The sequence below is a fragment of the Pyrgilauda ruficollis genome, unplaced genomic scaffold (assembly GCF_017590135.1).
Source record: "Pyrgilauda ruficollis isolate IOZ18807 unplaced genomic scaffold, ASM1759013v1 scaffold34, whole genome shotgun sequence".
Lineage (NCBI taxonomy): Eukaryota > Metazoa > Chordata > Aves > Passeriformes > Passeridae > Pyrgilauda > Pyrgilauda ruficollis.
In genome coordinates, this window is record NW_024524822.1 from 6793575 (window position 1) to 6917013 (window position 123439).

Sequence of the window (123439 nt, forward strand, 5' to 3'; positions counted from 1 at the left end):
AAAGATCTTTCTAAAAGCCACCAGAGGAACGTTGAAGTCAAGCACGAGGGCCAGAGCTATTAGGGCTGTTTCAATCATTAGGAAACCATTATCTCCAATTCATGCTGCTACCAGGATACAGGTTCACCCAGTAACATGACAGCAAATTATATGATTAATTAGCTCCCACATAGCTACTGTGAGTCAACCAGTTGAAACTGATGCCCTACAGAAACAGATAAAATATTACTCAATGGTAGCTACTGGCTGTGCAGATCTTCCTGCAGTTACACTCCCAAAAATCAGTGAATTTGCAGATGTTTTAAGGGAGCTCCCCAGCCATGTCCACTTTGTATTCACTACTCAGTGCACAAATGTGTATTTCTGTATTTAATTTTTCTTTCACCATTTAGTTGTTTTCACTTTTTTGCCTAATTGCCATCACCAAGTTTCCTGTAGATTCAAAACATGAACTACACTGGCATTCATCTAATGGAACCCATTCTTAAGAGCACTTCACAGGCATTTTCAAAAAGGAGACAAAATATTTGCCTCCTTTGGCAATCTGGCAAAAGACACAATGAGACAAACACTGCACAATAACTCTGAAAAGGATGATGGGAAAGCTGGAAGAGAATGCTCAACTGAGAACAAAACAAATTAAATTGCATCCACCACTGAGAAGTTCCCTGCTCTGACTGGTGTCCTGCACCCCATCCCACCAGCTGAGTCAAGTGGTGAGAAGTCAGCAACAGCAAAATAAAAACAAACATGGGAAACAAAACAAATCTTTCATTTTATTCTTTTCAAGGGTTTAAAAAAAAACCCAAAGGACATGTGTGTACAAACATTACCCAGTATTTCAGCAGTTAGTGCTCCCTGACACCTGGAGAGGCTCTGCTCACTCAGAGCTGAACTTCCCTCAGTACATCCTCTCCTTCACACTCAGGAGACAGGAATGAACTATTTATTTAGGATCTGAAAACACCAGGAGTCAACAGTGGAGAGACCTTATGTGAGAGAAAACAATTTCATCCTTGAAACTCTCCAAAACAAACCAAAGCAGGTTAAGAGATAAGGAAATATTTGAAACAACCTGAAAATCTAAGGACCATCCAATAACCAGGTTCTCTGTGCACCTTCCTCCCACCAGAATTTTAAGGTATCTTGAGAATTTCAGCAGAATGTATTTGAAAGATTTGCAAAATACAGACCTTTAAGATCCAGTACTTATTTACTGACACTTTAACAGAGCAATTAATGCAAAAGCAAACTGTTCAATGGAATTAAGAGTTCTTTAATGGAGGGTGATGCCTAAGGCACCAAAAATTAACTGGCTTTAATACATACCAGCACAGAAAGAGGTGATTCAATCATGGCACTGATGAGAGATGCAAAAGAGCAGGACAGAAAGAAGGATATTACAACACTCAGGCTTCGATATCAGAATCTTTATCCCTATTGATGACTTAATAAAAAACTGAGGGAAGGCAGCAATTGTGGAACAACAAAAAGAAATTAGTAGCAGCAGATAATATTTTAGTTGTAGTAGCAAAAATTATAATTGATTTTCTGTCTGTGGTGTTAAAGTTGCTATCTTTGCTCTGAAAATAAATTTTAATTTTAAAAGCATAATCACATGTTAAAATAGTTCTACCTGGCATTTTCTGTCCACAAGCTCATTTTACAAGAAGGATACAAGAGCCACCATTGCTCTGTCATGTCAAGAAATCCATTTCACTTCCCTAGGAATACCTAAGATTAGAAAGCATTAAATTTGCTTATCATCTGCTATGCTGTAAAATCAGCTTGTTGAAGAAGGAACCTTTTGTTTAAATGCAGAGCAACTTTCAAACTAGAAAAGATCATGGAAGCATCAACACAGAAACTGTTTTTAAGCCAAATTTCAGATTTAAAATAAAACATGCAACTATTACTTTAAATGCCAAGCACTCCTCCTTGTAGCTCTCCTTTCAATTAACTCAGCTTCTCACTGTGGGATTTTTAAGCAGGCTACTATAATCCACATTATTACTTGGAGTAATTTCTTAAAAAATATCTGTTTTCTCCTTCCATCAGCCACTGCCCTCAAACTGTCCTTCTCAAGGGTTCACAAGAAGTGGGCTCAGCTCTTTTCAAGACCTGTCTACATGGCACACACAAATCTGTCATGAGCAAAGGCATCATCTTTGCTGAGCAACTGTCAAAATGCAAAAGCCAAAATGAAAGAAGGTTCTGCATGTAAAACAGGGAAGTAGAAAAGCCTGGGTTTGGCTTCAGGGGAGCTCAGCTTTACAGGGCTATTTTGGACACAGATACTACATTCTGACTTAAAACACATCAAAACCACAGAGTGTTTTTTTGCCACTCCTAGAGCACATTTGATTTTAATACCAAACACTGAATACCACAATCAGCAAAAGAGTTCAACAATTTGATGCCACAGAAGTTTAGGCAGCTTGACACAGACTGACAGGCTCCAGCCAGGCTTGTGTGCAATTATTTCATGTGCTGGCACTTTGCCTTCCATCACTGAAATGAGCACCTGAAGGCAAGAACACAAAGGATACAGGATAATACATCACTACTCATTTATCAGAAATGCTGGCAGTGGATACTGAGAGCTTCCTATCAGGCCCTGCAAGCAGGAATTATCTGGTCATTCCTTCATTCCTCACAATGTGTCATTCCCAGACTCTGGATTTTAAAAAATATTACCTGGTCTTGAACAAGCAAAAATAAAAGGTAAAAGTCCAGACTCTCCCTGGATGAAGGCACCTCCTTTGTGGTTAATGCCTTTTTGCTCCATTCACTCCCAGCATTCCTGCACAGCTTCCAGATGATAAAATTCTCACCATTCCCATGGGGAAACTGAGGCACAGAACAACTCAAGAAAACAGTAATTTGCTCTGCAAGAAGTTGTTTAGGAGTCTCTGTATCTATAAGTGCTTTCAAACACACATGGCACAGAATGAAAAGGCTGAACACTATTCCACAATCACATTTAGTGAGGGATGGAGTCAAAGCATTATAGGCAACAGTGGAACATAATGATCATACACAGAATACAATCTTTACTTCATTTCATTCCAGGTAAGCTCAGCAAACGTTAAATAAGTGATTCACTACCACCAACTCTGTGCCAAACTCTTTCTTTCCCAAAACCGAGTTTCAAAGAACAATCTTGAGCAACACTAAAGCATAAATTTAATTTCAATTCAAAACTTGCTGCATGGAGGTGCTTTTGGTTGCTAAAATTAGAGGGCTTACTACAGGATTCCCCTGGCCATGACTCACAGACAATAAAGACACAGTGTGCAGCCACAGAAAAAAGCCAACCCAAGTCTCCAATGTTAACAAGGTCTTCTCTGTGCAGTTTTTCTCCCTGTGTTACCCATGCAAAGGTAAGAATCAGATAATAATAATAATGAGGTGAACATATATCAATTAGCAATGTGCATCACACTATTAATACACTTATTTTCACAATAACATACACATAATGCTGAGTGACATCAGTGAAATTGAAAGCATGGGTTACTCCTGTAGAGGTAAAACCTACACAGCACAGACACGTGCCTTCCAAAATTAACCCATCAAGAATGGAAATAACAGTAAAGCAGCATCTATAAAGAGATGAAAACTGAGTCACTTCACCCAGTGAAACTTCTAGTGGCTCAATTTTATTTATTTTTTCCCACTGTGTGTTGGGAAAATGGGACTAGAAAATAAGTATACCAAAATACTTCAAATCATTTTGAGTGAAGATTATATTTAGAGGAGAAAACTATGAAATCATCAGCTGGAATTTGCTACCTCAAGCTTTTTTCATTTAACTCATCCATAGGATTCCTTGTAAACACATGAATACCCAGAGAATGGCCTGAAGTGAAATTAAAAAGTAATAACATTTATTTTTAACAGTAGGTTAAAGAAAGCAGAGCAAAGCAGCTCTTTTCTGCAGTTAGAAAGGACAGCCAGGCATCCTCTCAGACCCTGCATGTGGTCAGGAGCACGGCCAGAGCCTGGCACCACCACGGTCCCAGGGATGGGAACAGCCCACTGAGCTCCCAGGACACCTCCATGGTACAGTGCATCACCTGGGAAAACCTTCCCCTTTGTAGAGTTACTGCTGAAACTACTTTAATTATCTTTATTTCCAGGTAAGATTTGCATTTTTGAAGTTTTTTACTGTGATACACACCTAGAGCTTCCTTCTCCTCAAGGGCACAGGGGTCCCATTTGAAAGCACTTTTATCCCCCTGCCAGTGCAGCTGTTTAGTTTTCCTCTCAGATAGACAAAGGTTATTTTGTAGAGATGCAGAAATAAAGTTATTAATTAATGCATTCACAATGGGCTTATACCACCCTACACAATGCAATTATACAATAAAGCTGGTCTGGCTAAGCCACCAAAATATAAAGACCTTTTCATTCCACCTTATTCCAGCCCTGCTCCTCCTCTCTGACAAGGGAATATACAACCAATGCAGATGGAAACACTTGCTGTAATACATTTTTTGAATTTGGCAAGAGGCAGTTTTAATTTATTCTTTTCAGACTGACTGTCTGCTGCAGTAAAGCAGCCTCAAATCCCCATCCCCCCAATAGCAAAGCTAAAAAAAAAAGGAAATGGGGGGGCTTTAAAACAATCTTATTATAAAATCACAGCTTTAGCAAAAGCTTTGATATCATTATTAGGTTCACACAAATTTCCTCTCTTATCTAGTTTGTTCTTCATTGTCTTAATTAGTTCAACCACACGTAGTTTGTGTTCTTTTTAACTTTTTTTTTTAACACAGAAACAAGCAGTTAAACTAGTATTTGCAATCTTTAATTACACATTAAAATCTTCATCCTTGACTTTCTTTTTTACTGAAGTACAGGGATTCCCTACAGTGCAATATTAATGTTCTGCTCTAAATGCTGCAAGGGCATCTTCTAATGCTAGGGACTGTGGAACAATTTTTAATTAATTGCCACCTTTTAATGGCACGGTTCTCACACAAACATTACCTTTAAGGCAAACATACATCAAAGAGTCAGAAATTTGCTCTTTTACAACAGAGCTGAAGTCCCCAGTAATTTTAGACTCACTAAGGGTCTTCTGCTCTGGATCTGTGCATGGTTTGGAAACAGCAGATCAACACAGCTACATGGCCCAGAGTCTCCAAGAAGATTCATCTTTTTCACTTCCCAAATACAGTGTTCCAGTTAACCTTTCCCAAAGTGGATGGGAATGATTTCAAATCGCTGTGCTCGGTCACACAGGGCTCCACATCACACAATGATCCTGTATTGGGGATTATTTGTGGAATTTGACAACAAAATATCAACAGCACCAGCTCTGGGTGCTTTTTGGCTCGTGGTTCCATGACAGGCACGTGCACAGAGCTCAACACATCAGTCCACAGTGGCTCACAACATACTTGTAGAAAAAGCTCTACACACAATAAATTGTGAAATCTTAATTGCATGCACTCTTTCCGCAGTACTTGGTTGTAAGAGCTGTTGAAAAGTGAATAAATAGAATAGATTTTTCCTCCATGTTAAAATACACTGTGAAGTTTTATCTCCTAACCAATGTTTGCTGCCCAGAGCAGCTGTGGCTGCCCCTGGATCCCTGGCAGTGCCCAAGATCAGGCTGGACAGGGCTTGGAGCAGCCTGGGACAGTGGAAGGTGTCCCTGCCCATGGCAGGGGGTGGAATGGGATCAGCTTTAAGGTTCCTTCCCACCCAAACCATTCTGTCATTCTTTAATGCATATTTCAGTAATTTACTATGGATAAGGCAACATCCAAGATCCTTTTGTATTGTATGGATAGAAATTATTCTCCAGTTAATGAATATCATAAGAATATTTAGTTTTAGTCAAAGTATTTCCTTTGGACAATCTATGTTGATCAATGCCTGCTGGTTTTTTGTAATTACTTTGTAAGAAAATATGCAGCTGTATAGTACTTAATGGAATTAAATTAAATTCAGCATATAACTGCAGCCAAAAAAAAAAAAAAAGCACTGATTTGGCATAACAAAACAAAGAAGATTACTGCAGAAACCCCTGCTGTCAGATATATCAACATATTAGAAGATTAAATCAAGATTAAAATGTTTAAAATAATTGTGTTTCTAAAGATGCACAGAGCAGCAAAGCTCATGTTCTGTATCTTTGGTATCTACACAGGTTACAAAGCATTTGTAAAGTCCCAAAGTTAACATGATACATAACCCAAGTGAACAGCACTGAAAACAAAACATAGAAATCAGACAATTTAAGAACACCTATTTTAAAATTTACCTGTTACACTGAAATAAAATTTCAACTGGATTACCCCCTTCTCTCTTTTCTGGAGCAGTTTGGTGAGGTACTTTTGGCTACAAGCTGTGAGATGACCACTGCTATATCCCTGGTACATTACTGGATTTGATCTCACTGGAGTTGCCTCATGAAGCCCTTCATGAATTAAAACTGTACTGTGGAGGTTTTTCTTTCCAGCTGCATTATACTGAGTGCTCAACAGTAAATACCACTTAACTGTGACAGACTGCCATTACATTTAACAGCAGACCCTTTCCCCCTCACCACATTTAAACAAAACACACCCAAAGCAGCAGGACAAAACAACATCCAGTCACAGAGCTCTGGAACATTTGTCCCTGCTGCTGACATGGGCAACTGGGAAGGAAAAATATCTGTCTTTAAAAGCTCAGAATCACCTCTCATCCAATTGACAAGGACTGGGTAACTCATTTGTGTCACACCTGAAATCCAGAAAGGACAAACACCCACCCAAGGGCTGTTCTCTGGGAAAACTCAGCTCAAGACAGGTTAATGATGTGTCACCACCCTGGAACTGTCCCTGATCATTTGTTACACAGGTGGGTTCAGTCAAGGGAGATGCTTCCCCAGCTTTGGGATCCCAAAACCTGGCTCCATAACCCCTGAACATGCTGACATCAGTGGGGCAGTCAGGGGTAAATGGCAATACACTGCAACTCCCACTGAAACAGCTTCACTGAAGAGCTCTGCAACAGGAGTTCAACAATTTACTCAAAATAAAAAGAAAACAGCACAATGATGTGATCCAAACCGTGCACAAGACATCAAATACTAAAATTAATGTTCGATTGGCATGGTACATGGCTGCAAAGTAATTAAACTTATTCTTGTAAATATTATTGTCTTACAATATAAAGAACTAATTTTTAATCTTTTTTTCTTTCATATAAAAGGGGATTAATTTATGGAGCAAAAGGGTCACATGTTTCAGCAACATGTTCTTTTACAGTTCCTGTTGCACTGTCTGGCTAAAATCAAGCTAAAGAATTCTGTGAGAAACTTAAACATGAACAGGGATATGAAATGAGCTCCCAGTCTTGAAAGTTATTGGAAACTGATCTCTTCCTTATTAATACAATTCCCCATCATGTACAAAAAGATATCTCCATGTTCCAGAATGCAAACAGAGTTTTAATCTTTAATTATATTCTCAACCTCAGCTCTTCTGGAGAGAAGTACAGATGTGGGTCTGAGGATTATTGCTTTATTACATTATCATCTCCGTGGTATTTAATGAATATTGATACTTAATGCAGCTTTGCCATTACAGGCAAAGAAGAATTTCAGAACTGCACAAAACTTGTGATGACTTTTCTCAAAACAGAAAATACAGCCACACACTTCACTCTTCTACTCTTGAACACTCCAGGAGGAGGCCCAAAGCTTGGAGTCCTGATACTGAATTATTGCAATAACAACACTGGCTGTTAAATAACCCCACCCCTACTCCTGGTGTCACACTGAACTGAATCAGATTCATCATGGAATTTGGGTTGGAAAGGACTAACACAGCATGACTTGAACAAGTTCTCTTAAAAATTACAAAACTTACAAACATTTATTGGCTTAAGCATGTCCTGCCATTACCTTTAGAAAAACCTGCCTCTTTCTTACATACTGAAAATCCCTGAACTTAGGAAGCAATTAGATGATGCTGTTTATAAAACAAAATGCTGAAAAAATGCTTTCCTCCAAAAAACTCTTGGCAAAGGGCTCAGGATTTTTCCTTAATGCAAAAATGATAAATTATACAAGTTCCAAAGAATTTATTCTGGCACATCTGATGACTGGGTGTATAGTTTTTTATATATATATATTTTTAAAAGCTGTTAAAACCAGCAACTTTTAAATTTAATTTAATACTAAATCCTTCCTTAAAAGTCAATTTGAGTATCCTGAAGAATGCTCTTGACCAAAGCCAATGGAATCTGACAGTACTAATTATAGGACAGAACCATTGAACAGATAAGACATTAATGCTGTGACAGAACAACACTTTAAGTATGCTGGTATTAAATTAAGCTCCAATAAACACAGAGTTTGGGATATCTGTGCAGTTCTGTTCCAAATCCAGATGCACAAATACCTGCTGAGCCAGGAAATTAACTTTTTATGGAATCCACTCACTATGCAGCATCTTTAGCTAATGCAGTTCCAAAGGATGCAGAAAATATGGAATTTTGAATATTTCCTTTTCTTTTGAATATATCCTTCTTCTCTAGAAGAGTCATCCAGATGAATCCTGAGGTGTAGAGAGCAGAACAGAGACCTCCTCCATCTCACCCAGAAAAAGTAGAAACAAAGTGGCCATCCAGAGTCTCTATATGCTTCAGTCCTTGTTATCTCCTAAAAGAAAAGTTATCTCCACAGAATTTTTTGCTCATTCATCTAGAACAGTATCATGGGCAGCACTGTCTTTTCCTTTATTAAAAAAAAAAAAAAAAAAAAAAAAAAGAAAGTAATTTTGCTGGTGTGCTCCTAGCAACAGTGTACAAATTTACAGAGATTTTTACTCAATCTATTACAGTATTTTCACTGTCAAGTCAGGGCATACATCAGACCACAAGAGATTTACAAGACAAGTGGAAGAGCCTTAAAACAAAGAAACTGGACTTTCTTCTATTCAAACCTCTGTTCACTGAGCCTGAAGTTGTCCAAAAGAACAAGACTTCCACTTGTTTATAGTGCGCTTATTTCTTCAAAACCACTAAGTGACAACAAATGACCCATAAAGGGCAAGAGTCTCAGTACCTTCTGCGGTGATCAAGTTCTTGTTCTGGCAATTTTCTTCCAGACAGAGAAGACAGACAATCAATCTGGGAGCACTGAGAAAGCCCCACACAACACAGCTATCAAAATCACAGGGTTTTCAACTGAGACCCCTAAAAATTCCCATTAAAACTGACTGACTCTTGTGTGTCTCAAAAAATTCCACCGCAAGAGTACAGAGAGCATCCTGGGCTTCCTCTTTTTCTCCTTCCCCAGCTCACAGTGGCTCCCTGCTGCTGTTCTCCAGCTGGACAGTGACACACCAGATTCCCTGGGATCCCAGCAGGGTGGCCCAGCAGCAGGAATTACCCTGTGGACACCCTGCTCTCAGCACTCCCTAAGAGAATTCTGCTGCCTCAGGGTCTCAGAGACAACTTCCTAAATGCAAATTTGCTTTTGACACGTGGTGCCAAGCAAAGTAACACCACATTAATTAACTGCACCAATTACTACATTTCAAGAGGAAAAGAAAAGCGACGCCATCGTTTCCTATTGTCTTTATTTATTGATTCCCAAGCAGGAGCAGCCACCATGGTTTTCAGCAGGGCTGCACACAGACACTTCCCCAGGCACTGAGAGGAGCTGACAGCTCTCAGCACTTCAGCAAACACTGCCTTGAGATTCCTTAACAGAAGGAAGGAAGCAGCAGCCAGATGAGAGGCATGTGAGGGAACGCATCCATTAGCACGTACAGGAGATGTCTTGTTAATAGAAGACAGAAGGAGGGACAAAGCAGGCAGAGCAAGCAGCCAGCAGTTAGTCATTTTCTCACACAGATCATTTGGCTGGGAACGAGACACACATCAATCCAATCTTCCTTTCTGCGCTTTCAGAGCCAGGGAAAAACCAATACTGAAAAGCAAAACCCAACGCCAAAAGGCCTCTCTTCAAAACTGCTCAGCACCCTTACAAGTCCTCAAATAAACAGGGAGAAAATGCAGATTTTCCTCACAGCAGTTGCATAGGGCAGAGAACTTCCATTTTCAAAACCACCTTTGGATTCAAATTGCTGCTGTTTCAGATATTTACTAGTGAAGAACTAGAGGCTCTCACCTCCAAACCACAGCACATCAGAAGACAGCCTAAGGTTGGAGAGGAAAAAGTGTGAGGACCTGCCAAGAATCACTTTTGCCATCACTAAAACCCTTTCTCCAGCTCCTTCTGCGAGTATAAAATAGGAAGAGATGGCTGAGCCTCCAAGACAGGCTTGGGTTTGCTTTGTTTGATTGGTTTCTTTAAAAAAAAAAAGGCATTTTGGAGGGGAAAGAAGAAAAGCAGAGCAGGGATAGAGACTGAAGGCTCAAGTGAACAGAGAATTGAATAAAACTTGATTTTTCTGCTGTATCACTCCCTTTATGAGATGAAACACCATTTGGGATTTTTTAGTTTGTGGAATACAACCCAAGTCTTACCCCAGCAGCACATATCAAAGACCTGGATGAACAAGAAAATTGCTCAGCTTGCACCACTGCCATGGACAATGTGAAGTGCAAAAGCAAAAGTTACTCATGCAGTTTCTTCAAGGAACAGGAACATAAATAAATAGATAGTAAACTGCCCTCTAATAATGCCTGTAACTCAAATATAGACATGTTTACTATTAAACTAGCCATGTGTAAAATCTGCATAAGAATAAACTTGTTTTAGGAGATTCTTTGCCCAAATCATCACCCCTGATACCTCCTGAGCAAGTGTTCCCTGCATTCCTTTGCTGGCAGAAAGGATTTACTGCAGTGTTGATATTCACTCCAACCTGCTCTCCTGAAATGACATTTTGGCATACAGCTGGTTTCAACTACTTCTGTTTAAGAAAAGCTCAAGATAATATAGCTGCTCTGAACAACATTTAATAAACACTTGACTCATTGTTACTCAGCCCAATGACTTGTCACTGAACTTAATTTTAATAGCATACATCAAAGCAAAAACAGACCAAGAAACAGTTATCCCTTTCTTGATGAATTAATAAAGCTTAAAAAAAATCCTTGAATTGCCATGGGAATATTAGGATGCAGGATGTCCTTTCAAGGAGATCTGTAGTTTTGCATCTGGATGTTTCCTTCTTTTGTATTTTATAAAGAAAGAAGAGAAAAAAACCCCACTGCATGATTCATCACTATTTGCATGAAACTAGAGCAAAATCAAGATATTAAAATCCATTTGTCACACCTTTTTTTTTTTTTCTCTAAATACTTTTCATAAGCCTATTTCAATAAGTCTTTTCATAATCTGCTTCTGTCCTGTGCTGGAAACAAGATACTGAGCCCAACAGGTATTTGATTTGCCTTAATATCACTATTATTCTCTTAAGACACACTGAGATAGCAAAGAAGAACAAATATGGAAAGGTCAAAGAGGAGCCAGAGAGGAGGCAACCAGTGACAGATAAAGGGCCAGCTCAGCAGAAACACATTTTCCCTGTGAATAATGCTGGAAGTGGTAATAAGATACTGAAACATAATTCAACTACTGCTTAAAGTTTAGCTACCACACTAACATTTCAGTCTATTTTCAGATCCTAGGTAAATGCACCACTGAAGGAAAATCATCTGCAGATAACAAGAAATATAATACTTTTAAATATGTATGTTATGTATTCACATTAAGACTTACACAGCTGCAGCTGTTAAGGAACAGATTTTTCTACGCAAAAGTACAAGTTAGCTTTTTATACCTATTTCTAGTAACCAGAGATGCTGTGATTAAGAAATAAAACAAAAAACCACCAAAATACTTTAAGATCTCTGAAAAAACTGTGTTAACTGGTATACCAGTACTCCAGTTTATAGACTTCCTGGAGAAGGAAGTCCATTTGAAGCTCCAGATACCCCAACAAAGAAGGAAAACTAACCAGCCAGTTTGTCATAAGATACCTCTGCTCCATCCCACATACCAGAGAAACAACATCTGGTTTTCAAACCACTGCTGGAGCCCCCTTCAAACCATTCTCCTTTGCCTGATATATTGGTGAAACAATAGAGCATTTTATGGATTCTTGAATTACCAGCACTTTAAAGTTAATATACAAGGGAAAAGCTCTATTGACTCTGATTTTTTTTCACATTTCCTTTAAGAAAAAACCCTCTACATGTTGACCTGTGAAATCTGGTGACAACAGGGACTTTTACTATTACAGCTACAAGGTTTTTGGTAGCACAGTGTTTATACATCAGTGACTCTTGTTTTGTGAAGAAAAGCAGGCAGTTTCCACAAACTACAAAGATGCTCAGCACAATGAACAACTGCTTAGCACTTCATTTTCTACATAATAATCATTTTCTTACATGCAACTAAATATATTTCAGGCAGTTTATTAATTTATAAGCTTAGTTGTGCACATCTCTGTGTTTCTGGCATCACTACACACAGGCTGCTCAAAGTGTTGATACTCTCTGTCCTCAAACAGTTTCTAAGTGTCCTCATAATTGCTTGTCACCTGTAAAAGAGGTTTAGATCTGATGCAAAATTAACATATGGTGAACAGATGGACTCAGAACAGACGTTTGCCGAGAAAGTACTCACACCAAAGACTTTTTGGCTTCAGTCTTTTAGGACCTTCAGAAAGTCCTGCTTGAAGCTCCAAGTCACAACAATCAGGTGAGCATCATTCTTCAATGACAAGCTCGTGTTGCAAAAAGTTTTTTAATGACCTGCTACAAAGAGAACGTGTACGGAACAAAAACGCAAGCACGAGGTCACTTATTATGATGACTGAAAATTAAACCAAAAAACCAATAAGTTAATAAGAAATATTTCACCCCCCAGCATGGAAACTCTTCCAAATATTCCATTACTTACTGAGGAGGCAGGACAAGAGTTGTTGGCTGGGCTTTTGGTCTGCGCTTTGCAGAGACTCCCATCTGGTTGGCCGAACGTTTCAGAGATTGCTGATTCAAAAGGCCAGATGCCAGCCCAGCATGGTACTGCAACTGGATAAGAAAAAACATATATATATATTAAAATACACACCACTGCAGTACTCTGTCTCTGTCAGACCTCTGCTACCTGTGGCACCTGATTCAGATTACAGCCAGTCAGGAAGTTAGTGTGCGGTATCTCAGATATATCGCTCGGTGGAAGACAATAGGGACATGGACAAAGTCTGCTGTGGAACGGGGATGAGGAGCAAGTTATGCATTAGGACGAGTAAGATGGTGAATCAAGGACTTTCTCTCAACTCTCTCTTGAAACTTGGGCTTGCTTTTAAACATTGAAACTGTTTCTCCTCTCTAGGGACTAAACATTCTCACTTCAGGAAGAAGATAAGAGGAAGACAGATGCAACCCTTTCACAATATAAACCAGCTTTTTAGAAATAACACTCATCTTTTTCTTCTTAAACATAAAACCACAAAACATTTGCAAAGGAGTTTCTATCACTGTAAAAAAAAATCTTGCTTTTAAAATACCTGCTTGCACATCTCCATAGCACTGCAGAACAATTCACATTCAGTAGCTTTCTCCTCAAAACTTCTCTTTTCCTTGCCAATAAAAGACAAATTTTTGAAGGACACAACATGAATCGGCAGGATTTTGAGTACACTCCCAGAGCTCTCAGATGTAAGAAGAACTACAGGGCTCTGCCTGTCCTGCAACCACTTCCAAGTGCAACAAGTTCTCCTCTGAACACTTTCAATTACATTCTGAGTTCCCCATTTTTGAACTGGAAGGGGGAGAAAGATTCATTGTCAGACAAATGTGATTTTCTGCATCACTCCAGCACCTGGATCTATGTGTTCATAACATCGTCTGAAGATTTGTTCTGAGAAAGATGAATTGTTTCACAGTTAACCCCTCTAACCCCATGGTCTGCACATAAAAAATGGGTTATGGTCAGGAAAGTATAACTTAAAAATCTTCTGAAAATGAAGTTGTCTTAGACCAAGCTGTGCTACAGGGGCTGAGTGAAAAAGAGGGAAGCAAAGCTTAGAATTATGAACTCAAAACCACCTGTGAACAGGAGGGGAGCAGTCCATGAGCCAGTTTGACTCAGATGTCACTGCTCAGCACATCCAAAAGGATTTCTAACAGGCTCCTGCTTCCCTTGGCTGCTCCTTGTGCCACGTGAGCTCAACATGAAGACACATCACATTCCTAATGGGAAGAGAGCTGTGCTCCACCATGGAAGGGGGGGATTTTATTCCCCCAACCAATGGATTCGGCTCAAATTTGTTTTTCTCCGACAGTTTTCTGAAATGAAAAAAAAATCAATGAGAGCGATGGAGGGTCCATGTTTGAAAGGCCATGTTTCAGTGTCAGGGGCTTAGTTTTCAATCTTCACTACCTGAATGTGCAGGGAGTGCAATATGCAGGGAATTAAAGCCAAAGACAGCTCTGGCAGAAGAGCCATTGACTCCAGGAATACGCTTTTCCTTTTCCTTCCTGCATCTTTTTGTGCTGGTGACACCATCCACTGATCTTCCCTGTGCAGGTATTTCAAGTAAACAACATTATTTGGACATTTGCTCAGAGATGGAGGTAATCACTGGTACTAATCAGAGATTAATTTTAAAGGTAACCTCTTAAAAACATTTTATTACCTCCCAGCTGGTGACATTTAGTGGTTAGGCATTTTAAAAAACCCCAAAAACTACAAGAGGAATAAAAAAGAAATAGATTCTAAACCAAAATTTTGTTCTTCAAGGCTGACACCCAAGTGATTAAGTTATTTTTATTAATTATAAGTATTTCTTCCTAATCTACCTTTGCTCTTAGGAATGCAGGTCCAACTGTCAAAACCTGTAAGGGCCATTAAATATTTACCAAACCATCTTTATAATGGGAGAAAAGGTCAAAGTTAATAAAACTGACAGGCAGCTTCTGTCCAGCTTGATTTATACATTATTAAAGCATCACACACTGCACTGCACAGAGTGCTCTCTTTTTTGGGGACAGGGGGTGTTCACTGAAGGGATCAGGAAATTGTTTCTTAATCATTTTTCTGAGGAGCAGAAGCAAGACTGAAAATAGTGCAGGTATCAGAACTATGGCCAGGAGATTCATGGTCTGATGGATGATACAGGTGCCATTCAGTTCCCTGTTCTTAAAAAAATCAACACCTTTGCCAGCATCAACCATGAGAGAAATGTCAGCTAAAAACACACCAGCACCCCACCCAATTTTTGCTTACTAACAAGAGAATGCCATTTCCAAACACATTCTCTCCACTTTAGGGAAAAGTGCTGAAATGCACAGTCAGAGGATGCTGTGGGTGCTAAAAGGCTCCTGCAGGGAGGCTGAGATGAACTCATGGGACACAAATCCTTTTTGGGGTTAATGAGCACAGAGAAACTACATGGACTCAAGGAGTCATGAATCCAGGGAATGCTGGTGGCTTCAAGAACATTGGGGAGAAGGCTGTGGGCACAGGGGGTGACAGAGCCTTGGGCTGGAGCAGCAGAGCTGCTGTGTTCCAGCACATCTGTGGGGTCTGAGACCCCACAGCCAAAAATCGCAGAATCACTGAGGATCAAACCTGCCCTGCCCAGAGCATTCCCAACAACATTCCCAACAACCTCCCCCTGCTCCTGCACCTGTGCCCAGGTCTACACCAGCACAGTGAATACTCACTGAAATCCAACAACCTCCCTGTGCTCCTGCACTGTTGCCAGCTACACCAGCACAATGCTGAATACTCACTGAAATCCAACAACCTCCCCCTGCTCCTGCACTGTGCCCAGCTACACCAGCACAGTGAACAGTCACTGAAATCCCAACAACCTCCCCCTGCTCCTGCACTGTGCCCAGCTACACCAGCACAGTGAACACTCACTGAAATGAGCACTGCTGCAGTGCTAGGCAATCGTGGAAATCATCCCCCTATCACTGCAAAGGAATTCCCCATCACTACTGCAAGCATCCACGTTCTCCAGCTTTGGGGAATTCCACCTGGCTTGTGTGAGGCTAAGCTTTCCCTAATGAAATATTGTTCTGCATAATTTCAATAAGATCGATCCATTTTCCCCAATACATGCAGATGAAACAGAAAATCTATTTCAGAAAACCAAGAAATCAAAACCAGCAACAACAAAAATCAATTTACAACATTTAGCAGCCAGGATATACCCCAGTGCCAACTTGTACAGGTTTATGATGGATCTCATGATAGCTGATATTTTTCTTAAAACTGCAGTTCCAAGTAGATGTGTGAATTCTACATTTTAAAATCAAGTGACTCTTCTTAGGAATGTAGGAAAGGTACTGAAAGCAACACTTCAATATATATAAAAGCTTTACATGAAGCTAAATAAAAACAGAACTTGGAGTACTTTTAAATTATTTTTCAAGATTAATGATTTTTCTATGTTAATGGCCACATGGCTAGATTTTCTAGCACAAAATGCTATCACTAATATCTCACATTTTCAGTGTTCCTGAGTACATGATAATTATACTCCTATATTAACAGCTCTTAATCTTCCTCACTAAGTGAAAAGCATCAACAGAGAAAGCACTTGGGAGTCACTTTTCTCACAGCTGCAATTGTAAGGAGGACAATTTCTTCTTCTACATAAGATGTCTTTGGCTTTCACAGGAGCTATTGAAAAAAACAAAAAGGTGTAGTAAAGAATGACAGATCTGATTTAGCACAGAAAACATGAATATTTTTAAAGAACTTAATCACATAATATCTTTTCCTCACTCTACTCCAGTGACCCTTCTTACCAGAAATAAGGTAACACATCTCCTAAAACAATGAACATAACCAAAAAGAACCTCTATATCCCCCAAAAAATCCTGTCCTGTGCAGATGACCTTTAAGATTTGGAGCAGACAGAAAACTTCTGCTACCAGAACCCTGCAGAAAAGGCCCCTTTGTTCAGCTGAGAAGCACTGACCATATTGTGACAGGTTTCCATCTTAGCCTGTAGGGTTACTTTGCAGTGAATGTTATGAAACACAGACATGGGCAGAGTGCTCATTTAAAACTTTGAAAACTAAAGCTTCATCATTAGAATCAAGCTGGGTCTAGAGGTCTTTAGTTTACATAATTCATGGGCTGGAGATTTTGCATGTGCTGACTGCTGCCCAAACAAGTGAGTACACTGCACTTACTGACAAGGCCATCCAAAGTTGCAAAAATTGGTTGAAAGAAGGTAAGAATCAAGGAAAAAAAAGAAAAAAGCAATCAATTGGAGCACTAGCAACTGATCATGTCAGCTCACAGCTGCACATTACATTTTGCCATTAATTAAGGCTTTCTAAACACCAACACTTTAAAAAGTGAAATCACAAGAATGATTTTCTTTGTATTCACATTACCCTGTTATTCATTATTCCATTCTTATGTAAATACTTACTGATCATATATATAAACATAAAAACATTTTCTCAGATCCAGATAATGTAAAGTTTATTTCCATTCCTCCAAGGAATGCCTTTTAGAGAGGTGGCTGACAGATATTCACCCACTGTGGCATTTTCTGAGTTCACTGTAGTCCTGGTGATGCACATTTGCCTCCCTTAGCATGCACAGTGCTCTGCCCCTCATCATTAAACAACTTCTCCCTTGCAGATGAAAAGGGATTTGTTTATTATGATAAAACTCTACTTGCTCTTTTGAAAGAGCAATGAGCAAGCAAGCAGGACACTCCCACAGTTTCATCTCTGCAGACTAAAGTAGGCAAGAGAGAAATTATACTACCTTAATTGATATTTTTAAGCTTTTTTCAGATAATGAGGCCGGTTTGGAAATTCTCTTTTTCTCCGAACAACGTTTGATCATTTCAGGACAGCTGAATTCTTGACTTGACCAAAACAGCATCAATAAGCCAAAAGGAGAGTCTCCAATGTCTTTACTCATTGGTTTTCCTCTTGTTGAGCTGGGATGCAGGCTTCTCAATTAACAAAAAAACTAGGCAGTGTGTCTTTGCTCTATTTTATTTAATTTTATTTGTTTAATTAGGACACTTTACTCTATTTTTTAAAAGCATTTATGCCCCCCAAACACTTTCCAGTTTACAAGAGTGTTTAAGCAAGAGACACCTAGAGGAACAAAGGCTGCTCCCATCCCATTCTTTTTTAAATCCCTGTGGAAAAGTTATTACCCCTTTTGCCAAACACCCTGATCTGACTAATCTGTGACAGTAACGAGTTCACATTTCTCTTAGTGTCCCCTCTCATGCCTGGGCTGTGAGATGCCACGTCAGTGAACTGGAACATGGAGCAGCAGGCTGGGAACATCAGCCCTGCACAGGGCTTCTCTCTTAGGCCTCTCTCCCCCCTCCCTCCCTGACCTAGGGAGTTCAAAAACAAGCTGAGACATTTTTATTTATTTCTATATATAATGACACAATAGTAGAAAATGCATTGATACACATCCCTGTTTCTTTTAATGCCTTGTCTTTGCTTCAGGTTTTCTTCCATTGTTTCTGAATTCTTACTTTTGCTGAGAGTGCTGTTTTAATTAGTGTCAGATTTCAGCCCTAAAGTGTGCTCTTCCCATACTTTTCTTTCGAAAACACAGAAGTTCTGCTGATGAATGACTGCTGATGAATGCTCCCTCACTCCAATACTGCTTGCAAGTCTTTGGCTTTTAACCATGCAGAGATAGCAAATCTCATGGCTCTTTCTTCAAGGAATTGGTCAAAACTTCAGCATCTGCATCCTTGCTGCCAATAAAATGACCTGCACTGGTCAAAGTCTGCAAAAGCCTCTACTCCTCCTCCACCTTTTTAAAAAATGTTCTGGAATCCATTTAATAGCTACAGAAGTAACATATTCTTGCTCTTTGGATAATGTCAACACAAAGGGACACTACACAGCCACCAGGCTGGATTTTAAATGGGATCTAGTGTTTGAAATGGATAAAGAGGCAGAGTAATCATAATCTGGGGTTACAAGCTACTTTATGTACTCTTTAGAAGAATAACTGTATTTTATGCTTAAAATGTTTATACCTCCAGGTATTCTGAAGGGTTTGAACATACATATTTACTGAAAGATAACTAAATGAACTGGCATTTATTTCACTGTATATGCAGCTACAACATAGATACATAACAGAATTACAAAAAGCAAAGTAGAATTATTACATTGTGTTCTGCATCTAAATGACAAAATAAACCCAGGTGCAGTAACAAACAGCAGCAGCAGGTTATTTTCAAGCAACCCTGAGCTGAAGACAGGTGATGGGTACAGAGATTGTCCAGAATAGGTAAACGGTCTTAATGCCACTTTGTGGGGTCTATTCACAATTGTGTGTTCCTTTAATGGACTTCATTAAAGTCTAAAGTCCCAAGAAGTGCACATGATCAATATCTGACAGAAAATCCTAATTCCTTTTTGGCAGAAGCATTATCTTTGTATAGGACAAACAATCTGTAGCAGGGGAAAGTCATCATTAAACTCCAAGATAAGGACACAATTAGTACCTTTCTCCAGAGCTCCATGCTCCCTTAAACAGCCACCAGAACTCTGGAGACACAGCTCTCCTGCTAAAATGAGTATTTTCTAAAGCCCTAGACTAAATCTTTGGTGTCAGGGGCTCAGGTGGCAGCTGTGTCAGTATGAAGAATGACCTGCTGCCTCTGTGACAGGGGGTGCTCAGGTGCTTAGACAAGAAATGGGAAGCATAAAGCTCAAATGGCAGAATAAAGGGCTGCAATCAGGCACAGAAACACTCCCCAAACTGTCCAGCACCATGCCATGATTTGCAGCTCTGAGGGGGACTTTTACTACAGCAAACGAAGTGCTCTACAGACAAATCAAGAAATTAATACTCTTCAATAAAATGTCTACATGGTGCAGCTTATGTAAATCCAACCAGCACAGCGCACAATCAGAGAAAGGGGCAGTCAAAGCAGAGATGAGGGAAATCCATTCGTGGGTAAGCAGTGGAACAGTAATAACAACACCCAGTACTTGTGCTGCTGATTTATTCTTTCCCTAACTCGCTCAATTTAATTATTTTAACTTCCGTTAAATGCCCTTCTTTAGCTTTGGTGACTTGCACAATAATTAAAATGCACAGTATCTTTAGCCTTTAGGCAGATACCCATACTGAGTGTCTGACAACAGCCCAGCTGAGGGTTTTCCTGCCAGCACAGGGAAACCTGGCTTTCCTCAGCCTCCTGTGCCTTTCCTGAAGGGGAAATTAGAAGATCACAACTCCACAGTCCATCCCAAGGCTCTGCCAAGCTACACCAGACATCACCACTCTCTTCTGCTCCAGGTGACCACCCCACTGCACCAGCACAGCAGAAAGGGCTGAAGGAATATTGTTTAAACTGAGCTGAAGTTGCCAAATTAGGAGGTAATTCTTCCTCAAATGGTTACTTTTGCTAATATCTTTCTTTACATCCAGCAGGCATCCTGAAGCAAGGCTCCAGGGGATGCTGATTTCCAGCCTGTCAGAGACAAGCAATTAAAGCTTGAAGCTGGAGAATTCTGGAAGAGAATGCATGAGGCCTATTCCCCTGTAAGAACATTCCTACTACAGCCGCAGGATATTCATGACCAGATTAATTTATCCATCTTTTCTAGACACTATGAAGTAACCCACAGAAAATATTTATCTACAAATAAGAGCCAATCTTAAATTTAAGGTCACTGTTATCACTAATTAAAGTAAGAGGTTTTAACTCTCATCCTTCCCATGTAACCAGAGACTTTTACAGAGACAAACCCTGGAATCACCACAGGTGTCTGGAATTGTGAAAAATCAGATTAAAAAGACAGACATCCAAAAAATAAGTAGACATTTATAAAAGTCTTAGGCAAATTACCTCTTCAGACATCAAAGAATTAAGTTATGAATGTTTCTGGGCATGCAAAAAGAATCTATCAGGTTTGATTGATAAAAGTGTAGCTTTTAACTAAGACTGAAAAAATGGAAGACTGGCAACATTCTTTTCCAGAATAATATGCTTCCTCTGCTTTTTTCCAGCATAGTGCACATAAATCAAAGAAATGTTAAAGAGGCCCATACATCACAAGTTGGCATTTCTAAACTATTTACAAAATCTGTTATAGTCAAGAGGATGGAAAACATAAAAGTGTGACCAGCAAAGTTCCTGAAAGACAAAGGTAGTTCTACCATCCCAGCAGGGTAAAGGTTGGAAACTCTTGATTGTAGACTTTAAAACCATTAAACCAAGACAACCCTGACAATGTGAGGTTGCAAGAAGCAAACAGGATGGTGTTATCAGCCAAATCTTGTGACAACTAAACCAGAGCACTGAGTGACATGTCCAGGGATGGTGACTTCACCTTCCAATGCCTGAGCAGCCTTTTTGTGGAGAAATCCTTCCTCGTGTCCAAGCTGAACCTCTTTGGAAAGTGCCCTAAGGAGGTTTGAAGTACAAAAGCAGGGCTGACCTCACTGCAGACAGAGAGCCCCAGAAACAGCTCCAGTGCTGAGCTGTGCATCCATCACATCTTCACATCCCCACATCTATGCACGCAACAGATTTCAATAGATTAGGTTTTCCTCAACAACTTTCACAGATGAGAATCTCATGTCCTCTTCTGAAAGGAAAGAAGTGGATTATGGAAAGTTTATGTGTCCATCTGTTGGAGATGTCACACTCTGACTAGAGAGTGCAAAAAGCACAGAGATGTTTTACAACCAAATCCCAAACTTACAGTAGTCTGAATGAGTGAAGAGCCATATGCTTTGCAAAAAAACACCTCTTTTGCTACACATTTTTTTGCCACAGCACAAAGAGTAACAGTTCGAAAGCTGCTGTAATCTTTATTTCTGAAAATAGATCATATATTCTTACTCTCATCTGCCACACTCGGGTGAGTTACTGATAGGAAACTGGAAAAACAAGGAAATACTACTCTGGGAAATGCAAATTAAAGACACTCTGCACTGCAAGGAGATACCTGCAGCTACAGAAAAGGAGCAGCTCAGAGAGCCCAGGACTGGGATGATGCACAACAGAAGGTTTGGTGCAATGACACCTGAAATGTTTTTACAGTTTTCTCTGTTGGAGACTTGCAGTGGGAGCATTTGAGATGAAGCTGGGGGACCTCAGAAATAACTTAAAGAGTAAAACAAATGGAATACACTTCATCCTATTTTCATGGGAGCTTATAATGATATTATAATTAACTCAATTACACCACAAGATTAATAGCCTTTAAAACGCTCCCAGTCATTCATTACAGGCCTAATTAAAACTCTCTTTTGGTGCTGAGCCAGCAAGAAATACAAAATTACTTACTAGCAACCATATAGAAGTATACAAGATATTACCTTTACTGTGCTGGTGTTTCCATGGTCACAATTCAGTGTGAAGTTTGGGGTTGGGTTGTTTGGGTTTTTTTAAATATCAAAAACAAAAAGAAAAAAGGACAAGATGCACTTTAGAGGCTCCAACACCTGCAGCAGCATATCAGCTCACTACAGCTAACCAGTTTATTTCTAGTTTTGCTGCAACAGTTAAGGGCTTCTACAATAGCAGATGCCTTTCCTCCCACACATCAATTAATTTGCAAATGCGCTCAGGTTGTAGAAATAATGAAGTGCTGAATGCTTCTCTATTGACAAGTTTTGCTGTCAGGAGGTGGATGCTGTGGGCGAGGTGCTAAAATCCTCTGCTTCTCTCTGCGTGCCAAAGGAAAGACACCACACGGAACTTGGACATGAAACTTGCTCAACAGCTAACAGGGCACATCAATTACTTTATTTACTCCTCTCTTGCTGGAACCAAAAGGAAGATATCCTCTCCAAAAGCTGTTTATTGTCTTTATTTAGGTATTTATAACACACCGTTTTACAGGGAGGTGGGAGGTTTTATGCTGACCCAAGAAACATGGTGTATTTGAGGAGAAAAGTAGTATTTTTCATGTATTTTTAGGTATGCTAAAAAAGTTACATTAAAATTAAGGTTACAAGTGAAGAATTCTGTAACGAGGAAATGCTTCATAAAGCCTGTGCAATCTAATTCAGTCTGCCTGTGCTAAGGATTCAGACTTTCATTATGTGCTTCTTTCCAGACCTCCAATTATAAGAGTCTGCAGGATCTCATGGATGAAGAGGCAGTTACTCAGCACCGTTTTCATGCACAGAATGTTATTTGCAGATCTCACACAATGCCCACACTTCTCCTCTCAGATGCCTTCTACCATATTTTCCTGCTTTATTCTGCTTCTTTACAAATACAGTTAAATTTACCTTCACAATTCTTATTCCACTCATGCTGGGTGTGGATCTGAGGAATCTCAGATTTTTAAGAACACTAAATGTTTTTACTACATACTTACTATATTTGTAGTAGAGTTTCCATAGATAATGACTGCAGTCAGGTGCTGAGCAAGTCTTTGAAGCAGCCAGAGGAGGCTTTCAGCCAGGTCATGGCAAGGTTGGAATCTCTATCCCCACTTCTACCACTTGAAATAAAGGATTAGTCTGGAGCAGTTAATTGTAACTTTCTGTCTGGACCAGCCACCAACTGGAAACAAAGCACATCCTGCCAGATATTCTCCACAATCAAGTTAAAAAAATTGAAAGTTACTGAACTTTCAGACAGATCCCAGACTATTCCTCTCCAATTCTTCCTATCCTAAATTACCACAGGTGTTTAAACCATTCACCTCAGCAGCAGTCCAAATTTGTTAAACTTTTATTTTCAATTACTGATTTTTTTTGTTTGTTTGCTATAACGAAGAATCCTCTTACCCACTTTCCCTCCAGAAGATATTGGTAAAAAGCACATGACCCATCCATTATCTTTTCTTTCATGACTGGAATAAATTGACTTGTTTGATCATACAGAAGGAGCACAGGAACCCAAATGCTTCTGGCTCAGTTCTCACACCTCTCAGCTAGAAAACCTCATATTAATAAGCACTAGACAAAAGGTAACTAGGTAGTTTTAAAATTAAAATGAGGCTTAAAACCATTTTCAAGTGTTAATAACTGAAAATGTTATTAGTAAAGGTACTAACAGGTAAGGAAATTTGCTGTTAAAAATAGATGATTTTCTGCTTTTTAAAATATGCAATTTTCAGGCTGACCTTGTTCCTTTTAAATTTTTATAGCATCTTCAGTTCCAATTTGAGATTTTCATATGGGGTAGGCAAACCTTCTTATGTTCTGTATTAAATGCAAGACACCTCCTTGGCATGATCTGCAATATTAATAATATAACAGTACCAATTTCAGGAGCAGCACTGTAGCATCAACACATGCATACCTACATGAATCAAAATTTAACCATGTACATCATGGAAATCTTTAATATATCACAAGAAAAAAGCAGTTCTAAGACAGTTCAAAGACAATTTGAGATTTCCTCTTTTGCCATACAAACACATGACCTTGTCATGCCTCACAAGGTAACACCGAGGTAGCTGATGCAAGAAAACATATGCTTCTTTTTACTGGGCTCAAAATAGGAACAGAGGGGAAGGAGAATCATACTCAGGGCCAAACCCAGGTTTCTGAAGACCAGACTTGCAGCTGTCACTGTACTGAGCAAAAAATGTCCCCACCCACACGAGCCCTACAGGATTCCTAACACTGACTGCCACTACAGAATTGGGAAAATACTTTCTGGAAATTACAAACATTAGGGATTCATTACTTAGCCAGGAATTTGCACTGGTGTTATCACTTGGTTTTAAGACTTGGAGATTGAGCCATTTTTATGTTGCTGTGGGACACAGTTAAAGATACAGGAAAATAGAAATTATTATTTTTCATGGATTTCAAAGGAGACCGACATATATTTGATTTTCCGTGCACTGGCTGTCTTGCAGGCACTCTTCAACAATCCAATTACTACTTAAATGTTGGCCATCTAGCCCACAGACATTTCAGATCCTCATTTAAACCTGGACATACCTTATTTCTGTATCTTGATAATCACTACGAAAATCCTACCAGATCAAAGCCCAGCAGTTTTTCAGTACCTCAGTTCAAGGCACCAAGTAAACAGACATTCTTCTCACTGTTTGGTGGACTTCATTACTAATGAAGTAAAAATTGCAGACATCAATCTATTGCTTCAGATGGCCATCATCAGAAAAATAAACAGGAATGTGGCTGCTCACAGTGGCTCATCTGGCACATTCACTGGAAGGTAAATTAAAAGCACTAATGACCAGAGCACAACAAGCGAGGGAATAACATTGGATTTGAATAGAAAATGCTTCTACAATGCTTCATTCAACCAAGGCTGTGTTTTCACCCTCAGTCTTAAGATAAACAACTATCAGTGATTGTTTTAATTACTTCACCCATCTCCGCTCAAGGCCATGCCGCCTACAGCCCCTACAAAATAAATGAACACTACTGGTATTTTTTTCTGAATGTTCCCTAGTATCAAGAAAAAAATAAAAGGCAGGGGAAACAAAATCATCACAATATTCCTAATCTCTTGAAAAAACCAGTGAGGCTCTGAGTGGGTTCTCCTTCCCTGCACCTGCATCACCAGTTCACAGCTGTTGTCACACCCATCCCTGAACTGGGTAACTCCAAAAAGTCCAGCTGGCTCTGGGAAACAGCACTGACCTCCCTACACATAGTTTGTGTGGTACCAAAATTTCAGCATCACCCTGCACTGGTCTCAAATTCATCCTACTGATTGCTTCCCATAAAACCTCAATGCATCCCATATATATGGTCTGCCATTTTCCAAAGCTTGCCAGTCCTAAACAGCCACAGAATATCTTATATTCTCACTTAGTCTTCTTTTCCTCATCTCAAAACCCAAAGTAACTCCTTCTCCAACAGTTCTGAGCTGGCCAGAAGCAAATTCTCTATGGGACTGAGCACAGCCTATCACTGCAGTATTGTGGGTGCAGAACACTGGAGAACCACTGCAAGTGGAAATCAAACATGTAAGAAAAAGGAAAACAAAACCCAAATCTGTATCTTTTGGTTCTGAAAACAGATGAGGAAATTGCATTAAAAAACCCCGATGCAACTTACATTACAGTTGGAATTTTCCATTACAAATACAATTTTGAAATAGACACGAGCTGATAAATTCAGCATTAAGTTTTCTAAAAGTACTCTCAACTCTTCAGCAGTGCATGTACTTACACAACCAAAAAGGATCTTTCTGTATGAGCTCGGAGCACCAGCAATATGACAAACTGGTGTGCATTTAAGGAAACTGGGGCGGTGGGGGAGCCAGACACTGCTTCTCACAAATGATGATTTTTGAACTTGTTTCCATCACTTCTCTAGCTACAAAATCTTTTTTAATGAGGACACTACCTACCTACCTCACAAAGTTTATTTTATCAAGCCAGTAATTCAGCAACATGAACAACTGACAATTCACTCAACTATAGTCTTTGCCTGAGGCATTCACAAAAACATAAAAGAGCAAGAAAAACTTAAAAATGGTACTGGAGAGCTGAAACCTTGCTGGCGGCACACAGAACAAACAGAAACAATTGAAAGCTGAGGAGCAGTCAGTAATTTATACTACTGAGCCCAATGCCTGGACAGTAAGGAAAACAGATGGCTCTGCAATATGGAGATGGCTCCATGAAAAGCAGTCAGCGCGGGAATGCTGCAACAGCTCAGCAGCAATACTTTGCCTGGCTGTAACAGCCACAGCAAAGCAAACTCCATCATTTCAGAGGATAAAACAAAAGAAAAGAGAGTAAAAGAAAACAGAAGTTCTTATTCCAGTTGGCCTATATTCCATGATAAAGCGTGGGCTCCTTCAGAGTTTTTCCAAGAGTCCTGCACAGACAGATCTGTGCAAATAAACGAGCTCCATCCACCCGGCAGGAGCAGAGCTCCTCTTCCTGTCCCGGCCCCCTCCCAGGAATTCTGCATCACACCCAACGGCTCTGAACGTCAGCTATTTAGTTCTACTTTTAGCTCTGCTTTAAATAAAAGTGTGTGGAGTGCAAGCTGCATAATGAAGGCTCAAAACCATGGAGATGGCACAGACTGCACCGGGCAGCATTACCAGGCTGAGGGGGTTTTAGGGTTTGCTTTTCTTTTCTGGCAGACTTATTTACATGGAACAAAACCAAAATTTGCCAAAGGAAGTTTCCAACTCCATGCTGGAAGAGGCAAGAATTTCCAAATGGAAATGGCCCTGTTTGAGCCTTGAGGACAAACCCAGAGGCAATGGCAGGGAACTCATCAACAAACACTTCAACACAGGAAGAGAGGGTGAAGGAGTTCTTGACAAATGCGTAAGGACCTCAGACTCATTTTTTTTAAATATTGCATTTCAAGGCCATCGTGACTAAGCAATATACCAGTTATGCAAGGAGTTAAAATAAGCTAAAAATCTAGCACAAAACTTTTCAGAAAGGCCAAAACATTCTAAACTCTTTGACCGTAAGAACCTCTTAAAATAAATATATACTCACTATGGAACCAGAACACAGGTGAAAGCCTCAATTTAAAGCCAAGCATAAGATCCTTCTTCCTCTGCAAGTTTCCTGTGATAAATCAGGTTGTTTAAAGGGCAAGCTCAGTAGCTGGATTTAGCAGACAAAATATCATCTTGCCTTGCACACCATGACAGGTGATGCTATTCAGCTACAGATTATGCTGACATATTCCTGTTTCACCTACAGGATTGTTTTAATTTAAAAAAAAATCCACCAAAATGAGTGTTTTACTGTAGAATATGTCTATTATTTTTCTTAAATCAAAACTCACTGACACAGTTGCTGATGTTGGTAAACGGCCTCTGCACACAGTTTTACAAATGGTTTAGGATTCAGCATGAGCACACAACTGTCTAACTTGGGGTAGGCTTGTAAAACTCAAAAGCACAAGTTTATCATCACTCTCAGGGAGTAACCAAATGTTATTGTTCTTTAAAGTAATAATCAAATAGAAAATCAAAGCAAGTTATTTTCAAGGAAGACGCTTTCAGATATATTTCTCTTTTTCCAGACTTAAGCCTGAGACATTGTACAAGAATTAGAACAGAACCTGCAGTGAACAGTCCCAGCATCCTCCTGCCAGGACTGTGACCACTGGCATTGCTCTTCTCAAGAAAGCAAACATTAAGTTTGATTAAACACCTTTGTTCAAGTACTCTTGATAATAAAGGGATTATTCTTCCCCTTTTCTAATGGCTATTTTATTCTGTCAACTGATGGATCATATATTAAACTGTTTCAATTCCAAGCAGCATCTGCTGCTACAATTACCAAACTGAAGAAAGAAGGGATATAAAGTCCTGTGATTTGAAGGAAAAACAAGAAGAGAAAAAGGCATAAAGTTTACATGGCACTAACAATCCCACTGACAGGTTTTTCTGACTTTGCAAACTTCCTTTCAGACAGAAGCATTCTTTTATAACCTGACAACTCCCTGTAGCCTGAAAACCTCATGAACATGTCACAGATTTTTGTTCTCAACCTCTGAATTTCCTGCAAAAATCTTTCTAACCTACTGGTCAGGATGACATCCGACTGCAGACATGAAATTAATAAGTGCATTTGCAGTACCCTTCTTAAACTACTTCTGCCCTTTACAAGATTCATTGTTTCCCTAAGTACCCTTTTAATGAAGACAAACAAACGTCAACAAAGATTTAAAAAAATAAATAGATTTAAGCAACTTGCAAGAAAAGAAAAACCAAATCACTCAGTCAAGGCATGTTTGACTTTATCAGCCACTGAGAAAACCACAAAGGACGTGCTGCTACTCCAGTTTGATCATGCAAGTCTCTGAAAACTTTCCCTGGTCCATTATTTATTCAGGAAAAAAACCCTTTCCATCTTTACCATAAGAGCAGTGAACATGAGACATTAGTTTTCCAGACTTCACAGTGGCTGACAAAGCAAAACACAGACTGAATTTAGGCAGCCAGCAGAGCAAGAATCTCTGAAAAAGGGCACCTTAAATAAATGCACAATAAATGTCTCCTCAGCCCACTCAAGCAGAGCCTTCAGCCACTGCTGTATGTCCATGTCTGCTTTAAAAGCAGGTCATGGATGCTTAGAGAAAAGCCACAGACCCTGATTTCCATCCATCTGGGAATTACTACATTTTGCAAGTTAGCACATATGAAAATGCACTAAGGACAGTACTCTCTGAGTTCACTTAGGCTCACAGAGTTCTACTGCAAATAACCTTTGTAAAACAGTTAACATGACCTACAACAGATTTTTGAAGGAATGTGACTCTTAAAGAGAATAATTTTTCCATGTTCTGCTAACACAACAAAACTCTTTCCATAGCCTGACCATCAGCAAATATGCATTTAGTAGCCACAAAAAAAAAAAAAAAAAAAAAAAAAAAAAAGTTACTTTTAAATTTGTTTCAAAATTAGCTAAAAGTATCTGCAATGCATTAAAGTCTATTCCATTTTAAGTTTCTTCTCTGTTATTCCATGGAAGATCCACAGAAGTTTACCAGTACAGGAAGAGAGAAAAACTTCATTAATAAAGTCCTATCAAATTGATATAGCAAGAATATGGTACATGAGAGAACAAACTTTAACAGTAATGTGTTTTGGTTTATCAACCTAAATTAAATCTCTTTCCCCCCATCAATCCCTTTTTCATTTCAAAACTCTTTTACTTTGTAGGGAAAATTAATTTTATCTGAGCAGGTGAATATTCCATGTCCCTGCTGCTTTTAATTCATGAAACCTTCTATGGCAACACAGTTGTTTCACTTGGGCTCTTGCAAAAAATTAACAGGAAATTCATTCACCTGTGTGTGCAGACAGTGTTGCCTATTACATGGAAATACCACTTTGAAACACCATATTTACAAAACAGAATACTCCACAGCTGTCTGGTCTCTATGGGCATCTTTACAACACCAAGTACAGCATAAAACAGGAGCAATGAGAAGTTCTTTTGAAGGTCCCACACGTGAAAGGGGCTTATGCTGACTCTCTGCACCTGTGCTGCTCTTTGAAGGGACAGAATCATCCCTGGGATGCATCAGCTAAAGCAGTTGTGTGGATTATCTAACAAGACAGCCAGACTGCAGCTCTCCTCCCAGCTTTTCCCTGGAAGGGAGATTTGTTCCTTCCGAATCCTCTCTGCTTCAGCTCTTCCAGAGGGAAAGTATTGGCTTGGAGGAAATAACAACTAAGTAGCTCCCTCATCGACAGCAGAAAGCGAGCACATTGACTTGTGCCCTTTCTGTATTGATGCCCTGGCTGAGTAAATGAAGATGTACAGGGGAAAAGCAAAGAGCACCACAAGTGTGTATGTGACCCAGAAAAGCACAGTAGCAATTTTATATCTTCTTCAATCTTCCTGAAATGTGATTACAGTTGACCTTTAAATCTAGTAGATCAACCAATCGATTCTGCTGGAACAACCCTGTGTGTGATCTAAGAGCATGCCCATGCTGAAAAAACTTCCCATGCCTGGCATAGTCATTTTATTTTGCTGGAAAAGTTACCAAGATTTGTCTGAATTGATTTTACTTGCAAGAAAAACACACCATCAAAACTGCAGCATCAGCAGACACTAAAGGTCTTAGATTCTTGCAGGATGAATGCAATATCAATACAATCAGGATGTATCCATATGAGGTACACAAGAGAGATGGAAAGAAGATGTTTCTAATCTCACTTAATCCTAATGCAGCCCCAAGTCTGCTTTTTTAGACTGTGGGAAAAAAATAAATACAAGGAAAACTACAAACACTCCAAAGTATTTGCCAGGCAAAACACTGAATTTGGAACGGAAAACATATTTAACAGCTCTTTAGGAAGTAAAGCTTTAAAGCTTTCCTGTTGTGTTGGATGAGAGTTTTATTTCAGTTGAAAAATTGCCCTTTAAAAAAAATAAAACAAACCCACAAAAGAGACTTCAGGATGGTGTTTGTCCATAGTGGGCTTGGTGCAATAAGATGTTCATGTGCAGCATCTCCATCAGATTTCTCTGAGGGAGCAGCACAACCCTCATTTTATAGTTAGATATTTTACAGATGGAAAAAGACAAACACAACAAAGACACTTGTGAAAACTCATCCAGCAAGCTAAGGCCAGAGGAAAGAGGAGGATGGATCTCTCCAGTCCCATGACAAACTTGGCAATGCTGCTGCTCCCAAAATCTTCATCCTCCCCTTCAGAAGTGTTCTGGGAAGTCCACATCACACACTCGTGTTCACAGAGTCAACTACACAGCAAGTTCTTTTAAGCTGAAAGTTTTTAACTTCACTCCATATTATATGCAGGGTATCCAAAAGAACCAGAAAATTGGAAATGAAAGGTTAGCTGGTGCTTTATCAGGCACAAGAGAGCTTACAGACTTGATCAGCTCTGTGATCTATGAAATTTCTACAAACAGCTTTGGAAGAAGCATAAAATAGTGCAGCCAAAAAAAAAAAAAAAAAAGGGGGGGGAAAAAAAAAAGATGGCACTGAGCAAACTGAAAATGCTACACAGAAAATTCTGAAAATACAAGATTTGACTCCAGAGTAAAACTGAAGCAGACGGCAAAGCAGAGAACTTGTTAAGTCTGAGTGCAGAGACAACTGCAGAGAAGACTCTAAATAGAACCCAACTGAAAGCAGATGGGTAGGGCAGGGAACATTAGAATAAAAATCTAACTAATGGTAAAACACACAGGGATGTTTCTTCTCAAAGGAGAAACATATATCCACCCTCACTGAGGGATAACCTCGGAGGGAGGAGGAAACCATTATCTTTTTAACTGCAGCTTATTTGATAAAAAAGTGACATTTTCTCTGAATGAGGAATTCTTTTTCCATAAAGAAAAGCCACCATCTGAAATGAGACAGAGCCCAGTAACGCTGCAGTAGTTGAGAATGCCATGATTTCCATCAGAAAACTGTTTTGCAGAGATCAGGAACAGCTGTTTCAAACTGAATTAGACTAAAACTGGAAACAAGCTGTCAAAACCCAAAAAATATATTTTATACATAAAAGAATGTATTTGATTCAGCTGTTTTATCGTGGTGGTCAGCCAAAAGAGAAATAAAGTAACATTCTGAGATCCAGACGTTGTCGCAAAGACTCTCTCATTTTAACACTCTTTATGTAGATTTATTCCTTTGAGCATTTGGAACAGGAAAAATGTCAAACAGCTCATATCACAGATTCTTGAATATTTTCAAACCATGGGCAGCTTAAAACAGTTGAAAGACACCTGAGGACTCTTGCTGCTCCAGTCCCCATTCTCTGCATCTTCCATAGCAGTAACAGGCTGGTGCAATAAGGAAAATACACTGAATTGATGTTGACATGAAAAGATTAAAATAATTCACTTTAACCCACCACTTGTGGGTAATAGCACATGCATCCAGCTCCTTTTTGTGCATACTTGCAGATCCTGGGAGGCTTTTAGTGGGTATTTTCAATATTGATTTCCCTAGGAATTGCAGTTTCATGTAATGAGAAGTAAATACATCTATTTTAGAATATACTGCAAAATGTCACATCAAAATACAATTCCTTTGTGTCTAATGGCCCATGCAGTACACAGAGCACCTTTAGTACTCTGCCACTACCAGTCAGAGGAACTTAGAGAATCCAGATACAACAACCAAATTAATCAAGACTCTGCTGGTTTTGAATAGAACTATTTGTTGTAAAGCACAGCTCTGAACATCAAAGACCTCTGTGATTTTATTATGTGCTGTAAGATGTAGCCATTATACCCTGCTTGCCAACCAAGTCTGAGGTAATCTTGAAAATACCCTCAGCATTTCAACATGGTCATTACTTCTCATAATGATGATTCACGCTAATTCCATCTGATAAGCATATTAGTTATTACTGTCAGCTTCTCAGCAGATGGGCTTTTGAAGAAGAGGTATCTGAGAACAAGCAAATTCATGAGCATATAAAAAAATGTACACCCCAAGAAATGTATTTTTAACTCTCTAGAAGACCAGGCAATCATGCAACAGCAGCCATGTACCATTTCTCCTCTCAGATTGATCACCCAGTCCAGATTTAGGCATTTTAACTCCAGGGCTAAAGTTTTCAGCACACACAGTGCAGCTCCAAAGCATGACTGAATGCTTCACACTAAGCCAAGAAATTCACAAAAGAGCACAACAAGGTAACTGCTGCTCAGGATACAGAAACTTTTGATCTTTCTTTGAAAAGATCAAAAATGTGAAAGACTAGCACCTGGTAGAATCAATCAACTTTCATTAAATCTTCTTTTAATTCAGAGGACATCTTTTCCCACATATACTATAACTGAACAAGTGTCAGTGGTTAAAAGATTTATTCATGTTTTTTGTTTCTTCTGCAAGAATCATTACATTCAGGCACTTTAAAATTAGATTAAATGAACTGCTATAAATGCTTGGGCTAATCTTGCATCAGCAAAGGACATGATAACATGTACTGATAAGTGTCTTTATTTCCAGAACTTCAGGATTTGACAGCTCTAGTAGATTCAAATGCTAGCTCATACCAAGAAAATACACCACCAGCAAATGGGGTTGGGAGTGAAGCAGCTCTGAGTGTAATGATCATATTCTGGTCTCTTCTCTGTTTTCCTATCAACCCCCAAACCAGCCCAACCATGGCACCACTGAGTTTCCAGAGAGCCAAGACATGGTTCTGGAACTACTCAAGAAGTCTGACAGCAGGCACAGAGCTACACAGCCTACAGCTCCTATCCAGTAATGGTCCTGATGTCTGTAATGATCTGTCATTCCTTATCCACATTCTTCACCTGTCACACAGCCACAAACCACCACCCTTTGTCCAGGGCAGGATTACTCTTCCCTCCCAGGAAAATAAAAATCAGTTTGCATTGACCCCAAGAGATTTTGAGGGTCACCACAGACCCTCTGCTTTACACATCTTCAACATCAGCAGCTCAGCATTAACTCCTGCTGAACAAAAAACTGCTGGCACCTTTCTGCCAAATGCACATTTTCACAAAGCAGCAACCAGTGGTCAGAAATGCAGTTTTGATTATATGCTTACACAGTTCCTTACACAGACTGGTCTCAATTTTATTAGCTGTTCAACCATCTCCATGTTTTGTTACCCAATTATCAACAGCATGAGATTAAGATACAATGGGGAAGAACTGAGCATTGCTTATATGCAATTCAAACAAATAAATCCACTGTGAACTGTCTGGGGGGGGGCAGCTTCAGTAACTTCAAAAGAGAACTCAAAGAAGAACAGAGATGAGTACAATTCTGCATTAAAAAACCCAAATAACAGGCACAATAAAAGACCTGACAACAACAAAAGTAGAGAGCAACAGGGTGACATCATTAAATTTTCCATTTTATTTGATTTCCTCTAGAAGCTACAAAAAAATCTTTTCCATACAAATAATACCTGTGGGATTTTTATCACCTGCATCAGTTATTTTATATTAGTGTTCATATTCCTTGAATGCCCTTCATACGAAGGTCAGTGAATACTCTACAAACATCTTTAATTTGCCTCAAAGAAAGCAAGAAAGGACATTGAGTCTCTGAAAACATTCTTTGTGTTTTCAAGGTGGCACCATCCACGAGATGGTCAGGCTTGTTCACCAGCAGCAAGTCAGTCTGAGCCATGGAGAGCTGAGGCAGAAGAGAACTGGAAATTCAAAGGAATGCTGGGTCTGAGGCTTTCTCTCAAAGCTGTTCTTGTTCTGCAGTCCTGCATATTCATCAATTAATCCCCAGACAACATGGATTTCCAGTTATACTTTGTGTATTCCTCAGATTCTGCAAGTAAAGCCTGTTCTGCTGCTCTGATGGCTGTACTGCGAGTTACCCAGGCCACATTTCTGTGTCTGTGCCTGGCTCAGCTGCATTCAAACTCAATACAGAGCAAGGCAGTTTCAATTTGATTAGATGACCACATTACACAGCTTAGTAAGGGAAAGTGATCACTGCCTTATAAATTACTTATTTGAGCCATCCAGCATGAAATGTATGAGGAGTTCTTGCAGAGGGAAAGAAGGAGTTAGAGGAGGAAGAACTAGGAGTGGGCAGAAGTGTTTTGGTTAAAACAGAGCCACATCAATCATTTCCATCCTGAAATAGGCTAACAGCTAGGGCATTAATACTTATCAAAGAAACAGGGGAAAAAAACCCACTCATTAGCAAATAAAGGTGTTGCAAAGCATTAAATAATTCCCACCAGCTGACAAGGGGGCTGTGATTTATAATAGTGTGTTATTGATAGATCACTTCCCATAATTAGGAAAACTGAGACTGGTACTGCTTACAGCATTATTTTGATCAGAGCCTTGAAAAATACTGTTGAATAATAACAAACACTAGGCATAACAATAGAAAAACACCATAACATTGCTCTCAGGCTGCTTCAGATTTGAAACAAAATATTCTAAAAAAATTTCAGTAAGAAAGGCAATTCTGTTTGGACACATAACCTTATTTCACAACAGCACCCTGGTGTGAATTATTACTGTGATAACTCTGGGAGGATCACAGACATAAAACATTCAAACTATGCAGCAAAAATAAGTCAGAACAAAAGGCTAATTATTTCTCATTTTTTAAGCAACAAGTTACTCCTCATAACTCTTCTCTTCCTGAAGAACCAGAATAACCTCAGTCTACTAAAATGTTAAATAAATTCAACTAACTTCCCTAGTAGCACAAGTCAGCATATGCAGGAAATTCTCAGCTGCCACAATAACTTTCCATAGTGCAAGGGAAAAAACACATTGGCAATTTTCATTCCTTTCAGTCACATTATCAGGTGTCAAAACCACTTTTATAGCTAACAATAAAATAGTTACAATAGCCCTGGCTTGAACTTTTGTCAGAAACCAACATTAAAATCAAAGGCAAAGAAACAGAGAGCCCAAGAGCTGAAGATTCCAGGAACTCACAGCTGAGGAGGGAAGATACATTTCCAAAGAGAAGACATCACTGATGTTATCCATCTCTAATGCCCCAGACACTGCTTGAGGCAGGATCTCCAGGGAAAACAAACCCTGTCTAACAAGCAGAAGCTGGTGATTCTGCCTTTACTGTTGCTATTACTGTAAGCTTCCCTGTTTTCCTTATGGTTTTCACCATTTTCTCACTATATTCACTTCCTTTTTTTAAACTATCATTGCAGAGCTCAAAGACCCTCAGAAAAATTTCACATCCCACTTTTTCCTTCTCCAGTAAAGCACATGTGGACTACTGAAATTACATTTTGGTACAAGCACTTTCTTCCTCATCACAGCTCTTCCAGTGCTTCTTCCCCCCATCACTTTAATATCAAGGATAATTTCCACACTACCTGAATTTGCCATCCCTGCCATGGCTGGTCACTAAAATCAACCCTGCAATAAGAAAAGTCAGTATTCTTCAGGCAGACAACTGAGCAGTAATTAATAACTGCAGCAGTTGGAAGCACAGAGGTAACCACCTGTTTCCCAGTAATACTAAAAAAAAAAAAAAAAAAAAGAAAAAACCAGAACATTACTGTAATTCTGAACAGCAAGGGCATTTCACCAGATATTTACCCAAAAGCACACAGAATTAAAAGCCCATAAAGGACATTTTTCCAGACTGCCAGGCAAACAACATTAGTCACTGGCTATATAATACTTGGCACCTACAAAACATTTCTGTCCAAACAACCCAATGCACTTGAGACACATTTAGACTAGAAACTCTCTCAAGAAGTAGGTTAAGTGATATTATCCTCTTTTATCTGCACCAAAAATGAGGCACAGTAAAAATCAGTGTGTCCTATTCAAGGTTACAACAATTAGTGAGAAAAGCAGGAATAGAATCCAAGTGGCCCAGCTCCTATTTTGTGTCCAGTGTACAAAACCCACCAGTCTGTGCCACTCGTTTCTGCAATGACAGGAACAGAAGTTCCTGTGGCTGATGTGCACAGGAAAGGAGCCCACAGCTGGAGTTCCCAATGCAGCTCCCTCCAGGAAGCTCTGATTCTGCTCTTACAAATCAGACTGCACCAGAATCTGTGCATCAACACATAACAGGATGTCACAGTATTATAATGCTGCATTTTTGTAGGAAAAAAAGTCCTGAAAGGACATTTTGGCCACCTGCCTGAAATTCCCAAGAAGTACCAACACAATAATCCAGTTTCATTGTCCATGCTACTGTAAAACTACAATGAAGTCACAATGTTTGAGCACACCCAAAATTCAAAATTAATGTTCCTTGGAATGAACACATCCTTTTACAATCAAGATGAAGTGATTTTTTTTCCTGTTCTGCAGTGCTTCTCTACTATCATGGTTAACATTTAATGTCATTTATTGTCACTAAACTCAGTATTTGTGTCTAATCAATACTAAGCTACCAAGTGCAGCTGTAGCAAGTCTGGTCTTTCTCTACATGCTCTATCGATTGTCTTTTTTTTGAGCCCCACAATAAACACAATTTATACAAATAATTTATCAGGGAACATATCAAAATAATTTAATTAAAAAAACCTATCTATACCTTTTCTCTTCAGTCATGTGACAGAAAATCATTTTAACTCATTAATGGTAATCTTAACAGTTCGATTTTAAATTTATGTAAAAACAAGAGGAAGCTATGAAACAACAAATTTAAATCCAAATATTTTTAGCCTATTTCCACATGCAGATCAACAGTATTTTTTTTCATTTTGTAATTCCCAGCATATTGCTTTCAAATAAATTTATGACAACTACTGTCTAGCTTTGTTCACTTAGAAAACTTATAATGCACAGATATTGTAAAGTTTATCCAAGTTGCCAGAATAATCTTTTCACAGATGAGTAAATTAATTAATTTGATATAAATCCTACTTCTCCAAAAAGTTACAAAGTCAGAAGAGTTGATTTTTTGCTTCCTGCTTGAAGCAGTAGAAAACAGCCTTCCCAAGCACATGGTTATTACATTTTTTAAGCAGCATCTAATGAAGATAAAACAATACCACCACCCCTCACACACCCCCACACGTGGGTTCAAGAAGAGCTGGAACTGGAGCAAAGCACATGGATAAATGCAACTCTGAAAACAGCAGGGGATACGACACTGCACTTCAGAGAAGTTAAAAATCAAGAAAAAAAATTTAAAATAACATCACCTGTTCAAGACTACAACTGCTCTCAATTTCCCCACTTTTACTGCTGTTAAAATTACTTGAAGGTCTGAACACAAACCCTCCACTGCAAAGGAAGGGGGAGAAGGAAAGATGACTTGCAGACTATTTTTACTTGAGCAAGTGAACTCAGCTGATGCTGCTGTCACTCAGCAATGCAGAAGAGACTGAGTTTGCTGCTCTCCAACAAACACAGCCTCCCTTCACTGGCTGAAAGTCATTCTGGTTTGGGAGTTGATCCATTCTGCATATACCCTCCACCTAAACAAACAACAAACAAGCAAACAACCTGTACAGTGGTTAAAGCTCAAGTGTGGGGCATGAACTACTTAACAGCATCCCAGCAAGAAAGGGGAAACCTGCCCAAAAAAGCATTTTCCTTGCTCAGTGGACATAAAATACACTGTTTTCTGTTCCAGTGGAAACCCCTTAACAGGCACAGCCTCAGGCACCCACAGGGCGAGGGCACGGAACACTTCACCAAGGGCAAAGGATGAGCAAGTACACACTGCAGGCCATAAATAACCTCACTGAAGCTGCAGATGGAAACCCAAAGTTTACACCACTCAAAGAATGAGCTGACACTCCTGGGTTCCAAAAACCTGCACCTGATCTGACCACCAGCATTGCTGTAGGTGGATCAAGTGACCACACCACCAAAAGCTTCACTGAACATTTCATGGCTGGAGAAGTATGTTATTGGATTAATCACAGCACCAACAAGTATTTTCTCCCCCTACAAAACCTCTTTGTTGCCCAGTATTGAGAACAAATATTGGGAAACAGGCAGTTGCTTAGTAAAGGAAGCTGATATTAATGAGCTGGTGGTCTCATCTCCTGCAGGAAACAAGCAGCACTGGGAACAGGGAAGGGTGGCACAAGGGCCCTGGCATAGAACCATCCTGAAGAGCAAGAGAAGAGAGTTCTTGCAGTATCTACCACAAATCTGAGGTCACATCTCTTAAAAAAAAAAAACCAAAAACAACAACAACAAAAAAACTTAATCCGTATTTCAGTCTAGAAAGTGACTTTCAAAATTTCCTTTAATCTAAGCTTAGCTGATGCCTTCTGCTCCGTGGTGATTCCCCTTGAATTGTAAGAAAATGGAAGAAGCAGGCAGCTGGGTAAGGCAGAGCCTCTGCAGACCCAGCCTGACTGCTCCAGGCCACACACACCCTGACCAGGAGCCCTCCTGGCTGCTGCTGTCATCTCAGACTGCACCTGCTCAGACAGAACAGTATAGTACAAAATTAAATAAAAAAAAAAGCAACTGCCATGATGTACATAACTACTAAACCCAGAATTCAAGTGCAATGACTCAACAGAGACAGTCCATGAGAAAAACAACTACTGTTACCTACACACATCCTATCTTACCCTTAATAATCTCTCTGCATTAACCTTGCAGAATGATAGCTCATTTTTACCTTATCTAATATTATATCTTCAGTATTACATTAGAGAGTACATATGGATCCTTCTGGGAAGCAGCACTTCAATTGTAATAAAGATAACTTCTTTTCTTAAATAAAATTGAAGAGGAGGGGGAAAGAAATTTATCAACTAGACCTAAATACTGTTCCATGGCTACTGCATGTCTCCATACACCCCACAGGCAGCAAATGACTTCCATGATTTCTACTGATACATAAAACAGGTTAAAGCAAAGAAGAAAAACCACTTAGCTGTTACTTGCAATAAAATAAACTTCCTGTGTTTTTCAGTTATGGCTTTGTGAGAGCTGTTAAACACCTGAAAAAGAAAGGTCCTTTACAGCTGTGTGTGTATGCAATTAATGCATTTGACAAGCTGTTGTGTTCCCAAACAGCTGCTTCCATTACACAGACAACTTCACCATCTGCAAAACTATTGGATAAACTACAGTAAGTAAATATCAGGAGAGCAGGTGCTCATAAATAACAAACGCTGCCAAGATAACACACTTCTGTAAGGGAAGTTTTCATTCTTCCCACTGGACCTCTTCTTACTCCTGAAGCAGGTAAACTTAAAACTTAGAAATGGAGGAACCAGTGCTGTGACTCACAGGAGCAGGAAAAAAGGTTCAGGGCAAGTAGCCGTGAAATCACCGTTAAATGCAACTCATCTCTACTGCACTCAGCCAAAGGGGTCAGTAAATTTGCACCTGAAAGAGGGTCTTCTCCAAATACATAACCAAGCACAGCTACAAGTATTAATCATGGTAAACAAACCAAACCAGTGTCAGCTTAGTCTCATCTCCTGTGTCAACACTCACATCTTAAACACAGCATTTTCCATTTATGTCTGTGACTATGATCATCACTCCATTTCACATCCAGCACTGCTACTTAAACCAAAAACTTGTTCATTCATCCAAGACCCAAACAAAATCAGGCATTTGCTGGACCCAACATCAACACAAAGCTGCAAATAGAAAGAACCAGCTATTCTAACATCCAGTATCTCATGAACCACAGGACAGTGCTTTGATACACTGAACACTCACTTGCTTCTCATAGGTAGCTCAGTTATTACCAACCTTACTTATTATTGTCCTCAAAGTGACTTTTAACAGTCACCTCATGTCTTAAAAATAAGCAGAATGCACTGAGACATGCAGCACAGCCTGTGCACTCATTTTCCTTGTGTTTGGTGAATATTCTTTTGGAATGGCACCACAGCCCCAGAAGTCTCCTCCCCTGGCAGCCATGGGGCTGTTCATGCCATCAGTAATGCATGAAGAATCAAAGGCAGAGGAAAATGCCCTTATCTCAGCTCATCAAAAATACAAGCAGGCAAGCCACAAAGGGGTCACAAATTAAAAATTAAATGCAGGCAGATCTAAAGTGTATTGACAGACCATCACTTCGAAACCATCCCTGCGAAGCAGCTGGAAACAGGAGACACATAACAAGAATCCAAGGCAGCCAGAAGAAGTAATGAAATAACTCTTATTCCAGAGGTGTATTTAGCAATGAAGAATTAAGCAGGAACAGAAGGATCTGTGCTGGTAAAGCCAGCAGCTCACACCCTCACACAGGCAACACATTTTCTGCAACTTAGCCAGTGTTTTTCTTTTTTCTCTGTTGTCTCTGACTTCAATTTCACAGCTAAAAATCAAAGGTACTGTTCTTCTCCTGCAACATTTTGTTGTGAATATGAGTGCACAGGATACTGAAACTTCCAGCTTTCTGAAATCAGAATCCAGGATTACAAAAAAATTGCTCTTCAAAGCTCCATAACACTCTAAGTTAATAAAAAACTACATTAGAACAGCTCTGTAAAGCTATTTCATTACTGCCTGAGTTTACTCTGATAATGACCTAAAGAAGTAATTAAATCCCTGAAGACTTAACTGCCTTACAAGTTTATAATTTTTCCTACTTCTACTTTTGCTGAAAGTAGCAAATTAATTATTCTTTCTTCAGTGCCAATAATCTGCTGCTAACAGCAAGGAACACAAGCAAACATGAAATATTTTCTCAATTACTAAACCTCCACTTAAAAATCTTTCCTGTCCCCCCATTTTCCAATCATACCAAATTTCTCTCAATGCCAAATTCTGCTGATTTTAAAAAACATTAACACATACTTGTATTCTGACCCATTACTGCACAAATATTATTGTGGTATTTATACAAACATTATTGCAGAATCCTATCTTAAATCTGAATAATATAGAATGGTTGGCTCAATGTATAACAAGAATTTGCCTACAAAGTATTTGTGCACTCTCAAAGTCTTCCTGGCTCATGTATCATAATAAATAATTTAAAGTGGAACTGTTTCTTTTAATGCTCTAAATATTTTCAGATTTATTATTCCTGCTTACTCCTGCTGTCTTGCATAAGGGTATTAACAGCTACAACTCCGGACACATTTACTACTAATAATTATTGTAACAGAAATGAATCCATCTTTTATATTTCTTAACACCTTACAGTATTTCAAACATAACTTTAAGAAAGCTTTTAAATACTTACTCATCTTCATATTTCTATAAAAAGTAATAGGCATGCTCAAAAAAAATCAGGATGGGAACAAGCAACCTGAAATGTAACAGTGCTCACAGGCTAGCAATAATTTGAATGCCACTTCTATGTGCTTAAGAAAATTAGGTGAGGAAAGGAGTATTTTTGATCCACAAGTAGATTGTTCAGAGTAGAAAAAGAAACATACCTATCCAAATCCTACACATATTCAACATACAGGTTTATGAAACTGAAATACGCTTTGAGAAAGAAGTTTCTTTCAGCAAATACATTTTTAAATGTAAAAGATTACATTAATATTATCTGCCTTTTTCTTCAACTCTACTTAAAATTCAATGCCATATAGACGATATGAAAACAGGAGGGATGCCAAAGCTGCTGAATACAAAGCTGCTTTTGAGACCATGGGCAGGAAATGGTAGGGAAAAGGCTTCAAGATTTCTGATGATGACAACTTCCCCAGAGGACTCTTTCCTAGAAATAGTCTGGAGGTGACATAAGCTGTTGATTCTCTGCTCTAATATCCCACTGCAGTGTTTGCTGCCAGATGCAAGGACACAACATACTTTTAATTTATATCTACAGAAGATGCTAAATGTGGAAATGCTTGGGAGTTAATACTCCCTTTGAGACCAAGGGCAGGCCTTGGTATCACAGAAAAGTCTCCTCTTAATTAAAACAACATTTTATCCTTGAAAGTACATTTAGGTATGCATTATCCTCCTCAATTCAAAAAAAAAGTCAGCCCTTTTAGCAGCCCCAAACACTCAGAAGTCAGCTGTATGTCCAATGCAATGGGAATACACAACTAAATCACACAGATGTGCTTGGTTACCTTGTTTGACCATTTGTAGGCCTGGAGGAGTTGGCTGTACAGGGGGGTTTTGTCCTGCACAGGGTCAAGGCTCAGCAGCCCACTGTTGTGCAGGGGGTGGTTCTCTGAGGGCTTCCCAACGAGGTTGCTCAGACGTTCCAGCTCCCTGGCACAAAGCAGAAGGGCATTTTTTAGAGACAGAGCTGGGAATGGCAGATGTGCAGTACTCCAGGGACAGCAGCGTACACCAATTCTATTTTAGTAGCTAAATGAGTTTTAAATATGTCCCAAATTTCATTTCAAACATAATCCCTCTTATTACCCAAACAATTTGAAGCAGTCTGTTGGTTGTTAAGCTCAGCTCTTCTTCGGAGAGAAAGTTCAAGTCCAGAGTCTTTGAAAACAACCTGGAAAGAGTCAGACTATGGCAGGTCCTGTTCACAGCCCAGGGCACCTCCTGAGCAAAGCAGCCCCTCAGAAACAACAAAATTCTGACTTCAGCACTGCCTGAAATACTAGAAGTAATTTTTTTAACCACCAAGAAAGCAGATGCCTCATAATTTCATTAGAGAACTCCAAATTAACATTGTCCTCATATAAATATACACAAAAACTGGCATTAGTCCTAAGCCTGGAGACAATCCTGCAAAGGCTGTGATTACTCTAATCAAGTATCTGCCTTCCAAGTTCTCAGGACAAGGAAGGATCTTCTGATTTCCATGAGCAATTTGTATATCTGTAGTGTAAAATACTCAAATGAAGCATAATAAGCACCATTTTCCAATGAAAAAATCCCTCACTGTGAAATGATCTATCATTGCTTCATATCTCATTTGTCAAACACAACATTTAATCATAACAAAAGTTAAGCAATTTTTCAAACTTGCATTAATCAACTGTAGAAGAAAGACTGGCCACTTTGCACAGATATAAAAAGCAGTTTTTCAAGTGACATGACTAATCAAGTGCTTTTCCTTCTGAGTGCCCAGTGCTACACCCAAGTCTGAACTTCAGAACCTCCACTAAATTAAATGCAGCACTCAAAAGGGAGCTTATGAAAACATCTGTGAAGAAAAATCCAAAATATCTCCATTTACATTTAAGAAAGGTTACAAAAATAAACTCCCAACAATCAGGGAACTGACAGTTAAAAGACTTCCAGACTTTACTAACACAAAACTCTCCTTTATTAATCATCATTCCTTGAAGTTTCCATGGCCTACATTCTTTCCAGTCCTCTAGTGCTGTGAACACTTGCAAATCTGCTTAATACTCCTTGACAGAAGAATACAATAAAACAAGTGTGACTAGGCATAATAACTGAGGATTTGCAGAACAGAGATACCAGTCATTATTTTCACTACATAAAAGTCCACTGGTAATATTAACCTCAGCACACCTTGGAGCATTCCCTTGCTCCTTGAATAGGCCAGTTCATGGAATACCCTGGGTTGGAAGGGACCTACAAGGATCCAAGTCCAGCTCCTGAGTTGTTGTCTATTATTGCCTACTGGGAATGAGATTTTGGGCTTATACCTGATTACTCTTTAGGAAGCCACAGAGCCAGGCAAGAAGGAAAACCAAAGGAACAGCTCATCTTCCACGGAGCAAACTGTGAGGCCTCCTCAGCTTGAAAACTAAAAACCAGAGGGACACAACATCTACCCCTAGAGCTGGGTACAGCATCATTCAGGAGAAGGGTCATCCACCACCTTTCCCAACAGAAGAGAAGTGGGTAAAAATTACGTTACCATGATGACAGCTAAAAATCAGCAAGGCCTTTTAGCTGACATGAAATTCTTGTACACAAGACCCTGAAGCAGAAGGGGCTCTGGGAAGGGTGGTTAAGCACCTGGGGACACCTCCCTGGACAGTGCTGATGGCTCCCAGGAGGGTAAAGCCAAACCCAGCGACCCAGTGGTGGGATCAACACGGACAATCATTGAGCCAGTTAGGCTGGAAAACACCTTTATGGTCGTTAAATCCAACCATAAACCTCACACTGCCAAGCCCACCACTAAACCTTGTCCCTAAGTGTACACAAAGTACTCAGTTCCCGTGTCTGGGTAGGGGTTTTCAATTTAAATACACAAAATTGCTGAATGAAACTGTGCGCCTGCCTCTCTCTTCTGCCCATAACTTTACTCCACATCGTCAGCCTCAGCAGTTGTGTCTCTACTTACACAAAACACACCTGCTGGTACTAAGCAGCTACACTTACCTGGGATAATTTTCCAGCCTGACAAGTTTTGGCAATAAAATTAACTTTCTTGAACCCCTTAGATGCTAGTGAGTAATCTGCACCTAGGGATGCTACTCGGTAATGCTACTGAGTAGTCTGCACCTAGAAAGTGTCTTAATTTTTAACAAAAAAACTTCAAATATAGAGACAAATCTCCCTGCAGCCGAACACCTTCACTTTGTCAATGCAATCCCACCAACAGGTCCTTCGTGAAAGCAAAAGGAGAACAAAACCCAGGTAAATATTATTAGCATATTTAACCCTTTGGAGACTCTGGAGCAGAGCACCTCGAAAGGGTTAACGCGCACAGTGCTGGGGGGGGTGGGGGTGGAACAAAACGAATCATTTTCGCATTTATTTGCCTAAAACTTTGCCCTGGAGTGAAAAGGGCCCCGCCGGGCGCTGAGAGGAGCCAGGACAGCCCGGGACCCCCTCCCTGCCCACCGGGGGCTGCCCCGCCGGGGCCGCTGCTCACCCCAGGTCGCGGCTGACGGAGTGCAGGCTCTCCTGGAAGGCGGCCACGAAGCCCTTCTCGCGGCCCTCCAGGGTCTCCTTGTTGCGCATCCCATCCTTGAGGCAGTCGAAGACCCTGGTGACGCTGGAGCGCAGCGCCTGGATGGCGGCGATGGCCTGGGAAAACGCCTCCAGGTTCACGCCGGGGCTCAGCGCCCCGTCCGCCATCTTGGCCGGCGCCGCCAACCCCGCCGCGCCGCCGCGGTGCACGCTGGGAAATGTAGTCCGAGCGTGTGTGGGGGGACGGGTGCTGATCGCCACGAGGCGATTTTTGAGAAACTTTTATCTTCTTTTCCTAGGCCGCTTAGGTCAATAATGACGGAGTCGGAAAGGTTGGAAGAGACCTGTGAAATAATGGGATTAGCTCAGCTGGATAGAGCATGGTGCTAATAACACCAAGATTGTGGGTTCGTGTGTGGGTCATTTACTTGAGACTTGGACTTGATGATCCTTGTCAGTTCGATCCCTTCCAGTTCGGAATCTTCTGTGAATCTGTAAATCATCAGTTCTAACCATCCATCCAGTACCACTACCATAACCCCTAAACCACATCACCCCGTGCCATGTCCAGATGCCTGGAATCACAAAATTACAGAATCATGGAATCACAGAATATCCTGAGCTGGAAGGGACCCCAGGACCATCCAGTCCAGCCCTGGCCCTGCATGGACACTCCAACAGCCCCTCCATGTCCCCTGTTATCCAAACTCTGCTGGAGCTCTGCAGCCTCAGGGCCGTGCCCATTCCCTGCGGAGCCTGGGCAGCGCCCAGCACCCTCTGGGGAAGAACCTTTTCCTAAATCCAGTCTAAACCTCCTCTGGCACAGCTCCATCATTCCCTCAGGTCCTGTCACTGGTCACCAGAGAGAAGCGATCAGTGCCTGCACCTCCATTTCTCCTCTTGCGGAAGCAGCAGACCACAATGAGGTATTTGTAGGGTTTATTCCCTGCCTTGGATGTTCTGTGCAGCTGTAGGGTGTTTCCCAGGCACAGAACCAGAAATAAAACCATTTGGAATGGGAAGCATTGGCCCCAGTTCTGCTGCAATAACTGCATTGATTATGATGCAGGCAAGAGCATTTCCATCCTCCTGATGCTCCTGGGGAGACGGGAGATGTGCAGGTCCCACGTTATAATTCCTGTCTTAGTGATGGAGCCATCTGGTGCAGTGAAAGGTGTCCCTGCCCATGGCAGGGGGTGAAATGAGATGACCTCTAAAGCCCCTTCTAACCCAAACCAGCCTGTGATTCTGTGTTTCTATATTTCAGTTGTGATTACTGCTGAAACAAGGCCCTCATTACCCAACCTTTGCAAACCACTGCAAAGTTCAGGAGTGCTTTCACAGCACTGAACAGTACTGGTTTGATTTTGTAGGAGCTGCTTGTGTTTCCTATGCCACTGCCAGCTCTTTTCACCCTCAGAATGCAGCTAAAATAAATAGAGCTAAAGTAAATGAAGCACTGCACAGGCCAATAGTCACTCCACACAGAGTAAACTGCAGCACAGGGATGGGTCCTTTGTTTTCTCAGCTTCTAAAGTAAATAACAACCCCTTTTGTAAAGGTATTAATTAATTTCAGTAAGCAAAATCCACACAGATTCCTTAGCCATGGGCGATCTTTCTTTTTCTGTATGTAAAATGGAAATGAATACAACAAGGAACAGCTCAGGTGTCAGTGGCCAAGTGAAGCGAAGCTTCGCCCTCCACTCAGTGACACTTTTCTGTCTGTCAAGTGATGGATTCTGAAAATTGTATCCAATCAATTAAATGTTCTCAGAACACCATGTGAGGTATTGGAAAGTGAAACCCTATTACTTAGCATGAAGAATGAGAAAATGAAAGGGCTGCGGTTCCTCTTGAGCTTAGGGATGCTGTTCTGTGCAAGCACTGGGGTAAAGCAAACCTGGAAGCAATACAGGCTGAAGCAATGGAGTTCAGCCTACACAGCCAGTGAAATACATAGCGAAATACAGTGAAATACATAGTGAAATACATAGTGAAATACATAGTGTGCTTCAAAGAATCAGTAATGGACTGAGCACACATAATAAGGTAAATAGGGACAAGGTAGGAATAATTCTTTGTGTTAGAAAACACTGAATGTAAGAAAAGCAGCCAGAGGCAGAAAGGACAGGACTACTTCAGCCAGACCAGCAACCCAAACTGTTTATGGATCTGTAGTGCTACTTACTTTAAACATAAAATACCTTTCTTTGGACTAAAATAGATTGATCAAGAAAGTATTGTGTTGTAAGGGAATACGTGCAGGCTGAGAGATCATTCCTGCATGACATTATTTTTTTTTCTTCCCAATACAAAGTTCAGACTCTCAGTGCACATTGCAGATGTCTGTAACTTATTTTATGTGTTATTACTTGGAAATGGATGATTCTTTTCTATTTAATAGTTACTACTTTAAAACATATGTTTTTGTATGTCAATACTGCAATTATTTTAATTATCTCCAAAAGCCCTGTCATTGTGGTACCCAAATGCAAGGAGTTCTGATTTCACATCCTACCTGGAACAGCAAAAAAGGTTTGACAGTTGTTTTACTATTTTTAAACAAATGACAAACCAGTGGCCTAAAAACAAACCCATAAATATATAAGGAACCATTTGGAACTTGCCCCTATAGAACAAAGTGCACCACATAGCTTTGCCTTAGGAACTCAAAGGAGGGCATTCACAATTTTTTGCTCCAGGGATCTGCTTTTTCTTGCATAAATGAGGAGCCAAGTCCTCCTGAACAGACAACAGGCAATTCAGAGCACTCAGAGCTCCACTGGCTCCGTGGGGAGTTAAGGCAGGCACTGCTTCAACACCTCCAGATAATGGCTGAAGAAGAGAGCAGGAGCTCCTTTTCCTCTTGTTATTCCTCCTCCTGTTTTGCCACATCCAGAAGGAAAAGGCTGCATCGTTTTGTGTGCTCATTTGTAGGGCATTGCCGTGCCGATGTTGCTCGTTTCTTTTAAGCAAAATTCCTTAACTGGCAGCTTGCCCAAGCCAAGGCAGTATGTTCATTTCATCTTCATTACAGGTGCATTGTAAGGGGGCATTATGGAGAGAAAATATGTGGAACCAGATTATCTCCGAGGTACCGATAAAAATCTCCTTGCCTTAAAATCATTAATAAAACATAAAAGCAAGAATCCAGCTGATGTTCTGAACATCCAAAAATCTTATTATCTGACAGCTGTTGAGTGGGCTCCTGCAAAATTGTATAGGTGGCTCGATATGTGCAGGTTTCCACACCTGAGCAAACAGCAGAACTGGTGTCTTTTATCCTCTCCACCAGAAGTTCAAGGACCTGGTGATCTCCCACCAAAAAAAAATATCACATTTAAAGCATAGGGGGTAAATCCACATGGCACAACTTGGTGTCATGTGGAGAGGTGCTCCCTTAGTGCCCACACTAATTAACCCTGTGTCTCAGCCTGGCTAATTAGCTGTGGCAGACCCCTGTGCTAACACAGTGATGCTCCAGCCAGCTCAGTTCTCCCCATCAGTGCTGCTCCACGCCGAGCAGAGACACTACGAGATGGGAGAGGGAAAGCTGCTCTGAGCTGCCAGTTCTGGATCTGTTCTGTGGCTAAAGAGAGAATTTCATTTTGGGTGCTGTCAGTCTCGGAACATGCAGAAGCTCTGAACTCACTTGGAGAGAAGGGAGGGGTAAAAAGTAACAATCCAGCCTGGCATCACATGCAGCAAGAGAAGTTCAGCTCCCTTCCCAAGAAGGAGCTTGGCTGGGGGAGTGTGTAATTAAGATGAACACTTCACAGCAAAGTATGTTACTCAAATTGCAGCTTCTAAGAACCACGTGGGCTGTAATTAATCAGCAACATCAAAGCAAAGGGATGACTTCAGAATCCTTGCAGAGGTACTGTAAACAATTTGTTAGGGAAGAAAGTGTCAAATTAGAAATGCATTCTCATTTAAGAGAAATTAATTTTGTTGTCAGGAGAGACAATTAATGGCCACTATTGGGTTTCAAAGCAAGTGCAGATAATCTCTCACAAAACATCTGAACAGGGCTCAATATTTGAAATAACTTATAACATAAGAAATTATCTTTATCTTCCTCTGACAGAGATAAATGCTGATATTTATTCTATGGCAAGCTGGACTGATATTCATCACCAGAACCTCTTCATTTCTTTTTACTTCATTGCTACATTCTTGACAGCACTTCAGATAAATATAATAAACTGATTTTCTTGTTGCTGTTGTTCAAATAATTGTGATGCTCAATAATGCAATTGGCAAGATGTTCTTGCTATTTTTACATTCCTATTAATTTCTTTCAGGTTTTCAGTCTTCAGTTAGCCACAGAGTTTACTACACGATGCATTATTGAAACAGAAGAGGAGCTGAGGGGTTATCGACTCATGTTTGAGGCTTCTGCCAAGAGAAGGGAATGAGTCCTGCCTCCCTTCAGAGAAGGCTGGAATGGCAAGACATTTTCAGATGTGGAGGAGACTTGCTCTTCAGTGCTATTTCTTTCCTATTGTTCCCTGAATCAAAATCCCCCACTATATCCAACAATAGTGAGCAAAAATCTTATCTGAACATTCCTGCCAGAAGAAGCAGTGAAATAATGAACCGAGCTGACAATGATGTAGTTATCATCAGATTTCCTGTGGGATGAATAGAGTTAGCTTCCTATTGTTTCATGCTCTCAGGCGACCAGGCTCACATTCCAAAGGATCTTCTCCCATGTCATGCTGGATGGAAAACAGACCTGGAGCCTTCTCTGTCCCCTTAGGGGGTCTCTGTAACTGTAGGAACTACAATTTTCAGTTGGCTATTCAGTAATCCAGAGAGTTTTCTTTCAGTTTATGGTTATAAAGTGTCCCCATGACACAGAGAATCCAGATTTGTCTGTAGAACCATCAAGAGCTGCCTGGATTATGACTCCTCGATTCCCTCTTGCCTGATGAAACTGGTACTCTTGACATCAGTTTTAAGAAAATTGAAAGAGATCTGCTGTTGTGTTGTGCTGCTTCTGGAACTTGGTTTCTTGGAGATGTCAACTTAACACCTTATCCCAGCACCCAATTTACATGAGAAGTGTAAAGCAAAATACAAAAAGTAAACCATACCCAGCAAAACCCATGGTGTTATTTTATGCATGAGGAATTCTGTCCCAAAATATGTCAAATTTTACTTGCAAAAAAAAAAGGCTGCTGTTTTATTCTGTATGTGTGCAATCTGCAGAGAACTCAGTTACTTCTTTTCTTTAAACATTCAGTGATCAAATGGGGAATCTGCTGTAAAACCGAATAGGAAGAAAGTACCATTATTTAAAGGCTACAGAACTGCTTAAAATTAGAGCTGTGAAGGCACCAAAAAATACCAGAAATCACAGATGGTTTGCAGATAAATTCACATTGCATTTAGTCCACTCAACATCTAAAAAAAAACCCCTATGCTTTTGCCTTCCTTTTCAGTCTATCTGTTGATGCCTGCTCAAAACGTACTTTCTTTAAATTGGGCTTTGAGTCATGTTCTGTTGCCCTACACATTCAGATCCCAGTCATTTTGAAAAATGTGCACAAATATGTATTTTTAAATGATATCGTTAAAATTTAATCTATTCTGCATATTTGCAAAATCACAACTATCCTGAGCAGGTTAAATAAGACATTAGCAGGGATGAAATAATAGCAAGAACAGACAAGTAGCTCTGCAATATGCAAGTGGCTGAGACAGAATGACCCAGTTGTTTCTTCTTGTCTATACTGATGATTCTGCAGTATTAGAGTCAGTTAAACATTGTTTTCCCCACTCAAAGACTGCAGGATCAGGCTTTTACATAATTCTGGGATATTTGTGTATTCTGTAATTTAACTAGTTAAAGCCTATTTGTTTTGAGGTTTTTTTAATGCCTAGGCCATATTTTCAAACGCTCTCTCTTGTCCCCTGGGTTTTCTCTCTGATACTGGCTTGCTTAGGGGAAAATTCCGCTTCCATTATCATGAAAGATCAGGATTTGGCACAATCATTCCAGCCTCACTGCCTAGCAGCAGTCAGCAGAATTTGTTGAATACATAATGCTCCATTCTCCTCCTTACCAGGTTCTTGTGGAGGGATTTTGCAGCAGGCGAGGGGAAGCTTGGAGCGTGATGGTCCTTCAATACCCGCTTGAGACATCCAGGAGCTCTTGCTCTTCATTGCACAGGCACAGGGAAGTTTTAGATGGCACTGTAGCCACTGTTAAGAGAGTAAATACGATGAAGTTCATGGTACAGTACATGGCATTTCTTCTTGCCAGGAGCAAACTCTCACCTGCACCCTGGAATAGCCGAGGCTGCTTTTCCTGGCTCGTTAAAAAGCCTGACGCAGTAAAAATCCCTGAGACAAGTTCAGAGAGTTCTCAAGTCCCTGATTAGTAAATATTATTTGTGCAAAATGTAATCTCAGGACAATAAGGCCTGACATGAACCAGATTCGAGCATGTGTTCGGCAATCCTCAGCTTTATTCCTTCTAAATACAAATGCAGCATGCCAAGCAGCAATCCTCTAAGTCCTGAGCTTAGCTTTCCCTGTTCCACCAGCCACTTGCCAAGAGTCATTTGCTCCAGTACTTCTCACAAAAGCCAAGCTACTTCTCATAACTCTCCATCCTAATTAAGCTACTTGCTGGCTTTTATAATCACCTCTCCATACACCAATCAATCTCAGCAGGATTTTTAACAGATGAAACTTGGCTGATTTCCCCTTAAAGCACCAACCATCCTGAAACAATAAGGTCATGTTTTTTGCTCTTTACTGCTTTTCTTGCAGGCCCTTTTTCTTCTCTACCTGTCAAAAGAGGAAGCCAACAACAAAAATAAATATAGTCAAGTATGCTTGAGGCTGAATGAGGGCATGGAAACCTGCTGTTTTCCAGATGAGTCAAGCAGTTCTAGCAACTGCACAGACCAGTATTTTCTTCAAGCTGTTCCACACTCACTATTGTTCATCAACCCATCAAAGAGGACAGACAGCCAAACTTTTTAACAGATATACAGACAAAACAGGCAGAATAAAGCAAAGTTCTGGGATAGTCAGAACTTTAGCATTTCAGAAATTCATTACTTCATCTTGACCTTTACTTAGGAAAGCAGCTTGAACTAAACTTGGAGAACATACAAAGGGAGCTTTCAATCAATAAGTCCTTCTACAGCACTGCTGCCTGCTTCACAACCCTAACCTGGAATTTGCAGGGCATCTAAACAGAGCTCAGTTCACAAAGTCTACAACCAAGAGCATTGCCTCTGGAGGGGGTTTTGGGTGGAACACAGATATCCAAAAAGTGCTCAGAGTATCCCCAAGTCACTGCAGCACTCAATGTGTTACCAGAACCCAACTGACACTGCTAAATTGCCACTGGAGTGGATTTACCGAAAAGCTCCTAACCCCTCAGACACTGTTATGGAAAATAAAAGTTAACCAGTTTGATGTCAAAGGCAGCAGAGTGTTCCTTGCTGTCTCATAATGAAAGGCACATCAACACTTGGAGACAGTGGAGGCGCCAGATGATGTGGAACCAAACCGGCTTCAAACAAAAACCTGGCTTCTTTTTGTCAGCACAGAACTGGGGCAGATGCCCTCACAGTGGGGTCACAGAGCTTGCAGCACCCCCAGGCAGGGTCAGCCCTTTTGGGTCTTGCCCCACAAAGAGCAGCAAACCCAAAAGCCACAGGCAGGACTGTGAGCAGTCGGTGCCTGCCCGTTGCCACCCCTGTGCCAGCTGACAGTGTCCACAGGGTTGGGATGTGTGGCATGGGCAGCAGATGCAGAACGGATTGGATTGTTTCCAAAGGCTATTATCTGCAAAAGACTTTGCTTTATGCTTGGGCCAATATGGTAAACTGCATCCAGTTAGCTCAGGGAAAGGTCAGACATATTTTAAAGCTAAGAAAGGCCATATCTGGCAGGTGTATCCAATTCAGAGAGATATATTATCCCCAAAGGAACATGAAAAAAAAAATCTTTATTTATTTTATTTCTGCATATTCCACTTAGACTTACCCTGGTGCATTGATGATATGGAATTGTGCAATGTTTTCAAGCAGAATCCAGCCAGTCTTTCCTAAAATGAGACATAGTTTGTCTAAACAGACAATCACTTCCTGGAATTTGCAGATCTAATTTCGTACTTCAGTATTTAAGACCTCCAAAAAAGTGACATCCATCTTCCCTCCTATATAAAAAAAAAAAAGAAGAAAAAAAGAAAGTTTTTCCTTCTATCTGGAGATTATTTAGTGCTCTGTTATTGACACTGCTTCTATTGAAAGATTTAAAGATAAAAATGCAGTGTATTCAAGTAGTGATCATTTTTCATCGTCACTTAGTGACAGAACAGCCTGTAGTCGATTCCAACAGATTTATCTTTTCTGCTATTGATCCTGTGTGGGGCTGAGCTGTGCACAGGGACTTGGCTGTGGCGCTTCAGAGCTGCAGCAAGAAATGCAAAAGGAGTGGACAAGAGAGGTGCCAAGCAATCTTATTTTCATTCTCAGGCTGTCTAATTATTCCCCTCTAAGTGATGAGACAGGCTGCTAGAAAATAACTTGTGTGTAGACACATGGCACTTCCTGATGGACAAAGGGAACAGCCCATAAATGCTATTTCCCCGTGTAGCTCAGTCTGCAAGGTGTTCCAGAGCTGGGTTCAAGACAATTTGGATGCAAATCAAAACTTCAGGTACCAGAGGGACAGATGTTTTGTGAAAAGTAGGAGCTGCCAGTCAGGTCCCTAAAGCAAATCTCCCTTGACCTCCCGTGGAGAAGATGCTCTCTTGTGCTCTCATGAGGATGCCCATCACATCATGGAAAGAGTCATTCTGCTTTTTGAAGCCCAAAGAGAAGGGAAAGTATTATCCTGAGACTTTGGAGCATTCCAGCCTCAAAAGTTCCATGACCAATTTTTATTCTTAAGACACAGATGAATTCTGGCCATCTTCTGAGTACAGAGTGAAGCTGAAGGAGAAAAAACCAACAAAACATTTAGATGCAGGGTAGAACCTGCATCTTCTCAAACAGTTCAATACTGGATCCCAGACTATCTACGATTTTAAACAGAGCCAGACTTCTATATATGCTCTTCTTCACTTAAGCCAAATACATCAGTAAATGCTGATACAGAGGCTGTAAATTTGATGGCTGAATAATTTTTGAATCCTTCAGAGACCAAGAAAGCTTTCTCCAGAAACTGTCATGCACCTCCTGATGGATCACCGCTCACAAACCATAAAGGCACTTACTGTTGGGAGCAGGCAAAACCAGAGCTCCAGCTTCCTAGAGCAGCTGCTCTGTTTTGAGCTAAAAGGTGCTTTTGGGCTTGCGTTCCTTCAGGTATTGGCTGAAATGCGACCCAGATACCTTTAAAGTTCCTATACATCAGGTGTAAGTTTTAAATATAAGCTGGAAAAGAGGCACACAAAGAACTGGAGTGAATGAATAGACAATGGTGCCTCTGTGCTATTTGCAGCTTTCTCATCCTGCTGATGCCATTAATCCACAATTCCCACCAGGCCTCTGGGTCTGTTTTTTAGATATTTCTCACATGGGTTAGGAGATGGAGACACAAGCCCTGGCTTGAACACGGAGATCTGTTCTAGTCCTTGTGACTGGGGACACCCAGCAGATTAATTCAGACAACAGCAAGACCCCCAAACATTGCAACTGCAGGAGCGACATCAGGATGAAAATCACAGACCCTGTTCTGGAGGCAATGACTCAACCAAAGCCAAGCGAACTATACAAATAAAACACATGTACAGGTCCACCTCATGTATGAGCTTGACAATGTTCTAGCTCTTCTCTCTTCCTTGTTCATCATGAGCTTCTGAGGTTCCTTTTCTAACCACTTCTGTGAAAGACATTCTTCTACAGAGACCTAATCTTTCATTCCTCTGCAGCTCTGGCTGCCTTGTCATATCCTGATCCAAACCCTTTTGATTAATTATCTCTGAACAGGTTTATCAGTCTGTTCTGAAACCTGCACACAGGAACATACATGTTCAGCAGCTATTTCCTCCGTAACTTTCTCTGCTACACTATTTTGGAGAACTGTTCCAAACTGTGCCAGCTAACTCTTGCTATTTGCAGACATGGGAGATGGGACTCTAAGCCATGAGCATTTGCCAAGGTAGCTATATGGGTATACTAGCAAAAAGATATTTCTCCTACTGTATAGCTCATTCCTGCTCTTCAAATAAACTGTACTAGTAAAAAGACTTCCACTGCCTCAGCAGCAAGGTTTTGTTGATAGATAATTTCACCTCTTTCATTGCAAACCAGTGTAACAGTGATAATGCAGCTTTTGACTAGAGAGAGTTGTTTTCTCCTCAGTGTTCACAGCTGCCAGAGAAGGAATATGATCAGTGTCTTATAGAATAACAAGTGGTTTCATTTTGTCCCCCAAAATAATCTGCACCTTAGATCCATTCTGAATTCTTTCTCTTGCAAGGCTTTCCTGCACAGAGAACAACATTAAACAAATTAACAAATTACTCTCTCTGCAAGAGCCAGGTCATATTTCATCATTAGAGAAGGAGTCTGATTTTGGTTGGGTGAAAATAAATCCACAGTAACACCACATTTGCTATCATTCATGTCTCAACATTTCCCCTCAAAATAGTTTCATTTTGTTATATTTAATGCTTCAGCATTCCATCTTAAAATAATGCCAATAATTACAAATCTCACTGTTTTATTTTAGGCACTGTTCTCCTGAAGTGACAGAAGCACACAGATTGAAAATGTTGCTGAAAGATTGCTGGAAGACAGGAAAAACACATCCAAGCTTTGCCTAAGTGGTAAAAAGGAAAGAGATGCTCTTTGGACACAGGAGAAGGAGATAAAAAAGTTTGGAATATTCGTCATCTGCTTAAAGGCTGAAGAGGATTTTGGGACAGCAAACGGAAGCACTGCAGTGTCGTGGGTTCGTGGTGCAATATTTTGGTCCTTGTGGGATGTTACACTGCAATATTGAAATGAAGGATCATCCTCTGAAGTCTGCAATCTGGTGCCCCTCTCTGGCTGTCATACCCAATTCTAGGCACAAGAAACCCAATAAGGGATATCGATCAAACTGTCTGATGTGTCAGTTAAAAAATAGCCCTTCATATGTAGACAAAACCTATGCAGAGCAAAAGAGAAATAAATTCAAAAACCTCTTCTTCTTCAGGTTATTAAAGCTCTTTCTGTTGCTATACAATGAGAATCTTTGTATAAGTTTTATGAGCTCTATCACTGATCTATTCATTTTCTAATGCCTGAAAAATTACAGATCTTGTGCCTATTGAATGAAAAAGCAAAGCCCTTTACAAGCCTATTAGGAAAACAATATTTACAACAAAGCACCAAGGAAAATTCTCCCATTAAATTTTACAGCAATTTCCTTGGAAGAGTCCTTTCCACTGAGAACAGCTGGACTTAATTGCAGATGAGCTGACTGAAGGAAGTACATCTGATTGCAGATGTAATAAAATTCATGCTTGACACCTTAATTTTTTTTAATATATATTGGCCACCATCAAATCACTGCATTTGCTGGTTTGCAGGCTGAATCTATCAAAGTTTTGGCAGGAGAATAGACAGTGAACGGAAAAGCTTGTGGAGGCCTTCAAAGCTTGGTGCTTAAGACACAGCTTTTTAATGCTATTGATTCCTAACAATCAATAGTTTTTTTCAATAAGAAGGTCTCATATTACCCTTTTTCCCAACCACCCTTCACAATGAACTTAGTTAGGATGAAAAAGCACTTAATGGCTTTCTTTGGAGATTTTTTTCCCCCATGTTCATTGCAGTCTCTTCTCCATTACAAAGTTCACCTTGCTCAGCCCTTCTGGTTGATGGTTGTGGAGTGGTTGACCAGATGTTTTCCAGCATAACAACATGCCATGGGGTTAAGCTTTGACCCAGAAGAGCTCATTTCTTTCAAATAAAAGACATTGCAACCACATCAACCTCTAGCATTTAAGGTTATTTGCTTAGAAAGTACCATAAAATCAAAGAGCTTGTTCCTCTTCCTCATCCCTGTTGAAATTCTGTAGATAATTTAATTTTCAATGACTTTCACAAACAAGGTTTTAAAGTAATTTTTTACCATTAAATTTGAACCAAAGCAGTTATTTCTCTTAGGAGTTTTTTACAGTGACTTTTCAAAAAGTAGGGCTGGTCATCTTCTGTTGTGCATCACGAGGGTGTGGAAATTGCTTAGGGAGAGAGCAGGGGGAGTAGGAGCTGTGCTTGCTGCCACTGGAGATTGCCCAGGAACTGAGTTGCAGTGCTGACTAATTGCAGGGAAATTGCTTCTGCTGGAATATATTGAGTGAACAGCAGCAGCAGTGCTTGCCTGGAGAACAGAAAGTTTAACAAGGATGGAACAAACACTAAATGCTGCCTGAATCCTCCTGCAGTGGGGGTATATAACCCCTTCCCTCTTCAGTCTGTGATATGGGAGTGTGGGATCCCCCTCCCATTTGCCCAGCTGTTCCATTTTCTGCTGAAGAAAATATTGGGATACTCCTCCAATTCTTTCCTGTCTCCTGACCTAACAGGATTATTCCTGGATAGAAACATACATTTCTGTGAAAGGAAAATAGTTCTATTTTATCCCTGTGTCGTGAAGCTGATAATCAGCACTCATTACAAACAGAGGCTGCTTCTCATGCCTGGGGGGTTTTTGTTTGCAGAGTAACACTGCGTGGGCATCCCAACACTTCAAAACCAACCTGCTGCTCCTCAGGTACCTAGCATGCCACTAATAACAGCCTCATGAATGTTGCAGAATCTATAATAAGAAACTTAATTTTTTTAAAGGAGTAGCATTCACTGCTTGTTTCTGTAAGTGGCTGTTTAACCTAGCAATGTTTAGGCCTGCTAAACATTGCAGATGTACACATAACTGCATTTTAATCAACCACAAAAACACTCTGTAGCATAAGTAGTTAGGCAGCTATGCCCTCAAGAGCACAGGTAAGTGGGCTAGTAAATATTTAATCAACTATTGTTGCATGGGATAGTAAACATTAATATTTAGTATAATATTTACTTACATTTATATCCCATGTTTAGAATAATATTATGTTTAAGGACAAGTATACATTCAGATGTTTGGTCTGGTAATACTACTCATAGACACCTGCTTAGGTAAGTTATTTAAACACTGTCATGATGCAGGCAAGAAAAGGAAAGGATTAGTTTATAAGATATAGACACAGGCACACAGCTATATACACACTTAATTTTCTTTGTGGAGTAATTGCATTGTGAGAAACAAATGCAATGTACACATCAGAATCTCTTTGCAAGGTGGTAGATGTTGGGTTTTTAACATCAGACTCATCACCTGGCAGGGAGTGACCCTGGGGGGCTGCGTTACAGAATGCTGGACTGGCACCAGGGCAGTTTTCCAGTGAACACAGCATGAAGTGCAAATATCACTCCCCCAAGGCACAGCCCTAAGCACAGAGAGACCTCATGCCTTTCTTAGAGAGTAAAATGGAGGGGTTGGTGATTCTTTAGAGAAATGCGGGATCCAAACACGCCAAAGATAAAAATCCCTTACCAAAAGCCCTGGAAAAGCACCAGCTCCCTGGCAGGACTGCAACTCATCCTCCATCAGGCTGGCTTTTGCCTCCATCCTGAAACAGAGGTGGCATCCAGCTTCACACATTAATATTTACTGCAGCTTGCAGTGCAGCAATAGTCCTACATCAGAGCTGACTCTATTATAGAAAAGACCTGCATTATAGCAAGAGGTGGCCCTTTACAGGGATTTGGGTTTTCTGCCTGAGAACACATTTTGGACTACAGAGTCTCTATATACATTGAAAATTTCCTGTTACAGCCACCTTGTATTCATGATGACAGACAGCCTTTCTCTTCAGCTGGGGCCCTTCTGAAAGAGCTCCTTAAGGTCTTTTTTTATTTATGAACTAAATGAGACTTCTTGTAAAATGTATATCTGTTATGTGGATGTGCAGGCTTGGGTACTGGTTAGTGCCACTTATATTGGACCCCTGACCAAAGCCACATTGTCAGCTTGACCAGAATATTTTGTGCCAAAGTAGAGAAGTCATCTGAGGACCAGCAAAGCAGTAACAAGCATTTAATCACTATTTCATGGGCTTACAGATGGCCCATGGTATTCAGGACTGGTTTCACAACCATGACCTCAGCGAGATGCGGTGTGGCAGTGGGGCTGCTCTTAGGGGATACGAGTTGTCTGTTGTACAAACAACATTGTCACTGCTGATATCTCTGCCAGAAGGACCTGTGTGCAGCAGCACTGGGGTTTGTTGCTTCTTTCCTTAGCATGCACTGCCTTTTTAGCAATATGCCTGCTGAATATTAACCACCCTAACGATCCCAGCGCAGCTCCACAGCACTGCTGCTGCCTTTAGTTCTGGCTGAAGTGATTTTCTGCTTTTGTAGCAGTTTCAGTAGAGGGGCCAAGGACTGGCAGAACTACAGCAGCTGAGCAACCTTCCTCCTCTTCACAGGCAGCTCACAGCCAGGCACCAGTGCTGACGCACAGGGCAAAGAGATGCTCTGTCCTCTCAGGCTGTTTTGACAAGGGCATTTGGTGGTAGGACAAGGGGAAATGGCTTTAAACTGGAAGAGAGTAGGTTTAGATTAGATATTAGGAGGAAATTCTTCCCTGTTGCCCAGAGGAACTGTGGCTGCCCCAGCCCTGGAAGTGTTCAAGGCCAGGTTGGAGCAGCCTGGTTGAGTGGAAGATGTCCTTGCCTCTGGCAGGGGTTTGGCATGAGATGACCTTAAAGGTCCCTTCCAACCCAAATCACTCTGTGGCTATGATTCTATGACTTACACACCCTCCTCTGGATGCCCATCACTGCTCTCCCCTCTGTCTACCAGCCTTGCTGGGTTACTGGGGGTGAGGGCATCCAGGGGAACTGACCCAGCCAAGACCCTCCCAAAACAGCATCTGCTCTCTCTCTGACCTGCCCCCAGCCTCTCTGCAGGCACACTTCATTTTTCATTGACTGCCTGGTAGCATTGTGCCTGACTTCATTGAGAGGCTTTTAAAATCTTCAGCTTTGCTATTAGTATTGATTAGCTTTGTCCTCTTAGCAGGCTATTCTTTTTTGTGTGTGTGTGTGTCTCCTGGCTTGTTGCATCACCAGGTTCTATATTGCTCTTTAGGGTCCTTCCCATGGATTTTTAAGTGTGAATACAGCTGGGGACAGCTCTGGGAAGAGATGCTAATCTTCTGAACAAACCCCCCAGGCCATCTTTCAGTGTTTAGGAGACAATTCGCAACGAGAAAGAGGACAAACAATCTGGTCATTGCATCTAGGCAAAAAAAGAAAAGAACAGAAAAAAAGACGATGAAGAGAAAAGAGGGAGAGCAAGTTCCTCTTCCAAAGGGAGAGAATGAGTATTCAGTAACTTAGAGAGCCAATGCACCAACTTCATTCCTGCAGCCATGGGTTGTTAAAAATACAGGAGTAGTAATTAATAGTTTGCACTTACACAGCATTTTTGCAGATTAACCTCTCCACCAAAATTTCACCTAAATCTAAATGCAGCAATTTTCTGGAGTGGAAAATAGTGGGAGTTTAATAATGCATAGAAACACCATGCAAGAAATCAAGTCAGGAATACTATACAGATATAAAAATGCAGGGGCAACGTTCATAGTGAGAGAACTCAACTACTCAGGCTGAAATTGCTTTGTCCTGTCCAGCTAATAACCTGCCTTACAAAGTTGTTGCTGAATTGTTAAAACACGACTAGTAGTGTTGCAAGTACACTTCAGTTCCATATCTCATCTTACAGCCAGCATCTCCAGAGTGTGGTGTCTCCAATCAAATCCCCCTGCATCAATCTGATATTTATTCTGAGGAGACACAGCTTCTGAGCCACCCAAGCAATGTTTTGCAGCCCAGAAGGTTTCCATTGACATCTGACCCAGCACTCCTGTAAATTGTGAGAACAGCAAATATCACTTTGCAAAGGGGCTGTGGGTGCAGCCCATTGATTAGATGGTCTCATCCTCATCCACTGGGAATGCATCCGTTGCACAATTCAGCTCGGATGTCAGAGAGGTACTGCAGCAAGAGAGCTGCCTCAGAAACTGACCATGGTTATTCTGCTTGATTGCTAGAAAGTCTTCTGTGCCATCTCTGTTCTTCATCCCAGTCCCCAGCATTGTTTGTTTGGTTGGTTGTCCAATGGAATGGGGATCAGGAGTCATTTTTAGCCTCTTCCTTGGGTGCTTGTGCCCGGGGTTTGATGTTGAACAGCCTCAGCTCATCCCTGTGCACTGCAGACCATGAGCTCTCCAGCAGCACACACCTCATCCTCCTGCTGCGTGGAGAAGTCCTGTGACATCTGGATCTGGGGATGTAGCTCATGTACAGCGAGTTCAGCTCATGGAAGAGGGAGAAAATAATCCTTAGGGGGGTGTTCACTCATTAGCTGACCCCAGGTATTCCTTAATTGGACTCTGCTTCCCTCAAAATTCTCTCTCGAGGGTTGAGCTCTAATCAAATTAATTTGTCTCTTGGCTGATGAGGAATAACAGTAAATCTGAAGTCCCTGAAGGCATATGGAAATTGGCCCACATGAACCATATAATTTTTAAATATGAAGGAGAAAACGGATTTGCAAAGGAAGTTTCTTAGCTGGCAAAATAAGCTATAACAGAGAGCACAGCAAAAGGGAGAAAGTAGTCAGGAGAATAATGCAACACAGCTGGAGCACAAGGTTTTGTCTGAGAAAAGCACTTTCTTTTGTTTTACCAGAAAGGCATTTCACTCTGAAAATGAAATCCAGACAGGATGTTACTGAAGGTCCACATCTTATTTTCAATAAATGATGAACCTTCATGTCCCATGAAATATGAAAGTATAAAGCTGCATTTCTATCATATTCAGCAAAGGTAGGGGGGTTTTGTTCCCTTTTGTTTAAATAAATTCATTATCAAAGGTGTAGTGCCCTTGAGAAGCTGAGACAGTTGCTTGTATTGCTGTGCAAGGAATTTGAGAGACTTGGTAAAGTTTTTATGAACAGTGATGCAGAGATGTGTAGTGTGTCTTTCAAGACCCCCGATCCATCCATCCAGAGCTGACACTTGAGCTGTAAAGAGACATCCTTGTCAAACCACTTACATATTGCATATACAATGAGATAGCCCTTCGTTTCTAGCACACCAGTTGCAGGAGGTAGAATTTAAAGCAGAAGGGCTCCAGAACTCTTATTTCAGATTCTTGAGGCACCAAGCGTGGAAATCACCGTGGCAATAATGAAAGGTCAGTGTCTGAATGCACACTTTGTGAGAGGGCATGGAAATATTTTGATGAAAAAGAACATGTGCTTCAGAAATTGTCAGTGTGCTACAAATCTGAGGGGTATGGAGGGCCAATGCTTCTCTGGGATGCAGGTTATCCCTGTACATCCTTTGTTTTGTCCTGCAGTTAGGAATAACACTATGGAAAACAAACCCACCTGCATGTACCATATACACTTACAATACAAAGGGGAGGGAAAACTGCCTCAAATGGCTGGTTTCTGAAAGTCAGTAAGAAAAATAAGGTTCAATTCAGCCCTTAGATACACACCAATGGCCTCATCTTAAGATTCTTCTGTACATTTTACACCTCTTACTTTCACTATGATTTTATTTTAATAACACTTTTCTACCTTCTCCCTGTCCTTTAGACACACTGGTTACTATTTCATGTAATATTTCCATTTTTAAGTTGTGTGATACCCTCACACACAGTTCAAATTCAGGGAGAATTACTTATCTTCTCAAAAAGTAACGATGGTTGCTATTAACCAGATTTTGGCCTCTGCAGTGCCATTGGGAAAAGGTGGCTCGAATGACTCCAGCTGTAACCCAGGAACTGAAGCAACCACAAGTCAATGTCTAAGTTGACAGGGAGCTTTCTCCTCTGGCTGTGTGTTTCCAAGGAAAGTGCAGGCACAGTCATGCTGGGTATTAAAGGAGATCCATTTTATGCCAGTTTTTGTCCATGACAATTTCATCAGCAGCCATAGAAAATGATATGAAAAATCTGAAGATGGATGTTAACAATTCATTTATTAAATTTCCATAGTTAATGTAAACTTAATAACTTCCACATCCTACCAGCTTGACTGTGCCTGCTGGAGTTCACTGTTTAAATAGCTCTCCCTGTAAGGAAAATGTACCAGGGGCATCATCTGGACCAGCTCCTTCAGTGCCAGGAACTTGGATGATTTCTTAGAATAACTATCTAGGCAGGTTTTTTACAAATCACTGCAAGTTCAGCCCCTGTGAAAAGGGTTTTCTGAGGAAGAACTTGCAGGCACAGCATCTTTGGAGGCAAGCAGGAGTTGAAGATTCCCCTCTGCCTCCATGGGAACGGTGCCTTTCCCAAGACACCTCTCAGAGCAGCAGAAATCCTGCATGACATCAGGTCAGCCTCACCCAGGGAGGCTCCAAAGGCTGCTCCAGCAGCTGGAAGTCTTTAGAGGTGCTTTATAAATATGCCCACTCTTACAGCAGGTGCCACATCCTGGTCCACCAAGGAATTTTTCTGCATCTGTTCCACAGAGAGATCTGTGCAAGGCTGAAGGTCACAGCTCTGAGAAGTCCTTGTGTTAAGTGACCTCAGCTGGCTGGGATGTGGTCCTGGCTAATGTCTAACGGGTTTCATATGACTCAAGTTTTTCTCCTTTGTCCTTCCTTCTCCTTGCCCAGCATTTTGCTAGTTAGTGGTTATGCAGCAACAGCTGCAAAGTACCCTTTCAAGGCAAATTATTATTAACAGCGCTTTGCCAGATTGGCACAAACTATTGAACAAGGAGCCACAGAGTGGTTTGGATTGGGAAGGACCTTAATGATCATCTAGTTCCAAACCCCCTGCCATGGGCAAGAACATATTCTTCCGAGCATCATTCTTCCAAGCAGCCTGTTCACAACCCTCTAAGCAGAGCACGCATTTTTAACTCCACACCCTTTTTTCTCCTAGAAGAGGCGAAAAAGCAGGACCTTGGCTGGCTGCAGCAGAGCCGAGCGCAGCCCGCCGGGCCCCGATCCTCTCCCCGGTCTCGATCCTCTCCCCCGGTCCCGATCCTCTCCCCCGGTCCCGATCCTCTCCCCGGCCCCGATCCTCTCCCCGGTCCCGCTCCCCCGGCCCGGCCCGGCCCAGCCCCGCTCCTCTCCCCGGTCCCGTTTCTCTCCCTGGCTCCGCTCCCCAGGCCAGCCCCGCTCCCCGATCCCGCTCTTCTCTCCCTGCCCCTCTCCTCTCCCCGATCCCGCTCCGCTCCTGTCCCCGATCCCGCTCCTCTCCCCGGCCCCGCTCCTCTCCCCGACCCCTCTCCCCCGGCCCCGCTCCCCGATCCCCCGCCCCCCGGTCCCGCTCTCCCCCAGCCCCTCTCCTCTCCCCAGCCCCTCTCCTCTCCCCGGCCCCGCGGCTCCGCTGCAAAAGCGCTGGAGGAAAACTGCGGGAAGTGAGCGATGCTCTGCGATGTGGCAGCTCCGGAGGTGCCAGGCGAAGCTAATGCTCCGGAGCGATACTAGAGGGCACTGTAAACCTGGCAGTTTTGGCTTCCGAATGGGACGAAGTAAAATTTGAAGTGTTTGCTATTTGCGGTCGTTAAAGCTCTCCTGGTATTTAGCGCAAAATTAGTGCGAACCCCCGGGTCCTGAGCAAATTAATTGGTGGAATTACACAGAAATTACTCCCTTACAGTCAGGGATCCTTATTCATTGCCAGGCCCTGAATTGTTGCATCCACTGCTGGAGGGGCTCCTCTCCCAGTAAATGGGCAGGCTTGGAGGAAGGGGAGCAAGAACCATTATGGGAACTCAGCAACCTTTTTTTTTTTTTTTTTTTTTTTAAGCTATCACTTAGCAGTAATGTGTTCATTAATTGGCAGCCAGACCACTGCCTGGCTTCATTTAAAACCTGATGGTTTCCTTTCATTGTGGTAGCAAAGGTTTCATCCTGCACCTTCCCTATTATATGCCAACATCATTTTTTTCCTGTGCCTGATTAAGGATACACACCTATCAGAGAGAAGGAGAGTTTCTGCACTGCGATAAAACCAAATTGTTTTTAAAAGAGTCTTTTAAAACATATTTAAAAATAGGAACATGCTACTCTAAATTAAACACTCCAATCAATGTGATCAATAGATTAATAGGTTTCAGTACCTGTCTCCTCAGACAGTCCTCATACACCCATCACTATAATTTATAATTCAGTGTTCAACTTAAATTAGTAAAATTTAAACTGAAACAGCAACGGAGTGACAAGTAAACAAGACTTCCCAATTTAAATTTAAAATGTTTACCCAATGTGCAGAATCAAGCTCTCCGCCCTCGCAATATCACCGCCACACAAAATAAACACTGAGCCACAGGGGATAAGAGGAAAAGGCATCTTGAGAGGTCACCTAGTCCATCTCCTTCCCCCAGGGTAGGATCAACCCTGCCTAAATTGGTCTTGACAAGAGAGTTTCTCTAACCTGTTCATCCCTGGAGGTTTTAAAGGAAACTCCACAGGCTCCTCAGATGGTCTCTTCTGGGTGTCAGCTGTTCTTATAGATGGAACATTTCCCCCAAAGTCTAACCCCAAATTACTTTTACTGCAGTCTAATCCCACTAATTCTGTCTGTGAGCAACAGTTCATTACTTTTGTAGTATCTTTTATATTTGGGGAGATTATAACTGTATCTTCATCAGCCTTAGGCAATGGACCATAGCTCCTTCCCTCTTGGGAGGTTTATTTTCTAGACTGTTCTTTTCATTTTCTGCATTGCCCTGGAAGTCTGATGACAAAACTGCTCCTCCCCAACACTCAGCAGAGATGGGAGCATTGTACCAATGTACCACACCACACTCTCTTTATGTACAGCAGTGTCAGCTTTGCTTTGCTCACACCAGGGCACCAGAGTTGGCTCAGCGTTCATTTCTAGCCCATGGTATTGTCCCTTTCTCTTAGAAATGCTGCCTATGCAGCCATTTCTGGACACACATTTCAATAGCTTTAATATATTTATCTTTGCTGCTGTGCCTGTAGAACATCAATCTCTTCTTTCCAAGCTGTTTCTTCAATTTGTTAAGACTTTTGAATCTTTCTCTTGTTCTCTGAGAGCACTTACAGCCCCTCTCAGCTTGGTGTTGTTAACAGCTGCAATATGTCTCCTCCATATTCCACTACCCAAGTCACTAATGAAAATATTGAGTAATGCCAGAGCTGCACAGACCCCTCCAGCACCGTATTCAAGCCATCCTTCCACTTGGACAGCAAACAGCAAACAGTTTTCAGCATGTTTCCCAGCTGGTTTGGTACCTTACAGCATTTCTCCCCATCCATATTCCCCCACCTCTCTCCTGGAACATCCCATGAGTGAGAGTAAAACCTGACTGCAGTCAAACTGCAGCTCCTCTTCTCTCAGAGACCTGCTGCCCTGCCACAGGAAAATTAGATTGGTTTGACATGATTTATCCTTGACAAAACCACTGCTTGTGGGGCTACTGCATCCCTCATGCCAGTGCCATGCCTTGCCTTTGGATCTAGCAAGCAAAATTCTGTCCCCTTTGAAGTAAGGGACAGAACTCCCACAATCCAGGGACTTTTTCATGTCGCTCAGCCCCCAGAAACAGCGGAAATACCATCACATTACTGCTCATTTTGGTAAGCAAGGGTTTATTTCCACTGAGAGCTGCAGAGGCAGAACATAGTCAGGGATATCACAGCTGGCTTTGAGCTTTGAACCCCCCGAGTACCATCAGGTATGTGGACACACAGCCCCTCCCCAAAACTGGTGGTACCTCATTTCCTTGGGACAGTTCAATAGAGGTGGGAGCAGGCGTAATTTACACTCTGAAGGGAGCTGCAAGGAGGTATAAATTACTTAAGCACAAGCCACCTAAGATTTACTTAAAATTCACTCTGAATTTGGCACCAGAAATGTAGGAGATAATCAAGTTTTCCTTTTTGAGATCTTGTGTATTTAAAACCTGCTGTGTTTAATTTCTGCAGTCACAACAATGCTCATTCATAAATATTTCCTAATGTTTGATCCTATTAGTATGTACAGTGCAGTGTTTGATTAATGGACTGGAACAACGCGATCAAATATATTTTGGGTTCCAGAATACCACTTTGTAATGCCTAATATTTGAGGAAATATTACAGATAGGCTTGTCTTCTGAATAGAAGCGATTGCACTTGAATTCTGAGAAACCCAGATAGAGATCTTGGATAAGATCTGAATTTCAAGCGAGTCCTAATTACAGAGCACACTGGACCAAAGCTCGAGGTCTGCACATTTCCAGTGTTGGATTCTTCACAGCTCAGATGCAAATGTTGTTTCTTAGCCCTCTCTCTCAGGAATTCATAACATATTCATCAACTTGTAGTACCTAAGAGCCCTGTCCGACTGTATTTGGAAGACCTTAATTTGACTCCGGTAGGAGTTTAACAATATTAATAACTAATATTAAACTGGATTCCTAACGGGGATGCCGGGACAATACTCTTTGATCACTGCATTAATCTGGTGCAATTGTGTTTATATCAGCCTCGTTCATCCCATGTGAGCTCAGTGCCATCTTGGCATGAATATGAAATATGCAAATCTGGGGGATACACGTTAATAGTGGGTCCATCTGCTTGGATCTTTTATTAAAGGGAAGTGTGAATGCAGTTGCCATGCAATACACTCTTACACACAAAGACCACGAGTTACGAAAACAAGAGAAAACATCTCGTGCTTTGGCCTTATTGGTATTTCACATTTGTCGTTTCTGCGTCTGGTTTTCATTTTAATTTAGAAATTTCCCCCAAAACGAAATTTGAGTGAAAAAGCTCAACAGTTAGGAGTGACTGTGCGTATACATGCACGCACATCTCTTCCTCTCTAGTGACAGACAGGATATTACTTTTCCACTGCATATGAAATTAATACCAGAAGCACAAGAAAAAACATGTAAATGCCATCCCTTAAAGCCTGATCTGGATCTCACTTCTACTGCTTAAGACATATATAACATCGAGGAAAACTAGTTGTTGGAGTGAAAAAGGTAATCCTGAGCTGGTTTGGGAGAGCCAAGCTCAAATATGAGCTCAGCCTTGGCTGTGGAGTCATAGCCCAGTGGCTCCACAGGATGTGGATGAGCTGCTGTGTTCTGCTATCCCACTTTCTCTGTAATAAACAACTCTCCCAACTCCATCCAAAAGGAAAAAGCTCTTATGGCTCATTGTTCCTGTGCACTGCTGTGACCTTAGCTTGTCTCCCTTGGGTGTGTGCTGTTCCATGCTAATGGTTTGGGGGGAGTGAGCTGTGATTTATTCAACAGCTGGCAGGTCAGCCCTCCGTGCCCCAGCTATGCAAGTTCTGACTCACATGTGGAGGGCAGAAGGTGCCCTGATGGCACAAAGTATCCACCTTGCTGAGCATTCTTAATCCAGGAACAACCCTTCATCCACCATCCTGCAGAAATGGAGAGCTCCTGGCACCACAGTTGGTTCTGAGCCTCACACTCATCCCAGAAGGCTGGGTTGAGCAATCATTTTATTCAAGGACACTGGGATCTGATGTACAAAAGGGCCCATTCTCCTCCTTGATTCACAGATATTTGAGTAGGCAGAAGAGTAAGCAAGAGGAGTTTTTTCCATATCTTCAATATGCTAATAGATGAGTGAGCTCAGCTCTCTATTCATTGCTTCCAACATACATGACACAGATGATGCTGTTCCCATTGTCACGCTAAAACTGGGGGCTTGATGACAAGAAATTCACTGAGCTTCCATCTGCATAGAGCTGAGATGGTGGTTGGGCAGGCAAAGTCACCGCATTGGATTATGTCAGCTCTACTGTTTGCATCCAGTTTATTAGCTGTGCTTGGGATCTGAAAAGCCAGTTGAAATCACAGTTATTCCTGCAGGATCAGCTCTTGGTGCCACCTGGGGTGGGCCTCATTTGTCACTACCCAGGACTGGCACCTTTTTCTCTAGCAGGGGCACAGGGACTGTGATCTGGGAGCCAGCAAATGTCTGAAGGGAGTGTTCAACCAGCACGTGACCCAAGAAAAAAGTTAAGTGTTGAGATTTATTACATGTGTATTTCTTAACAGCATCTTAGCATAACTGGGTCAGTTATCTGGGAATCAGCTCGTGTGTGCCTGGGAGGGGGGACATGTGCATGGGGCTGCTGGTTCTGTGCTGCTCAACACATCACCTGCCTGGGAGAGAATGAATGTGTTTATCCCAGTGCTAAGGAAAGAAGGAAAAAAGAACAAGTCAACCTGCCACAGCCAGCTGATTATGCATTTTCCACATCAAATTGTCAGCATTTATTCAATTACTTCACTCATTACAAGTGTGTTCTTCAGCCACTAATCCAAAACCCCTCCCTGCTGCTGTCAGCTCCATTAGAAGTGACACATTCCTTCCTCAGGTGAAAAAGCTTTTGTGGAAGGCATCTCCTCTCAGGACAGGGCTTGGAGCTGCTGGGGGAACACAGCCCTGCCCTGGGAAGGGAGATCCTCTCCCTCTGCTGCCCTCCTTGAGCACAGAAATCCGCCCAAGGACTGAGGTGAGACCTCCAAGGGGTAGCAGGAGCTGTTTTTAAAGCCAGACACTCTCTCAGGCAGGAATTAGAGGAATTCACAGGGCTCAGCCAAGGATACAGAGGAGATCCCCGGAGCCAAAACTGTATATTCTCCAAACACTTCCAATTTAATAGTAAGTTAAAAGAAAGTTCCCCTTCTGAGGGGTTGTTAATTATAGATCCCTCCTTTAAACAGTCCTCCTGTTTTTATCCATGCTTACACCCCCACAGCTGGTAAAGAGGAGGAAAGCTCTACCTTCCCCAAAAAATCAAATACATCCGAAATGCTTCCTGAGCTGATTCACTTGGCTGGGCTCCTATTTGATATATGAAACAAAAGACAAGGCAGTAGAAAGCAACATATTTTCCCTGTGTCAAGGTGAAGCACTTCCCATCACCCAGCCCATCTCTGCTGGGGTTAATGCACATCAATAATATTTAAATGATCAAAGTTTTTCAGCACACACAGTGATGGGGTTTTTTTCTGACTTGTCATGCTTGTTTTCCTTAAAGAGGCAATGACCTGCTGTAGTCAAGGCTTGCAGTTTGGCACGCAGGAGCGTTTTGAGAAGCGTTATCTCCCGAACAGAACAGCAGCCTCATGTTTCCCTGCACAACAACCTTTCTTAGCCTAAAATGCTTTGCATCCCATTTCCTTGATCTGGCTAAGTGCTTGCATGCTGAAAATCCCACCCTCCCTCCAGCTGTCCTTCTGGCAGGAAAGAGACAGCATCTTCTCTCTGGAGAGTACAGTCACTGCTCCTTTGGTTATCTAATCAGGGAGGGCAAAATTCACTCAGGGCCCTGTGAAAGCGGCTGAGCTGCAGAAAATGCATCCCGAGGTCTTGTGCAGGAGGGTGGGAGGAGGCAGCCGGGGAAGCCTCCCCTCCCAGAGCAGATGCTCTCTGCCATTTCCCCAGTAGCTTTCACAAAGGAAGAAAAATGTGGAGTACTCCAGGGACTGAAGCATTCAGCTCTTTCCTCTCCTGCTCCTCGGCTCTGTGCGTGCCTCGCAGCAGGGCAGGGTCTGCTCTGAGGCCAGGGCAGCCTGGGCAGGAGGGCAAGGAAATAAATGTCCCCCACCCACCCTCCTGGCCTGTGTGAGCCAGAGCTCAGTTTCTCAGGTTTTGTGTGGGTTTTCCAGCATTTCTCCTAACTACAAAATATTATGCCTCTCTGCCTTCTAAAACTCTGTGATTTTGTCTTTGCATCAAGCATGAGGAGCTGGGAAGCACAAACCTTCCCATCCTGATCAAGCTGGGAGCTTTCTTCACATTCAGCTTGCTGAGAACAAAAGGGCAGTACAAGGGTGGTGAGATGAGACAAATCCCGCCTGGAAGTGCGAGGTTCAAGCAGCCTTCACCTCATCCTCTGTAACATCCCAAACAAAAGACCTTTAAGTGACTTCCTCCCTTTTCCTGGCAAGCTTCTCCCCAGAGGTCCTGGTGGGCTGGAGAAAGCCACCACTGGAACAAGGTTTGGGTAGAGCTGTGCTTGGCAGATATCACCCCTCACAATGGGGTCTCTCGCCTGCTCCTGGGCTCGGAGCACATTTCCAAGCTGTGTGTTCCCACCTAATAAAATGCTTACTCACTTGCAGGAGGCACTTTGACGTCCTTGGCCGCACACTGCTAGATAAGGAGCATAAAAAGAATGTATTGCTGTTATAGGGGATACAGCAATATGTATCCTCAAATGAAATATCCTTTATAAGCCTGGTTATTATTCTGGCAGTGATCTCGGGTCGCTCTCAGCAGGCTCAGCTCAGCTGAGGTGTTAGCGACCTCATTGCCACGGTGAGTGGGGACTGCCAGGTGTCACGTTTACCTTCTGCTGTTCCAGTGCATCCTCTATCATCCCAAGTCAGGAAAACACTTCCCCTTTCTTCCACGCATGTCAAAAGCACCATTTAGGGAGCCAGATATAGCCCTGGTATAAACAGGTGCAAGCCCACATATGTCAATAGAATTACACCTGATTTTAATGGGCTTACATTTGGCCCTTGAGCCCTGGGGATCCCTCTGGGATTAGAGGCTGTATTAAATATTAAGGGCCTTATTCTCCACCCCTGCCTATGCTGGAGTAATTAAATCTCCATGCAGATCCATTGATTTTCAACTGTGCTCTCCTCGTGTGAGGAGGCAGCGCTCGGAACGAGGGTGGGAGCAGAGATGTTCCCTCAAGGAAAAACACATCCATTTTCCCTCCCCACAGAAATCCCATCCAGAAGAAAACTGTACCCAGCTTTAAGTGTTTGCAAAACGTGCTCGGGTAAAAGAATGCAATTGGTCTAAAATGAAAATATGGCTCAAACCCTTCCCCATTGCCTCCAGCCTGTGAGAGCAGCACTGCCGCTGCTTTGCCGCTTCCTCCAGGTTGCCGGCTCTGAATGCCACACAATCCCTCTCCTTCCCACATCAGGACCTTCGGAGCCAGACCTGCGAGGAGCTGGGTGATTTCCCATTCTCCAAGGATCTCCTGAACCTCGGTGTAACCTTGGACAAGCCCCACAGCTGTTGCCAGCCTCTCGGGGGGGTTGAGCTCACTGGTTAATTCCGGTGCTTTGCCTGGAGCTAGCGCCTTTTACCTGTGTGTATACAAGTATTATTGCCAGCTTGTGATCTTTTGAGCTAGCAGGGCTGTGAAAAACGACTTTGCTTTTTCCTTAAATGCCACGGAGTTTAGAAGTGTGACGGCTCACACTGTGCTGTTATTCTTTCCAATTGAAACCTAATGATGCGTGCATATCACTTAACTCTGATGTCAATAATCAGCACACCACTTGGTCTTTGCTGTGGCTATTAGAAGGAATGAAAATGAAATACCAACTCCGTTTTATCCTGTTACTGTACCATAATAACTAATAAAGAAGTAATAAGTGAGACGTGGGGAATTTCCAGGGGAGTCATTACTACAGAGCAGACCTAAAGGCACAAAGTGAAATCCAGGAATATTAGCCAGCCCTGGATTCCCAGCCAGTGCTTCTCACTTAAGCTATACTGCTGCTGTAAAATAAGTGTTTACAGAAGAAGTTACTGTGTGGAAAGTATCAGACCGTGTCCTGGAGTGGAAACTGAGCCAAAATCAAAGACATCCTTGCAGGTAAAGACCACCCTGTGCATCAGCATCGCGTTTAGGCTGGGCCAGAGTCAAGACACAATGCCAGCATTTCATAAATCTCACTTATGCTCCAGAATATGGGAAACATTTCCCAGAACAGCTCTAAATCACCTCTGTCTGGTTGCAGGATGAATCGTGGGTTTTCCAGGGACTCTTATATGGGAGAGGCCACCCAGAGACCTCAGGGCAATGGGTCAAAGGAAACCATATAACAAAATACTGAGTGTCTGAGGTTCAAACCACGTGTAAGATGGACAACGCATTTTCTGGCTTAGAAATCACTGAATTGTTGGTTAGGAAGGAGCAGTCATTTTTGGGTGGTTGCATACGCAGGAGGCAGTGGTGATTCTTTAGATTTCCTCCCCATAAATGAACTGTCATTTATCCATGAACTGTCATTTATCCACATGTCAAAAGCCTGTCGCTGCTCAGCAGTTCTGTCTTCAGCAGCTGCCTGGTGCAGGGAAAACTCGGACCTTTACCTGCCACAGTTTTATCCACCTTTTCCACAGCTGGAACCTCCTCTGCCCCTCAGCATGGACACAACAGAGTGGACCTAAGCAACCCAGCTGCTTCTCCAGCGCCGTGCTGGAAGCTGCTGTCACACCTTACCGTCCCCCACCTTCCCAAAGCAAAACCTGGTTAAATCTCACAGCACATTCCCACCAGTACCAAGCATTTCCCAGCCATCTGATTTCCCCATCTCCGAGTTCCTGCTTTGTTTATCCTATTAATTCCAACCACCCCCTCTTCCCCCAACACACACGCACGCAGCCTCATTTACAGCATCTTCACCAGCACAAGCCTCCCCAAAATATTCAGGGCACACCAAGCGAGGACTTACACGTGTGGGGAAACCCTCGTGACTGGAGATTTTTTTTTTTCTCTCTCGAGCAAACATGAGCTCATGATTTTAATTTTTTTTTTTTTTTTAAGCTCTTAAAGGAAAAAAATAAAAGAGAAGCCCCGAGGAGCGGCATTCCCGGCTGCCGTTATCCAGCCGGGGGCAGCGGGACGGCGCGGATGCTGCACCGGGAGCCGCGGGGCCGCCGGGGCTGAAGGCTGCCGCTCGCAGCCTCCTCTTCCTCGGGTGCTTTTCCCTCCCTCCTCCTCCTCCCCCCCTGCATTTCCTCCTGCACCTTTAAGAAGCCCATTGCCGCCGGTGGGATGGTGTGTGCTAAAGCTGCACAGAGGAAGTTACGCAGCCGGGATCAGGCACGGAGATAAAAGCTCCGATTGTGATTGAAAGTGAGAGCAAAAGGGATTTCAGCCTCGGCATTAACTTGCCAGGGGAGCCGGGATTGCACAAAGCTCCCCCGGCCATCTGCCCTTGGGGGCCGGCGGCGCAGCGCCTGCCCGCCGCGCTGGGCAGGGCAGGGCAGGGCAGGGCAGGGCAGGGCAGGGCAGGGCTGGGGGGTGTGTTTTGGGGGTTCCCCCGGCCCCGAAGTTCGCTGCTCCGCCGGGAGCCCCTCGCCGCAGAGCTCCCTCCCGGTAAGGACCCGCAGCGCCGGGGATGGGGGGAAAGCGGGGGCGGAGGGGGGGCGGCCAGCGCCGGCATCTGCCCCGTCAGCCCCGAGCATCTGTCCCCCCGCGCCTCCCGAGTTGTTCCCCCGCTTTCCTGGGGTGTCCCGCTCTCTGTCCCCCTCCCCGGAACATCCCCGTCTCCCCGCCGCGGGATGGGGTTTATTTTCCCACTTCGGGAGTTTGGGAAGCCGGGGGGCTCCCCCAGCCCAGGGCGCCGGCTCCCCCCTCCCCGCCGAGTCCCTCCCCGGTCCGTGCAGCCCCCCGAAGTCCTTTAGTGTAAAAGAAACCGGGGAGGATGGGGCGGAGCGGGAGCGGCATCGGGTTTTGCCGGGAACCGCGAATCCATCAGGGAGAGCGGCGGGATGCGAGTGGGATTTCCAGGTTTTCTGCTGGGAGCCGCGCAGCGCTGTCGCGGGGTTCGGGCTCCCGTCCCCCCGCGGTGTCCCCAGCTTCGCTGTCCGGGGAAGGGATGGTCAGCGTGGGAAAGAGGAGAACAGCTCCGCTCCCTGAGCGCGGGGGGAGAGCGGAGAGTTCATGGGGAGAGCAACACTTCTGAGAGAAAATTAAAAACTCCTTCATTGAGTTTACTTTCTGCTCTTAATCCGAGAGCAGCTCAGTTGTTGCTCAGCGTTGTCCCTTTATTTCAATAGGGTGTTAATCCAATAATAAGAAAAAAACCCGGAGCCGGCTAAGTCAAGACACAATCTAATTTTGTGTTTTTAATACTCTGGCTATCAGTCCCCAGTGAGTGCTGAGTACTCTTCAAAGAGAACAAAGAGCATTGATTCTATTTGTTCCCATGAACTGCAGTTTCTTAATAATATCAGGTGAAGATTTATTTTCTAAGAACTAAACCAAATCAAGCAGGGTGAAAGCTTTAATTTGGGGAGCCTCTCTGCCCCGTTTGCAGTATGTTGGCTCATTCCAGAGCAACACTCCAACTATTTCTGCAAAGGGACTGGACTGGCTAAGTGGGTGTTGAGCCGCAGACTTCACCCCAAACCCTCTTGCCTGGCTGATGGACAGACAGTAAATACATTTTTCCCAGCAAATTTTCACTTCCCTGGGAATCTGTGACATTTAGCCAGCATAACAAGACACTAATAGATATTATAGATCCTTTCTACCTGGGTTTTTCCCTGACAGCCATTCATGTGCAAGATATAATTGTTGAGGCTGTGAAAATAGATCCATAAACTTAACAGCACTGGAGTCCTCATTAAAACTACCCTGCTTGTTTTCTACACAATACCAGAGTCTCTCACTCTCGCTGTTATCAGGCACTTGGCAGTGACCAGTTTGATGTAATAATTAGGAACTGACTTGTTATAACTGAAAAGACAGCTCTGATGTAAGTAGGACTTATAAACACTGTGTCACACTGGCTTATTATTTTTACTACATTTACTCATAATATAAAAATAGCAGCCAGTCTATTCTTTTTTGGGGAGTTTATTCAGGTCCAACGCAGCTATAACAGGCTCTTCGTTGAGAGCTGGCAACGAAGCATGAGAGACAGCTTCTCTTTTCTGAACTCATTCATCTCAATCAGCAATCTTTCAAGCAAAAAGGGGGGAAAGGGAGATGGTAGCAGGGCGGTGTGAAGCCCCTGAACACGGATCAATGCATCTGTTAACCTGGAGTTTCTGAGCTTGAGTAACTGAGCTTCATGAGAAAGGAAATGCTAAGCATGCTGCTGAAGCAGATATGCCTCAATTGTGAGAGAAAAGTTGGGGAAAGAAATAGAAAGCGAATTATCCAAAGGTAAATTTCTGTTCTGGATATGTGCCTCCCACCTTCTTGGATGAGATTTCCCTCCTGAATCTAATATTGAGAGAGGGTTTGACTTTTCCCCCCTCCCCGCTTTGGTTCTTTGTCATTTTGTTTTGTAATTACTTACAATTTTTATAGCTCTACTGGAAAGACAACAAAATTGCAGAAATGTTGTTCTAACCTGAAATGAATACTGGGAAGGTCATTGCTCTTTGTATTAGGTGAACCTAAATGGTATTAGGACTTCAAATTGTTTTTTATTAAATGTTATTGTTCAGATAAATCATATGTGGGGATGCTGGACAATGTATCTGTCTCCCCAGCTGTCTTATTTATTTGCTTATCTTTTTAGGACTATCAATTTGTCTGTCTGTCCCTTCTCTGTCTGCATATTCCCCATCTTCTAATGACCCGTAGCTGCTTCTTGATATTATTTGAAGACCCATTAGAGCTCCTGTTGTCCAGCTGCTGTTGCAAAGCAGATACCTTAAATTGGGCAGCGCTCCTTCCCTTCTCCCAGACAGCAGAAAAGCCATAAGCATCTTACTATGGATTGCTTTTTATTAAAGTTGTATATCTCCCTGTTACAAAAACCTGTCTGGTGGCTTGGCAAGCCCAGCTGAGGGCTCTGCCTCCTGAGGGACTCCTGTTCTTCCTCCTGCTCCAACTGTCCCCCCTCGCTCCCACCTAACCTGTCTTCCAATTTCTCTCAGGTCCCTCCTGCTGATGAGCTCTGCCTTTGTCCTGACCATGAAAGAGAGAGGAGATCTCAGGTAGCCCCATGGATTGCAGCTGAAGGCTTTGGGAACTTGGTGCTCCATTGCCAAAAGGCAGAATTGGACAGGAATCCTTGCCACCACCACAGGACACAGCAGGAGCAGCCAAGGCCAGCCCTGCCCCAGTCACCCCCGTGACCACCCAGCACCTGCCGGACCACCGCGGATCTGGGCACCGACCTGCTCACGCTGACACAACCATCCTTTGGGAAAAAGGAATTTCAGCTCCAAGCAGTCTCTCTTGTCAGAGTTGTACTGATGACCAGATGCTCTATTTATTTTATGTGCTAATGTTCTAACACCCCAATAATTAAGGCAGACACAGTTTAAGGCACTTTCCACAGCGACGCATTTGGAGCAGACCAGAAGGTTGAGGAAAACCTGATCCAGCACCATCTCACGGCCTCTCCAATTTACTCCTATCAAATTTCATCAGCAGCTCAGAACTTGATCTTTGTATTGATTGACTGGAGTCACCTCTAGATATTTTCATGCTGATTTGGAAGACCTTTCGTACAATAAAAGGGGGAAAAAATGAGGTTAAGGAAGACTTTTGACCACTGATCAGCAACTCTGGCCAAAACTTTCCCAATCAAGCGAATTGCAAAGTTGGCTTCTGTGCCAAGAGGAACTTTCCAAGTCCAGATACAGCGTGCAGAGTGGGATCATCCCTGTTCCTGTCTGGATCTCCTTCGACTGGAGCATTTTTAGATGAGGAGTTTCCATGCTGATCCCGAGAGCCACCCCTAGCCCAGCAGCCGCCTTCCTCGGGACTCTCGGCACTGCCCTCGCCCAGGGATCCCGCGCTTGGCCGCAGCTGCCATGCTCTACCTGGCTGCTCTCCTCGTGCACTGCGTCCCCCTGGCCATGGGGCAGTATGACATTTGCAAGTCCTGGGTGACCACGGATGATGGCCCATCATGGGAGTTTTATGCTTGCCAGCCCAAGGCCATGCGGATGAAGGATTACGTGACCGTGCGGGTGGACCCGGCAGGAATCACTTGTGGGGACCCTCCGGAGAGGTTCTGCACCCATGTAAGTGTTTGCTCCCTTATTTGCTGGCTTAGAACGGGCTCTGCTGGTGGCTGGAGGCAGTGTCCAGCCCAGATGCCACTGGGAGGATGTCCTGGGTCAGGGTGGCCACGGTGGCCGCTGTCTGGAGCTGTCAGTGTGCAGAGCACCCTGCCCATCCCGGGGCTGAGCCAGTCCTGCAGCAGGGATGGGGCTGGCATGCTGAAGGGAGGGTGAGGAGGAGTCAGGGAGGGCTGAGCAAGTCCTGCGGGGTGAGGTCTGGGTTTTGGAAAAGCTCTGCCCCTGCAAGCACACAGCCTGAGCTGCTCCTCTGCTTGCTAAAGTGTGGGGTGTGCTCGCCAGTCCCATCCCCAAGGGCTGCTCCAGCACTGTGGGATTTCATAGGATGTGGGCAGGTGGTCTCAGTTTGAGGCAGCACGAAGGGCAGGGCAGGAGAGTTTGGCCCCTGCACCCCCACAGCTCTGGCAGTTGGTCTGAGAACCACAACTTCACTAAAGCCCCTGAAAATGTGGTTCTCCCTCTCTTCAAGCCTCCACATGAAAGGGCTCTGTGGATAGACATTTGCCCTTGTAGTTAAAATCTTTAACTTATTTTCTCTTAAATATTAATCATTGCATTTCATTCCGTGCACCACAAAGCTCAGCAGGAGCATTTGATTTATAATTCACAAGGCTTTACATTGTTAAAGAGTTCAGGGGTCAAAGCAAAGAGCAAAACAGTAATGCCCCCTCCCAAAGGTCCCCCAGGAGTGGTCCAGGCACACATTTAAGGGACAGACACCAAGCCAGCCCATGCTGGCAGGGTTTCTACTGGGCTGAGTACTGGACAAGGAGTGTCTTCTAAAAGAGTATATTATTCTTTTATTGTAATGAGAAGGGGAGTTCTGCCTATAAATCAGTGCATGGAGTCCTGTTTTCTATTGCCATGCATCAGTTTGCCACCCTGGGCCCAGCCAGTCAGGGCACCTCTTGAAAATCCAAGAGAAAAATGCTCCTGTGACACCAAGGGGTGCCAAACATTTATGATCATCAGAACATGCTGTCAGTAGTTACCCAGTTCCCTCCAGCCTAAGGGCTCTCATTAGTACCAGGGAAGACATTTCCACTAATTCCTGATAAGTAGCAGCTTTTCCTTTTAAAAGATCGTTTGAAAAGAAAGATTAAGTCCAAGGCTGCAAATAAAACTGTTAACTATTGATGGGTCAGTCTGTATTTCCATTTATCTGACTGACTGCAGGAGGATTAAAAGGAGAACACCAGATTGCTTCCCACTACACTCACTGCAGCTCTTTGCAAACCCTCTCTGGCTAAGGATGCTCCAGACTTCAGCTCCACTGACCTCCAAGGAAGCAAAAGACACAAACTGCAATCAGCTCCCTGCATCTCTTGATTCAGTCAATACTGAGCTGAAATCTTTCTATTCTGGGCACCAGCAGTATTTCCTTGTAGCGTACGCCTGCCATGTGCTGTAACACTTGCAAACACCGTGTACAGCCGTGAATGAGAGCTACACAAATGCAAAACATGGATTTGCCTCCCTGTCCCTGCCTCACCCCAGCCTGGCCCGGCTCTCGCCTCCCAGAGCAGAAACCAGCACTCACAGCACTGTCCCTGAGCAATTCCCTGGTGAAGATTCGAGCTAAGAACAGCAATAATAAACTGCAAGGTATTTGTTTAGATATTTTGGGATGGGTTTGTGAAATACCACTGTATTTATGGCCCTTTCTCCCCCATCTTACACCAGTGCTGTTCTCTCCAGAGGACTAAAGAGTTATAAGAACGAAGCAGAGGAGGAGCAGCCAGGCTGAGGTGAGCAAGGAGCCCACCCAGCACCCAGTGCACAGAGCAGGGGGTGGCTGCAGGAGAAATCCAGGCTCCAGCCCACCCTTAGGACTGGAGTGGTGTGGGCTGGGAGGCCATCAAGGTAAATTTTCACTGCCTCTCTCACCGAGAGTGACACGTGGCCACTTTCCTGCTGAGCATCCCCTTATGGTCAGTGGAAAGTGGACTCAGCAAGAAATGGCCCTTCCATCGCCGGTGCTGGGTGGTGACTTGACACCTATCGACGTGCAGGGGGAGGGAGAGGAGCCCGCAGAGGATGTGAGCCGAGTTCTGCTCCCCCTGCTCTAAGGAAGTGCTGGGCAAAAATCGATGTCTCTGCCCACAGATCATTACAGCCCCCGAGCCCTGCAGAGGGGAGGGCCAGCAGCTCACACCAACCCAGGGCAGCTCCTCGCTGCCAGCCTGCTCAGGTGCCTTCTGGTGTCCTGTTATCCTTTCTCTTCAGGTTTTTAATTATTTCCTTGTAACAGGTGGGTTCTCACAGGAGCCTGGCTTTCCAGCAGAGAAGTTCTTACGGTGACTGTATTGCTTTCTTAGGTGTCTTTCAAAACAGCAGGGGACTGTCCGTGCAGTTAAACTCGCGTTACTCAGAATTAAGCGCAGCCCAGCGGGGCTCCCGCCCTGCTCAGACAGCTGCAATCAAAACTAAAGGCACACAAACAGCCCTCCGTGCCCGAGGCAGCCCGGCAGGGATGAGCTGCACCATGTCCCCATGCAGGGCAGGCCAGGAGCAGAGTCCTGGTGACAGTCAGGACCTTGTCAGACAGCGAGTGTGCCCTGCCAGGCTGCACAGCCCACGGGATCACACACTGCCCTGCCACAGCTCCAGCAACACTTCTGCACAGGGGCCTCAAGAGATGGCAGGAATTATTTGGAGGACCGTCCTTTGAGTTTTATAGCAATTCTGGTCACATCTGGCTGCTTTCTTCTGATTGGGAAGCGTTTTGCTGCTTATTAAAGTCAAGGGTTTTGCTTTTTCCACAGTTTCTGAACCTGTTCCTATTCATGGCAATGCCTTCCTGGCAGGTTCACCTGAAAAATGAATTGTACTTTGCCTCCTGGCAGGGCAGGGGGAATGGTGGGAGCAGGAAGACAGATGGATAAGTAAATAAAAGCCTGAATGAAACGGAAAGTGTGACTGAAGACTAATAGGGAACAGATCTTTTAAACCAAGGATGTCGAGGGAGGGGTGAGACTTCAAAGATCACAGGCAGGGCATGGCACAGAGCAGCTGAACGTGGATTTCAAAGGAGAGGGGTTTGCAGGGCAGGCCCAGCTGGGAAATGGCCAAGCTGCACATCCCCATGGGGCAGAGGGGAGACGTGGTGCTCCTTCCACTTCCCACCCTCCTGGAGGAGGAGGAGGAGGGTGGCACAGCTGGCAGGCTGCTCCCAGGTGTTGAGGTGCTCTGAGATGCTGAAGCACTTCTTTGAGCAGGGACCTTTGGGAGTTTCACTTCCAAGCGTCAGCGTTTTGCACACAGGATAAAAAATTCCTCGGGTTTTGTGGGGAATTCACACACAGGGTGTGCAGTGGGGAGCAAGCAAACACCAAAGCCCAGCCCAGCTCCTTGCAGCTCGAGGGGTTTCCAAATCATTCCAGCAGAAACAAGGAGAGGTGTCCATAACAGGCTGTCATTATGGGATGGCTTTGCTGCTCCTTGACATCCCAGTGAGGGCACAGGGAACCCCCCTTGCTGCAGGAATGGGAGTTGTATCTCCCCTCAGAAGTGTCAAGACAGTATTTCTTGTTCTGACAACACTCTTTGATGCAGGGCTGAGCTCTCAGCCCATATTGATGGGTCAGGGGTATTTTTATTTGGCGTCAGCATTGTTTCATCAGCTAATAGAGCTTGTTGACTTTGGCACGGGTACATGAAAGGAAAAGGCTTTATTTATTCATTACACATGCAGCCAAATTGGATGTTTAGTTTAATTCTTAGCTAAACTTTTCTGAATGACATGTGGTTATAAGGCTTGTTCTAAAGGACTGCTTCTCCTGTGGGCTGGGTGCTAAAATTGGAAAGAGCAGACAAACCTTTGGGCTAAGAAACCCTTTTCCCTGCATTTTTAGCCCATCTCATACAACTCTACCCACCTATATCTTTGTACACCTGTTTAGGTGCAAACAAAGGATTGTGGGTTTAGAGATTATTAAAACAATATTTTAAAGTAAGAAGGAAAAAATAATTGCTTCAGCAATGCTCTTCCAAAAGCATTTTTAAAGATGCAGCATGTTCTGGTGGTTAAAGGATGGATTCACCCCTTCTGGTACCCTGAGCAGAGACCCACAGCCCCTTCCCAGCCCACCAGAGTTCTACCTGGTTTTGTGTAGAACCAGGGGGCAAAGCACAAGGTATTCTCAGCTTTTTGACTGCCCTAGGGTTCAAGGATATCCTTTGGGCTAAGCAGAGCCTGTATACAAGTCCAATGGAAAATCCTTCCCAAGAAAAGCGGATATTCTCCCTCCTCCTTGAATAAATCAGCGCTATGCACTGCTGGTGGCAAACCCATCCTTGGATGTAGAACTCCCCTTTGCCCTTCATTGTGGAACCTCTGTGGCACTGGGGACAATCACTTTGCCTTTATGCCAGAATTCAGCAGCACAAGAAATTCACTCTGTGCTGTCAGATCACCTGTACACCCCTGGTGGGGTTGTAGGGAGAGAAAGAAGTGACTTTCTTTTCCCAGCTGCAAGGTGCTAACAGCCCTTCTTCCCCCCTGGAAGCCTCCAGTCCCTTAAATTAACACCTGGAAAATGCTCCCCTTTCCTTGAGGAAAGCCTGGAAAAGACAACTTGCTGCCATTTCCACCCAGGGGAAAGTCTCCTAATCCACCCCTTGCACCCATCGTGGCACTGCTTTTGAGTGTGGGAGAAAGAGCTGGAGCCTTTTGGTTCTGTTCCCACCCTTAATCACTCCTCAGCATCAGGGTTGCTGCAGAGGACACTGTCTGAAGTCAGGATCAGTGGCTCCTTGCCCTTGGGGCCAGACCCTTGGGTTGTACATTATTAGCTGCTCAGCAAATTACACACTGCTCTTCTCCTGCCACTGAGGCTACTTCAGAGTGCAGCAGGATCTTGGTGTTTTAAAAGGAAAGGCTTCACAGAAAAATGAAAGAATACAATTCAGCTTCAAATTAGAGAGTGCTGAGCAAACTGGATTTTCCCTCAACAGCCTGTAACAACTTCCTTAAATGTCCAGTTCGGGATTCATCTTGTTGTAAAGTGGGATGCAACTCCCCTAACAAGGATCATTTCCAACTGCTGATGGAAAAGACACAGTGATAAAAATGAAGCTGTCAAGTAGATTTAATTGGTACAGTGAGCAAGAAAGTTTTCCCCTACCTTGAAGGTATTCAGGAGGAGTAAACTACTTTTAAGAAAAGCTTTGCTCTTCAAAGGGAACAGTGTCCAGATGGGAAAAACAGAAGAGAATGGACTGAAGACTTGAGGGCAAGTGTGGCCAGAGCTGGGAGAGCAGTTCTTGCAGCAGCCCTTATACAGCAGCTCCAGGTACCACAACTTTCCATAGGCAACTTTTGAAGCCAAAGGTATTCAGGGAAATCCTCCCTATTTATTTATTTTAAAATCTGCATCGTATTCTATAGCATAGGTATGATTTTCCAATAAACTTTAAAAGGATTTCTCCCTACAGAAAATCCTGCCTGAGTGGGAAGAGGTGCTATCCTACCATGCTGTGGTTTCCCCCAGTGAAAGTCCAGTTCTAACCTTAGTTTCAGATCCCAAACCATCTTTTCACCATCAGCCTTTTGAGACATGGAGCTTTGGCTGGCCCAGTTACTCAGGCAGTTCAACACAGAGCACAGGTTTCTGTGTTGGAAAACCCCAAAGAGGCTTTTTCCTCCCCAAACCACACAGCACTGCTGGGTCACCATTCTGAAGATGTCTTTGGGGAGAAGCTACTTCCTGCAGAGCCCTGGCAAACAGCAATTTGGACTTCCAGCCTTCACCCCAGGTAGATGAGCCATCCCCTGCAGCCTCAGACATGTCCCATGAGGTTCCCACTCGTCCCCCCTCTTCCAGGCAGGGCCACCAACACACCCAGAGGGAACAATTGCAGCACTGACCCTGCTGCTGCCCTGCCCGTTTGGTGCCTCTGCACATCTGCTCAGTGCTACCTGCAGCCAGGCTCGGGGGAACCTCTGCCTTTTGCCTCAGGGGGGGATTTCTGCACTGCTCAGGCTCCAGCCACAGGGGCTGCTGGCCCAGGAGCTCCGTGCTGCAGAGTCACCGGGCTGGGTCTCATCCCCACCCATGCACCCATGCTTTGAGGAGCAGCTTTCCCTCTGCTCCCCTCCGTGGAGCAGCTCCAGCACGGTGCCACCGCTCCAGCCCAGGTGCTGCACACCCGGAGCTGTGGGGTCCCTGCTGCCCCGTGCTGAGCTCCACAGGGATGCTGCCACCACCGTGTCCAGTCCTGCCTTGGCACTTCCGTGTCCCAAAGGGAGAATTAGCACGGATTCAACTGGTTTCTGCTCCAGCCAGAGGGTTTGTACCTCCCCATCTGCTGGCTGAGTCAGCTGCTCCAGCTCTGTAGTGCTGCCAGCCAGGAGGTTTGGGGAGCCCTGTCTGAGGACAGGATCACTGTCGGGGTTTCAGGGACAGCCAGGATGTGTTTTGGGCTGACACAACTCAATCCAAACATCCAACAGGCACCTGCTGAATTGTTCCCCTGACACAGAACATAAAGCAGCCAAATGCTTTTCCCACAACGGCCAAGGCAGAGTGCTTGATGCAGCAGACTGACACAGGAGCCCTGCTCAGAGGCTGGCGTGGGTGCAGGGGTACCCATCACCCAGCTGTGCCCCCTCCACACACGCTCTGGGCAACATCTGCACCTCCATTTGAGAAGCACAGCAGAGCCTCCACTCCCCTCCCTTTTCCCACCCCCGGGCTCTGCATCCTGCCCTCCCCCATTCAAACTATCAGGGCCTCTCTTACAGAATAAATTATTAATAGCGGCGTAGCGAGCCTCTCTGCAAAGGCTGCATGTATTGAGCTTACAAGGCGCACAGGCTTTTAGAGAGCAGGACACTTTTCCTACTTCCTAAGCAATTTCTTAGTCCTGAATCAATAATGCACTCGCAGCCCTGCACACAGGTCGCTGCTGCCGTGCTCCTGCTGCTAGGGGCTGCGGACACAAATACATCTCTGTAGCAAGATGCAAGGGCTTAATAATCTGCCAGGGAAGGGATGGGGCAGAATCCAAGCAGCTTAATTTGTAAACAAGATTCAGGGAAGTGCCCTGGGAAGAGCAAAGCTTGCAAGTCCCCGGTACAGAAAGTCTGAGTTTGGAGACAAGCTAAAAAGCAGTCAATGGGATTAATCTGCTGTTTTTGAACGCATGCCCGTGGCTGCCAGCTGAGGGGTGTCTGGTTCATCTGATCCCAGGCCTAGGCTTGATCCCTGGCCTCTGATCCCGGGCTCTAGGTCACCCCACAGCCCCCAGTGCCCAAGGGGGAGGTTGAGGGGTGCAGGGAGGTGGGGGTGGAGGTGAGCCCAGGGCGGCAGGAGGGCTGGGGTTAGAGCAGCTCACCGGGGGATTAGCAGTTCACAAAGAAAGAGCTGCTCAAAAACGATTCCACGGGAGGCCGGGCTGCTGCGGGTGATGTGTGTGTATACCCAGCACAGATGAGATTATCTGCTTAGGAGTGGAATTTTCCGGGCAGTGTTAACCCTTGTGCCGCCCCCAAATCAGCTGCAGACGCCTCTCAGGACAGGGTGCTGGGCAGGGCATCCAGCAGCAGCAGCAGAGCTGCTCCCAGGCCATCCCTGGGCTTTGGAAATGGAGGTGCTGCTTCCAGGCCACTCTGCAAACAGCGTGCTCGGGGCCCTTCTTGGAGAGGTCACCCAAGGGCTGGGCTGGTTTCAGGCTGGAGGCTGAAATTCCTCCTGTAACCAGATTTTCTGTTTCTGGCTCAGCCAGAGTGGGCGTGAGGGGATTTGTGTCGGTGCAGGAGCTGCGTCGCCAGGGTGGACAGGTGACTTGGGTCAGCCTTGTGTGTGACAAGCTGCATCTCCCTCTGGATCCTCCCTTCGTGGAGAGGATGCTTCCCGCCTGGATGTCACCCTGGATGTGTCATTTACAGTGCAAAGACCAGTTCAGACCCTTTTCATGAGGTGCTGCCAGACCACAGGGAGAGTTTCAGACACAGCGTGGGATGAGAGCAGAGATTTCCTTGAGCCTCACATCAAGGCTGGGTGAGGGAGACACTACTTTGCCCTGCTGCAGGTGCCTGGGGGAGTTCAGTCCTCAGAAAGGTGAAGCCCACAATGCCTTGTGAAGCCCAGACCTGCTCCTGAAATCCCTCCCTGCCTCAATTTTCCCATCTGGAGGCAGGACATTGCCCTGCCACCAGCCCACCCTGTCTGGCACGGTGATGTTTCCCCAGGGCTGGTGGAGAGAGAGAGAAGGGCACGGTGCTGAGCCTGGATGAAATACTAACGAGATGCTTCTGGAATTCAGAGCAGGCTGGAGGGGGAAGGGGAAGAGCAGCCACCGTAGGGCTGGAATCTCTTCTCTGGCGGAGAGACGGGCCCAAGGGAGCCCGGGAGCCTTGAGCGAGCGGCGCTGCTCGGAGTATCTGCTTCAGGCCAAAGGGAAGAGGCAAAACAGCAAAATGTCTCGCTGAGTGCGTCCCAGAGTCTCACCCAGAGCCAGCGGGGCTGGTTCTGCTGACTCACCCAGCTGCTCTCCCAAACCCAGCACACAGGCAAAGCCTGTCCTAACGCCCCGGCCAGGGGTGACCTTGTGCTCGGACAGCCTCGGATCCGGCAGGAAGGGGAAGGAAGCGGAGGAGCAATCAATCCCCCAAACCACGTTCGGGGAGGAGATGGAGGGTGTGACATTCGGCTGAGCCAGAATTAGCAGCAGATCTGTGGAGGGACCCCATTTCCACCCTATTAATAATTCATTCCAGCTCTGCCTTTACCTGCTCATAAACAGCAAACAGCTTGTTAGCGAGGACGGTTTTCTCCCCTTTTGCTGTCTCTGCCTTAATAAGAGCCCCTTGCAGATGGCTGGGGGAGGGAGGGGGCAGGGGAAGGACACATCAGTGAGCAAAACACCCCACCAGCCCTCCCTGAGCTTTGAATCCTATCCCATCCCATACCATCCCATCCCAAGCTGCCCTTCCCCTGCAGAGGTGAAGCTGCAAAATAACCTGGGTGCCTTGCCAGAACCTTCCAACCCACGTGGGCCACCTCAAAAGGTCCCTTTGGAGGGGCACTGGGAAGAGGAGAGTGATGCCTGGAGGATGTGCAGTGAAGGCTTTGCTGGAGCATTCCCAGGTGGTTCTTGGGTTGCAGCTGCTCAAGCAGCCCATGGGAAAACTGCATCTTCTACCTTATGAGACAGCTCCTGTCTTATCTAAAATATAACTTGACCAAAGAGGTATTTTAAAAACAACAACCAAAAAGGCAGAAAATATAGCATCTTGAAGAAAGACTCCCCAGAGTCTCCACAGTCCAATGCTGTGGTGCTGGCTCCCTTAGGAGCCTCTCCCTGCACGCTGACAGGCATCCCAAAGCTGTTCCTGAGATGTTCTCCAGGTTCCAGTCACAGCTGTGCACTGGGGAAAGCCCACTGCCCGCTTGGGGGACAGGGGAATCAGTGCAAAAACAGTGGACCTGGCCAGGCAGATCCCAGTGTCCCCCCATGTCCCTCAGAGGAGGGCACAGACCCTCACCTGGGCTCACAGGGAAGGGGATTTGTGGGGCTCTTTGGCACAAGAGGGGCCTCGTGTTTCTCCTGATCCCTCTCCATGCTCCCAGCCCTCTCTGCAGTGAGTTGTTCCACTTGCCAGCTGTTGGAAATAATCGCTGTAAATTAATTACGGTTGTTTCACCCCTCTGATCCCTCCCAGCCCATGAATAGAGTGAAAATTAATTGTCAGAGAGTATTTCCAGCTTTCTTAGAGTCCCACCCTGGCCACTGGCAGGTTACAGTTTATGCCCTAAAGCATGAGATTTAATTACTCACAAATGTTATTTTTGATCATAAAATCACCTTGTCTTGTCATAAATCCAGATAGAGCAGTTGAACCCTCAGATCAGGAGCAGCAAGAGTGAAAACACCCTGAAATGTCATTAGGACGAGCCTGTGTTTTCTCCTGGGTAAATGCAATTCTGTTTGGGAAGCAGCACCACGTCCTGGAGTGATTATTGGAAGAAAAGCCAAGGAAGTCTCCCAAAACACACATCACTCAGGGTGGCCCTTGTCAGAAATTTATGTTGCAGAAAATGGGTTGAACTCTATGTTACTGGGGAGGTTCAGGGTGGCTGGCACTGGAGCTGGGTCAGGCACCTTCCCTGCTCAGAGGGTGATTTCCCTGTGCTGATTTCCCCACACCAGAGCAAACCCAGCAGGGGAATGGAGAGCCCTGTGGAGCCCTGGAAGAGGCAGGAAAGCTGGAGCAGGGGATGGAAGGGAAGTGAAGCCCTGCAGCTCAATCTCAGCATGAGCTGGGGGCACTCAGCCGAGTGCAAATCAGGAAAGGAAATGTGCTGGGAAGGTCATTCCAGCTCCACCCCGCATCCAACGTGGTGCTGGGCAGGGGAAGGGAGAGGGGAGAACAGAACTTTGGGAGGAATGTGTTCCAGAACATCCACAGGACAGGCAGGAATGGAGTGGGCTGGCCGTGGTCCCCTCTGCAGCTTGGGGACCCCCATGTGCCGTGGCCACCAGCCCTGCCCGTGACAGACAGGGGAGGGGAGGCTGCAGGACACCTGCAGTGGCACTGCTCCACAGTGAGGACATTAGCAGGGCAGGAGGGATCAGGTGCACATGGAGATTTTGCTGATCCCCTTGTTTTTTGCAGGATTTGGAGGAAATTTGATACCAATTTCAGGACTCAGTTGCAGCACGAGGAAAACGCGGGGACTTTGTGAACCTCGCCTGCTGCCCTTTGAGCAGGAATTCAAAGGCAGAGTGTAGGTGTGCCGAGGGAAGCTGAAGGGCCTTGGGTGTCCCCAGAGAAGCAGAAGGGCCTTGGGTGTCCCCAGGGAAGCAGAAAGACCTTGGGATGCTCCTGAGAGCTCCTTAAGCATCACAGCTGGATGTGCTGGGGGCTACAGAGGGAATTGTCTCCTCCGGGGTGGAGGTTCAGACCAAGGTTTCCTTGGTCACAAGCAGTCCCAAGAAGGAGGGAAGGAGGTTCCTGTGCTGTCACCTGCTTTTCCTGGCTCTGCAGGCTCTTTGGGGGGTCTATCAAACAGCCCCCAGTCCCAACCAGAGCCAGATCTTGCAGGAGAGCCTGGAGACACCCAAGGTCTGAGAGGTCTCTGGCTGGGTTTGAGAGCCAGTTCTTAGAGAGAAAAAAACACTCCAGAAGAAAGTACCCAAGAGAAACCCACAAACTAGCACTGATCTTTGTGCTGAAGGAATGCTTTTGACTTTTCCCCCTTTAATAAAAATCTTCCTATAATGCATCAAGGATTTCCAGCCCCCGCCCCCCCCCACAATTAAAAAAATACAAAGTTTTGTTTTCCAAAACTCATCCAAGTTGATGGGACCTTGTCATTACTCTTATTAGGAGACTGTAATTAAATACAAGTAGTCCCAGGGTGCTCTAGGTTTTGGCAGAGGCCTTGGTTTAAACACAATTCCATCAAGCAGAAGAGATCCCCAAAAGCAAAGGAACTCCAGGACAATTCTCAAGACACTATTAAACAAATCACACCAGGTATGAGCTGTGATTGAGCATCCTTGGCTGAGCAGTACAAACTCTCACATCATCTACTCATTGTTCCTTGCTCAAATCTTGTTGGATTTTTTCCCCTTTAATATTATTATTATTATTATTATTAATATTTTTTTTCTTCACTGTGCAGCTAGTGGTTGCAATTGCTTTCCAGCTTCCCTTTGGCATGGAGATCTAAAAGCTGCAGTCCTATTTCTGTGCAGCTTTCACCATTCACAACAGATGTCTAGTTTGTTTAAAATATTCAACAGCCTAATGATTAATCAAGCAATTGCACCTACAAAATTATATAATTTTATGCTATGAGGCTTAAAAATGGTATTATCTCCTAGGGAAAAAAAAATAAATAAAAGGAACTTTTGCGCTCATTAAGAGCCCTAAAAACCATCTGGGCTTTGTAAAACTGAGGCCTTTTGTTGTGGCTGCTTTCCCCCATTCCCCCCTTCCCAGCAAGGTGGGGAGCAGCTTCTCTGCAGCATCCTGGATTCCTGTTATCCTGCTTTGTCAGACCAATATCTTGTTTCTTAAGAAATCCTCCTCAAGGAGCAAGTCTCTGCTGTCACCTTCAGAAAGTCCCTTTTGCAGCATTTCTGCCCAGGAGTGACTCCAGGCACCAAGAGGAGGCAAAACCCAGGGGCTGGGTCGGCAGGCACCAGGGCTGGGACACAATTCCAGCTCAAGGACTGGGCTCATGGGAATGCACCTGGATCAGGACAACCCCCAGTGTCACCCCAGGCTGGGATGAAGCACTGAGAGCAGCTCTACCAAGGAGGATTGAGAACCCCAGGGTCTGAAGAGGGTTTACAGGAAAGATGGGGAGGGCTCTTTATTATGAATTGTAGTGTTAGGACAAGGGATAAGATTCAGGTTAGCTATAGGGAAGAAAACTTTTATAAAGAGTGTGATGAAATACTGGCATGGTCAAACCTCAAAGGTGATGGGTGTCTGTCTCATCTGTGGAAACATTCAAGGTCAGGCTGGATGGGGCTTTCAGCAGCCTGACCTAGCAGGAGATGTCCTTGCCCATGGCAGGGGGTTGGACCAGATGACCTTTAAAGGTCTGTTCCAACCCAAACCATTCTCTGATTTGGCTCACAGAGGCACAACCTTACCATGATGCCATTTTTTAGGACACTGTGTCCTCAACAAGGCTCTCACAGTTTGTCCCCTGGAGATTTGCCCTTTTGAACTGAACTGGGGCTAAGCAAGGCTGCAAAACCCCCAAAAAGTGCCCAACCAGAAGAGCTGGAGAGCCTGAAATCTGCAATGTTTAGTTGCTGTGAGGACACTCACGACTGATTTAATAGCATGAGACTCAAAGTGAACTGGTTTATTTTAAGCTCACTGAGACCAAGTTTGCCTGGCTAATGCATCCTGACTTTTAGATTGAAGACTTAAATATCTCAAGACTTTGGACAGATTCTTTGGAGGACACACAGCTTGGAGGAGGAAACCAGATTCAAAAATAATACCTGGAATTGTTTCAATAGTGCTATATCTGATCTTACCAGGACCAGGGCAGCAGCCAAAATGTGGCCATCTGTTTCCGCTCCCCCCTGCCCTCCTGGCTGACTCCAAACCACCCCCCCAGCAGAAAAGGCACTGAGCATCCCACAGAGGAAGGACAATTCAATAAACCTAACCCCAAAAAGGAACACTTCATTTTAGCACAGGAAGCTGTAGTGGTGTGACTCTTCAGAGGCTTTTGAAGCTCTCCCCCACCTTGTCACCTGGAGGTTATTTTTATGTTTGCCCTGTTACAACCACACACCTCTGGAGCCATTTGCTCCCCCCGGAGCATCAGGGTGGTTCAAGAGACCTTTGGGGGTGCTGCCAGGCTGGGATACACAGGAGCCAGCAGGGATTGTGCACCTCCATTCCCTGGCATGAGCATGTGGCAGAGTTTTCACTCCTCTGCTCCCTGCTCCTGACCTGCCAGGACGCTCCCAGGGCCAGCCCTGCTCCTCCAGACCATGAGGAGGGGGGATCATGCTTGATCCGACTCAGCTGCTCCAGGGAAATCTGTCCTGCCTCCCATCCTGGCCAGCCTTTTGTCTGGGTAATGTTTCCTTGGTGTGGTTTCATCGCAGAGCCTTTTGTTTGTTTAATTTGGCCACTCCAAAGAAAGCTTTGATAGGAGCATCATCCACAGCCCTGGAGGTGGCCACTGTGGCCATGCTGGGCACAGCTCAAGGGGAAAATACCCAGTGAGATTCATCTCACAGCAGCTCAAGAAGCAAATACCCAGTGAGATTCATCTCACACCAGCTCAAGAAGCAAATACCCAGTGAGTTTCATCTCACACCAGCTCGAGGGGCAAACACTCAGTGAGATTCATCTCACAGCAGCTCAAGGGCTGTGCCTGCTGCACACAAGGAAGGAAAGGTTCATGGCAAGAGCTCTCTTGCCAGGACAGCTCTGAGACACAGACCCTGCTCAGACAGAGCCTCTGAGCAGCTGGGCAGTTTTGTCAGGGAGTTTTCTGCTGCCATCCCAAGCCAATCCTCCACCTGCTGCCCCCTTCTCCAGACAAGAGGCAGGAATGGACCTCTGGGATGGTCTTTTCAGGACTGTCACATTAAGCCATCTGTATGGCCACATTGACATGAGGACCATACTGCAACACAATATGTTGCCTCAGCACAGGAAGCACACTCAGAGCCCCCAGCACTTCAGCTGAGGGGGATTTTTCTGCCTTTTCCCTCAGCCACTGCTGTAAAGCTGAGCTGAGAGGCAGCTCCATCCCCCAGCAGGAAGCTGTGTCTCATTAGCAGAGGTAAACAATTCCTCTGAACGTGACGAGTCAGGAGAGCATATTAAATGTGTCAATATCTCAGGGTTTTTTAATCCCTACTCCAGAACAGCTTGTTGTGGCAGGAGAGGGCCCCCCAGAGCCCCAGCACAGCCCAGCTGGCATCTCCCCATCTTTGAGGGGGTTGTGGGGTGCCTTCACTTCTTAACCTCACCCACCCAAGCAAGCCTGAGCACTCCACTGATTTCTCTGGTCAGTTATCACAGCTGCAAACAAACAAACAAAATAAATAAATTTAAAAGTAAATAAATAAATAGATAAATCAATCAATCAATCAATAATCCAGCTATTTGCTTTTAAAACACCAACCCAAGCACCCTATTGTGAGTAACCTCTCTGCTGCAGGGCAAGCACCCAGCAGCTCCAGTCCCAGCCCTTCCTTCCAGCACACACAGAAGTGGCAAAAGCCACACGTGGCCCAGGCTGAGGCTGTGACAGGAGGAACAAACCCCAGCATGGCATTTGCAGCTTCACTGCCAGGCAGGGGTGTGCCAGAGCGAGACTGGGTTGAAAGCAGTTTGAGTTTTGACCTGTTTTCTCATGTGCTGCTTTCCCTGGCAGCCTCGTGCACACCAACACCAACACAAGGTGTGCTGCACTTACGGAGTCCCCTCGTGTCCCCAGGGCTGCCTGCCCTGCACAGGAGCCTGGTTCTCACCTACACATCAGCCACTCGCTGCTTTGTTTTCCCCCGTGCTGACAGGGAGCCTCCTGCCTTGTTTGCACTGTGCTGCTCACCTGCTGCTCCAGACACAGAATTATTTGTGTCCTCGGGAGTTTCTCAGGATTCCTGGGTGCTGTGGCCTCCACTGACTTTGCAAACAGTTGTTTGCCTTCAGTGCACATCTCTGAGCTCTGAGGAGGCACCAAAGGCCCATTTTGCAGACACGGAGTGGAGAAGCTCTAAGTATTTTCCAAGACTTTTGGTTGCCTGGCAGGAGGTGGCAAAGCCCAGATTTTCCAAAGCACGTTGTGTTACTCAGAGGTTTCCACGTTCAAAGCACAGCCCCACTTTGCACCTGAGAGAATCCTCTTCCACCAGCCAGATCCCCTCCTCTGCTGTGCCAGGGCACCCTAAAAGCAGCTCACAGCACTCAGACTCCAGCAGTTCCCTAGCTCAAAGCCAGCCGTGGACACAGGAGCAGCCTCTTCCCACCCCTGCAGCAGCCAGAGACACACCCAGCCTGCTCAGATCCAGCCCTGCAGCTCATTTTTTGGAGCCTCCAGGTACCAGTATCAGCTCTCCACACCCAGGCACAGCCCTGGCACTGCAGGCAGTCCCCAGGCCAGGCAGGAACACACTGATCCCCACACACAGCACCTCCCCATGGCTCCCAACCACGCACAGAGCACCCACAAAGCAAAGCACAACACCCAGCTCAGCCTTACCTTGAAAGCTGCTGTGCTCAGGAGAGCCAGACCTCACCTCCAGCAGGCTCCTCACCTCCAGCCAGCAGCTCTGAGCAGCTCCAGCTGCTTTATCACCTCCTCCTCCTCTGCCAGGTGCCTCTGCCTTCCTGAGCAGGGTCCCACAGCAGCAGAGCCCGCTGTCATACCAACCCCTCTCCCTCCCCAATCCTTTGGATTTTGATTCTGAGAGGGAGGAAAAGTGACAGCAAAGAGATGCTTCACATGCAAAAAAAAAAGGATTTGCTGTGTGTTGCAGAGTTTTTTGTGGTGTGTACCCAGTAGAACACAGCCCTACACAATCCCCACGTGCTCACTCCTGGAGGCAGAGGCTGCAGGGGGGTGATGCTGGGCTTTAACAAACATACAGGTGAGCAATAAATAATAAATAAATGCATTGGCACAGCTGCCCACCCCCAAACTTCAACATGACCTTGGCACTGTGTCCTAGTACAGCTCAGCACACGGGGGTGTGGAGGTTAAAGAGATGTTTTGTCCCTGCAAAACACAGCCTGGCTGTGCACTGGCACTTGTGGGCAAAATGGGATGGTTGGATGTTCTCTCCCAGTGCTCAGGCCTGGAGGACATTGTCACCTGGATGGGATGAGCCATCCTTCCCACCCTGTTCCCTGTGGGCAGGAGCACAAATTTCTGCTCTCTCTGCTACTGCTCAGTTCTGTCCCAGCTTGGAGCTGGAGAAATTGTGTTTCCCTCCTCCAGCTGTGCTCAGAGGCACTGGGGGGATGGTGTGGACTGAGCTTTTTCAGCCTCAGGAGCCATGAGAGGCAGGGGTGTGCTTGGAGGGTTTTAGCCATTCAGCTCCTCCAAGGCAGCAGGGGTGAGCACAGCTTTCTGTAGGCTTGTAAATCAGCCAAGCTTAACCCAGGTTTCCCAGAGACCATCTCAGGGAAGGAGCTTTCTATGAAAATTGCCCAGTGCCAAATTGAAAAGCCCTTTCCCAAAGGGCCTTTCAGAGGAAACAGCTCAGCCGTTCTTACAGCTGAGGCAAAGCCACATCTTTCTGCCTTAAATTCACTCTCAGAAACATCATCCTCCAGAGCCAGGCCCTGGCACCCTCCAGCTCAGCCCAGCAGCTAAGGCTTGATACAAGCAGCCAAACCAGTGCCCACACTGCCCATGCCGTGCCCAGGCTTTGCTTTCCTCTCTGGTTGATGGGGTCTCTGGGGTCCAGATGACCCCGAGGTGTTAGAGGGGGCAGCCAGAGGAGTGTCCTGGCTTCCGACATCTGGTGACCGCTGTTGTCATTCCAGGAGAACCCGTACCTGTGCAGCGACGAGTGCGACGCCTCCAACCCCGACCTGGCCCACCCGCCCAAGCTGATGTTCGACAGCGAGGACGAGGGGCTGGCCACCTACTGGCAGAGCGTGACGTGGCGCCGGTACCCGGAGCCGCTGCTGGCCAACATCACCCTGTCCTGGAACAAGAGCATCGAGCTGACCGACGACATCGTCATCACCTTCGAGTACGGGCGCCCCACCATCATGATGCTGGAGAAGTCTCTGGACAACGGGAGGACTTGGCACCCGTACCAGTATTACGCAGATGACTGCATGGAGGCCTTCAGCATGCCAGCACGGAGGGTCCGGGACCTCTCCACCACCAGTGCCAACAGGGTCCTCTGCACGGAGGAGTATTCCCGCTGGGCGGGCTCCAAAAAAGAGAAAACCGTCCGGTTTGAGGTGCGGGACCGCTTCGCCATCTTCGCTGGCCCCGACCTCAAGAACATGGACAACTTGTACACGCGGCTGGAGAGCGCCAAAGGGCTCAAGGACTTCTTCACCGTGACCGACCTGCGCATGAGGCTGCTGAGGCCCGCCCTGGGGGGCACCTACGTGCAGAGGGAGAACCTGTACAAGTACTTCTACGCCGTCTCCAACATCGAAGTCACCGGCAGGTAACGGCTGCTGCGTTTCTTTGTCTCTTCTCGGAGGGATGAGAAGAGGGTTCTTGCTGGAAAACTGAGCCATCAGCATTTCTGCCAACTGAGACATAACCATTTCTCCCTCTAACAGCCCTTCCCCGCAGGCAGGGCAGCAGATGTGTCCTTGCAGGGAGTGGCTGGGGCACCTCCAAGGCTGTGTCCTCCTGCAGCTGGTGCTGGGGGAGCTGGGACATGGCTTGGATGGACACTCAGGGTCTGAGTTCCCTCCAGTCCCCTGTCCCAGCTGTGCAAACACAGCTAGCCTTTGCCCAGATGTCTCAGGGGTGATGCTGGTGGATATGGGGAGTGGAATGAGGCTCACCCCACTGAGCTCCAGCTCCCTGCCAGTACAAGCAGGGTGGGTCGTCCCCAGTCAGTCCTGCACACCCTGAGCAGCCCCAGCCCTGGCAGATGAAGTTTGGGGTAAGGTTAAACCCCCTGACAGATCTGGGGCAGAGGAAGCATGAGGGGGTTTGTTTCTCCTGGGATTTGTTTTTCGTTTCTCTATACGATGCCATATGTTACGTTATGACATCAGCCGAAAAAGCAAAGTAAGGTGGAAAAGTGCCGAGATGGCTGATTTCCCATCCAGCTTGTGAGAGACTTACAGGCGAGAGGGGAAAAATCTCCCCATCACCCACCCCATGCTAACAAGCATCACCACAGCGACAGAGGAGCCGTTTGTATCGCTTCCAAACGGTTTGCTTCTGAGACTTGCAAGTAGAAATGTTTGCAGGTGCCACCGAGGCTGGCTTTGAACGGGCTCCAAGGGGAAGGAAGCTGCAGTGAGGGATGGGAGAGCCCTTTCCACCTGCCAGGGCAGGCAGGAGGCAGCAGTGAGAGTCTTTCTCACAAGCAGCTGTGGCTCTCAGCTGGGCTGGGGGCATTTTTGGGTGCCCACGGTGGGGATTGCTCAGGGAGGAGCCCTGGGAGGGCTCAGGCATGTGGGCAGAGGAGTGGGAGAGCACCTCCACATGTGTGTGGTAAATTAGGACTGAATGTTTGATGTCAGTGCTTGTGCAATGAGCTTTGGCTTCAGACAACCAAGATCAGCACAGACAACCAAGGACTTGTTACTGCTCCTACAGCAGCCTGGGGATGCTTGATGCTTCAAAGAGTTAAAATGCCCTTGGTGTCCCGTGAACACCTTCCTCCTCTGAGCCATGCACCTTTCCTGCCTGCCTTGGGCAGGATTTGTTGCTTCAAATACTTTGATTTGAAGGAGGATTTGTTGCTTCAGTACTTTGGACTTGAGGCCACGCTGGTGGGATTCTCCCCAATCCAGCACTTTGCTCTCAGTTGTCCTCCTCCCCAGCCCCCCATCAGCTTTTGAATTCACTGGCCAAATTTAATATAATTTAATAGCAACAGAGGTTGGTTCAAGACAGAAAATCCCTAAAAATTCTGTGAAAAGAGGCAGCTAGGGAAGGGGATGAAAACCCCTTTCAAACACACCCAGGGCTGGAGCAGTCACAACCTCTGCGAGACATCCAAAATTCCAGCCCGAGGGCGGCTGGGGGCGGGGATGGCCGGGCTGCGAGCGCCCCGGGGAAGCTGCAATGCTGCTTTTTAGCCGGGGCCAAGGCGAGACAGGTTGGGGTTTGTTGGCCGATCCCCGCCGGCCTCTCCCGGCGCTGGCGCCGTGCCGCCGTGGCCGCCTGCCCGCGGCTGCTGCAGCGCAGCGGCTCCGGCTCCGCTCCTGGCTCCGCTCCCCAAAAACTGCCCGACCGCATCCTCCTGGGCACACCCTGAGCGCATCCTGCAGGGCCGCAGGGAGGAGAGGGCTTTTCCTTGGCTGGGAGCAGGGGAAACGCTGAAATGTGCTTTTATCAGCTCTAAGTCCGAGTTGTGAGCTGCAGTGAGATGCTGCTTTGCGCTGCTCCGGCTTGCTGGGCTGGCTCCCAGGAGAGAGGGACACTCGTGCTGGACAGGGACGAGGGCAGTGCCTGTCCTCTGCTGACTTTTCCAGCCCCCACGGGTGCAGGGCAGGGAAGGTGAGCAGCTGAGGAGCTGTGGATAAGTGCTGTATAAGATGGAGAAGCTCCCTGTGAATTTACTCTGCTCCTGTGATTATTCCAGTCCCAGCAAGCAGGTTTTTGCACTGAAAAGCAATCTAATTCCAGCTGTAAGCAAAGCCAGTTACAGTGCAGGGACTAAAACCAAATTAAATCTAGTGTATGGCTCAACAAGGGATGGGTTATTGAGAAGAAGAGAAGAGAAATCAATGTGAGCCTGACAGGAGCACTGTGCAGGGAAGGGGGGAGGCAGGGTGGGCAGGGATGGGGATGGACACACACTGCCTCTTCCAGGACATGTTGGAGGAACAGCAGGAAAGTGCCTAGATAAAAGTGGGGTGGTGGTAGGGATCCACTACAGGGGGCATGGAAACAAGAGGGAAGATGACTGTGAAGAAATGAAGGGTCAAGGGCAAAACACAGCCAGAAAATTCCACCTGGAGAGCAGAGTGAGCAGCCCCGAGAGGCTGAAGGAGCCGTGTCTGGCCACAGTGTGTGGCAGTGTGTGCCCTCAGAGTGTGGCATTGCCTGTGTCCCTGTACCACACCAGGATTTTGGCAGTGCCCACGGGGTGATGAGGCACTTGGCAGCTCATTTCCAGTTGACATTCATGGTCAAGGGAAGAGAAAACTCTTTGTCCTCAGAGCAGACCATGAGCTCAGGTGGCTTCTTGTGCTGCTGCCTTCCCTGGTGGGTTCAGAGCTTTCTGTGATCCCCTCAGTCCATGCACTCCTGGCCCCCATCCAAGCACACCCTATCCTTCACACCAAGGAAAACTCCTCACCATGATCTCCCAGAGCTTTTGGGAAAAGCAGGAAGAGAACAAAAGACATGGGGACAAGGGGAAAGAGTTTTCTGCCTTCTCTTGTCCTGTAGGCCAGAGCATCTGGTGAATCCTGGGGGTCACTGCTTCATTCCTGGGCGTGGGGACAGTGGGCTGCTCCCTCAGGGTCTCCTCTGCATCTCCTCCTCCCACAGCCTCAGCCAGCTCTATCTCTCCGTGCATGGCTGACAATTTATTTTTACTCTCTTTCTTCTTGCTATCTTTTTTCTTTTCTTATTTTTTCCCCCCTTTCTTCTTCCATCCTGTCCCTATTGATCTGCAGAGTAACTGGAGATGCAGAAGAGCCAGGACAGGAATAGACACAAGCAAGCCCTTGGTCTGTGTGCTGTGTGTGTGCCAAGCAGGGTGGGGAAGGGAAGTGGAAGAATTTTTCCCCACAGATCTCTCTATTCACTCCTTAATTTTCTCCTCGGTGCAGCAGTGAGCTCAGGCACGGGTGAATGAGCTTTCCCTGGCTGGCAGAGCTGTGGTGAGAGCCACTGGTTCTGCTTCCATTGCACACTGGGTCTCTCTGGAGTAATTTCCTCCCCTTCAGAGCGTCAGTCAGTGCCGTGCTCAGCAGGGCACGCTCCATCACGGAGACATTAATAAGCTGTAATTGAAGTTAATGTGCCATGGCCAGGACATGTGGATCCAGTTAGGAGGAATCAGATTGAGCAGAAGTGAATCAATTTTAGGCTGGTTATTAGGATTTCTCCCCTCTGTCCTGCCCTGCCCCAGTGCATGCACTGTCTGTCTGTCTGTCTGTCCATTCTGCAGTGATGAGCAGTCCCTGGAGGAAGGCAGGAGGAGGAAGCACCCCTCATCACTGGAACAGAGCCTCCTCTTGGGCTGTGCTCAGGCCAAAGAGGCACCAGCAAGATGAGGTTTCTAGTTTTGAAGTGGCATTTCCTTTCCTCACTTCACCAATTGCTCTTCTTAGGCTTTCCTTGGCCTTCCTTGGCTGCTGCTTTGCTCACAGAAAAATTGAAGGAAAAGGCCCTTTGTGCTCTCCTGCTTCTTTCCCTGGTGTGCTCTCAGTGCAGTCTCATGCATGGATGCTCTCCAGGAGGATTTTCTCTCCACATGACTTGGACAGTTTGTGCTGGTGGAGCAGAACAGCTTTGGCCAGCCTGTTATCCTGGTGCCAACAGGATGAGGCACTCCAGACCTGGAGGACCAAGGCCACTCCCAAAAGCACCTCCTGCAATAAAAGGAGCTGGAAATGGTCAGTGGTACCCACATGCAGGGGATGTATTTTTCTGCATTTGTGGTGAGTTTTGAGATGTGGAGAAGGTTGATGCTGCATTGCTGCTAAAGATGAATGAATTCCTGGTCACTGCCTCCTTCTCTCAATGAAGGCAGTTCAGTGCACTTCCCCTGTGGCTGTAGCTCAGCTCTAACCAGGGGTGCCAGCACAAAGCACATCCCCACTGCCCCTGAGCTGCTTAGCCCTGGCTGGACATTCCTTCTTCTGGCTCTGGTGTGGGAGACCTTCCAGCTGATCCTGAATTCTCCAGCAAAGCTGTCTTTAAATTGGAGAAAAGGTTTGGTCTGTGGAAGAGTCTCTTGTTGAGGGTCTCAGATTTTGTGTGGTGGCTGGTGAACATCTCTCCCTGAGGAGCAGGGTGGGACCTGCAGCAAAGGGGAACAGGCAGGACCTGGGGTGAATGATCTATGAGAGCAGGGGCTTCCCCAGCTGAGCTGGGGCATCACTCCAAAACAGCCAGGGGCTCACCCAAACGTCCCTCAAGAACAAACCAAACACTTCTGCAGCCCTCAGCCAGCATTTGGCAGCTTTGGGATGACCACGAAAACCAGGGCAAGCACTGCCTGTGCCCGTCCCTGCTCCTTCCCCTGCAGCTCCTGGCAGACAGAACTCGGGTCCCAGGAGGCAGCAGCATCCTCGTGTCAAGGACAGCCACGTCTGTGCCAGCGCAGTGCCGTGCTCCTCGGCCCGTCCTCGCCTCCATGCTGGGCAGCCCCCGGAGCTGGATGGCTGAGCTTCCCTGGCATTCCTCCAGGCTGGATTTAGCTTGAGTTCCAGCAAAAACTTGCTCTTGGTCGTAGAGTTAAATTAAGTTAATGTGCAGCAATTGTTTGCTGGAGTCCTGCAAAGGTTTCGACTCCCACTGCAGCAAGGTGGGGAGGAAACTCTGAGCAGGAGGGAGGGAGAAACCCGGAGAGCTCCTCCCTCCCCCAGACACTGCTGACACTTTGTCGATAGCCAGAGACAGATGCCCAAGGTCCTATTACCTGCTCCTGGCTTTGGTTTGTGAAGGGTTTTATTCCCCCTCCGATTTTGTTGCCGAGCTGTGTCCGGCCCTGAGCGGATAATAGAATTTCATCGATAGACTGAGAAGGTGATGTATGTTAAAGCACTTAATATAAAGAGACTTCTACAGGAGCCCAAATTCAATTTGGCCAATGAACTCAATTGCAGGCATTATTGCATTCCAGGAGAAAAAACAAGAGCATTTATACACATTACTCTGCAAATATTTATGTTCACATATCCATGTGATGTCCTCTTCACCCTTCCTCCCTTCTGCTGGCTGACCCCCTAATGGGGAAGTTTGGTTTTGTGTTTGCTTTTTAAGAGAACTTTGAATATAAATAATGTTCCACCAGTCAGCAGGATCTTGACAGCTGGTGAGTGTCAACTTATTTAAAATAAATAGCCTCTCGGATGGGAACAGCCAGCCAGCGTGCTCTCCACTTTGGCATCTTTTAAATTGTCTCATCTTTGTAACCCAAACCTCAAATCATTTCGGAGGGCAGCGAGGAGGGTTCCTTCCTGCTGGGAGGACTCACCCGTCCCTACCACACAACCAAAAGTATAACCCACAAGGAAAACAACCTGCTCACAACCCTCTGACCTAACTCAGGGTTTTTTTCAGTTCTTTGGCTCTGCACAAAGTAGTGAAAGCCAGAAGCCTCTCACCCTGGTTCAAGCTGAAAAAAGCCAACACATTAAAATAGCTTTTCCTCTCCTTCCGCCCCTGGATCACAGGCTCAGGGAAGCTCCCAGCCCTGCTCCTGGGATGAGCCACCATGGTCATCTTCATCCCTTGAGCCCTGCTCTAGGAGTGACAACAGCAAACCCCTGCCAGAGCGATCTCCCAGCAAGGAAAATCCTGATATAAACGCTCTCCACAAAGGGACTGTGCTTCTTCCACGGCCCAGCCATTAGAAGCTATTTTTACCTGCTTCCACATGCACAGATGGGCCAGAAACAATCCAAGCTCAGCACCCGTTATGCTTTGCCCAAAAGATTTGCTCCCTGCTTTTGCTGAGCTGCCAAAAGAGTTGCAAAAGAGCAGGTAGAAGTGGGTAAGTGATGGCCGGGCAGCTGCCGGAGCGTGCTGCGAGCAGCGCTGGGGATGACAATAGAGAGATGGAGAAGAGTTATTCATGTTTCCCCGAGAGCCCAGATCAGTTGAAACATCCTTTTCCTTGGGGACGGCGAGGAAAGAGCTCCCTTCAAACACATCATCCCGTGAGACTCATTAAAGGCTCATCAATTACAGTGAGAGCAAACAATTCAGGGGAAGGCTCTGAGAAGCCTTCCTCCGGCCGGCAGTCATTAGCGGCTCTCCCGAGCTGCCTCTCCCCAGCAGAAAGGGAACAGGGGGGAAAAGCCAAGCCCAGGGGTGGAAAGGCAGGGGAGTGATGGCTTGGAACCCAGCAGGATGGGACCAGCAGTCTCCAGAGCATCCCTGTGCCCGTGCAGAGCATCCTCGTGGAGAGGAGCGTGCAGGCTGGGCTGGAGGGGAATGCAGGGGAGGTGGTGGCTTTCTTCTGCTCCATGTCCATCAGTGTTGTCTCATGGGCGCTGGGCAAGAGGCACAAGGAGATGGAGCAGCTCTCTAGTGTCACTGCACTGGGTCTGAGGGGGTGCCAGCACCCCAAGGCTGCCCCATCCCTGCAGGAAGGGAGAGGGATGAGGAGATGCTCCTTGCCTTTCTCTGCCTCGCTTCCCTGCTCTGCAAGTGGGGTTGAGGACAGAAAAGGGGTTTTAAAACAAGTAAGAATCCTTGGAAATAAAACAAAGGGCTGGGATGGCTTTTTAAAATTACTTCAAAAGTCGTTATTAATGAAAGCTCAGGGAAAGGGGCTGTTTTCCCACTCCCAGCACAGAGGGAGGTTTGCTGCAGGTTTGCTGCACTCACCCCCTTCCTGTGTGTGGGCATCTCCTTCCCTCACACGTGGGCTTGGCACCAGACACCTCTCCAGCAGCTTGCTGCTGTGACCTCCAGGATGCTGACATGGAGAATTGCAGAAAAGTGTTCTTTATGGCTGAAAAAAAAAAAAAAAAAAAAAAAAAAAAAAAAAAAAAAAAAAAAAAAGAAAAAAGAAAAGAAAAGAAGAAAGGAAAAAAAGGACACTTTCCTGTAAACTTTCCTCTTTGATGTTCCCTGGTGGAGGCATTGGCAGCATCAGAACCACACTGCACCACTCTGAAGAAAGCTGGATGACCTGCACTGAAATAAACTCATAAATAGCCCTTTGTGCAAACTGTAACATCTTGGGGCACACATTGCTCCGACCACTCCTGCTGGGAGCAGTGTGAGCCAGTTTTTGTTGGATGCCAAGTGCAGGGCTGTGACCTCCTGCCAGCCTGGGGCAGGGTGGGTGTCCTGAGGGTGCTGCAGGTCCTGCTGGGGCTGCTCCCCACCCCTGCTGACCCTACACAGGCTCTGAATGCTCTGTCAGCACAGCCTTGACCCACGAGCCAGAGAGGAGAAACACTCCCAGCTCCCCAGATCTCCTCCAGAGCCAGAGAGACCATATTGCAACCAGCACTTTGCTGGAGCAGCCCCGGGGCTGGAGCAGGGCCACGGCTCCCTTCTGCAGGACACAGAGCAGGTGTCTGCCCCGCTGCTGATTTTTAAGCCTCATTGCTAAGCAGCTCCTAACCTTTCCCTTCATCCTCTCCTTCCTGCGTGGCTGGGAGCCGAGGAGGATGAGCAGAGCGAGCAGGAGGAGCAGCTCCCACCCAGGGGACTGGGCTAATGCCATTTGCTCCAGTCTCCACCAGCTGAGTCTTGGCTGGGGAAAGGCAGGCACAGACCATCGGCGTGTCCTTGGGCTGTGGGCCCAGAGGAGGAGGCACAGGAGCCTGAGGAAGGGGTTGAAGCTGATCTGCTGAAGGCCAGGATGCAGAAACCTCTGCCCAAAACGGGGCTGGCTGAGGGTGCTTGGCTGTTCACCATTAAATAATGCAGCCTGATTGATTGGGCTGGAAAGTGCTGTGCTGCGGGGTCAGCCTGCTGGGGTTACAGTTCCCTGCTTAGATTGATGATCCTCAAAGGTCGACTTCAGAAAGCAATTCCCTGGTAAAATTGATCCTTCGGATAACAAAACTTTTGCACAGTGGCAAAGGGCCTAGCAGTGAGAAAAATCAGTGACCCGGGCACAGGCAGGCAAGGTGAACACTGCCTCTGCTTCCTCTTGACTCAATTTGCCTTGTTTACACCCGTTAGGAAGTGAGAAGCATGGGAAGAGCAGTGCTCTATCCCACCTGGCTGGGGGACATCCATGAGGAGCAGTGCTCTATCCCATCTGGCTGGGGGACATCCATGAAGAGCATTGCTCTATCTCACCTGGCTGGGGGACATCCATGAGCTCCCTCCCTGTCCCCACTGGGCAGGAGGCAGCTGGGCTGTCCCAGGAGCTGGTGCTGGGCCCCCAGCCCTCCCCAGCAGCAAGGGAGCAGTGTGTGTGGAGGAGCAGACCCTTGTGACCCTCCTGCACACAGCTGTGCCTCAGCAAGGCCAGGTCCCACTCTGGGGAGGAGGATTTGTAGCTGGAGCCAAATTAGTGGTGAATGGGTTTCACCCTCCTGCACTGGGAGCCAGAAACAGCCCAAAATGTCTGCTCAGCTCCTGCCAGGAGCAAGGATGTGCCACACATGGAGGAGGTTGGTCGAGAATGCCTCAGGCCACCTCGGGGACCAGGTGGTGGCCACCCAGGGCTGATGTCCCCACTGTGACTGGTCCATGACTCACAGGGTCAAACACTGGAGCCAAGAACCACCCTCCACCTCATCCCAAACTTCAGGGAAAATGAGGGCTGTGACAGTCCCTTCCATCATTGCACCCACTCCCCTGGGTCTCCTAAACCCCCCTAGGATGCTGAGGCTGTGCCCTGGAGCTGCCCCATCAGAGCAGGAGGGAGGAGAGCTGCAGCTCCTGGAGCTGTTACCCTGCTCAGGCAGGACCCAGAGCAGCAGTGGTGAGGCTTTGACCTGCTTTAACCTGCTTTACCACACCATCTTTGCCTGCTTTGCTCTGTCTGCTGGTTTTGAAGCGAGAGAAGGAGGCCACGCCGTGTGGACACTGAATAATTCAGAGCCAGGCTCCGCAGCGCCCGGGGCTGGGCAGCGCCTGTGCCACAGGGCTGGGGCAGCTCAGCCAAACCCTTCCTCACCAGAGCCAAAGGGGACATGCAGCATCTGAAATGCAGCATCCCTGCTGCCTGTAGGCACCAGCCAAAGCCACTTCCTTCCCCTGGATCTGGGCTGATCAGTCCCAGAGCTGCAGGGCTGTTGGTGCTGTCAGCCGTGACGCGGCGTCTCCAGCCCTCGCTCCCAAAGTGGAGCAGGCTGAGCGTGTCTGCCTCTGCTCCCTGGGCCATGTTTTCTTCTTTCCTCCCTTTTAGAGGCTGCAAAATTCCCTCCTCTGCTTGTTCAGACACAGGGCAGGGTTGTAAGACGGGGAGAGATTGTTCATCCAGATTATGCTGAGCCTCTGAGCAGGGTTTGCTAGAATTAAGGACAGGGAGGGGAGGGAGAGGAAACAGAGAAATCATACATGAGGTCAGCTTATCCAGCCATGCGTGAGGAGAGCATGGCAAAGGCGGCCTCAGTGGGTCAGGCAGGTGGCTGGGGAGCTTCTCTGGGGGCTCCAAGGGAGAGGGAAGAGGCACCAGCACCAGGGGCATGTACCAGCACCCAGACTCCCAGCTCCAGCCTAATCCAGGCTGTTTATCCCAGTGCAGACAGAGCACAAGGAGCAGCAGGCCATGTTTCCTCTGTTTCATTCCCTCAGCTCTGCATCTCCTGAGCCCTGTAAAAGGAAGTGCTGCCCCATCAGACTTCTCCACCCCTGCACAGAAGGCACAGCATTACTGTTTTCTAATGCTTCTGCTTCTGAGAGTGTAAATTATTGCACAAAGCAGGGAAAACCATCAGGCTGGGCTAGGGATCGGCTGTCTGGAATGAAATGAGATGTTTTGGTCCCCAAAGTCTCTGTCTGATGGCCTCAGCTCGGGCCCAGGAGTCACCAGAGCCACGTGTGAGTTATGGGCTCAGGCTCTGCGCTCTGCACAAGTCACCTCCGGAGCCTGAGCAACAGGAATTATTGTGCACAGAGATAATTATTCCCTGCATACTGCACTACAGCTCATTAAAAGTTTCTTAATGTTTGCAAATTGCTGAACAGCGTTTTTAGTTGTTGCCTTCTCTGATGAGGCGGGGACTAGCTGGTGGATGCTGGTGGTGGCTTGTTTTCTGTGTTATTTTGGTCACAGCAAGCTGGGGCTGTGCTGCACAGAGGGAGGAGGGTTTGTGCTGGGCAGCCTCACTCCACGGGAGAAAATGCTGCTGGTTTTGGCACAATGCACAGGGGACAAGGGCTGAGTGCCACCAGGGTTAGCCCAGCCCCTCCATCCCAAGCCAGACTGCCTCCAAGTCACAGCCTGCATCTGAGGTAATTACCCAGATTCCTGTAACAGCCTGACATGTGAGGGACTCCTTCCTGGTGTCTCAGCTGCAGATGTTGACTTGCCATTAAGCAGTCTGTGCTCCTCAGTCAGATGGTGGGAGTGAAGTGTCTCATCTTGGACGAGAGGCTGCAGATCTGCCCCGGGTGAGGAGGTGGGCTTTGAACCCCAGCACCAGATACCTGGGGAAAACTGCTGAGTTCAGTGAGAAAAACCTGCAGGAGGAGCAGGGATGGGGTGACCAGCCCAGCCTTAGCACATTTTCAGCACTACACTGGAAGCAAGCAGGAGCAGCAGCAACACCTGACAGCTCTTCCCTGTCTTCTTCCTCCAGGTGTAAATGCAACCTCCACGCCAACCTGTGCACCTTCAAAGAGGGCAGCCTCCAGTGCGAGTGTGAGCACAACACCACGGGCCAGGACTGTGGCAAGTGCAAGAAGAACTTTCGCTCCAGGTCCTGGCGAGCAGGGTCCTACCTGCCCCTGCCCAACGGGTCCCCCAATGCATGTAAGTAACCTGCAGGGAGCCAGCCCTGCCCTGGGCTGCAGCACGCCCACAGAGGGGAGGGGATGCTCATTTTATCCTTCTCCAGCTCCAATCAGTGCAGGATGCTCAGCTTTCCAAAGGGAAATGGGTTCTTACTCTGCCTTGGTACACAGAGAAATGAAAGAGGATCTGGTGGATGCAGAGGTGATGTGCTGGCTGCTGGCAGAGGAGTGGTGAATCTAAATGATTCCTGTCAAGAACAGGGATGATGACCTTAGGCCAAGATACAGCCACGGCTTCAGGGCAATGCCAGTTATTGTCCTTTGACAAAGGTGTTATTGAGCATGGTGCCCAGCAGCCATGGGGCTCTGGGCTGGCCCTGCTCAGCTGCAGGAGTGCTGGCTGCTCCCTGGATCCAGTCTGTGCTTGCTGGTGTCCCCTGCACAGCCCCAGCCTCCTCCACTTGCTGCTGGAACGCATCTCTGACAGTGGCAGTGCACAAAGGAGATGCAGGATGCATTCCCACCGTGTTCCAAACAGGGAATTGGGGCAGGAGACGCCACAGATGGGCAGGTTCCTCCTGGGCTCCTGTCCACCCCACATTAGCAAACTTGTTTAAATGTCACAAAGCCACAGTAGCCACTCCAGCCTTTCAAGCAGCAGCTTTGAGCATTACCAAAGAGAATCTTTTCTCTCCCTCCCTCCAAATTTTTTGAAAGATTTATGTGCTTTAAGATGATCAAAGCTGAAATTCAGGCTCCCAAGGCCGTGACGGGAATGTTTTGTGTGTGCCAGGGCTGGTAGACGAGCAGGTTCTTTGAAAGGGAACGAGCTTGTCAGCTCCCACCAAGCGGCTGCATTGCTTCAAAGGAGCCTGGGAGAGTTTCTGGTGCTGACAGGCACAGACATGCTGTTCTCTCTCTTTCCCTCCCCTCCATTCCTTGTGTCTTTTTCTATTTCCCTTTTTCCTCTCCTCTTCCTTCTCCCATTCATCTCTCTTCCCATCTGTCATTCAGTCTTCTTCCTCCTCCCCACATCAACATCCTCTTCCTCTGCCCCAGAGGCAGCTCTCTGAAGCCCTCTGCTCTTGGTAGTCCTGCCTCTTCCATCACTGTGCTTTATATTCACACAGAGCTGAGACTTTCCATGATCCACCCATGTGTTACAGCAGGGAGGCCCTTGGGGATGTTTAAAAACAGACTGGACAAGGCACTCAGTGCCATGGTTTAGTTGGTGAGGAGGTGTTAGCTCATAGGTTGGACTTGATGATCTTAAAGGTCTTTTCCAGCCTAGTTCATTCTGTGATTGTTCAGACCCTACAGCTTGTCCTCAGCCCAGTGCTCCTATGTGCTTGTCCTTTGCTGGGCTGTCACAGCAGCCCAAGGAAATGGTTAACAAAACCCATCAGCAAGGACCACGCTGGTTTTCCTTCCCCAGGTGAAAGGCTTGAGATGCCAGGAGCCCAGACAGCGTTGTCTGGCTGTTTCTGTGCTTTGACAAAAGCAGCTTTTAAGCTGTAGCAGCAAACTGATGTGCCTGTGAGCAAGCCCCCGCTAATTAGCTGCTGCTCAGTCCCATGTCGTGTGTCTGTGTGATCTTCTGATGGTGTCCTGCTTCCAGTGACTGGGCTTCCTCTTGTTTTTTCCAGGTGCAGCTGCAGGCTCAGCCTTTGGCAGTAAGTAAAACCCTGACTGAAATGCTGGCATTTAACACCTCGGTGCATGATCCTTGTGGATGTCACTAGGAAAAAAAAATATGGTTATTTTCTATCCATTATCATTTTCCAGGCAATAAGTCTTCCCTAATTGTGCCTCATTTTCTGTCCTGTCAAAGAGTCTTATATTTTCTTGCTCTGACTCCAGCAGCCTCATTTTGCCTCTTCCTCTGGCATGGTTTCCCCCCATGAGGTTCGTTAGTATGGCAGCCGGAAAGGAAATAAAAAAAGACTCTTCAAAATCACCAGTGCTGGCTGTGAACTCCCCCCCTCAGCCCCCCAGTACTGCAGAATTCTGCTCTGAGAAGGAGCTGGGTGTGAATTATTTGGCGTAGAACCCAGTCTGGGTCACCTTGGGCTATCAATAAAAAAGCATCTAGAGTGTGTGTACATCTGTACGTACACGTGTATGCATATGAACAAATGTCTGTGAGGTGTCAGCAGCAAAGGCAGAGCTCAGCAGGGATTTCTGCTGCAAGATTGATGGCAGGAGAGGGCTCCTTATTTAACAAAGCTGGAGGTAGTTTGATATCAAAGAGCCTGGAGTTTTGGGTAAGCAGAAGCCTGGGTTTGAATGCTGTGGTGCAGAGTGCCCCTCCAGAAGAAACAAATCAGGGAGCTGAATGAATAATGAGTTCTTTGGTTTGCAGGCAAGTGGGAAGAATTGGAGGAGGAATCGTTTCAGGGAAATGCAAATGCAATTAAGAAAAATGCACCTAGTAGAAAAGTAGAGGACAGGTTTTCTGGGTAAATGAACCATATTTAGATTTTTAGCAGTTAATTACTTGAAATTTTCAAATAAAAATTAAAGGTCTCCCTTAAATAATTCAGGATTTTTAAGAAATAAATGTTTCAACAGCTCAAAATATTCTTCACCTTTGTCTTCAAAACCATTTTGATAACTTTTTTTTCCCTCCCATTTACAAAGCTTGGCATCCTCAGCACTACTTTTGTTTCCCTGGAAGCCGGGAGGGTGCTGGGAGCGATGTGCAGGAGGAGGACAGGAGGGATTTATGTCCAAGGCCAGTTAAGGAGAGATTATTTAGCCCACATAGGAGACTAGAAGTGACCTAAATTAAGTATTTAAACTAGCTCAGGGCTATTATGAAATTAAGCATGATAATCTGCATGAAGCAGTGGGACAAACAAGGACAGGAGGGCAGCAGGTGTAAGTTAAGGAGGAATTTGTATCCCAGTGTTATTTTAGTCGGGGTTGTTGTGGGGAGCAGTGGGGTGGGATCACTCCTGGCTCCACGGGTGCTCTGCTGACCCCCAGCCATCCCGAAATTTGAAGGGTGCCACTGGAAACAAACATGTGCCAGTGGTCCTGGTTGGGTTTGATGGTGCCAGGTAATTTGGGGAGGGGTGGCAGCAGGGAATTGGAGCACAACTAGGCACATGGGCACCGGGCAGTGGGAGCCCAGCTTGGCCTGGGGGCTCCTTGGCACCTCCTGCCCGCTCCTCACCCATCCCTGCCCAGACGTGCCTTCATCTCCCCCTTTCAGCTTAATTGGCAATTAGTTTATGATGGAGCTGTAAGTATTTAAGCCAATATCTGCACCAACAGAGTAAGCTGATCCAGCCCCAGCCTGCAGCCCCTGCTCACACACACACACACACACCCTCGCTGCGGGCAGCCTCATCGAGCCGCCGTCGCCTTAATCCCGCCAGTGCCCCAGTTGTGACCGTGCTGAGAAATCAGTCACCAGTTCAGGCCAGCCTCACGGGTGTGCAGGCTGGCATGGAAACCCACCATGCCCCCAGGAAGTGCCTCCCAACTCTTCTCTTTGCTTGTCAGCGTACGAGCGACCGCAGCGAGTAAACGCCGCAAAAACCACCACCGCAAAAACCACCACCGCAAAAACCACCACTGCAAAAACCACCACCACCACCTCAGCCACCACCTCAACCACCACCTCAACCACCAGCACCAGCAGCAGCACCCCCCTACCAGCCACCACCACACAGCCAGGTGGGTGCCATGCTCCCTGCCCCGCTCAGGGGCCAGGGCTCTGCTCCCAGGCTCCTCTCAGCTGCTGTGTCGGTGGCCGTGGATCTCTGCTCTGTAGGATGATAAAGGGACATGGATAAAAATCACCCTGGCTCTGTTCACTTTCCACCAGGCAGCCCTGGTTTGCTGTTGTCTCTGGCACAGCTGCCAGAGATGCTCTCACAGCTCTGTGACAAGCAGGGCGGGAAGGCAATGAAGAGTTTTTTGATCCATAATAAATTTAAGCCAGGTATTTCTCTGGAAGGAAAGGGGAATTGCACCCCATCTTGCTCTATCCCTGAACTCCTGCCACTTGCCACCAGACTCAGAGCAGCCCACAGGTTTTGCTCTGTCCTTGCTGGTTGTCCCAGTCCTGCACCAAATTCCTGTGGCCAAACCCATGGATGTACTGCAGGTGCAGTTTTCCTGTTGCAGGATTCCAGAATTCCCCAGGTGGTTCCTGTCCAAGCAGCCTGGGAGCGTGCAGGGCTGGAGCTCACACACGTGCCAGAAACATCCTTTCCTAATTTCTGAAATCTCCCAGTGGAGGAAAACTTTTGTCCTTTTTCTGGGGGTTCCTCCTTCCCTCTTCCCCTGAACAAGGAGACAGCGTTTCTCCTTGTCTTTTGGAAATGAGCAGATAAAACTTAACAGCAGGACATTTTTTTAAGCTGTTCATGGGGGAATTAGACACGCATTCCTCCCTTTGCCATGCTTTCAGGGCCTGATATTTCCCAGGAGGACGTTTTACACCCACAGCATGTTAGTAACAGTCTGTCTGGGGGAGCTGCCAGAAGCCAGTCAAAGGGATGAGGAAGCTTGATTGCATGTTTATGCAAATATAGATATATTCATGGAAGTACCCTGCTTGAGGAGTTAATCAGGGAGCTGAGGGTTTAAGTCCAACTTCCATGGAGTTGGAGTGACCCTGGAAAAAGAGTGCAAGGCTCAGCTTTGTTAAGAAGAGCTCCTTACCCAGATCCATGCTGCACCTCTTTAGGAGGAGGTGAGCATGGAGCTCACCCATCCCCACAGCCCCAGCAGGGCCAGGTGATCACATCTACATCCACACAATCCACTGGGGCTGATCTGATTTTTATCCATGCTCACCTGTAGTGACATTTTAGGGCTATTTTTTTGCTGTGTTTGTGTGGGTAGCTGCTTGGTGTGTCTCTTGTGTGACTTGCAGTGCTCTGCCTTTGTGGCACCTCTGGCACAGGCAGGACAGTGTCTCTGGGGAGTCGGGGTGCTGGGGGTAACCTCTCCTGCCAGCCTGCTCTGAGGGACCTGAGAGACATCACAGGGTTTATTCCTTCTCCAAAACCTGCTTCCTGGGCAGAGAAAATGTTTTCCTAATGCTTTCATTAACTGATGGCAAGGGACAAAAATTAATAAATTGCTGCCCAGCTGCCAGGTTGTTGGCTTTCTACAGCTAGGCCTGAGTTCCTTGCTCCTCACCCCATCCAGATCCCCATCTGTGCTTCTGCAGAGCCAGGTCCCACCCCAGGATGGTGTCCCTGGAGGGGCTGCTCCACAGAAGAGGGCAGCCAGGGCCAGCAGCAGCTCAAGGACCTGCTCTTACCTGGGCAGCATGAGGGGCTTGATGCCAAAGTCGACTCTGTGCCCCTGACCAGCAACAGGGAATCAAAGCACAGCTTAATTCTGATCTGCTTTTGGCCAGAGATGCTCCTCCTCCATGAAAAACAGAAAGAATTTCTTTAAAACTATGGCATTCCCAAGGGCCTGCAGGTCTAATTCACCTGGGCCCCAAGGGAAACACTTTGTGAAAGAGGTGACCCCTTGAACTCCTGGTAGATCACATTTGCAAGAGGTGACCCCCAAGTAGGATCAGAATCCCAAAGTGAGACACTCTGTTGTAACCCCTACTTCTAATTTTAGGAGCTTTAAAATCCCTCCTTGCTCTAAAGCCAGACATTTAAACCAGTCCTGCCAGAGCCCTGCCCCATCCCTGCGCTGTTTCACCCTCTAACTGACACACTATCTTCTACCCTCTGAATTTCTGCTTCCCACCATAAGCAAGCATCATCAGACCAGCCTCTGAGTTTGCTGCCTCAGTGCCCGTGACAGAAGCACAGAAAAAGCCAGGTATTTAAAGGCAGCCCGGCGTGTTTTTCCCCTCTCCTCGGTGCCTCCGCACAGCAGTGGGTAGCAGCTCGGCAGAAGCAGCGTGGCACGTAGGCTAGAGGAGTGGATTAGATTTGGGTTGTCTCTGGGTTGCATGGAGCTGCTAGACATCTGCTTCCTTTGGCTGCTCGTGGTGTTTTCGTGGTCAAGGTGGAGCTGTGGTCGTGCTCGTAGGATGCTTTCTGTGCCTGGTGTGTGATGAGAGGGGAGAGAGGGAGGAGTTCACGGGCAAGGGATGGGGTCTGCAAGCAGTGGAAGCTGCCAAAGGGGGTAGAAGGAAGAGAAATCACAGAGTTACCCTTAGGAGGATGAATTAAGTGCTATTCTCCTTTGCCTTCTGCAGTTTTGCTATTTCAAAGCCTTCCTTGAAGCCTGTCAACTTCTTCCTTGACATTTGTTCAATTTTTTCCCATGTTCAAAATAAGCAGGAAAAAAAAAAAACCACCAAAAAAACCCAAACTTTTCCTTTTTAATTTTTTTTTCCTGCTTTAATTTTCCTCCCTCAAGTTCATGGCAGTCTCAGCAGTGCCAGTTCACCTCTAGTTAAAACAGGACCAGCCTGAGCCCTGCTGGGTGGTCACAAGCTCCAGCAGAAATTGAGCACAGCCTGGCTTTGGGGAGGTTCTGCAGGAAAGGGATCCCTGAGAAGGACTTTTCCAGGCTGCTCCCCCACTCCTCCAGTGCTGTTTGCCCCTGTGGTTTTTGCTATGAAATGTGACTTCTTGGTTCAATTTATTCCACTTCCTCAGAAGGCCACCAAGAACAGCAATTTCCATCACAGCTGCCCATCGTTTCCCATTTTTATGAAGTGGGTCTGGGGCAAAATGTGTCTCTCTCCCCCTCCCAAAATATAAAACTGTCCATTATGGCCCAGAGCTACAAAGGGAAAGGTTCTCAGGATAATGAGCATTAATAATTTTCTTGGCTCTGTAAATGCGATTGAGTGGAGGTGTATGTGAATGACTAAAAAGCAAAATGCCTCCAGGGCTGTTTTTTATTGTGACTCTAATTAAACCCTTGCCAATTTGCACAGGGATTTTTTCATATTCTCTTTAACACCGTATTAATATCAATTGGTTTCCACTTTCCAGCTGAAAAGGACAATGTCTATCACCTTCTCTTAGAGCTTGTCATTAAAAAAATAATTTTTTTTTCCTTTTTTATTCTGTATTGTTTATCATCCCCTTGATGAAGCTGGGAAATCACATTTCTCTCCTACTCGGGTTTGTCCTTTGAAACTTGGCAAGAATCAAGAGGTTTTTTTTTTTTTTTCCCTCCTCCTCCTTATGTTACCCAACTGGAGCTTGAAATTAATAATACGGCTCTTAAAATTTTTAGTCCCCGGTTTGTTTTCTAGCAAACCTGAAGATTGTTACCAATGTTGAGAAGCAGGGGAGGGGGATGGAGCCAGAGGGGGTGAGGGCTTGCAGGGAAACCAAACAAGTGAGCTATACAATTTCTTGCTGGTTCAACTTCTCTGAGGTGGTTGGAAATCCTTTGATTTGTATTTCTGAGGGAACAGCAGAGCCTGAAGGAGGGCGTGGGGGCTGGGATTGGAAACCAGGGCTCGGTGCCTCCATCCCAGGTGTGTGTGCTGTTTCTCAGCCGTTGTTTCAGAGCAGAGGGCTGCAGGGCAGTGGCTCAGATGTGAGCACAGGGCAGCTCAGCACACGCTGCCCCTCACAGCTCAAGGGCTCTGGTGACCCCCGTGGCACAGGGCTGGGTGTTGGATTTGGGGCTCTGACTCCCTGTGGGAATGCTGCAGGGCTTTTGTGGGATACCAGCTCCCCCAGTAACACAATTTTCCCTTCGATCGCTGCAAGACTACCCCAGCTTGTCAGCGGCTGCCCCGCTGCAGGTGGGCTCTCCCCCGGCCAAGGCTGGCCCAGGAGCACAAGGTAGGAGCCACAGGGTCCTGCCAGTTAGATTCCTGCTTTAGTTTCTAGCTCTGCACCTGTGTTTTCCATGCCTCTCTCCTCCTGCTGCCCAGCAAGGAGCTCGGGGTTTGTCTGTGCCCTGCCCGCAGCTGGGCCGAGCCTCGGGGCTCAGCCGTGTACAGATGAGGAGCGTGAGTGGGAGAAGGGATTGTTCACAGCTTGCTGCTGGTGTGAGCGGAGAGGATCATGGAAATCCTGTCATCTCCCGAGGCTGGAGCCTGTTTGTAGAGCAGAATCTCCCTGTGAGTGATAGGCCTGTGTGGCTCAGAGCACAGATCCTTCTAATGCATTTCCTGCCTCAGTCTCCTCCGTGACTGCCTGAGGTGCTCCGGCTGGGAGCCTTGGGAGGTTTCTCTCTGGCTGTTGAGGCTGAAGCTTCTCCTCCTCAGGGTTCCCACCACACACACGCTTTGGTAGCTGCCCTTGGTGCTCAGCTCCCTTTTCCCACCTGAGATTCCTGCAGCTCACTCCAGCCGTAGCCTTTAGCATCCTCCCCGTGCAGATCACGGCATCCTGGGCGTGTGTGGGCTCACAGAGAGGCAAAGCTGCTTTTGCTGCAGTAACAAGGGATAGAGCTACACCAAGGGGCCAGGAGTGCTGACAGCCCTGACAGTGCTCTGCAGATCTGGCTCTCTCCGTGCCTGGGCAGTGTCAGGACCACATGCCAACACTCAGCCGTCCAGCAGCTCCCACACCTTCCCCTTAGGAATGCTTCTCCTGCCTCTCTTCACACTTAGAGATGCTAACTTTGAGGAGACTTTGTCTCACCTTCCTGCTCCAGCACATCCTCCACCAGATACAGCTCCAGTGACGCAGCCTAGACACCTGCCTAGAGCTTCCAGTGTCCCTTTGCCACCCTGTTAAACAAACCAGGGGGATCTGTTTTAAATCTGATGTTCTCTCTGATGCCACCTGCGATGACCCACCAAACACAGCAGCACTTGGAGAGAAGCCAAAGCCACCAGAGCCTCCCGAGAGCATGCGAGGTAAGGCCAGGCCTGCCCCAGGCTGGGACAGGGCAGGTTTCTCCCTCAGTGCCACAGGCCAGGACACCCAGCTGTCCTCAGCACAACCCTCATTGTACAATATCCTACTCAGAGTGTTCAGCTCAGCTCTGCTCTGCTCATCCAGCCCCTTTTTGGGATGTTTGGGGCCAAGGAAAGCCACGGAGACCAGCAGGGCCCTGGTACCACAGCAGCTTCAGGGATGGTGTTTGCGGCAGGAGCAGCTGCACTCTGACCATGGCTGAGCCCATGGGGAGCAGGGCCACCTCCTGCCACCACTGTCACTGTGAGGATGTGACCGAGACAGGTGGCTGGAGCTGGCCATCCTGCACTTGCAAGGGCATAAACTCCACAAAAAATCCAATGGAACCAGAACCCACTTCCAAACACCCCCTGGGACCTCAGTGCTGCTCAACCCAGCTCCTCACTGGGCTCAAGAAAGCACAAAACCTCCCAAGGCTTGGTGGCCTTTACCTGGGTCATTCTCTGTGGGTCTGGCTGGCAGCACAACCCCCAGGGAGCCCCATTCCAGCTGGGACAGCCCTTTGCCCTGAGGAAACACGGGAAACATGGCCCTGGGAGCCCCCTCCCCAGCACAGCTCTCAGACCTCTTCTATCCTCTAGCGGCTCCGAAGAGCAAACCAGGGCGCACAGCACACTCTGCAGGCAAGAAGCACAAGAAAAAGACAGGTACGTGCTGCTGGGGAAGGGCCAGGCTGGAGCAGCACCTGCTCTGCAGGACCCTGTAGCAACCCCTGCCAGATGCCACCTCCGTAGCACTTGTCCTCCTCACAGATTTTTGGGTGCCAGCTGGCCTGGCCTCTGTGGCCAGTAGAAAATGGTTTGTAAGTTGTAGATCCTTATCCCAAACCACACCACCAAGCACCCATAAAGGGGGCACATGAGAGTAGCTGCTCCCAGCTGTGCAGCAGAGTTATTGTGTTCTCCATGCATTGAGTTTTTCATGCATCAAACTTTGAGTAGGGGAGGGGAAGAGGAGAAATGTAGCAGCTGCCAGGTGTCTGCTGCAGAAATAGATGCCAGTGCTGCCAGCACACTGCTCTTGGCATTGTTCTCGTGGCAGGGGAGGACACGGGGTGCTGCTAAGCTGGGAGAAAAAGCCTTTCTCTGATTTTTCTCAAGCATCCTCAAAGAGCTCAAAACTCATCCGGCTCAAACCAAACTCTGGCCCAGTGGCTCCCATTGAAACATACAAAGGTAAGCGGAGGGAGGGAGGTGCTCCAGGGCTCCCTGACCTCACTCAGGTGATGTGCTCCTGCAGACTCAGACATGGAGAAGGTGGGAGGGTCTGTCTGAGTCGTGGTTAGCTGTTGGCTGTGTGTAGCAGTGCTTCCCTAGTCTGAAACAACACCTGGGAATTGCAGCAGGCTGAAATTCTTTAGATATCAGTTGATGAAGCAGAAGTTACTTCACAAGAGACTCTCAGCTCTTCCTCAGGCAGCTGTGAACCGTGGGGAAACCTCTGCCCTGCTCCTTCTTCCCTGGTCATCATGTCATTGATCACATTTTCTCCTCCAGTTGCATGTGCATGCCAACCCACACCCTTCCCTGCCATCCCTCTGCCATCCTTGAATGTTTAATGTTCTGCTTGGAACAAAGCCGCAGCTCCAAAGGCTCTGAAAGCTCAGACCTGGCTGAGACTCTTTCTGCTCACGTTATCCCCTGCCCTTGCTGGCTTGGAACCTCCTGACCAGGCCAGCTGGGCCACAAGTCCTTTTCTCCTGAGTTGCACATCTTACTATATAAACTCCCAAATCTATAAACTCCCAGTAAGATCCAGCATTTGCATCTGACACTGCAAGACTGTCACCAACCCAAGCCATAGTAACAAAAAGGAAACACAAGAAGCATAAAATCCAATCCCCCTGACTACAAATTCACCCACAGATTGTTCTCTAACACGTGCCCACAGCTGAGAGAGGTCAGCCCTGGTGACAGGAGCATTTGGCCAAGTGATGGTGGCATCTCCCACCCCACCAGCAGCCTTTGCAGGCCGTGCTGTGCCAGGCAAGCCCTGGTTCAAACCTCCACACACCTGTCCACCAGCTGTTGAAGGGTCCCACACAAGCCACACTGCCTTGCATAGGCTTATTTTAAACATTTAACCTGAGAGCCAGCACCCTCCACAACAAGGAAGGGGCTGAGAAGGGATACAGAGGGGAAAAGGAGAGGCTGTGAAGTTCACCTGGACACGCAGCAGCTCCATCTCCAGTAGAACACCCTCTGCCAGCCCCATCCCACGGGCCAGTCCCCTCTGTTCTTTGCCAGGGCTCCTCACAGTCCTGCAGCCTCCCCAGAGCCAAACCAGGCTCTGCTCATTAACAAGGCAGCTCTATAATTAACATCTGACTCCCCTCCACTGCCTGCTCCCATAATTATTCCGTTTCTGAAAGAAATCATGTCCCGGGATTGCAAGGGGCTGGCTCCTGCCTGTCCACACCCCAAGATTACCGGGACCCTGACCCTGCTCTGCTCTCTGAGCGATGATTTCCAGCCTGATCCCCCCATGGTGATGGAGAACTGTGAGCACTCCTCCTGCCCGCGCCCCCAGCCCTGCTCTGGCAGTGGCCATGGCATCCCCTCCGGCAGGACCCTCCTGCACAGAGGCTCCTCTCCTCCTCCCACGAGGAAAAGCACTCCATCCGCATGTCCCCAGCTGTCCCCTCCTCTCCCCCGCAGACTGCGAGTGCTACGGCCACTCCAACCGCTGCAGCTACATCGACTTCCTGAACGTGGTGACCTGCGTGAGCTGCAAGCACAACACGCGGGGCCAGCACTGCCAGCACTGCCGCCTGGGCTTCTACCGCAACAGCTCCGCCGAGCTGGACGACGAGAATGTCTGCATAGGTGAGCACAGAGTGTCTGTGAGTGTCTGCATAGGTGAGCACAGAGAATGTCTGTGTAGGTGAGCACAGGAAATGTCTGCATAGGTGAGCATGGAGAGTGTTTGTGTAGGTGAGCATGGAGAGTGTTTGTGTAGGTGAGCATGGAGAGTGTTTGTGTAGGTGAGCACAGAGAATATCTGTGTAGGTGAGCACGGAGAGTGTCTGTGAGTGTCTGCATAGGTGAGCATGGAGAATGTCAGCATAGGTGAGCACAGAGTGTCTGTGTAGGTGAGCACAGGAAATGTCTGCGTAGGTGAGCATGGCCCCAGCTGGGTTCTCTCTCTGTGAGTGGGCCTCATTCAGCCCCTCTCTGGAGGGTGTGGGGCCCACCTGCATGCTCTGCAAGGATGGCAGCTGGTACAGTCTGTGCAGCCTGCCAAGGCATCTCTTCCCTGAAAACAAAGCCTAAAAATTAGAATCACAGTTTGGGTTGAAAACTGTCTAGTTCCACCCCCTGCCATGGGCAGGGATACCTTCCACTATCCCAGGTTGCTCCAAGCCCCATCCAACCTGGCCTTGGACTCTTCCAGGGATCCAGGAGCAGCCACAGCTTCTCTAGGCAAACCATGCCAGGGCCTCTCTGCCCTCACAGTAAAAAGCCTTTGTGACTGAATTCAGATGCCTTGCTCAGCCAGGAAGGGCTCAGCTCCAAAGAGGGGTGGCCCTTGCACCCGTGGCTGTTTGCACTGTTGGGGCCTCTTAGGCCAGCGTGTCCTCCCAGCCCCTTGGTCTCTAAGCTCTCCTCCACAGCACATCTCCAGACCTCTCCAAAGCCCCCAGCGCCTCCCTCAGGGAGGGAACCCCAGGCAGGACAGGCTCTGACCTCCCTGTCTTTGGCCAGAATGTAACTGCAACCAGATCGGCTCCATGCACGACCGCTGCAACGAGACCGGCTACTGTGAGTGCAGGGAAGGCGCCACGGGGCCCAAGTGCGACGACTGCCTGCCCAACTACTACTGGAGACAGGGCTGCTTCCGTGAGTACCGGGGCCAGGGAGCTGAGAGATGCCTCCAAACAGGAGCAGCAGCTCCAGCACTGTTGGCTTGGGTGCCCCCATGATGCTCAGGGTGCAGGGTGAGCAGATTCCGGCCATTCTTCCCAAATACAAAATTACTTTATAGCTTTGGCCATGGAGTTTGCACCCCTCCACTGCATTCTGCTGGCCTTGGAACTGCTCTAGTCTTGTATTTGTGGGGTTTCTAGATGAACCCAGGTAAAAGAAGGAAGGATGAATCTGACTCCATGTTCTTAGAAGGCTAATTTATTATTTTATTATCTACATTATATTAAAGAATATATAAATATATAAAGAATATACTAAAACTATACTAAAGTATACTAAAGAATGCAGAAAGGATACAGACAGAAGGCTAAAAAATACTACTGAAAATCTCGTGACTCTCTCCAGAGCCTCGACACAGCTGGCTGTGATTGGCCAATAAGTAAAAACAATTCACATGAAACCAATGAAACAATCACCTGTTGGGAAACAGTGTCCAAACACATTCCAAAGCAGCAAAACACAGGAGAAGCAAATCAGATAATTATCGTTTTCATTTTTCTCTGAGGCTTCTCAGCTTCCCAGGAGAGAAATCCTGGGCAAGGGGATTTTTCAGAAAATATGACGGTGACACTCTAGCGCCGGGAGGGCTGGATAATTTAACCCCTAGGAGCTAAAATCTAGTTCCCACAGCAGCCAAGGGGTTTAACCCTGCAGGGTAACACCTGCACCTCTCCCTGTCACCCTGCAGCCAATGTCTGCGACGACGAGCTCCTGCTCTGCCAGAACGGCGGCACCTGCTACCAGAACCAGCGCTGCATCTGCCCCGTGGGCTTCAAGGGCGTGCTGTGCCAGCAGTCCAGGTGTGAAGTGGACAAAAAGGACTGTGACGGTGCCCCCGGTGCCGGTGGCAGCCTGGCCACCGTGGCGCTGGGGCTGCTTGCCCTGCAGCTGCCAGGCTGGGTGGATCTCTGAGGCTGCACAGCCCGAGGGACATGGGGACACCGAGGTGACGGGTGGCCGTCCCCACCGCCTCCTCCGCCTTCCTTCACGCTAGGACTTGCACGACGTCTTTCGGGCCACTTTCCAAGCAGAGAGGTACGCAGGGAGCTGAGCGCTGCCCGCGGAGCCAGCCCGGGGTGCCCGCTGGGGACACGGGGACATCAGCAGCCTGTGGGGACACGGCCCGTCCCTGCGCACAGGGACTCTGTCCTGCTCCGCACAGGGCGGCCCGGGCTCCGGGCAAAACAGTGCCGCGATCCGAGGGATGGTTTTTTTTATTATTACTTTATTTACTTTGGTATAGGCTGGGGTGTTGTTTTTACTTTCCCTCCTCTTAGCGTCCTGGTTTGGAAGAGCCGGTGATGACAAGAGCAGAGCCCCAGCACACAGCAGGCAGGGGACAGGAGGGAGGGGAGAGGGGACCCTGGTCCATCCCTGCTGCATAGCCCCACATCCCACCACAGGCCTGGCCTGGCCACGCACATACTGTTGCCTACAACTGTAGTTGCTGCATTGATTTTGTATTTTCATGGCTGGGTTTTCTTTTCTTGCACTTATGGAGAGCACAGGGGCCATGAGGCGTTCGGAACTTGAGGAGTGCAGTGTCTTATCCACACATGTCCGTATGGTGTACGGGTCAAATTCTTCTTTTGGTAGAGACTTATTTTTGTTTGGATTAAATGTTATAACAGAACCACGACCTAAAGGGACATTTTATCATGAGCATTTGATTCTGGTGTATCCTCCTCAGTAAAGCAACTATTAATGGCTGCTTGATCACCACGTTTTCCTTTTTGTGTGCACAGTTAATTACAGGTAAAGACTTATTTTTTGATTCATAATGTCCTCTTGTGTTTTCTGAGTCACTACCAAGGTGCACCACATGGTGAGGGAGAGGGGAGGGAGAGAGAGGTTGCCTCATCACTGAGAGCCGTTAATTATTTCTCCTAATTACTTTGCTGAGCCTAGGTTAGACTACTAACTGTAGACAATGAGCAAAGTCTGAGTGATATATTAAGCCCTGGTCTTGTGTGAAAAGGCCATTTCCAAATGAGCCTGCAGCAGGAAAAGGCTGGCTAGTGCAGGGATGCTTCTCCATGGGGACCTCAGCTGTCCCAACCCCACTGCAGTCCCCTCCAGCTGGTGCCATGATGCACCTTTGCAGAAAATGCTGTATTTTAAAGCAACCACAGCCAGTATTTTTAAGCAGCAGTATAGAGCTCACAGGGATTATATTAACTCATTAAGGCTCATCAACATGCTCCTGTCTGAGGAGGAATTTACAGCCAAGCACATAAATGAAGGCAGGAGAAACCAGAGACAAGAATTAACTCAGTCAGCTCAATGGGAATGTCATAAATACAGGAGCCCTAGTGTGGTCATAACCAAATATTTACCAAGCCAGGAGATGACTGAGTGCAGCTTTAGAAGATTGGGGACACCCCCAACTCCAGTTTGTTCGGTTCTAGGCTGGTTTCTTTGACAGGTGAGCAGCTTTGGTCCCAGTCCCAGTTGTGTGACACTCCCAGAGCCAGCCCAGGAGCCCCACACAACCCAGGCTTCAGCCCCACTGCCATTTCCAGGTCTGGTGTCCTTGCCTGAGTGGAGCTCCTCTCTGAGAGCTCCTCTGTCAACATCTGCTCTGTTCCAGCACCTTCTCTCCATGGCCCTGTCCCTGCAGCCCATCCTGCCCAGGGATGCCAGTAGCAGCCCAGGTTTCAAAAGTGCATGAACCCAGAGCATCTTCCAGCCCTAACTCTGGATATGAGCACTCAGGCAGTGCCACCAAAACCCAGCCACCTCCACGGAGAGGGGACAGCAAGTCTGGCTTTGGAAAAGGAGAGAAAACCCTGAGTGAAGGTGCAGGATGGATATTGTCACTTCAAAGAGCAACACACATTCTGAGCAGGATTTAACATCACAGAGGCAGAGCACAGGGCTTAGTTAATCCACCAGAAGGTAAAAGAGGGTTCAATTCACCCTGATTTGATCCTTGAGGCAGCGGGCTGGCCCCAGCATTGCCTCCCTGGCTTCAGCACTGTTGGTTGCTCTCTGTTGGGCACTCACTCTTTTCTTTGTGCTTTCTGACTGCAGCAGACCTTAAATATGTTACAGTTCTTACAAGTAATAGCAAAGACTGTAACAAGATCAAGATCTCTAATGGCACTTCTGGAGGGTGAAGCAACATTCTCCTTTGCCTGCACAACTGTTTTTCTCTAGAATATTAGATTAAGCAACAGAAAATTTACTACTTCATAAAGCCAGCCAAACTCTGCACCCAGCAGATTCCCTGCAAACACACACTTTTATTGCAGGAACGTGCCAAGCAGCAGCACCAAATTCCTGTAGAAAATAACCTCAGAAGGGAACAGCAAAGCTCAGACCAGTCCAGGAATGAAGGCTGCTGAAAAATACACTCGACCTTTCTAGGTTTGGGGCTTTGCTCTTGCTTGGTTGGGTATTGGCTGTTTGGCTTTGGGGGATGGGAGTCACAGAATATTCACACAATATTCACACGTGCTGTAGAACTTGGAATCACACAATGCAAGCCACTGCAAGGCAGAAGAGAAAATCTCTCGCACAAAACTTACACTTAGTATTCAAGAAAACAATTTAAAGCTTCTGAG

General features: G+C 45.8%; 2 protein-coding genes across 2 annotated transcripts in view; one reads left to right on the forward strand and one right to left on the reverse strand.

Annotated features, from left to right (window-relative positions):
* MED27 (mediator complex subunit 27) overlaps window positions 1-45747 on the reverse strand; it is an 84158-nt gene extending 38411 nt beyond the window's left edge. Inside the window, exons 1-3 of the mRNA XM_041475158.1 lie at window positions 45506-45747; window positions 42810-42954; window positions 12887-13017 (exon numbers count right to left, since the gene is read on the reverse strand). Coding sequence (XP_041331092.1) covers window positions 12887-13017; window positions 42810-42954; window positions 45506-45711 — 482 coding nt within the window. The 5' untranslated portion in view covers window positions 45712-45747. The remainder of the gene's footprint in view (window positions 1-12886; window positions 13018-42809; window positions 42955-45505) is intronic.
* A 28719-nt stretch (window positions 45748-74466) lies between these two features.
* Window positions 74467-121654, forward strand: NTNG2 (netrin G2). The gene is made up of 8 exons (XM_041475205.1): window positions 74467-74727; window positions 77247-78344; window positions 95395-96038; window positions 106963-107135; window positions 108763-108789; window positions 118605-118772; window positions 119652-119786; window positions 120562-121654. Exons 2-8 carry the CDS (start codon window positions 78132-78134, stop codon window positions 120783-120785), a joined length of 1584 nt encoding a protein of 527 aa, XP_041331139.1. The 5' UTR covers window positions 74467-74727; window positions 77247-78131; the 3' UTR covers window positions 120786-121654.
* Window positions 121655-123439: the final 1785 nt, after the last annotated feature.

What these genes read in the sequence shown, in the direction of transcription:
- NTNG2 (XM_041475205.1), top strand. Translation starts at nt 78,132, where the DNA reads ATGCTCTACCTGGCTGCTCTCCTCGTGCACTGCGTCCCCCTGGCCATG. An exon ending in CGGAGAGGTTCTGCACCCAT is followed by an intron (nt 78,345 to 95,394) that starts GTAAGTGTTTGC and finishes TTGTCATTCCAG; the next exon opens with GAGAACCCGTACCTGTGCAG. An exon ending in AACATCGAAGTCACCGGCAG is followed by an intron (nt 96,039 to 106,962) that starts GTAACGGCTGCT and finishes TTCTTCCTCCAG; the next exon opens with GTGTAAATGCAACCTCCACG.